Source organism: Pseudopodoces humilis, chromosome 6 (assembly GCF_049639895.1).
Source record: "Pseudopodoces humilis isolate 2021_Gansu_Grassland_sample_001 chromosome 6, ASM4963989v1, whole genome shotgun sequence".
Classification (NCBI taxonomy): Eukaryota; Metazoa; Chordata; class Aves; order Passeriformes; family Paridae; genus Pseudopodoces; species Pseudopodoces humilis.
Window position 1 is genome coordinate 8,845,061 of NC_142205.1, and position 144,179 is coordinate 8,989,239.

At 39.6% G+C, this 144,179-nt stretch overlaps 2 protein-coding genes across 5 annotated transcripts; one reads left to right on the forward strand and one right to left on the reverse strand.

Moving 5' to 3' along the window:
- Positions 1-388: 388 nt before the first annotated feature.
- FAM193A (family with sequence similarity 193 member A) lies at positions 389-76,779 on the forward strand. Of its 4 annotated transcripts, XM_088056896.1 has the most exons (23): positions 389-484; positions 31,802-31,867; positions 34,454-34,699; positions 36,977-37,143; positions 37,403-37,570; positions 39,414-39,648; positions 42,869-42,993; positions 47,245-47,389; positions 52,149-52,226; positions 53,424-53,504; positions 53,791-53,903; positions 54,047-54,289; positions 56,219-56,372; positions 56,479-56,658; positions 59,533-59,784; positions 61,730-61,928; positions 63,278-63,550; positions 63,891-64,173; positions 66,031-66,217; positions 67,753-67,983; positions 69,848-70,691; positions 73,598-73,679; positions 75,921-76,779. In XM_088056896.1, the coding sequence occupies exons 3-23, from the start codon at positions 34,610-34,612 to the stop codon at positions 76,012-76,014; spliced, it is 4,224 nt and encodes a 1,407-aa protein (XP_087913022.1). In that variant the 5' UTR covers positions 389-484; positions 31,802-31,867; positions 34,454-34,609; the 3' UTR covers positions 76,015-76,779. The 4 variants fall into 4 exon arrangements, with proteins under 4 accessions (XP_087913022.1, XP_005517944.2, XP_087913020.1 ...); XM_005517887.3 differs by lacking the exon at positions 53,424-53,504; XM_088056894.1 differs by lacking the exons at positions 389-484; positions 31,802-31,867; positions 53,424-53,504 and having other exon boundaries at positions 34,461-34,699.
- Positions 76,780-119,339: 42,560 nt separating this feature from the next.
- TNIP2 (TNFAIP3 interacting protein 2) lies at positions 119,340-126,923 on the reverse strand. Its single transcript, XM_005518056.3, has 6 exons — positions 126,402-126,923; positions 123,946-124,251; positions 122,167-122,250; positions 121,359-121,640; positions 120,875-120,994; positions 119,340-120,385 (listed from the first exon to the last, which is right to left on the reverse strand). The coding sequence occupies exons 1-6, from the start codon at positions 126,849-126,851 to the stop codon at positions 120,104-120,106; spliced, it is 1,524 nt and encodes a 507-aa protein (XP_005518113.3). The 5' UTR covers positions 126,852-126,923; the 3' UTR covers positions 119,340-120,103.
- Positions 126,924-144,179: the final 17,256 nt, after the last annotated feature.

Consider the following 144,179-nt stretch of genomic DNA (forward strand, 5'->3'; position numbering starts at 1 on the left):
AGGGGGATCACTTTCCCCTTGTGTCCGCCATATTGGACGGTAACTCTGCCCAGCGGCGCCGGGGCCGAGCGAGTCCCCGTGGCCGTGACAGCCCCGCTTCGCCCGCGCCGCCCCGGGAGCCCCGGACCTTCCCGGCCCTGCCCGGCCTCGCCACCCCCGGGCGCCTGGCGCGACCCCGCGCCCCTTCCCCCCACCTCCTCCTCCTCCTCCTCCCCGGCGCTCCCTCCTCCCGTGCCCGGGTGTCAGCACCATGAGTCCGGCCGACGCCAAGCGCGGAGCGAAGCGCCGGAAGAACAAGCGGGGCGGTGGCCTCGGCAGCACCGGCGGGCCGGGACCCAGCGGCGGCACCGGCGGGCTGGGCAAGGCCGGGGGTGCGGCGGCGGCGGCCCCCGCCCCGCCGGTCGCGGTGGGCGCCCTGCTGACAGCTCCGGGCGGCGGCAGCGGAGCCCCGGGCGGCACCGGGGCCGCGGCGGGACACGGCGAGGTGAGCGGGGCCGGGGTGGCTGCGGTGATACCGCACACCCGCGGTGGCGGCCGGGGGGCTGCGCCGCGACATCCCCCCGGCCCGCTCGGGCCCCGGGGGGGGAGGGTCTCGGGGCTGGGCCCCGGGGCTGCGGGGAGGGGGCGGCGGGGCTGGGCAGCGTCCTCAGCTCCCCACCCTTTGTGGGGGAAGGGCCGCGCCGGCTGCGCGGGGCCGTGTCGTCTTGGGGTTTGTCCTGAAATCAGCTTCAGCGTCCCCATCTGCGGGCTCTCACCTTAATGGAGGAGCTGTAAGAAATAGGCGGGCAGGCCTTGAGAAAGCATAAAGACACCTGTATTTTTTTTATTTTTTTTAATTTTTTTTACCATTACGCCGTTTTTGCATTGGCCAACTTCGTTGTTAAGTATAGGAGGTTCCTTGTAGCTTGGGCTGTGGTTGGCACTCTGGTGCCTTGGCATAATTCAGAACTGTTACATTATTTCATATTACGGTGAAATTTATTTGGAACAGATTGTGTAGTGTAACTGATTTTTTTTTTTTCCCAAGAAAAAATACTCAAGGATTAAGCCCTTAAAAAGGTGTCCTATCAGTTTAAGTAGCAAAAGAGCAAATAAGTTCGTGTTCCTTTCTCTTGTAAAGGTTACCTCAAGTTTTTTGTTATCAACACAGAGCTTGTGTTCAGGTATCATATTTACAGCAGCATTTCCTGCTGACAGCATCTTCAGACTTCTATGTGCATGTCATACCACCTGCTCTGTTTCCTCTTGCTCTCATGAACTTGTTGAGCATATGAAAGGGAAGTTAAAGAATTTGCTTTTGTGATGTAGCATGTCTGAAATAATATATATCTGCAATGATATAACAAATGGGTTTCTTTTGTTCTCCATATAGTTTTGAGTCCATCTATTTTGCTGGGTCAACAATCAATGTGGTGATTGTAGGTTGACTTTTTTCCCCCTTCTCCTTAAAACTTGGGTTCATATACTTTCATTCTTGTCTACTGTACTTTAGATTAACTGTTTCTGTATGTTTGTTCTAGTCTGATACTTAACTTCACGCATAATTTGGGACAGTAGTCTGTATAGGCCTTATATATCCAGAAGAATGTTGATGTGCCTAATAACAAAGAGGTGTGCAGGTTTTTCTTCTGCAACTTTGCAAGTCATCAGTCAACACTGTTCTAACTAAACCTGTATCAAGAAGATGTATCTTGTTTTGTTTTATGTCTTAGATCATAAGCCTTTACAGGTTCAGGTTTGTAGATTGTTAAACATCATCATGCCAAGGGAAATAAAACCAGCAGCGAAGTGATGCTCAGAATGGGACATTGATATGGCTCCACTACCCCTATTATTTTGATGTTTGTGGCTTGTGGTTATGTTTAGTCTAGAACTTTGGTTCTCATCAGACTGTATGGGATCATTCTGAAATTTATCTTTGAAGTCAAAATAATTGCTAGTCTACCTAGTTTGTGTTCCTTTGTCTTTCAGACAAGGTAGTTCCTAATAAAATTTCTCAGTCTCTCCGAAAGTATTTTATGTCTTGAAAATTAAATACTGTGTTTCAGCACTAAATTTTTGGGAGAATACATCTGTCTATTGCACTTGCTTATGTGTTATTCATACTTTTGTAAGTGTACACAACATGTGACTTAATGCATTTGTAACTTTCTCTTCATTCATCTTTTTTTTGCGTCTACCCTTAGATTTGTATGTGATTTGCTGAATGTTTCCATTTCACTTTGTAGTGTGGTACAAGTGGTTCTGAAGACTTATGGGCAGTGGGGAGTTAAGTCGGTTAAACAAACAGATCAGTTAGTTAAACCTGCAGCAGAGACCTTGATCAATCAAACAGTAAGCATATTGGAATGAGATTTTGAGGATAGGTAAATCCTATTGCTCAGCTTTTTGAAAGGTAAATGCTTATACCCTATAATGCTCCTTTAAAGTTGGTGTTGCTTCGTCCATAGTGGTTTCAATGACCTCTTTCTTGACACTTTTAATACCTTTCCAATGGTTATGACATGAGATTTGCCACTACTTAAAAATTCACTGATAATTTTGCTGCAAAGGTGAAATCATAAAGCACCATTGCATGACTCCTGCTGATGTGAAAATAGGATCACCTTAATGCTGTGTAAAAATCTGATAGTTTAGGGTACATGGTCAACACAAGACTTTTTTTTTTGAGTGGAAAAACTAGTAGATGTTTTTTCTGGATGAAGTTGAGAAAGAAAACTGTATTTTACATGACAGATCACTTCTAAATTAGGTTTGTTTTGGCTGGATGGAGAGTAAGCAATACACTAATAGCTGTAAAATAGTAACCAGATTTGCTTTACTTTTATCTTACCTGGAATAATGTGAAATTCCCTTTGGTGAGTAAAAGAACTCATCAGCCAGTTCTCTGTTGAACAAACTTAAATGTTTAATCTTTGAAAAGGTGTGAAGTATAACCACCAGCACCCCCCATGAATTTAGTGCTTGCTGCACAGCATAGTGTGTTCTACTTGTTCTCATGTTCTCATTGCCCTCATGTGGTTTCCAGCTCTTGTCACCTACCTGGTTTTAGGGCAGCCATTCTGGATGGGGTGGGCATATCCTTCTACTAGTGTTCTGTTAGGTGTTTCTTTCAAAATTTGTCTAAAAGACAGAATGAAGCAGCATGTAAAGAAATGAGCCTGTGTGTGGTCCACATCCTTGTATGTCAATAATTGTTCAGAATAATGTATACTTTGAACCTGCTTTATAAAACAGGTTGACTGCAGTTTAAAAATGAATGTATTTATGGTTCAGACTAAAAGCTCATGTGCCAGTACTGAAATTCTAGCTAACCCTGTTAGAGCTAACAAATAAATTTGAATTGAGGTTTTTATACATCTTATCTGGAGGGTTTTTTTAGGACTGTAGGCTAAATTCTGCATTGGAGTGCATGCTAAGTCTTGTTCTGGGATGCAAGTGGGCAACTCCTAATGGAATCTTCCTGGAAGGTATGTTATTCCATACACATGCTTTATAGCATCTGAGTTTGTCCTCTGAAGAACTGTCAGATGTTTTGGAGTGCTAGTGAAATTAAGTGTGCTTTGGCAGAGTATCATTGCAAGGGAGTCTCAGTTTTGAAAACCTGTAACTGTGTCAACTTTAACTGGAACTGGAAACGAAGTCACTTAGTTGTCCAGTGCTGCTGCATGACTTCTCTAGGATTTTTTCTTTTTAATATGCTTATTTATAGAAATAGATCTTGCTTTCTGTTCTGTTTTGGTTTTAATTCAGCAATGCATTGCATCAGGCTTTCTTAATTTGATCCTATACATTTTTGACAGACAGTTGGATTATTGATGTTATGAGAGGCAATTGATTAACTCTAGCAATTACTGCATAATTCATACATAGACTATAGCAAAATTGGCTATTTGTTAGTATGTTCAGGTATTTTGGAGTGAAGAGTGGTATGTCAGTAGCTGATCAACTACAGAAATACTTTTTGTTACAGGCCTGACCAATTATTTCCTTATCAAAGGAAATAATTTAGTAGCCATTTTACAATTCTGTTGCATTTTTCTAAGTATTGTTTGTCAAGTGTAGTAATGTATTGAATCTTCTTGCATTTGAGAGCTGGCTTAGAATTTAATAAAGTACTTCAGCAGATTATTTTTTTATTATGGGGTACTGCTTTTTAAATTGAAATTCTCTACGTAGCAGAATGTACCTAGCCAATTTCTTTAGCAGCTTTGTAGCTTATTGTGTTTTAGTGATATTTGTGTTTGATCTGTGATTTTGGATTTTCCCTGTTCACTCTTATCCTTCCATGATTCAAACAATCAAAAGGAAGGAAACATTCAAAAGAGGAGCTTTGTCAGGAGCTCAGAAGTTCAGCAAATAACTAGCTCTTGTGCTTTTATGTAGGGCCTCCTCCCCTCCTCCTCCTCTCCAAAAGCAAACTTATTTTGGCCAATTTTTGTCAAGGCTCAGGTAAACTAGATAAACTCCAGTTAATAAAACAATTACAACCTCTGCTCTTCAGGCTGAGGCAGCAGGTACTTATAAACACCCTTAACGCTGACTTGAAGAAAAACAAGCCTTTGTGACAGTGAGGAAGTAAATTTGTTCCTCTGATTAAAGGTAGTTCACTTTTTTTTTAATAGGCATGCAATGTCTGCCCTGAAGAGCTTATGCTCTGCTTTTTTTTTTTAATAAAAGGAGGCAGAATGGGATAAAACTATTAGGATTTGCTTTAGATGGTATGGTTGAGTTAACTTGCTAATTTAGAAGCAGAGTCTAAATGGAATATTTCAAACTTTAAAACAAGCTTAGTGGTTGCATAACATTCACATTATTAGCTCTTTCATAGCTTCTTCCCATGCTCAGTTAAGGCATTTTTCAGCTAATAGACCTGACACCAGAAGCACATATACCAGTGATTGGGTCAGATCACATAATGCTGCTCCTGGGAAGTGTGTGCCTGTGTGTACTCATGACCTTGATGTATATCCAATCCCTGAGCATTCCATTTCTCCCCCACCTCCTGCACCTGCAAAATCATGGTCAACTGATAATAAGAATAATCAGTCGTGAATTTTTAAATAAAATCTTCCAAAAATGTGTCCAAAAAAATGGCATCTGGTTCAGCGGTATAATCCATATAAGCTAAGGATCCTCCTTTGGCTTTGTTAGGAGACATTCAATTCCAGGTGTGAAGGCAGAGGATTTTTTTCCCTTGCTGTATTTGTTGCAAAATGTGAGAGACTGAGAGAGAGAAATTATTTACTCTAAAAAACTTAGTGACTCCCTTCCCATCTTCCCTTTTGTTTCCTGACTGTGGAAGCAAAACCTTGTTGATTTAATTTGTAACAAGATTAGTTTGAAAAATTAGTTCTGAAATAGGTGTATATTGATGAGAATATTCAGGGTTCTTGTCCAGTTCTCCTCCAAGTTTCTTGATTGAAACAGTAGCTGAAGCTTTATTTTAGTATTTAATATGACATCACTTTCTTGGTTATGGCATTTGTCCTGTTATGGTGGTATCCCATCTTGGTCATGTCTTTGGATCTTTTCTCCTTTACAGTGAGAGATCCAGTCAGCCTCTCTTCTGGGTGGGCAAGGAGGGCTGAGTGGACGTGGGAATTCAGTTTGGTGGTGCTTGGTGCCTATGAGACTAATTTTTAGACCCTGATGCATGTGTTGAGCAAGGGTGGTCCTGAACAAATACAGATCTACTGAAGACATATTGTGGAGAAGTGATTGGGAGAAATAACTGGGAAATCAGCTTGCTTTGTTTAGGATGTACAGAACTTTATGGATGTGCTCAGCAGTGTTCCGGGTTCGTATGGGTCTGAGTAATCAGAGAAGGTTTAATGTTTATTGGGGCTTCTTCACTAATGGGAAAGGAGGTCATGTATCCTGTTTTATTAAGGTAATGGAAGCAATCCCTACAATTTCCTCTTTTTTAATTTTTTTTTTTTAACTGTGACAGGTAGCTCTGGACTGGTCTGTTTTGAGAAAGAATATTCTGTATGTGGAATTTTCCTAGGCTAATTAGACATAATGAAACATTTGACTTAAATGTCTAGAAGAATACTGTAGTTCAGTTCCTTGTTGCAAATGAAGAGCTCAACAGGGAAACAACATTTATGATGTTACTCTTAATTACAGGAACTGCCCAAATTGAGGCATTTCTGAGAATACAGTAGAATAAGTGTGTTTTTGGTTTTTTTTATATAACAGTTACTTAATTTTGTGTTGTAAAAATTCATGGCAGCCTATGGCATTACTAACCTTCACCTTCTCACCTGTGAGGAAACACACAAGAAATACTATTAAAGATACATCTGAGCAACATAGCATTTACCTGAGGTAAATATTTTTTCCTGAATATTTTCTTGTTATTTTTTTTTTTTTTAATAGAGAATGTACAGCTGCTTTACTGATGCAGAAGTTAGTCCAGGCACTGTTTTGCAAAGTGGATTTTAGTGGGAAAATTAGTGGGACTGCCTGTGAGCCTCTTTTAAGTTGTTGAGCTGAAGGTGTTCATGTTGGACTGGTCATAGCACTGGTGAAAAACTTCCTTGGGGTGAGAACTTTAACCATATTCTTAAATAATCCCTCCTTTTGCAAAAGCCACAAAAGTAGTTCTCTCTTAGACTCTTAGAATTCCTAGTATCTCAGAATTCCTAGGAATGATAGTACCCACTCAAGCATCTGAGAGGAAGGCATTCCTGTTCTGCATCAGTCTCTAGAGCAGCCATCTCTCTCCACCCTTTTATTAAAGGAAGCCTGGGGAGATTTTGGTACAAACTAAGTGCCTGAAGTCAGGTAAGGTGAAAAACCTGTGTAGGAGGCCATACTTAGCCTCTTCTTCCCTACTCAGTTATGGTTTCTTCCTCTTAAAAAACAAAAAAAGTTGGAGCTCAGGTAGTTTTTGATACATGCCCCCTTGAGTCATATCTTAAAGAGTAACTTTGCTCATTTAGAAGGAGGAAACAAAAGATTTACTTCATTGTGCATTTTTCAGGAGAAAATCTATGTGCTTCCATGAACTATTCCTATGCATAGTCTCTCCTCTCCTCCTCTTGCCTAGGGGAACAAACCACAGTAGGTGGTAGGTGGCTCTGCATTGTTACTTTCTGTGGAACATCCCGAAGTCCACATGAACAGTAGATCTTTACATTAGTCCTCCTTTCATACACTAATCTGTTGAACTGGCTTATAGTAGCTTTGAGGGGTGGTTACTTGCAAAGAATGTTAGAAACATAAGACCACAATCATCCAGGTAAATTAAATTTTTACAAGGTCATGAAAGTAATTATTTTGAAGTCCAGAGCTGTGGACTTCGTTGCCTGGATCTTGAACAAAGTTGACACTTAAGGCACCTGGACTTCAGGGCTTCTCTTATGGGCTCATACTCCTCTTAGAATGTGGCTGTGAGAAATAGTTTGTGGTCCAGGAGGGGCTACAATAGGCAGTGGGGACTAATTTCTGGGAGGGTTCATGGATGGCAGTTGCTCTTAGGAAAAATCTGCTGGTTTGTTGAGTTTTTGGGTTTCTTGTTTTGGTTTTTTTTTTCTTTAACTGCTTTGGCAGCAGTTCAGTGGTTTGTGTTAAGCTGCAGATGGATGGAGGATGTGATCAGCTGTTGGGGCAGTGTTTGCTGCTCTAAATAGCTGTTTCTTGTCATCTCTGAGGAAAGGTAGCAGGCTGGATAGAAGTGTCTGGCTGGCAGCACAGGGGACTTCACTGTTCTAGATGTAAATTTTCAGATGCCTGTCTTCATTCTTCTAGATGTTAATTATGCCTACAATATCAAAAGTGTTTAGTCATGGCTTGCATTGCAATGTCAGCTTTGCTCACTTTGATTTCTAAGTCAGTTGTTGCTCTTTTTGGGAATAGTAGTTTCTCTACTTAAAGCAAGAGCAAACTGTGCAGAGAATGGGCAGTGTTTGGTTTATGTCACAAACTTACACATGTGCTCTAGACATTTAACTTTCTAAAGATGGGGCATTAACATATGCATGCATCACTGGAGTATAAAACTTTAGTGACTGATATCTGTTTATTAACTAATATATGTTTGATAAGTTAGCTGTAGTAATTAAATCTAGTAGTTGTCCTTTAAAAATGTAATGGGCTCCATGGACCCATAACTACTTGTAATTTTCTGACTTAAGAATAGAAACACTGGCAACTGAAGTCTGCTCAAAGGGTTTTACTACTTAGACTTCTGTGGACAACAGTTAATTAATTATGTTTTTTGTGTAGTTATGTTTTTACTTCTCCCTTAAGGTTTCATCTCCTTTAGGAAATCTGCAGGCATAGCTGAAGTAACCTCTGAAATTAGTCCTTAGGAAGAGTTCTGGAGGTAAGGAGCAGAGTAGTAGGCATGTTTCTCTACAGCATCAGAAGCTGAAGCAGGTTTTACAGTATCAGGCATCTCAGTTACAACACTCATAAAGCTATTGGGAAGGGGGGAAATGCATATGGTATGCTGTGTTAGAACCATCTAACTCCTGAGCCAGCTTTTATCAAAAATTGGTCATCTAAGCTAATATATGATCTGGCTTTAGGGTAGTAATCTGCCTCTCAGGTAGGCTTAACAGAGCTGGCTGCTGCCAGAGCTAGTGCAGCTTAACTCAGTGTTAGTGTTGAGCTCTACTCACCAGCAATCATTTAGGAGCTCTAAGCATGGATATTTGCCAGCTAGACTGACATCTGAGCAAGACCCTGAAGCAGCACCTTTTTATGTAAGAAAGCACTGCTTTCTTGGGGACTGCTATTTTTTGGTCTGCTTTTATTCTCCTCATAGGTTAGAAGAAACAGGTGACAGTTTGGTAAGTTAAGTCTGTGGGTAGTGAATGAGGGTGTGGTCTTTGGAAGGATAGAATAAGACTAAAATGTTGGGGTTTTTTTTTTCCTCTTGGATGAAGTAGGAGATGATGTGAATGAGGGGAGAAAGCTGTAAAAGAGCAAACGTTATTGATGGTACATGAAATATGCTTGGCCTTTTTAAATGGGCAAGTGAGTTCAAGAAAGAAAGACAGACTGTTGAATGCATTAGCTAAGCATGGCATGATGTAGACTTGTGTTTTGAATTTGACTGAGAAGTTTTGGTCATGTGCCTCAGGTTTTGAATGTCTGTCATGATACCAGGATTGTAAAGTGAGGTAAGGAAAAGGAGGCTGTCAATTGAATCATTTTCCTGAAAGCAGTCTGTTAATTGATGCAAGCCATGACTCTAAAGTGTGTGTTAGGGGATATCTCATTATGTATAGTGTTGAAATATGTTGGAAACTGCATTAAATGTAATGCACATGTAGTATTGAAAAGTGCTGTAGTGCTCTACCTTGACTCCTGCTTTCAGCTTTGTGCTGTCAAACTGCATCAATGATGACTCCTTAGAAATAAAAGATGTGGCTTTAGGCAGGGGTGCCAGACTTGAATACACTCTGCCACCCACTTCTTTCTTTCAGGCTCTTTTCAAAGAGAGAGGACTAGTACAAACAGCTATATGTTCATGTGATTGAAGTCAGTGCACTAACTGTGGGCACTGCAAACTTTGATTTCTTCTGTATTTTAGGACTAAAATAATAAAGATTTTAAACTAAGATTTTTTAATTTTTTTTTTTTAATGTCAAAGCTTTTTTTCTGGTTTTTGGTGGTGAGGTGGTTTTGGGTTTCTTTCTTTCACTATGTGCAAAACATAAACTTTAGCTCTCAGAGCAGAAGCCTTCCTAAGCTAGGAAGGTGATGATACTGTTGAATTGTACACAGAATTACTGAACTTGGATGGGACCACTGATGGGGTCATCTGTCGGCTCAAGTAGGGTCTTCCTAGAGCACATTGCACCAGATGGTTTCTAGACAGTTCTTGAATATCTCCAGTGAGGAAGAATTCAGAGTGTCTCTGGGCAGTCTGTTCCAGAGCTCAGTCCCCTGCTTAGTGAGGAAGTTCTTTCCTGTGTTCAGGTGGAACTTACTGTGCGGGTTTCCACCTCTTGCCTCTTGTCCTGTTGCCTTACGCCACTGAGTAGAGCCTAGCTCCATGTGATTGACGCCCTCCTTTCAGATGCTTATGGACATTGGTAAGATGTACTCTCTGTCTTCTATTCCTCTTGAGGCTGAACAGGTAGTTCAGATATTTCTAATACTAGGTGTTTTTTTCCACTGAGATTGGTAGCTTAATTTAAAAACGCCTTGAGTAAAATGTTGTCTTAGGCAGACTTTCGTTAGTTTATAAATATTAACAGAAATTAAGGATAACCATATTAAACTTAACAATTGACTATTTTAAATATGTTGTAGGGAATATTTCACTGAGATAGATATGATACTCTGAATTTGGATAACACTAAAGGTGATGCAAGCCTAGAGACACTTTTGTGGACAGATGCATGAGTGACAGTGTGTGTGTGCATGTACTCAGGCTTTTTGAAACATAGTGTCTTTGAATGTGGGTTAAAGAGATTGCTGTGTAAGTGTAGGAATGAAGTAAATAGTTTGGATGTGTGCATGGAAATTAATTTTGAGTAGGAGAACACACATATATGTGGGCTACCAATGGACAAAGAAGTGCCTGAGTAAATGTTCAAAGCTTCTTTGCCACACAGTGTCTCATCGTGAAGCCAATCATTGGGAACAGAAGAGTTCACCTTAAAAAGCAGTTCTGAGCCACAGTATGGTTCTGCCAGCCTTTAGTGTTTAATTGGTGTGGAGTTAATGACCAAAAGATTTCTTAATTGCCATAATGCTTCCAGGCTGCTTATCTTCAATAAGCTGCTGTCGCAACAGATGGCAAGCTAGTGGTTTAGCTGAGGTTCACCAGAAGTTTTTTCACAATTTTGTTTTAATGGCTTTAACTTATCTATGTGGCTGTTGCTAACATGTAGTTGAAACCCAAGTCTTCACTAGAATAGGCTTCAGATGAATTAAGGTTTTAGTTAGTCACCCAGCAAGAGATAGTGCTCTCCTTTACTGTCAAATTAAAACTTTGTAGTTTTATCTGTGTAATCATCTTTATTTTATGTTCACATTTTTTCCTGGCTACTTCCAAGATTTGTCTCCACTATACTGTCATTCTCCACTTCTTTTCAGGAAGTCTGCAGGGAATTGGACTGGTGTCTGCTGTGATTTGAGACAGCTTGCAGCAGCAGCCTGAAGCTGGCTAGGTTGCGGTTTTTTTTTTAGCATCGTGAGTCTGAACCACAAGAGTAAGAGTGGACAAAGTTAAAATTCCATAATTTTTAGATATAAAACAAGGCTTTCAGAAAAGATTCTGATGCTTTCAAAGGAAATAAAATACAATTACTTTTCTGTCTGGAAAACAGGCGGCCATACTTATACAGTATCCACTAGTTGCAGATTTGAAACCTTATGTAGGAGGATATGGAACTTTGTACTGAGAAACATTGCATAGTAAGTAAGTTAAATATTAATTATTTAATGTTTTTGGAAGTGCTGTCATTGGTGACCTAGCTTACTGTTTTTCAGAATTATGTGGAAATTATGACAATCACACATTGAATATTCTTTAGACTGGTTGTTGTATGTTTTTTGTAAGCTTGATGGCTGTATCTTAAAAAATTAAGAGGAACATTCTTCTGTCAATATTTAAATAATTCTGATGCTATTTTTTTATTTTTGTTCAGGTGAAAAATCTAGTGACTCTGTAAGGTTTAGGGAATTGTGCTGATCCTTTGAAATTTGTTAAAACATTGCTAGAAATGGCCTGTGATAATTTATTCTTTAAGTGGAATGTTCAGACAGAAGTCTGAATGTCTGCTTGCCTTTGTGGCTTTTAACTAAGGTTGCAGAAATGAGGATTTGTCTAAATGTGAAGCCAGTTTTGAAACAAACTCTGAAGTCAGTGGGTTGCACTTGGTGTCACCTGTTGGTGAGACTGGCTCATCCTCTCAGTCAGTAAGATGTTTCTGATGATTTGGTAGCTAAACTGCAAAAGTTCATGGTAGTCTGTGTCTCCTCTGCTAAAGCCTAGAGGATCAGGCTTTAGGGTGTCAGACCTCCTTTGTACCAAAAACACTAAAAAAAAAAATCAAAGAAATTTACTCCCAACCCTGTTTATATTTGTGATAATCCTGAGAAGGTCAACATCCTTATGAAGAGCTTTTTCCATAAAGGCTTACCTTGTGAAATAGCATATAAATGAATAATGTACAATGTTACAAAATGGAGGATACAGAGTCACATTGTCAATTACCTTTGAAAAGACCTCTGAGATCGTGGAGTCCAGCCTTGACTGATCCACCACCATGTCAGCTAAACCATAGCACTGAGTGCCATGTCTAGTCATTTCTTGAACACCTTCAGGGATGGTGACTCTACCATTTCCATGGGCAGTCCATTCCAATGTTTAACAACTGTTTTCACAACAAAATTCCTTCTAATGTCCAACCTAAAACGTCCCCTGGCACAGCTTGAGGCCATTTCCTCTTGTCTTGTTGCTGGTTCCCTGGGAGAAGAGACTGAGCCTCATCCTCCTGTCAGGGAGTTGTAGAAAGCTGTCATGTCACCTCCGAGCCTCCTTTTCTTCAGTCTAAAACACCCCCAGCACCCTCAGTCACTCATCATGGGATTTACCTTCTAGACCCCTCACCAGCTCAGTGTCCCTTCTCTGGACCTCAGTGTCTTCCTTGCAGTGAGTGGCAGAGAACTGAACACCAGGACTTGAGGTGAGGCCTCCTCAGCAGTGCTGAGGGTGACAGTCACTGCCCTGCTCCTGCTGCCCACAGTGATTGGTGTGCCCAGCTGACCCAGGCCAGGAGCCACTGGCCTTCTTGGCCACCTGGGCACACCTGGCTCGTGTTCAGCCACTCTCAACCAGCATCCCCAGGTCCTTTTCCACCGGGCCCTTTCCAGCCACTGCCCCAGCCTGTAGTGCTGCAGGGGTTGTTGTGACCTGGGGGCAGGACCTGGCACTTGCCCTTGCTGAACCTCAGACCCCTGGGCCTACTGATCCAGCCTGTCCAGATCCCTCTGCAGAGTCTTTCTACCTTCCAGCAGATCAACACTCCCACTTCAACCATTGGTATGTGAGGAATTGTCCTAATGTTAAATAATAATTCCTGAATAATTGTATTTTTACATTTTAATTGTTCTCCCAAGTTAGGGATGAATTTGTCTGATGGGAAAAAATTTTCTGTGGTTTCTTTGTTACTCGTGTATTTCCTTGTTTTTATAACAGGAAGTTAGTCTTCACTGTTTTATTTTGCTTGCAAAAATCCCGTCTCTGACACTTCTGCCACAAATATATTCTTTGTATAGTGTGCTTGAGTAGTTTAACTTTCTGAAGTTACAGGCAAAGTTTTCTTAGTGTTGGTATTAACTCATGATAAACAAAAAATAGTTGATGTAATGGACTGCTTTTTTTGATGCTTTTAAGACTTTATTTATGGCTAGAAATTGTCCTTGTCTTAATTTTTTAAGCAAAATGGATATTGTGTGAGGTCATGTTTGTGACATGAGAGAGTTTGCACAGCTATAGCAGTAATCTGTTAATGAGTGTTACTACATGATCAGAAAAGTGTTAAGTCTGGTGATTATTTCTTTTGTAGGTGTCTCTGCTTAGTGGGCTTTAATGGGAGTTTAGTGGGAGTTTAGTGGAGCACAAATCCCGGTCTTTAAAGCGTGAAAGGATCATTGGAAGATGTCATTCTGGCACCTGTTGTGTCTGCCCTTCCGATATGCTGTTGGGATTCTTTTCCTCTAAAGCAAAATTTGACTGACAGTATTGAACAGGAAGGATGTCTGTAACTCCTCTTCATGGAAAACCAGTCCGCATGGTCAGACCTCCTGAACTAGTTGGCCTGGCTAGTTGGAAATTATACTGGATAGGCTTACAACTCCACTATATTGCCATAAATTGGGGTAGGAGAGGCAGAAAGGATGTGTGTCCCACTGCTACTGTGTGGATTTATCCTTCTAACTTGGCTTTTTTCCATTTCCCTAATCACACTTTTACTTGTGCATTTGTGAGAGAGGGCATGTGTGTGGGTAACTGATGAGCAGGCACTGAGCAGGCAGGTAGTCTGACCACCATGGTGTATCAGAAGCTGGGTAGTTCCCAGGGGAGTTGAGCTTTTTTGCCCTGTTTTTCCTTCTGTGAATCATTTTAGGTAGAATCCACTAATTCTTGAGCTTTTCATCTTTTAAAATATTAAAGCTCATTAGTATTTGTAATTATGTACCTTGATACATATTAAAAGGTGGATGATTTGTCTGAAGACTACAACTGATTTTCTTTAAGATCGTTTCATGTTGTGATTTTTTTGTTGATATTTTTTGTTATTGTTGTTGTTTTTGGGGTTTTAATTTCACTCTAGGAAGTGGACACAAATCCAAGCAGCTAGCTAGTAAACTAGCTTCTTAAATCTGACACCAAAATTGATTGTAATATTCCAGAATCTCTTATCAGTCCTCTAAAGTCTTAACTTCAAGGTTTTTCCATGCTTATTTTTATCTCATTCATTTGTCTTCTGGCCAGTGGAGACAATACTGATGCTGCTTTTCTTACTTATTTGTTTAACCTGCTCTTAAAATGACTTATGTGATGGAGACTCCACAACCTCACCAAACAGCCTATTTTTACTCTTAACTACTTTGCTGTTAATTTTCTATTGCATAGAATTCTCCCAAAATTCAAACATTCTGTTGCTTATTCTGTTTGCTTTGGATAGAGAGAACTGACTCTTCCTCTCTCTTCAATATTCTGGTCTGTAAGGTTGGTGTCCACAGTTCTGTCAGCCTTTCCTGGTAGGTATATTGTCTGTGTCTGGTGGTAGTTCTGTTGTGGCTTTTCTCCAGCTGTTCCTGTCTGGCTGGAAGACCTGTGTTCAGAATGAGTTACAGTAGTCCCTCTGAGACTTACTGGAGCAATATTAGGTGAAAGGATTATGTCCTGTGTCATATAAGCTATGCATCCCAAGGTAGCATAAGTTTTTTCCATCAGTCTGACCTTGTTGACTCCTCTTTTGCATGTAGTCACTTAGATCTATTTTGAAATTCATGGTAATTGTCAAGATCTTGCTATTTAATTTGGTCATGAGAAAGTTTCAGTACTTAAGGCTGTCAAAGACATTAATCAAGTAAATCATGACATTTATTCTTCCTTCCCTGTGTAAATCTTTCATTGAAGAAAGTTTTACTGGTTTGATATAACCAAGGTGGCTGTTCCTCCTCTCTATATCATCTTAGTGCTTAAATAGATTGTTTGAGTATATTAGAATTATATAATTTTTCTGGGAACTGAAGACAAGCCATTCCTCAGGTGTTTCTACCTTCACTATCCTTTTTTTTCTCCCTCAGTTTTTGGGGTTTTGTAAATGATTTTTTTTTTTGGGTGGAGGGTTGGGTTTTCTTTGAGGAGTGAGGTTGTTTCTTTGTTTTAAAAAGAGGGTTTAAATAGTTCACATTTTTCTAAGCTTCTGATTATCTAAGACATCCTCCATTGGTTTTCAAAGATAAGATTATTGATTTTGATCAAAAGGATTTCCTGAGGAAGTTTCTTGAACGCTATCAGATCTAGCCTACTTGGAAAAAAATATAAGTATGGCTCTTTCCAATAGTCAGGTGATTTCTGGGTGGATATTTTTACTCATTTACTTGGGCTAATTGTGCTGGTCACCTGCTTATATTTGATCTCTTTGGTGAGGACTTGTTCTTCATCCATGTGTTTTCTCTCTTCATTCAGTAATAAAGAAATTCTAGTAGTAGTATACTGATAGAATGATTTCTTAGTACCCTCAAGCTGTTTTATAAGAATTCTTCTGTTTTGTGCCTTTAGCCTTTCATATTTGTCCCTCTTATTCTCTTGTCATTGTTAAGCTTGTTACTCCCTTTATGTGTGCTTTTTCTGAGTCATTATTCTCTTGCTATATTTTCTATTCTCTTGCTGTGCTTGGTTTTCTTGAATTTGTTCGTTTCTATTGTGTCATTTGAGAATTAACTCTTCCTTGCAATAGACTTGTCATCTGTGAGCTCTTATATAGTGATGTGAAATCTGTCCCTTGCTGTTCTTCCTTCCTTTCCCTCTTCAGTAACCATTGAATTGATGGTTCATTTCCAGTGAAACTCTTACTGTTTACTGTCAACTACTTTTTTTATTGCTGCTACAGCTAAAGGACGTGTCTCCAGTTGCTTTCTGTGTTTAAAATGTACATTCATTGAGCCATTCCTGGTAGGTGCCTAGGTTCTTATTAGGTCCGTGTACCCAAAAGTCATGCATTTTTTTTCCCCTTTCAGAAAGGATAACATCTGTCTGTTGGCCTTTTTTGATGCTCTGTGGTAAGCTTGCAGCTTGATCACACTGATGTGCTTTCTTCTTTTTATTATTTGCAGACTTGCAGGATTCCACTCTGTGCATTTGTGATGCTTGTATCCTTCAGATGTAGGACATAGCACTTCTCAGTACTTAGATTTATTTGGTTCGAGTTTTTGTTTGCATGTTCAGGTTTTTGTTGTGTTTTTTGGTGAGCTGACTGGATCCTTTTTCTGGTAGTATTCCAGTGGGAAAGGGACTCTAATGGAGTAGTGTGATCATGTGGAATCTACTAGTCTTGTGGAGTAGTAGATCATAGTGTTAATCCCATTCAGAGAATTCTAGTTCCTTTTCTTATGCTTTGCACATTAGTATGCATTTGTCTAAGACTGATGGACTGGTTACTTGGATTTTATGCATTTTTGTGAATAAATACTTGTACTTATTTCTAGGCTCTTGCCCTGGTATATCATCTTTGAACTCTTGATGTTTTGCTCATGATCGTAATGAAAAATAGTCTTCCTTCAAGCTGACAACCAGGAAAGGCTTTTTTTGTATGTCAGTTCCTTGTAATCTTCTATATTCTCACCTTCTGGCATATGAAACCTCATCACATGGTCAGAGAAGCCAAAGCTCTCCTTTGATAGCATTTTCAAATTAATGGGGTTGTCTGCAAGGAGAGTTTGTTCCTGCTTCTCTGAGCTGATTCTTACTTGTTCTCAATTGTTACTAGTAGTATCCCTGAAGAGTGGTTGGTGTGGTGAATGACCATTGAACAGCTTTTATTTTCCTGGGTCTGAAAGAGGCAAGAAACATGTGGAGCAGCATGCCCCCAAGCAGGACCAGTATACATTTTGTTCTTTAGGGTGTTTTTTCTGATACAGCTGTTTACTTGGCTTTGTCTTTTGCGGTCTCCTCTTGAATTGCCTTAAAGACTTTGCAGTCACAGATGTCTTGGCTCAGCTGCCTCCTGCTTCTCCTTAATGCCTCATCCCACCAAAACAAACCACACAACCCAAATCTCAAAACCTCTAAGACTCTGTAATGTAGAATTATGTGCACTGTATGTTTTCCTTGTAATTGTCCTCAGTATAGGAAATAGAGGCAAATGTTTTTACAAATCCAGTCCAAGACAAATTTGTCTCCTTATAACTCTCACTGTCTCCTTATAACCTTTTCATCTTTGGATCAGGGAATGTTCCAGATGAAAGTTTCGGAGATGCCACTTTTCCTTTTTTGTTCCTTGTATGTGTGTTGGAATCATTGTTATCCTCCTGCCATTTACACCCCCGCATTTTGATGAGGGGTAACTGAATAGACTCCTTGGACGCTCTGATCTCTGTTTCTTGAGTTGCAGCAGTAAATTTGGGTCAAAGGACTTCAAGCTTTACACGTTTCCTCATTTGATTCAGTAAATATCTGTTCCTTCCCATGGTGGTACTTGAAGCAAACCCTCTGTTGTGTTCCAGTAGTGTATTTCATGTGACCATAAGAAACTAGTAAGTGATGTGATGTGATATGTGTGTGTGTGGTGAGCACTGAGAGCTCAACAGTTTGAGGATAATGAAGTGCAAGGACTGAGGTAATCTTCTGTAGATATTAGCTTAACTTGGGGTTTTATTAACTTTGTAATGATTTGTTAGAAACACAGCCTTTAAATGCAGTTACAATGTTAAAGCTTACTTGCTGCATGTTCTGTAATTTTGCTGATTGCTCTTAATTATTAAAACTAGGACTCTTACTGATGCTGATTTTTGCAGAATTGAAATGAGAGAATTATATTTCTCTGGCTTGTACTGTCAGTGTCATATCCTAGTACAGATGTAATTTTCCTGGCATTTCTTTTTTCCTGTTGAGGGAAAAACATGGCTAGGTTTAGAAATTGCGTTTGGTGGGTCATTCTGAAATTGACCTCTCCCATGTTCAGAATGCAGCTTACTTAATGCTTTATGAGATTTTGATGTCAGGAGGATGTATGTTTAACCCTTTAACTGTTAACAAGTGAAGTAATTTTCTTGTATCTTAATTCCTGGAGTAGGATATCTACAGTTGTAGCATTGAAGTTACATAATCAGGTACTTAATTCCTAGATGTTGTCTTCCACATCTTAAACTTGCCTTTGGATGAGTGCTTTCTATTGTTCATAAGGAAACTGCTGGCACATCTTGGGGTTGAGTTTGTGTAATCCTATTAATTTAACATATTTCTGTTCAGGATTGAAGTTGTAACAACAGATTAAAGCTCTTAACAACTCTGACTAGGAAAAAATTTATGTGCATGGTTGTTACCTGTCAGGGCTAGTTGAGAGAATTTTGGGGTGTTTTAACTACTTGCTTGGAACACTTTGCTCATTGTACTTGGGAAAATGAATGCTTGAATCGTGTTCCTTACTAGCTTTTGATACCTTTTTTTAGCACGTGGCTGCAAAATCACTGGGAAAATGTTGAACATATTCCTAGAACAGAAAAGGCAGAATCCTGGTAGGAGGTGGATTGGCTGTGTTCTGCTGTGTCATATTTAGCTACAAAGAAGGGAAGCATTGCATCTGGGAAGGGGTATGTTCTTCTAAAGAATTTGTAATGTGTGTAATTAAACCAAAATTTCCTTCCCTCCCCTTTCCCCCTGGAAAGCCTGGGTTCTTGGTAGCTGCACATGCAAGTATTGCAGGTAACAAGTAAGTTTTCGCTCAAGTTGAAGCTTGTCTACACCTAAGTTAGTTATTTTGTATACTTGCTGCCATTGCACTTGTCAGCTAGAAGATAGCATTTAATGCTGCGCTGAAACTCACGAAATACAGTTAATTCCTGCACATCCACCAGTGCAAGACCTGGTTTCCTTCTTCTGTGATTTTACTTTGGTTTCAGGCTTTCAAGTTTGCTTTATCTTGCAAATTGTCCATACCTTTATGCAAAATACTTTTTTTTTCTTTTCATTTTAAGTGCAGTTTTAAAAGATATGTAAGAGCTTTGTAACAACTCTTGTAGACAAAATTTCCTTCCTCTCCCCTGCTGCTGAAAAAGACACCCAGAAGACAAAGGCAGCTCTTATATTACAATTGAGTTGCAGATGTATTTGGGTGGCTGCAAAGCTTTTTTTTTATGTGAATGGCGATAAAAATGTGAAGGGATTGGGGCTGTTTTGATTATATCTATCTGTAGAAAAATGTAAAATGCCTTTCACTAGGTGATTCAACTTCATTTGAAATAGGTCTTCACTGTCCATATAATCAGTTCTGTTCCATATCCTTCGTGCTGTGACTGATAATCTTGTCCTTCAGTTGGAGTGTATTCCAGGACACTGCTTCCCTGTTCTTGTTTTAATTGTTGTTTTCTGCCCATCCCCAGTACCCTCGCAGAGAACTGCATTGCTTTGCTAAGCTAAATGAGGCAGGCCTCTTGCTGACGACCCGGTTTGGCTGTCACCATGTCTGTTCCAGTTTGGAATTTCTTGAGGCTGGTTGACCAAATGAGGTCTCCTCCAGAGGGCTGTGAGGCAGCACTAATACTTCCTTCCCAGTGTCTCTTGAAAACAGTATGATGCATCTTGGAATTAAGTTTTCTTTTCACAGTTGTAGTGATGAGCATCAGCCATTGCTATAACAAAATCCCTGTTCACTTCCCAGTGCTGATAGAGAGTTAATCTGAGAAAGGCTCTTTGATTGCAAATACCAAACAAGATGCTTTTCAGTGTCAATGCACCTTTATGTTGTGCAGTTTTTTGATTTGGGGATGGGAATTGAAAAATTCTGGCAGTTGGAAGTGTAAATTTTGAGTAATGGGTTGAATATAATGAAAAAGAAAAAAATATGTAATCATCAATACAAATAATTAAATATGCATGTCCACAATTGTACATCTTCAAAAATAACCAATTTCTAGTAATGTATTCTTAATTTACATGCAGTACCTGAGATCGGTGCAACATAAAATACAAAGAAGATGAGAATATTAATTCTACTGGCTTTAATCTGAATAAATGGTCTTATTTAGCCAAGCTGGTTGCACAAGTATAGGCATGCTGTATTGTCTTGGTTTCACACAGTTTAAGACCATATAGCCTTGTGCTTATTGTAGTTGGTTGAGTTTTGTTCTGTTGAAAAATGTTTTTCTTTGAGAAAAATGAAGACATAAAGAAGATGAACACAAGCTCATGTTACGGTTTGCAGCTTTCTGACTGGTATTCAAATTTTAGTTCAGAATATTTGGCTTTAATTCTTACTATCTTCACCGTTTCTTTGCTGAAGTGTCATTATTTATTAAACTTGGTAGGCTGTAGTATTTGTATGCTAAGGTCTGTTTTAACGTACTCCCTTAAGCTTAAATGTAGATTTTAAAAAAATTTTTAATGACCAAAATAATTTTATTTTGCTGCAGAAGTGAATTTTTCCTCTATTTATGATGCTATTAGGAAATGGCTCATCAGCTGCAGCTGCCATTTGTACAAATAGTGATCTGCAGTTTGCAAAGTAAAGCTTGACAGTTGGATAAAAGTGTTAGTTTAGGTTTCTCTTCCCCCTCCTGCTCCCAAGAGCAAAATCTTTCATTTCTTGCAGTAAAATATGTATTTCTGTATGGTAGATGTTACATATTTTTCTAGTATATGTTTATAAATGTGAGCATGGTAGAAACTGTGATTCTAATGCTTTTAGATTTTTGTAAGGTAAGATAGTTTTAGGTTTAAAGGAAGACAAAATGACAAGTTGGGATTTGCAAGCGTAGGCACTTTTCATGGCATCAGGGATCTGTTGCTTTCTCCTGTAGTGATCCTTCTCTGCTGGAAGACAATTAACCATTAACCACCAGAGACTGCAGTCAGATTAACTATGGCATTATTAACCCTTGCTTGGACACTTCATCCCTGAGAAGGGATGTGGGCAGGGCCATGACAGCTGGGCAGTTTTGTCTTCAGGATGGGGCAGCAATGCACACACTGTTCACTGCTTTTGAAAAAGTAGGGGAGACTTCAGCTTGTTAGATTTCAAATACAATAGGAGTATTTTTGTTCCCAGATGACATGGATCTTCCAGTTTCTTGTCAGGGAATACCTTCAGTAATGGGTTTGCTAGGGGGTTTTAAGGAATTGTGGTAATGCTGTTTGTCTTTTTGTGTTGGAACAAAACATGAAATTATATAGATAAACCTTCTAGGGAGATAATGATTTAGAGAGGGATAGTCAGAACTCTGAGCATATCAAAACCCAGTATTTGTTCATATGCTGAAAACAGTATTCATGGAGGTGTTGCCAAATTTCATGTGATTTTGGTAGCATGACCTTTAGGATGACTGTGTTGATGGCCTCTGTCTGAGTGCACAATATTCTGTGAATATAAAAAACAAACGAAAAAAACAAACAAAAAACCCTATCCTGGTCATTTAATCTTTCATAGTGGTGTCAAGTGGGAGGTTATTGGGTATCCAGCAGAATTACCAGTGAGTACTTTGTAGGAAGGATGATGTAATTGTCTGTCCCTGACTTCTAAAGGCCTGTTGTCTAACCCTTTCCAATTTCTTGGAACATGAGGAGAAAATGTCTCATCACATAAAAGCACCTGGATATGTAACAGTGATGATGAAGAACACTACTTGATGTTTGATTCTCAGCCTAGATTACTTTTGTTAGAAATGATTTGCTGCTTGCAGTTTTTAAATAGAGCTTATGCCAGATCATATCTTATGAAGAAAGCATCCAACAGTAATTAGTTCAGGAAGGTCTTCGGCCTTTGTCAAGACAAATTTCATGAGATCATGTGCCAGGCAGTGCTTAGATACACTTCTTAATTACAGCTTGTGTAGGTTTGGTTTTAGTGGTGGAATTCAACTCAGGAGCATCTCTGGAACACAGCAGGGTAGAGTCTGTACACTCCGTTCTACAAAAGAACTCTTTATTTCTTTTTTTTTTTTCCCCTTAGGATATTATTTGATAGTGATCAGTTGTTCACATTAAAAAACCAGGGGAGGTGAATTCTGTGGCAGTGGTTGAGGCAGGGATGAATATACCCATCTGTAAGTTTCATGGAATAGTTAAAGTTGGCACCATTCAAGTTAATGGCCAAGGAAGTCATTTGACTTTGTTCAATAAAGTGAAATAGATCAGAAAAACTTATTTGAGTAGAAACTTGCTTTAACTTCCATTTTAAGTTATGTGAATGTAGATTGTTCTCTCTTAGAACAGGATACAGATCAGTTTCATCTTTTTAATTTTGGATTGTGAATTCTTGCCAATTCCTGTAGAGATCATGGCTTTTTTGTGTGTGCTAACATTTTCATATTGTGGCACTATAACCTGTGAACTCCTTATTTCCTAAGAGGTGCTCATTTCCTGAAAGATGTAGTTTAGGTTGATTCAGCTAAAAGAAAACTGAGTGTGCTATTGAAGAGTGTGTGGGAGGAATGGCACAGAGTATAGATGTTACTTCCTTAAAACTCATTACAGAGTAACAGTATGTGTGTTCTTTTCAAAGTATTACTTCAAAGTTGTCTTTTTGAGGTACTACTGAGGAAAAAAAAACTTTCCCTGGGGGGTTTCATGCACATTTCTTTACAGTGTAGATCATGTCATTTAAGATGGCTGTGTTTCTGAGTATAGATTTTTGTCCCTCCAAGTTCGATGGATTTGTGCATTTTAAATAACGGTTTAGATGTGAGTCTGTTCTGATTACTGTGCTACAGTAGAAAAGTTTTATTTTGGCACTGAGGATCCAAAGGAAAAATAAATGCAGCAGGTAAATAATCAGTTCTGTGTAAATCTACCAGAAGTGATGATTTGCTTAATTTTCAGAGGACTTGTGTCTTACAGAACTGTAGTAGAGAGAAAACTGATTTTTCTTTCAGTTCTCCATTCTCCAATGCTGTCTGATTTCCTTCCTCCCTGCTCTATTTTTAAAGGTTTTGTGTATGTCTGGGCAAACAAAAACTTAATTATGTATACTTTTTGTGCAGACTCTTAGAACTCATCCGTGTATTTGATCCGCCAGAAGCTGACAGTGCTTGATGAACACTTTTACAAACTGGGGGAAAAAATGCCTTTAAATTTCTCAGGCTACTAATACGTCTCATTTTGAAAAACAACTCTGTGTACAGGTGATTAACATCCTTCCTTCCCCACCCCTGTGAAAAGCCTGTAAATAGTTTTGTCTTAGTAAAATTCTTTGGGAAAAAGTCTCATTGGCCAAGTAGACTTGAGCTCTAGCAGGAGGTAGTAGGCACTTGTAGTCATGGATATCTTATTATCTTGTCATTTAGGATATCTCCTGAAATGGGTGAGATGGGAACAGCCTTCCCACCCCCCTGACCTCACTTTTAACCCATAACTGTTGCTAAACCAGAAAGTATTGGTCTTTTTGAACAGTAAATGCCTGCTACTTATACTTCTGTAATTCCTCTCTATAGATTGATCTTCTATAAAAACAAAGACTTCAGCTGGAAAAAGTATTATTTGAAATTCTGTTTCTGTTGAAAACTCCATTGACATTTTGACTTAGTATTAAAGGTCTTCATGGATTTTACTGCTGGAAAAGAAGTAATTCAGATTTGAGATCTTGGGGGTGTGGAGAGAGGAATAATTTTGGGGATTTGATTATTCCGTGGTACACTTGCTTCATAACAAACATGCAAGGTAATGGCACTTTCTAGATTAAGCCTCTCCACCCTCAGCTTGTCAGCTTGCTTGACATCAATTTACTTTAGGACTAGTTTTTACTAACTATGAAAAAGTGTTATGTTTACTTAAAGCTAAGTGAGAAGTTCTAATAATACAACTTGTTGAAGAAGGGAAGCCTTCAGAGAACCTGTCTTGCAGGTTAGTCAGATTCTATAATGGTATGATTTTACTTAATAAGGAGAACACTGAAAGTCAATGTTACTACATTAAAAAGACTAAAATTGCAATAGAAGTGTCACTAAAATTGTTGAAATCTCATAATGTTAATTTTATTTGTATTTTTCCTCGTTATTTATATAAGAAGACTATTAGTTATATAGGCTGAAGAGGATTTAACCTGGGATCTTAAAAAGTTTATTTTGGCAGTAGCACAATTCAAAAGAGAGAAACAGTTTTGCTCATAAGCACTTTCTGTGAAGATGCTTGGATAGGGAGTACCTAATTTTGGTTTAATATGATGACCATCTATTGCCAAGTATATCTTTATCTTAATATATTGTCCCTAATATGAAGTAGTATCATATTTCACCTGTTGGAGGGCTAAGCTGAGTGACTTCAACAACAGCCTTCTTAGCTCCTTGCAAATATTTGGATTTGCAGTTGATTGTAACACTGGCTCTCTGCTTTGCATGTTTCTGTCTCTTGCTTATCTTAACAAACGAAGTGAGTATGAATTCTCAAGTTAGATGAACAATCTTTTCTTAGACCCAGCGTTGTGTCTCTTCCTCCTTCCATCTTCATAGGTGATTTCCTATGTTTAGCCCTTGGCTATGTAATTGCCTCTGGCTGAGCATGATGGAGGGAGCACAGACAAAGGGCTGGTGTGCTCCACAGTCACAGGATTTCCAGCCTGCCCCATCCAAATGCATGTACACAGGATGGTACATGAATCGCTAACGTGCTGGTTTTCAGAGCTAGTTGATGTATCTCGTGTGGCGTTCTGCAGCAAATGTGCTCCTTAGTACTATAGCTATTGAAGATAGATATGCTGTGCACTAGATACCAGTGTAAGTAAGGGTTGAGTCAGCATGCTGACTGTGTTCATGTGCAGAGCTTCTGCCCTCAGGAGCTCTGACAAGCTTCTCATGAACACTTCACTCTTGACTGTTGTTCAGCTTCTGGCAACTTCTGTTTCTCCTGCTTCTAAATGATTTCATATCTAAAAGCTGGTTTATCTATATTTGAGAGTAGTATCAAAATTTCTTTAAAATGTAGATATCAGGAGTAACAAAAGCCTTGTAACTCCCCTTGGAATGCTTGTTCTTTCTCAGCTTTCGCTTTTTTATATCCCTGATAATTGACAGAAAGGTTTAAAGGTTCTCTGAAATTATGTATAGTCCAGTAGCTTTTCCAAGGAGTACCAAGGGCTGACTTGTGGTATCACTGACCTGTTTATGTGTATTTTTTTCTTTATTTCTAATCTCAAGTGTGTGGACTACACTAGAATAATGCAGGCTAGGCTAGGAAAGGATAATTTAGGTGTTTGTGAATATTAGTGCCAAAGACAGATTACTTGGTGAAGTGAATTGATAGTCTGCAAAGTTACTCGATTGGCCTGATCAAGAGTTGGCTGCTTTAAGAGGGATATTTGAACTTAAATTATTATCACCTTTTCTTTGCTTGTGCTGGTTTTTATTTGGTAGTTTGTCCCCTGTAGTAAAACTAAGTATCTTTTTGCATATGAAGCCTTCACAACTTTCCCTGTTGGTGACTGTTGCAGATAATCAGCAACCACTTTATCTGTCAGTGTCTCTCCTATAATCCTGAGACTCTGTGGCAGGGAAATCTGTGTTGGGATGTACAGCTACATTCTGTTCAGTGTCGCTAGAGATGTGTGATTATTGCATGAAAAATTTAGATATTTGTCCATTTCTTAAAGAAAACACTTCTGCTTCTAGATCAGGAAGGGATACTATTTAGTTTGTTCATCCTTTAACTTTATAGTTAATAAAACTAACTGGTCGTCTTTATTCATTCCACTAAGACATGTTTCACTACTGCTTCACGTTAAACCATAGCTACATTTGGACTAGGAACCTCCAAGCTTTTCCCTTTTGCCCATCAAATATTTACCTATTTTCAAGCTACTGATTCAAAAATCTTTGAAATTAAACTTTATATAACTGATGGCAAAAGACTTATTTCCCCTCAAAACCAATAATAATAGACCCTGATATCTGCTTGAATGTTTTTATGCTAATGAACCTGGAGATGTGTTGAACATTACTGATTATTTTCCTGCCTGCTGTTGGGCATGCTAATTTTGCATTCTCCTTGCTCCAGTGCTAGGAAGAAAACCCTTACCTTTAATCTATAAAAAATACCATTTTAGTATGTTTTTCTTAGTTGTCATGCTCTCCTACTACAAAAGCTCTTGTGCTTTTGGGGGTTACTTAAAAATGAAATATAAGATCTCTACAGACTTTTGTCTTCCCTCCTATTACAAAAGTTTCCTGTTCACCTCCACTTGGGTGTCAGACTTTCATGACAGTGGACTGGGACCATCAGTGACCTTGGGCCAGCCCAGCAGGAGCACAGCACACCCAGGCATGCTGTGATTGAGGACACTTGTGCATTTCTTTGCCATGTTGTTTGTTATTGACCATAAGTACTTGGATGTGGTCATCCTCTCCAGGAGGATTCCTGGGTGTACTTATGGGTAATCAGCTGATTCCAAGACCTCCCTGGACTGTTTCTCTAAGTATTAGACCACCCTTAACGAGTCCTTTGATGAAAAAATAATGGATTACACATATTTTTCTAGAGTTCTGCTTTATTGGGAGTATGCTCTGGTTTGCAGTTCAAACTTCAGTTTTGCAGTAGTTGATATCTTGCAGGGCTTATGACATTTTGGTGCAGGAGTTTGTTCTTGCTTTCAGGTGGTGTGTCCAGAGTATGGCTAAAACAACCTTTTCTGTGAGAAACCAGGCAGTACTTTGCTTAGTCTCATGGTAGTGTATTTCCAATGCCTTTAAAAATGCTCATGGGTTTCTTAAAGGACATGAAAAATAGTCAGTATGTTGAAATAAAATATGAAATCTCATAGACAAGAGAGATGACACTGCCAAGTAGAACTGTTTCAGTTTGCTTCTCCTCTGAAAAACTGGGTTGTACCAGATGTTAACTGGGTATAATGTGGACTTAAAAAAGGGAGGGATAAGTGTTGAAGTGTTGGTAGTTTACTGCTGTGTTTTACATCATAGTATCTCTTCAGTGCTGTAATATATGTTTTGTAGAGGCTACTGCCTCTGCAGAGGCTGCAGTTACTCCTGCCTGTGTTCAGGAGCAGTGTTTAAATCCTTGCTATGCCAGAGGTCTGGACAGCATGTTGCCCTGACAGTGCTTGCTACTAGAGAATGGAGACAGCTACATTGTGTGTACAATCATCCTCCTGTGTGCCTTCACAGGTCTTACAAGTCTGGGGATGTCCAGCCTCAGATTTTGTTGTTATCTACTGTTGAATGTCTGATACATTTATCATTATTCTTTTCCCTCATCCACCAGGCATTTGACTTTTACAACGGCTTATCATTAAATCAGGTTCGGTTAGAGGGGAAAGATCCTAAATTTTCACTTACTGAAATCAGATCCTTTGCTATCTGTTGAACTAAAGCATAAAGAAATCATTCTTCATATCTTCGAGTCAGTTGGGATTTTGTAAGTGTCACTCAGCTGCCAGCAGCAGTTCTGTCACCAATTTAGCTGTGTCTGGGAGAGGAGAGAACAGCTCAAGCTGCGACTGGAGCATGCCCAAGTCAGGGTTTTGCTGGGGCTGCAGGGAGTGAGGTCTTGAGCAGAGAGTGGGAGCTGAGAGTGTGGCTGCTGAAGGGTGATGGGTGACCAGGGGCAGCTGAGGCAGTGCTGTGCGCCCTGCTGGAAGTGCCTGAGGCAAGGCTGAGCACAGGAAAGCTGTGGCAAATGGGCTTTGGCTTTAAAATGCAGGCAGGAGAACAGGTGGCATGGACAAGACATCTGGATAGGTATTGGGAGGGGTAGCAGGCTGAAGTTTCATTACTATTACTCAGATATTGATAGATGTTTCTACAAACTTAATTTTTCACTTCCCTGTATAAAAATAAGATAATTGATTCAAGTGATATGGAATACAATTATTATATTAAGACCTTGTAGAATTGAGTGTAGCTGTAATTGTCTCTTAGTAACATCGTTTTTTTTCTAATCTGTCTTTCCTAATGCACCTGAGAAAATCAGTGTAGTTTATCCTTGCTCTTTCTCTGGGAGAAATTTGATTCAATCTTCTTTTTTTGTTTTCTTTTTAGCATCACATTTCTTTTGAATAGTTTAGGGTTCAGTGATGGTGGATTGAATCTAAATTTCCTTCCTGTGCTTTTCTTTTCCTGAGCTCTCCTGAGATCTTGCATCACTCTTACTTGCATGATGTTTGTGGAGCTTCCCAAGGCTTCAGTTGTGAGACAGATGGGAGTATGTTGTCTAGTAATGTGTCAGCCTCCTGAAGGTCTGATTTCAATAGTGACAGGCTATTAGAGCAAATTATGGCAGTCCGTGAGTGTTTATTTTCTAATTGCTCAACTGGTTCTTCAAGGTCATTCTGGTGTAATCAGGCAGTATTGTTTAAACTGTGATTCCCTCGTTCTTCATGCTTTCTGGTATGAGTTATGCTGTGCCAAGATGTTGCATGCCTTATTCTCCAGGAAAATCAACCTTTTGGATAAGGTGGGTTAGTGTGACAGTAACTTCCAAGAAACACGAGATCTATTTCTCTATATATTTTCCACTGTAAATAAAATTCATAGTAAGAGCAGAAATACTTCATATACACACTTTTCATTATGGTGAAGAGTGCTTGTGGAGATTCAGATGTTCTCATCATCCATGTCAGCCTTCCTTATAGCATTTAGCTTCACAAAATAGCTTTTTAAAATGCAAAACATTAAAATAATTATAAAGGATACTCAGGAATGAAAAAATAAAGCTTTTGAAATTAAATTTAAAAAGTTAGGGTAAGCCAGAAGTGACAACTATCTAGCTTGTCACTTCCACTTGAATTCTCTGCACACAGTTATATCTGTCAACATATGGCACAGTAACTAGATCTTGGAAGGTCCTTCTGCCATTCTTCAGTCTCTTTAGTTACATGAAGAATTTAGTGCTATTAGCTAACTTTGTCATCTCAGGCATTTTCTTGATTCACACTTTGGATAACTGCAATTTGTCTTTAAAAAGCTTAATAATTAAATAATAAAAAAATATAAATTTGCTCTTCTAGTACTAGTGAAGCACAAAGCAAGCATTAATATACTGAAATTATTAATGCAACTCTGAGGTCCTTGAGCTTCCTTAAGACTCTTGGCTGAATGTCATCCTCTTTTGGTGGTTTGCTAATTTTTCACTAGTCCATTTTCTTTGTATTGTTTTTGGTTTTTTTTTCTAGCAGGCCTTTGCTTTGAAACAGATCCTCTTAAACATATTCCATAAATGCCTTTTACTGTGAGAATATCTTTAAGTTCCTCCCTAATAAACATAAACATGCAAAAAATAATTCTGGTGGTTTTGCCCTGACTTTAGGTTACTTAAGCTTTTTTTTTTCTATTTTATGCTTCTATTTGTTTACTTACTGTAGCCTTGCTGATCCTGACAGACTCCTTGTTTCTCATGTGCCTCAAGAAAGGATTTAGTTGTAGTTTTTATGCTTTTTTTTTCTTTCCTAAATTATTTGTGGGACTGTCTTAATTTTTTTTTTCTCGTTTTCAGCTTGCTATTGTTTGAGCCTCATTTGAACAACTTTTAAAAGATTCTTCTAATATTTTCTCTAATACGTTACTTTAGCCATCTCCTTCCGTGCCTGTCATGTCATTATTCATCCCCACTTAAGTCTTTCTTTTTTTGTTATTTTTGTGTTTCCTCTAGGCCTCACATACAATGTCTTATATCTCATTGCCTACAGATACCTGTACACCTACAGTTTTTGATGATTCTCTTTGTTTCCTCCTATTTCTCTAATTCCTCTCTAAGTTCCTTGGGGTTTGTTCCTATTTAGGATATTTAGGTCACTATTAAATTCTGGGGGAGGGTTACACTAATATTTTTAAGCAAATTCTGCACAGTGCTTAGGATCAAGAGATGTTTTTTCTGACAGCTCGTTCCATGAAGCAGTCATCCCAGATATTCAGTGTTTTGTCTTGGCTTCCTGTGGCATTTAGTGGATAACAAAAACCTCCCATTGTTTTTGTCTTTGCTTTAGTAACATCTGAGTATCTTTAGCTTGGTCACTCAATGCCTGCATGTTTCAATGTGATGGCTTATGTCTTTCGCATTATCACTGTCTTGAATGTAAAGAAGGTAAATGTACTCTCTTAATGAATAAGTAATGTCTTTGGATAAATTTATCTTTTTATTAATTTTCCCTAAAAAAGTGTTTTTAGCTGCAGATAACTATTTCATTCTAAACTTTCTTACTGGTTTCTTTATTTTTGAATGTATATGCATGCCAATAATCAGTGAACCTCCAGACTGGAGGATATTTTTTCTTGATGAAAAAGAATTCTTTTAATAAAACAACCCTTATTTTTTCCACTTCTTGGAAAGTGCCTAAATAAAAATAGGGAACTTCTTCCACATCAGCATTTTTGTTCCCATAATATTAGACCTGAGATGCTTGACTTGCATATGAAGGGTATTTTCTTAAATATCTGCTCTGGAAAGATAGGATAGGGTATGGAAGTGAAGACATGTGATTTTTTATTTGTATTTTCTCTAGCAGTGATTTGACAATCCCCCACTTTGCCTTGGGAAAAATTCAGCTGAAGGTAGTGGCTTTGCTCTAATCTCCCTGTCTCTAAACTGAGCAGTAGGGTATGCTGCAAGATGTACAAAACTGAAAGATGCTCCTTTGCACTAAGGACAGCTCCAGTTTAGAGTTATGGTTTGGGCACAGGGTAGAAAAGTTTTCTGAATCCAGAACACAAGATCTGGGTGTTCTTGGTCAGACAGACTGGTTTTATTGTGGTCTTTAGAGTAGTCCTAGAAACACTAATATTCAACAACAATAGGTGGGAAACTGGAGGGCAAAACAGAGTTTAGCAAAACATGTGAAAGGTGGAACAGAGGCATGAGATAATTGATATCTGAAATTCAAAAGGTCAACCAGTGCTCAAGAAGAAGGAGAGACTAAAATAATTGACTGACTTTATTTCTCCTTTCCCGCTTTAAAAATGAAATGCATTTTCTTCAAGTTGGTATGATCTAGAGCTGTTCATTGTCACTGACTTGAATTCATACATTGTCTTGACTTTCCTCTTGATTTAGTGTCCTCAAATAGTGCTGTGAGAAAACACTTGGGGCTTGTAAAAGGCACTTCACTGCTGTCTGGTGTAGTCTCTGTAGCACTTGTGTAGAAGAGATCTTGGAGATTTCTGTATGAGTTATAACCTGGGGCAGGAGGAAAGCTGCTGCACTGGAATACTGAATGCCACTGGGAAGCTTGCTGTAGAATACTCTTCTGGTTAACACTGCATGTTTTTCTAAGCAGTATGGCATTCAAATTACAGAAGGCAAGAATCTTTGTTAATTGTTTTGATTTACAGTACAAGTTTAAAAGCTAAATGCAAACCATCAAATACTGAAGGAGAGATGTAGTTTTGCTTATTACTTTTCTGTTTTCCTGTAGCAGTTGTTTCAGCTCAGAGATGCTACTGAAACAGCTACAGTGCAGAAGTTTAAAATCCAAACTTTTGCATCTGTATAGCTTTTCTATAAAACAAGGAAATTTCCATCTCTGCAGTTGAACAACGATTTCAATTTCAAAAGCTGTTGTATCAATCTTCAGATACTGAGGAAGATTTTTTTTTTTAATTTTTATAAAGCTCTTTTAGCAATAAACTCAACTATTGTCACCAATCTGTTGTTACTTTTTTCCAGGTTTCACTAAATGGTACACAGTTTACAGACAGTTCTGTTGGATCAGAATTCACTGGTGTTTCTCAGGTATGTGAGGTCAAATTTTGTGGGTATATATAAAAGCAGAATTATTTACTAATGGGAGAAGATATTAAGCAGTATTAAAGGTACTAAATCAAACTCTTCAAAAAGAATGCTGTGTGAGATTGGAATGTTGCTACTTGAAGTCTGATTTCCTATTCAAGCTTTAAAAAGCACTGGAAGCTTTTTTATAAAGTAAAATTTTATTGTTATAGTACTCTTGAAATTGGACATGGATGTTAAAAAGATCTATGCAGTTTTATGGTAATAAAGTTATTCTTAGAAATAAATCTAAATACATAGCAGAGATGCAGTTATTTCTGTTCCAGCTTGTCCTACTTCCAGCTTTCATTTATGAATGTTATATCTGAACATGTTTCAGAGACAAAGTGAGACTGGGTGTTTTCTTGCAGAGATACATCCCACATTTTTTGAAGCTTGACTAGTGGAAAAATATCATGCTTTTCACAAAATGTGCACTTTGTTCTGATGATGCTGAAGAGACATACAAATGTGACCTAATTGCAAGCTCTCCTAATCCAGTAAGAGTTTACTTGCGTTGAAATGGTCACATGAACAGTCACTGCATTCATCATGCTTTAAATAAATAAGAAACTGGAATTTATAGCTTCATTTTGGTAGGATGGAGTCATAACAGGTATCAGAGAGGGTTCCAACTTTCATTCTTGATTTGCATTGTGCTGTAGGAACCAGGGCCTTTAATTTGAACTTCACATCTGTCGTAAACATGGGCCCTGTGGGGGGATTGTTGGGGTTTCACTGAATCTGGCTAGAACAAAAATTGTTGTTCCTCCTGTGTTTGCCATGGCATTTTTTAATGAACATGGTGCAGCTTTAAGCAAGTTACACACACACATCTTAACTTCTAGAAGTCCCTGCAGTGTGGCTGAGGTGTGTTTGCCATGACCTTTACTTTTGCCAAAGAGTAAGTGTCAGGTTGCCTTAGCTTCTGAACTTTTGCATTTTTGTCCTCTTCTTTTCCTAATTGTTGGAATATGTCCTGCAAATGATGTTCATAAGGATTTGCCTGCAAAACAGTAATGAAGATGTCATCATTCTGACAGGGACTTAATCTGACTTCAAAAAAAAATAATTTAAGAAGGAAAGTTTCAGGGCTTAACAGCCATGGCCTCCTGCATGCAGGGGTTTTAGGCATGAATGAGATCTTCAGTTGAGTGCTGGTCAGCCAAGAGGAATGTCTAACTTGGGAAATCTGTTTGTGCTTGTAGAGTCTGTAAAGGAGTTGGTCAGCCCTGACCTTTCAGCTGGCAGGAGGTTTTCTAAAAACCTGCAGTAGACTCCTGGAGAGATTGTGTTCTTTTTCCTGCCTTAGTGCTTAGGTGCAAATTCTAGAAGTGGCAGCAGTGAGTAAAGGTTAGCTGTTCTTACTAAATTGGTTAAATTTTTCATGAACTTTTGAAAGATAGGGAGATATTTGTGGAGCTAATCAGTGTGTCTTTTGGGGTTTTATGCCTAGAATTCTTAGTTTTCCTTTCCATATTGCTGAGTCTGTCAGTTTTATAAATGTGAAGAAAAATCAGAGATTGTAATGTTCTGCTGTTTTTCTTTAGATGTCAGCAATAGAGAATTGATTTGTTGTTGCTGTGAGGACAAGAAGAGAGTGAATTATGGTTTAGCTTTTTTGCTCTAAAGAACTGTTCACCTGTGCTTGTGCAGTTGAGCTTTACAAAGTTGTATTTTTTGTTAGTACTGAGATTGGAGCAGAATCAAGAGCAGTGCTTGAATTACTTAGTTTGTTTTTTCTTTGAGAAGGAATTAAACTATTTTGATGCTTACATAGAACATGGTATGAATTAAGGCAGAGTTAGTTGTAATAAAATTGAGCAAATCTGTGATTCTGCCATTACATGATATTTTGTTCCAGTCATCTCTTATGTCTCACAAAATTGGGTTGTCTTTGTCTTGTGCTGCCTGACTTGTTTTTGACTATCAGCCTTGGTGAAGAATCAGCATTGCATGGCAGAACCATAGTTACATGCACAGTAGCATCTTGGAAAAGAATTTAGAATTTAGGTTTTGAAGTACCTTGTTGCCAATCTACTTGATTCAATAGCTGATAGTGGATTTTAGGACCCTACTTATTTGTTTTGTTGATACTGATTTAAAGTTTAATTTTGTAATAAGCTTAGCTGATAGTGACTTTGTTTCAGGTAGCATTATAAAAGGAAATGTCACAGAGCTTCAAAGAGGAGATATTTTTCTTTTTACCTGTAAATGGTGACAGTAAAAGTAAATATCACTTTTTAATTTTACTTACTAGATTATTACATATAGGCCAAAATATTTAGAGGGAAAGCCTGTAGACCATGCTCCTTGAAAACATTTCTTTTGAAATGGGAGTGTATTAATAGTCAGAATTGTTTGTCTCATGGATATTGAGACTGCTCTGTTTGATTTTGGGACTCTCAAAGTATTCACCATTTTATAATGACTAGTAAAATATGTGTGTTGGTTTTTTGGGGGCTTTGTTGTTTGCTTCAAATATCAGAACACCTTTTCTGATATGTATTCTGTGAATAACCAGTTATCTATCAAAACATTTGTTTGTAGACACCGTTTACCTTTGGCTTGGGCCAAAGGGCACCATATACAACTGGCGAGCATTGTCTTCTTTGTAGAAGTGAACGAAAAGATACTTCGCTTTCAGAGAGCGGAATAAAAAATTCTAGCAAAACAGCACTTTCCACATCTCCAAAAGCAAACAATATGCTGCATCTTCCACTGTGGGTGTGTCCAGACTGTCGAAGAACAGTCGAAAAGGAGGAGAGGCACGCTACAATAGAGCAGTCTCTTGTGGTAAGTTCAAAGTACCTCAGTAGACTGAGAAGATGTTTAATTATGGGCTGCATGTCACTCTGTGCTTTGGAACCACTGGAGCTGTAAATGCTTAAAAAGGATTTGAAGTGATTTTGACTTGGTTTTATTTAAACTGAATAGGGAAGTTGTTCCAAAAGTGAGGGGTTCTGGTTCTGACTTGTGGAGTTTTAAGTATAGCAAGGTTGAGATCTGATTTTACTGAGGTTTTTTGTTTAATTCATTGGGTCTCAAGCTTTGTCCATATCCCCTGTACTTAAATCCAGTTTCTTCTACTTTTGCCAACATGACCTTACTCATTACATGTTTTTCTATTTTGTCTGCTCATACTGCATTTTCCTCACTTTATGAAGTAAACTGTGTGAATTTTCCTTGTTCTTTCAGTGGACTTCTTGAGCCACTGCCCTTGCACTGACACCTCCCTGCAGATATCTAGGTTTTGCTGTCATTTCTTTCCTGTGTTTTTTAGTAAAGAGGCACAACTTTGGATAGCATGAATGTAACAGTTTCCTAGTCTTGGTAGCACTGCAAGTACCAATTTAATATGTGATGCTAGTATTTCAAGTGGTGAATTCAACCTCATATAAGAGCTGTGCTTAGTGTTGCAGGAAGATACTAAAAGTTCGTTGACAGGGCCAGCAAAACCTCATTAGATATAAACTGTGTTATACTGCAGAACCAAGTCTTCGTGACTGACCTGGGAAGTCTCACACTTGGGATAATTGGAAGTGCTGTAGATTCCAGCTGACATCTCCTTGCAGAAAGCTAATAGGCTGTGCACACGCCCATAGGCGCATACAGATTTTTACTTCAGTAAATCACTGTGAAGAAAGATTGTACAGAGGGTGTTGTTTAGCTTGTAATACTTAAAAGTATAGTTAAGGATGATTTTTGTGAGGAAAATTTTAAGAGTATATCAGTTATATACAGCTTGTGTTTACAGATAATGTTGCTATTAACAATGGTAGTAAACTAATCAAAAGACGTTACATCTAAGGGAATTATTGTGGTGGTATGGTGGTAAACATTCTGGAGAGTTCAAAGCACAGCAAGACTGAGGCATATTATCATTCAGTTGAGTCAAATTTTTTCACACATTTAAGCTCTGTTTAAGGAGCTAGTAAAGAAAATGAACATCTTAGATGTGTAAGGAGGCAGGATTTGTTTCTGAAACATTTTCTTTAGCTACAAATACTCCAGGTGTAAATAAAATTTTATATATTTTTTTAATTTGGCAACTGTTTATTTTTTCATTTTTAAAGAGGAATTTTTAAAAGCAGATAGCAAATAGATATTCCAAGATTGAAAGCTTGACTTAAAAAGGCAATTAGGTATCTAGTATCAATTAGGTAGCTAGTCAAATTAGAGAAGCCAGCTGGGAAAAAAGCCAAAATTAGCTAAAAAAAAATAAATTGTTACCAGTGACTGCAAGTCTCAGAGTGAGTTCAGGTTACAGGTTTGCTGTAGATGTTCTTGTGTTCAGGTTGCTGTTGCTCTCATTAGCTTGCTTGACAGCAACTGCATGCTGGTTTGTTCTTACCCGTCTCCATCCTGATCCAGGATTTGGGGCACAAAAAAACCATCAGCAATCATGAGATGTGAGAGAGGTCTCTGCCTGGTGCCAGGGAAATCTGGTGGCAGACTTGGGAGGATGCAGGAGAGAAGCATGGCACGTGCTGGGCTGGAGCACAGAGAAGGGAACGAAACTGGAGACAAAAATAGCAGCAGTGTTGGGCGAGTGGTCTGTGTCATGCTAGAATTGAACAGCACCATGCACAGGAGATTGCATCCATTCCAATGGCAGCAGCTTTCTAACATCCATTGCTATGATAAAATTATTTCTGGCTGTTACAAACAAGGAGATTTTGATTTTTGCTAGAAGGGGTTGTTAAATCCCGGAAGCCAAACATACTGTTACGTGGAGACTGAAGATAGAGTGCTGGTTTATGCAGGTTTATGATAAGTGTGGATGATGCAAGCCTTCCTTTAGCTTAGTTCATTGTTTATGCTGAAGTATATAAAGGTGATAATTATAACTAACCAGTGTACTTTGATCATTAAAAATGAAGCTCTGTTTGTATCATTGGTCATCTCTGTCCATCTCTTGCATTTATTAGGCTTTTGCAAGACTAATTCTTTGTGCCTGATTGAGTGTCCTCCCAAAATACATGCAGCACTAAGAATTGCCACTGTAATATTTGTCTACCTAATAACATTTTATACCTTAAAAACTGTTTGGGTTTTGTTTGTTTTTTTTAGAGCCAAGATTTCCTTTTGCACATGCCTCTTGGAAACAGTGGATCACAGCAGGAATCTGTAGGAGGAGGAAGAATAACTGTTGGTGCACAGACAGTGCCTGCTGCAGATCTTAGCAATTCCTCTCCTTCAGACATAGCATGCAACTGTGAAGCCTGTAATGAACGCAGGTAAGAACTGAACTCGACCTCAGTAGCATGGTGGTTGTAGTCAGATTTTGGCGGTGTTGTAGCTTGTTTGTAGGTGTGTGCTTAAACTCTTGAAATAAGTTGTCTGACAGTAACAGTAATTTCTAGATGGCAGTCTTTACCCAGTTTCATACTTTAAACATTTTCAGATGTACTTTTTTGTTTTTCTGGAACAGCAGGAATCAGTACACCTATGTGGTGCATACAAGTAGAGGGTAATTATTTTTGTCTTCACATGCAGAGAAAATTCAGCAGAGCCTGAACGTGAACCTCAGCAGCTTCAGAATTACTGGTCCGAAGTCAGATACATGGTTCGGTGTATTTATCGTCAAGCTGGGACCCCTTTGGCAGATGACCAAGACCAATCGTTGGTACCAGATAAAGAAGGAATGAAAGAGCTGGTGGATAGGTATTCTTCAAATAATATTAATTCTATTGGTTTTTTCAGTACTAGTTTGAACACATGGAAGCTATTAATACGCTGTTTGCAATAGGAATATAAATGTATAATTATGAAAGGGCTCCAGAATGTTGTTCTTTAAAAGGCCTTATTCATAAGACAATGTTAAGGTTGAATTGCCCCACATGACAATCTTACCTTGTGGAACTAGCCTGAGGTAGTAGTGGTAGTTAGTGTTTGCATCTTACTGTGATTGTAACACCTGGAAGAAATTTTATAAAAATAAAAAAAGTTACATTGGGCATTGATCACTAGATGAGGTGGATTTCAATTTCATTCTCATTTTAGAAGCCACAATTGTAGCTTTGGTAGGTGTTGAAGTAAAAATGGGCTTAATGAGATCCTCAGTGATCTCCAGGTTTTTTTGCTTTTAAAAATAGTGTGGCAAACCTTAAAGAGCTCCAGTAGGATCATCTCACTTTCTCTCTAACTCAATATGTGGTCAAGGAGTTTTTATTTCCTAGGTTCCATATGTGCTTAGTGTACTGAGATCTGAGCAGTCTGTCCAGCTGTAGCTCTCATATGCAATTTCTAGTTCAACCTAAATTCTGGTGAGGTAAAGACATATTTAAAAGAGAAATTCATCTAGCACTACTCTTAATGACTGTACACCTGAACTGGCTTTAATAGATAATAAAATAAGCATATTGCACTTCGCTTATATAAAAACGGTTTGGTTTTGAACATGAGTTGTGTACAAGCAGAGTAATATAGTGTCCCTCCCTATTAGTCACACTTTGTTTATTGAAGTGATCAAAACATGCAATATAGGCCTGGAAATCAAAGATGTTTAAATGTTGTGTAGTGTGTTGGTAATTAAAACTGAATCACAGCTAGAGTGGTTATTGATGTTATGCATCGCCTTAATGGAAAAATTTTGCATATGAGAACATATACTTATGTAACTTTCCTACATACTCAGGAGCTTATATTACTCGGAACTGTTTTTCACTTTTGACAGAGATTGTTAAAATACAAAGAGACAGGATCTCAAAGAAGGAAACCTTAAATACCAGTTGGATTATTTTTCACTTGAGTTCCCTATGGTCTGTAAAGTGTAAAATAAAAAAAGGATATGGTTTGAGCAGGCACCAATGTGCCCAGTCTGTAGTGCTAATATCATGTGGAATGTTTTTTACAAAGGTAGTCAATGGAAGTATTAATATTAAATACATTTAAAAAAAAAAAGACTGTTTTGTGAGTGGTGAGGGAAAAGCATGGATTAGATAACTGCAGACTTCTATTTACCTAACTCTTAAGTACTTAACCCATTCATTTCTTCCTCCCACCTCCCTGTGCTGTATAAAACCCAAAGCATTCTCTGCATACTTAAACTCCATGCACAGAAATTTAGAGTGAAATTGAATTATTTGAAGTGGTTCAAAGCAGCCATCATAATCAGTTTTCTTCTGTAGACAGAAATTTGTCATATGTTAAGAACAATGTGGAGAAGTTATGAAGAAGCTTATCTGAAGAGTCTGGGTGCCTGCAGGGTTGGATGCAAATGGAGTTAAGATTTTGAGCTCACAAGTTGAAGTGAATTGTAAAGTCCTAAATCAGGTGTGCAGGCATCCTAGTCCTAAAGGTACACAGGAGCTCAGTCCCATAAGTGTAGAAGTAGGGGACTAGACTGTGTTCTCTGAGATTTAAAGTAGTTCTCTAAACCTGAGCCACTGTGGTAATTTCTGATGATGATGATAATGGTAACTGGTAAATATGTCCAGAAAAATGAAAACTGTTGATTCCATGCTCTTTTATTTCCTTTTTTGTCACAAATATTCTAACAATAAAGGCTTTGTGAAAGAGATCCATACCAGCTTTACCAACGGTTGGAACAGCAAGCTAGGGAATATGTGCTTGAAATGAAGGTTCGTCTGCTCAGACACTTGTCCCTGGGATCTAAGGTTGCATCAACGTTAGCAACAGAAGGGCCACCCCAGGCACAGCAGTTCATCTCACTCCTACTTGAAGAGTACAGTGCACTCTGTCAGGCAGCGTGTACAATCAGCGCCTTCCTAGTTACTCTGGTAAGACTGAAAAAACAGCCTTGGTGCTCCTGCTTGCCAGGACTAATGCTGACAGAGTTGTTTCTGGGCTCTTTCATGTGTCTTCTGTGGTTGTGAATTGTAAGGTTCTTGTTGTGTTCATCCTTAGATACAGGGAAATTCTGAAACTGCAGTTAAATATTCAGAAGTGTGGTGTAGGTATCTCTTAGAGTGGCTTGATGAAATCAGTTTATCTTCACAAAGAAGGAATGTTGTTTGTGGCACACACTCTGAAACAAATCTTTAAGCAGATTTTCAAAATATTGCCTATCATGGTGTGGAAAACACTTCTCTGTTAATCTTTAATGGTCTCTTGACAACCATGATTAATGACACCAACTTCTGTATGTAGCACTAACTTAAATTGTTTCCATGTTCAACTCTTCACTCACAATCTAGGATGGCTACTTGAAAAGATTGTGTTGCCTCAGATTTAATCTGCTATGTAATTTATTGTTTCTAAAGTTCTTCCTTAAATGCTGTTTTTGTCAACTGATTTTGATGTTAGACTTGGGATTACATATTTGGATATAAAATGGGCAGTAGCCTTAAAAATTTCTTCTTGAGAAAGTGTCCATTGGGTGAGTAATACCATAAATAAATTCTGTAATTTTATTTTTTTAAGGTCTTAGAAGGTTATTAATCCTGTTTTGTTATTAATCCTTCCTTGTGCAACTTTTGTTAAGGTCCTCATCCTGTCCATCCCTTTTCTTTTGTAAGCTTTGTGCAAGTAGAAAAAAAAATGTGGCTAAAATGGGGAAGTTGGATTTTATTGCCAGCTAGGTAAAAGTGACTGTCTGGATAGGTAAAGAGAGGAACAAATAGATGGAACATCCACTATGATGGCCATAGGTGAGGATATAAAGTGGAGAGGAAGCAGAGATTCTTTACTGAGGTAGGGCTGTCAATAACACTAAATTAGCAAAGCAGCAAGATGTTTCTTCTCCGAACCTTGAGCATATGTGGTGGGTTTTTTGTTGGCAATGCTCTGTGTTTGTTGTTGTCTGTATTATCTTTCCCAGCTTCATCACTTAGATACAGACATAAGGTCACTGCTATTTCCTGTTTATTGGCTGTTTTAACAGTCATTGTTTCTAACAAGGTGCTTGGGAGAAGGCTGCTCTCGAGGCTGATTTGTGTTGCAGCTTGTTCAGCTGTAAAGCGAAAGCTTTGCAGTGCACCTTAGCTTTCTCAAAGTGGATGTGCCAATAATGAACCCATTAGTGCCAGAATTACACAGCTTATCAGAAAATAACCATTTTATACCTTTTTCCTGGCAATTACTGTGAACTAGTAGTCATGAAAACTAGTAGGTATGGGAGATTGAACTAATAGCTATGAGACAACATAAGATGCTTGAACTCCCTTGTCAACCCCTTTCCTGACAAAACTGAAAGTAAAATAAAATTCTCTTTTAAAAAATAAAACATAAGAAAACACAAAATATGCTATATTTTTCTTGTCTTTTTCCTTCTGCAGCCCAGTCAGTACTGAAAACATCTTTCTACTAAGCTGTGACCTTGAGAAACTGAAATGTGAGAATGTAGGATACCGTCTCATACATTTCTTAGTATTATACTTCTCTCATCCTTTTTATTAAATGGAGTAGTATGTCACAGCTTTCAGTACTGGTAGTAGGGTCACTAGCTTTTTCAGGGTGCATGGATGTTTCCTCTCAAGATACCAGTAAACTATGGAAGAAGGAATCTTTTCAGCTAAAATACGTAACAGGCAGGCGAGATCTCTGAATTTAGTGCTGCCTTCCTTTTAAGAACAAAAGATTTGCATGTGGTGTACTGTAGAAGGGCATACAATGCCTTGAACCTCCACCTGTGAGAAACTGATTTCTCAATGAAATTATGGACAGTTGTCCTTCCTTTCAAACGAATCCATCTGACTGCAAGAGCAGAACTGAAGTTTTGTGCCCCACCAATGCAGGGAATGACAGATTATACCGACAGCAATTTGTAAAGACGATCATCAGTACAGAGGGCCCTTAAATACCCATAGTCTCTAGCATACAGACTAGAGAAGAAATCTTGTGATAATTCTTTGAGAGAAATACCATATTCTGCACAAACCGATACACAAGAGTTTGTAGATAAGTGTTGATTGTTTTATTCACAGCATAATGTGGAAATCCCTTAAGAAATCAACCTGTCTCAGTGTACCTTGAGAAATTATCAGCATTTTATAGAAATTTAAAATATTTTGAAGACATACAACTCAAAATGAAAAAGTACACGTGTTTTTTGCAGCTCAAAAAACCCCACAACCTACCCTTCTTAATAATATTACTTTGAACTTGTTTTTTTAAATGCTGATAGTCTTGTCTTCAGGTCTGATATAAATGTTTCCTTGGTTTATTTTTTAACCCACTGTTATTAACAAAACTTTAACATTCTGGAGTGTAATGGTGTTTCTGGGTGCTTGGGGTTATAGTGCTTAAGGCCCACTTGCTGATCTGAGAGCCAGAATGCTTGCATTTAATTCTGCTGTGTGGGTGAGTCCTGGTATAGAAAGGCTGCATACTGCTAGCTATATGTAGGAAAACTTGCTGCCTTGAAAAGTATATTATATGTGTTTTGAATTCTTGTGTTTTAATGATAATAGTTTTAAGGTTTAGTTCTTGAAATTACATACAATTATGTGTTCAATAACCTCAAATACAAAACGTTCCACTTAGTAAAGAAGTGAGCTGTTGGTCTTGTCTGCTGAGAAAACTTAATTCTTTAAGCTATAGTTGAGAAGAACTGTTTATTAGATTTTATATCAGTTTTGAATAAAGATTATAGGTTGACATTGCATATGTGTCTTATCCTAGATAAGTTCAAAAAGCTGAAAAATAATCATAAACAGACAATTTTTTTGGCAAGAAAACCTGAGAATTACAGGTTCATATCATAAAATGTGTCTTTTGATGCAGAAATGAATGGGAACTTCAAATAATGTAGACTGATACTTTTTAAATTATTTTTTTCTTAAATTCATGTCAGTGTAGAAGGAATGATGCTATGGTTATTGAAGTCATTAAAAATTGCTTCAGTTCTGAGGGTTTGGATATTAAAACTGCATAACATCTGAGCTGGTTCATACAGCCTGTAGGTTGGAAATTATACTTTTAAAATAATTCTTGCCTTGCACAGAATTTTGTTTTTTTTCCCTTAACCCTGGTTTATTTCTGGTTGCTTTATCATTATAGGAAAATGAACATTTGAAGAAATTTCAGGTGACATGGGAATTGCACAACAAGCATCTGTTTGAAAATCTGGTATTTTCTGAGCCACTCCTGCATAATAGCTTGCCAACGCTGGTGTCACAGCTAAGGTAGAATTTTACTTTTGTTTTGTGGTTTCAAGAAGAAATGGAAACCCATGTTTGCAACAACAGCATTAAAAATACCTGCTGCTGCAATTGAATTAGTAAAAATCTTTGTTCAATCTGTCTTGAAGAAAGAGTATTGTTGATTGAACAGTCTGCTGTCATAACTTGCTTGTCAGAAGAATTACAAGCCTAATTTGCTTAGTTGTAGGTTACCCAGTAAAATGACAGCATCCTGTGTCAATGCTGATGGTATGACTGAATAGTACTGTTTTCAGTTATCAGGCATTGCTGCTGTTTTTGCAGCTTTACAAGCAAATGAAAGCCTCACTACCTTCTACTTCCCATAGTGCACAGAACTTAATTTGGAATTTTAAGCCATTTCTCCATTTTCATTGGAGAAACCCCCTTGCTGTATGCTTGTAGGTCTCATGGTTTTAAAGCTCCCAAGGCATTAAACTGTATATTTTCTTAGTAGGGTTGCTCTGCTTGTAATTTGTGTACTGCCAAAGTGTTTGGGTTTTCTAGGGGAGAGGTATTAATAGGAATTTTCTTTACCCTATGTCTGAACTTTAACCTACAGTCATGGGTAGTTCATGTTGACTGCTCTGTCTTGTTTGTGATGAAGACACGTTTATGATCTGTGTTACGTGTGTTCTAAAGGTATTGTCTTGGGTAATTTTCCATGGTACAAGGGCAGTTTGACAAATTCTGTTACAAGAGATGATGTGCACAGTGGAGGAAATTTTGAGTCCTCCTTTTGCTAGTAGATACGCGAAAGGAAAAAAGAAGGGACAAAAAGGTAGAATTGCTACCAGGCTCAGCAAAAAGTGTAAGATCTCTCATAAGTCACCTAATTTGTTTAGATGAAACTGGGTTGATACTGAAAGGTTTTCTCCCCCTGCCTCAGCAGCTGATTTTCTTCCTGTGTTCAACAGCATGTTGTTTAATTGTGTATTTTTTCAGTTCTGTGGCTTCTTTTCTACCACTATCCTTCATCATGTCCATGCTTTTTGGCAAGGCCTCTCTGCATCTCTTTGCTCCAGCAATCCTCACTATATAAAAATGTTTTTATCTGCAGAGCTGAGAGCTGGTCTTGGTGAACTTCATGGTTATTTCTTAACAAAAGCATTTTTCATTTAATAAACCAGTTGTGTGCTACTGCAATTAAAGTCAGAGCAACAGAAGTTGTTCTGCCATCACTGTGGTGACAGCCAGCTTCAAAGCTTACAAAGATGATGAAATCAGAATCTCTTTCTGCACGAGCTTCTTTTCCAGTGCATTTGTGTTTGCTAGGTAGTTTATGTGAAGCACCCTTGAACTTATGGTTTTGCCTAGTTTAATTGATATGAATCACTTTTTGATAGGAAAGGTTCAGCACAAGCTTCCCATTTCTAGGTTATATAGTGTATGTCTTGTTTTTCTTTGGTAAACGTAGATTTTGTTTGTGTTCATGGACTCTCAGGATTTTACTGTTGAGTTCTCTGTGTCTTGAAATGACAGAATTGGATTTCTCTTGGAAAGATATGTTTTTGCCTCCCGTTGGAAATTAGTGGAGAAATGGTCGATCACAGAAGCCTCACATGGAAAAGCAGGGATCAGCCTAGTCCTCTGCACATTTGGTCAACAGAGAATCACTTATGTGCAGTAGAGGAAGTATTGCCAGAGTTTCTTTACAAAAGAGCATTGGCCTCATTATTTTCTCTTCCTGAAGAGAAATATGAAATGGCATTTTAACATCTCAACTTTGCTTAGATTTTGGGTGTTCGTCCTTTCTTTCATCCTTTGCTTACATCACTAAATTTTTTGTATACCTGTGGCTTTTTCAAAATACATAGTTGTTGTTCTGTGGTTAGTTCCAAGGATGCTTATCAGATGTCAGACTAGAAAAGGTGTTCACATAGGGAGATTTAAACAGCAGCCTTGTGGCGATGGAGTTTGCTTAGCTTATACAAGATCAGCTGTGTCAGTATTCCACAGCTGACAGGGGACATCTGCTGGGGTAAACTACCACGGTGTTGTTTTGCTACTATACCGTCAGCATCTGTGGCTTGTTTAGGAGGCAGCTCAGCTACACAGTCTGCAGACCAGCTGTAAGGGCTGTCCATGGCTTAGCAAGAGTTAATTAGTCAGCAGGGCTTGTAAGTCAGACACAGCATTTCATAAGGATGTGTTTTCATAATGAGTGTTTGTGGAAATCCAGTCCATTCAGAGGTGAAGGGATAGTACTTCCTGATGGTGTCAATATGAAGAGTTTCTTAGAGGTTAAATAATATTGATTGGGTTAAGATACTTCTGATTACAAGCAGCCTCTGACATGCCTCCTGTGTTCACCACACTGCTTTAATGGGATGTGGTGACCAGTGAAGTGGCTGATATCTGGGGCTTCTCTGTCCCCTTTGTTTTCCCAGCATGGGATGGGACAGTGGTGAGGATATTTGCAGAGCTTTGGTTAAATGCCATTGTCCAAAAAAACTATGTGTTCTTCATCAAAATACCTAGTTTGTCAACAGGTATGGCTTGGAAGTCTCAGTTACTTTAAAGTGAGCAATTCTTGTTAAATTTTATGTATGTGTTATTCTTTTTATTACCTTTTTTAGTGCAGTCAAGGAACATATTCTACCTCTGTTTAGAGGACTGAAATGTTAACTAAATTGTTGCTTTATAGTTGCCTTGGGGGTTGAAAGTGTATTTACTAGAAACTAGCTTTACTCAGAGACACAATAAAAAATTCAAGTGTTAATGCTGTTGCATTGCTAATACAAATTTTTTAAAATTTAGTTATTTTGCTTCTGACTTGAGCATATTTTAAAAAATACTTTGTGCACAACTACTGTGTGAAAGAATAGTAGTAGTCAGGAGCAGTTATGAGAACAACTTACTGATTCTTATATAGTAGGGATTTGATTTTCATGTAATTACATAATACCAGAAACAGAGGCCAAGAAAACTAGTAAATTGTCATCTAGTAACAGAAGTTGACAGTGTTTTCACTAATAGTAAGAAGTGTTGTATCCTAAAGGCACTGTAGCCCTTGAAACTTTTTTTTGTACTCTTCAACCAATGGACATCCCAGATTTTAGTGTGCAGAATTGCTTGTGCATCCTTCTTAAGTGGTTCTATTGCAGGTTCTGGTCAAAAGCAACAAAACAAAATTGAATTTATTGGCAAATTCACACTATCAGCTGTAACTTAGTGCTTACTGAGTTGTCTGTTTGCTCAGCTCTTCATTATGCTTAATTGCCAAGTTAAAATTAAGGGGTTAGTTCTTTGCCAGGTGACAGGCAGGACTATGAGATTCTGAGGTTGGGTTGACATCCTATTGCATTGAAAATCTATAACAAACCTTGAAATGCTGGAACTGGGCTTAAATATCACATTTTGAGATGCTACGATTCTATTTTTTTTGTACTGACTTTGATTTGCTACACAAGCTCTGTGACTAATTAATTATCACACAGTTTCTCCTTAATTAGAGTACAAAAATGTTGTAAAGCTTCAGTTTATTTGTGTCACTTGACAGGTCATTACAATTCAGTGTGGTTTAAACACATGTTACTGAGTACAATTTTGTCTTTTATTATTTGTAAAGTAAATGTATTGGGACTTGGCATATTTACTTAAGAAGCATTATGCTGTGCAAAGTTGCAGCAGTAGGAAGGGAGGGAGGTAAGTCTGTCTCCTCTTTCTGAGCTTCTCACAGAGACAGTAAGCAGTGACTGGCATACCCATGTTTTGAATTCCACGCTGCTCAAGTGATAGTAGGTAACTGCTTTTATCTCACTTGCCTTATTTTACAGCACATTTCCCACCTGGAACTCCAGCTCATCTAGTCATCTTTTTAGCACTAGTCATGTGAGTTCTGCCTAACAAGCTTCTGGCTTTATTTTTATTATGTAGCTCTGCAGTGGATAGTCAACATGTATATTTAGCCCATAGAATTTGGAAGGATATATCAAGCAACAAAATTTGAACAAATAGGTTCGTCATCTGGTTGCTCATGGAAAAGAGGCTCTAGCAATGTGGCACTTCCCACATTCTTGCTATTGTTGGTTACAGAAGATTGGAATAAGCAGAGTTTGGGTATTTTTTGAAAAATTACTAAAAATACTCAATTTTTGGGATGCAAGCAGCTATGTGGGCCTAGGTGTGTCAATAATCACGTTTTCACAACATTTTTTTTGGCTGGCAGAACTTAAAAAGCATGATTCTTCAGTGAAATGTCTCTTCCATAACCAGTTCTATTTGAACTTTTAGGCTTGGAACAACACACGATTCCTGTAGTGAAGATATGTATAGTACCTTGCTACAAAGGTATCATCAGCTGGAACAGGAAATGGGCCAAGTTGCTGAAGCATGGCTTGAATGCCAGAAAAGAATAGATGATTATGTTGATGAACAGGTAAGAGTCATGCAAGCAGTCTCTAGACTGGTTATGTAGGGAGCAGCCCATACAGGACTGTGCCTTCAGTGAAGGATAATTTCTTGGGTATTTTTATCCAGGGCTTTGAAGCAACAAAATGTAGCTCTTTTCATTCATGTTAGTCATTCACAATAGAAAAGCATTAACTTACCAATACTTAGTGATGATGGTACAATGACATATTCAAGTTGTTGAAGCAGATTCTTGTGTTTTTGTTTAGAGATGGTCTTTGAACATTTGGTAATTATGTTAGCCAGTAAATGAACCATAGGAAATAAAAATAACCCATTCCACAAAACCCTCTAAGCTTTCAAAATAATAAGTGCACTACATGAAATCCAGAGGAAGAGGTAGCTTTTAAAAATTATGGCATGTTTCATAGTGTGATGATGATCATTGTACAGTTGTCAAAATGGGAACTGCAGTTTGTGTCAATGCATAAATATTTGAAACCTCTGAAGCAGTCCTTTAATCAAGTATATGTTCTGATAGCTTGTTCTTCTGAATTTGTGCTGTGTTTCAGAAAATAATCATGTTATTGTGCTGACTCCTACATTGCTGAGAGCTTAATTTTCAGAAAAATAGCTGTTTATTTTGTAAGTGGTTGTTTATACTCTTCAAAAATTTCTCCTGTGGCTTTTGTTTCATGCTCAAAAAAACTTAATTTTTTTAAAGCACCTCAGGAAAAGAGTGAAAATCTGCTTAATTAAATCTTGAGTGTTCTAGAAGAAAAAATCTCTTGGAAATAACTGAAGATGGAGAATTATATGGAACTTTCCTTCTATTTTGAAGTTTTATGAGCAATAGGAATATGGAGAACTAATTTGAGATTCAGTAATGCTATGTTGCTACTGTAGATAACAAGCATACTTTAGTCTTATGATACACTGTAAATGTCCTTTAGAAGTTTTTCCCTGTGTTGAAGATTTAAGTAAACTTTTACCATTAATTCCAGTGCCTTAATGATGGAGACAGGATATAACTAATTTTATTTTTAATTTTACTTTTAGAGTTTGTGCTATATTTGGGGACTGCATCTGTGAGCTTTGAGTTAAAAAGTTTTCTCTTGGTCTGGCTGCTTTTGTGCTCCTAAATACTTGATTGCAGCTCAGTAAAATGTCACCATCTCACATTTTTTGCTATTAGAGGTCATCTTCCCCATGGTGTTGGGGTGTCATGGCTGTCTGATATTGCCTCTTCAGTAAGAAAGGAGCCCTCTTCACTGTCATCATTCATTTGCTTTTTTTTTTTTTTTTATATGGAATTTCTGTTGAGTCACGTTCATATTTGGTTTGAGTGGTTGTTCTGCACCACTTGATAAAAAGCTCTTAACTGACTTTTCTGTATTTCTTTTTATCAAGTGATCATGCAGTTGCCACAAGTCCTGTCTTATAACATTTTTTTAATTTGCTCAGTCAAGCCTATATCCTATGCAAACAGGCACTTTTCTCCCAGTTGAGGGAATTTAATGTGATGACTTACTTTCTAATGACCAAAAGTACTTGCAAAGGTGGGGCCATGTATGGGTAACAATTGTAAAACCTAAACCATCAAATTTTAAAGAAGATACTGATATTTATATTGGTATTTATTTGTAGGAAAAAGTATTTTCATGCCTTAAACTCTGTGTTGTTAATAACCTGTGGTTATACTCTGTTTATGAAAACTAACATTATTCAGTATAACCATCACACCTGAATTTGCAGTGATATTTTTGTCAACAAGGTAGAAATCAGAAAGCCCTGGTGCTATAGAAACTGTGGATCTTAACAGTGAATGCATGTTCATTAGTGGCTTGCTTCTTGGCTCAACAAAATGGTAAGGTTTTGTTGGTAGTGTTTGGAAGGTTAAAAAGAAAAAGAGATTTAAGAATGGTTCTCGTTTATTGTGGAACTATACCCAAAACAGTGCATCAGCAAAGATAATTGATGGACCCTCCACTACAGTATGTTATGGTCAAAAAAGAGAATAGTTCTGGCAAGCAATACAAATATTACTGTTTAAGACTGTGTAAGACAGCTATATCATGCACAGACATAACTTAATACACTGGTAGGCCATGTTTGTATGTTGTGATAAAGTTTAGAATAAGAAACCATCTGTAGCAGTGCCTTTATTAATCATTTGTTAAATCTGAGGAGAATCTTTGGAGTATCTGGAGTACAGGAGAGTTTTAAGTGTATGAAGCCTTTACATCCAAATCCAAATTTCCTTACCAAACTCACGCTACATGGACCTGAGGAGGTTTTTCCAACAAGTAATGGGTAGACAGTCATATGTGCTTTGTGCCAGAGGGTTTCCTTTTTTTTTTCTTTTGTTTCCTTTTATTTTCATTTTATTTTTTTAACTCAAATGCTTTTACCCAGGCAGAGCTTATTGCTCGTCTATCCATATTAATGTCTGATTTTTATTTTTTTTACTGTCCTGGTCAACTTAATGGACAAAATAGTATGGGCATGAATTGGTTTTTGTTTTTATGGTATCGGTGTAGATAATTGAAGCAGCTGCTATTCTTGTGTGCTGAGAGTTTGTGATAGAAATTATTTTTATTATTTCTAGTGAAATAGTCCAAGAAAATAGATTCACACATGGAATTTGGGGGAAGCTCAAATGTGATTTATATTTGGTGCAGACTTTAAAATTCGGAAGGAGCAAGCATCTTGTGATATATATATATGTATATATATATATGTACATCAGAGTCCGTACGCAGATGATTTCATGTTGTATTTCTGTTCTGACCTGACTGCTGGCTTTGTTTTGTGATTAAATCCATTTCAGAATGGAAAAATAATTGTTCACCTGTCTGTCTTGCTTGTCTCAGGGAGCTCAAATACTTTTTAGCCTCAAATAAATAGGGAGGAAGCAAGAGGGTGGTAGTGGCCCTCTCTACTCCATTGGGCAGCAGTAGTAGCATATTCCGTCCAGATGTACAAGACTGAAGTGTAAATTTTTTCTTCTGATCGCATTTGAATTTATCTTCCACTCCCTAGAAGAGTTCTTGGGCATGATTCATGTGGTTGTATTGCAGCTGCTTTGCTCTGGTGAAATAAATATTCTCTGAGGAAAAGAAAGGAGGGAGAGAAGTGGGTTTCTATTATTTATGGAATCAATAACTTAAGATACTTGCAGACATGGAGTATTTGAAAGGCTGCAAAGGTGAAAGTAGGAAAATGTGAGTGTCAGCTCCTGTTCCCATTAATGCTCAGGTACCAGGACTTATCCCATGCTGTTTGCTGTGGCAGTGTCTTGGCAGGCTTGAGTAGGCAGCTCCCAGTTAATGCACTGGCTGTTTTAAATGTCGTTCTCTGGCATTAAAAGTCTTCTTTTACAAAGTGTAGTGAATGGAAGGGGCTGACTTTGATGGTGAGGGTTCAGGTGTCAGGGCACCCAAACCACTGAGTGTTGCTGGCTTTAAATATAGCTCAAGGGTTCTCAGGAGCTGATAGTTCATCGAGGATGAAATTTTTGATGTTGCTTGCCACAGGCTCTGCAGTACCTTTTAGTGTGTCTAATAAATGGTATGAGTGATTTAAGAATATTTCATGAGTGCCTTTTTTTTCCCCTATTTTTTTTAAACACACATGGACATGGTAAACTCATTTTTTGCTATTAGCGTTATCTCACTGGAGCAAAGGAAATCCAAATCCACAGTAGTAATTAAAATATGATGCTGATAGTTTCAGAAATTAATTAGGCAAATTTTTTCCACTTAATACTGCTTCAGATCCCCAGCTTAAAATTTCGTCTTCTAAGTTAAACAATGATAATAGCAATAATATACTTAGCTTAGTAGTGTGACTTTAAACTTTTTATCAAGTATTAATTTCTTGAGGCATGCGTTTGAAGATAAAAAGAATGTTACTATTAGTGTAACCTACTGGTCTTTGGCTCACTAACCTATTTTATGAAGCAATTTCTTATATTCTATAAGGTGATTGATGATGACTATTATTATTTAGGTAAATTTAAAAAAAATAACTGTAAAAGATAACCCAGGAAGTTGTTTTTCCTCACTGATGAAGTAATGCTGTTAAAATGTTGTAAGGTACTACAGGAGGAGTTTCATTCCTGCATTTTATTGTGTTATAGTTCCTTTTGTGTTCACTCAGAGTAAATTTATTTACTAAATCAGAAAAAATTCATTTATGTACAAGAAGTTACACACTCTGTATGCATTTATGGTGATATGATTTGAAAGACTTGTAATTATAAAGTATTTTTCCAGCCTTAGATAAATCAAGGGGCATGAAAAACCTTGGGGAATAAATAGTCTTAGTCTAGGTCACTACTTCTGATTCTTTTGACTCTTCAACTGATTAATTCCACATTTGGTGCTTCGTGATTTACACTTGAGCCTGCATTGAGGCCTTGCTGTAAGTCCAGTATCTCTAGATTTTAATGGATTGTACTGAATCTGAGATGTTGAGTATTTAATGCCAATCACTGTTTATTAAAAATATTATGAAACTACTTAATAAAAATAAATATTAACATAAGGAGTAACAGTGGAAAAACTTGAGTGGACAATACAAGTGAAAAATATTGTAAGTGAAAATAAAATCTTATGTTTAAATTACTCTAATTAGCAAATAAAACATATTTCATATTGACTAAGTGCGTAAGTACTTGCAGAACAGTACAGATAAGCTTGGTTTAATGAAACAGATAAACCAATTGACAACAAAGTAGGTTTTCTATTGTTAAATCAATGAGTTTTCCTCAAATTCTGTTTTAGATGGCAATGAAAACAAAACAACGCATGCTAAAGGAAGACTGGGAATTTTTTAAACAGAGGCGTTTTATTGAAGAGCAGGTAGGATTTTTTTTGTACCATTCTAAGTCATACAAATGCTACACATATATTTGTAAGATGCAAACATGAGTGCAGTCCGCTGTACTAATTCTGCAACTATGCCAGGCATGAAATTTGATCAACTAAAATACAGAAAATGAGAGCCAAAAAGAGCAGGTAGAAGTATGTAATCTCAGTTACTACAAGTAACTCATTCTATCCATAGTCCTAGGACTGAATGCCAGGTGTTTAAAATCTTTGTACAAAAAAAGGGGGAATTTTTGTTGCCTTAGAGTGGGATCCAAAACAGCCAATACATTGAGTGTGGAGCTGTCTTGATGTACACAGTAGGGAGTATTGTTCTCAAAAGTTTAACAAATGCCTGTGTGTGTGCAGGAGTATGAGCTTCAGTATCAGGGCAGGTGATTCCATGTTTTGAAACTCTGGAGATAGCTCCTGCATCTATTTTTTGGGGAAAGGGCTGAGCAGAACTGTGTTCCTGTTTTTTTAAGCTATAACCAATGAAGGTCCAGTAGAAGTTTCTACCTTATTATAAAACTGCTGTTTAAGACTCAGTACTCTCTTCTGCAGCCTAGAAGTATTCAAGTGTGCATCATACTTTCCATAAGAGTACAGTGGGCTTCAGATAGAGTCAACTCTGGATGGAGAGCCTCTCTGTTCCTGTACCAGTATGCAGAAAGAAACGCTAGTCATGAGCCAGAGAGAGTATGATAGTACATTTTAATAAACTTAAACCTAAGCTCAAATTGGCAATGTCTCAAAGCAGTCATCAGTAAGTACTTTTTCCTGTAAGGAATATTAGCATGTGTTAACCACGTCTCCAGAACATCTGGTATACAGATCTCCTCAGAGGACTTGAGGAAGAATCCTCTTTTTCCTTGATCGTAATTGGCCTTAAGTGAGCTGTAAGACCATGGCTGCTTAGGTAAGGATCAGGTCTGGGCATCTATAGAAGTGGGAGCTTAGGCACATCCTTGTTTAACCTAAGGCCTGTAGGTATCTAATGAAATTAGGTGCTTTCAGGATTAGGCCTCTGCCAGGTGGAGATTATTTGGATTGTATTTTTTCACTAATGCAGTCAAGTCCTCTTTTTGGCAGCTACTCTTGACTTCTATACCATTGTAGCTACCAAATTAGTCCTAATTTTTTTTTTGTTATTTGCAAATTAAGGGTCAGTTTGCTTTCTCCATTTGTCAGCAGTGTCCTTTTGTGCATATCATGAAACAAGACAAAAACTGCTCAAGTTCAGAATGCATCAGTAGAAATACCATGCAAGATGTACGTATGAATGAGTCAAGGAGATGGACATGTCCACTTCCCTATTTCATAGTAGAGACATGCTTTATTTGAAGATCATTGATGCCAAATGTTTGTCGTTTGTAACTTTGAACTTCCTTTTTTGTGATCAAAGCACCACCTTCATGAAATTATTCTGCAATATTCTGCTTTTAAATTATTTTTCCCAAAGAACCCTTTTTGATTATGTAACTTGTCATTTTGTGCCATTGAATTTTTAATGGGAAGATTTGCACTACTAAAACACTGCCTTTACCATTTACTTCAGCTTAATAACAAGAAAGCACTATCTGGGGAGAACAACTTCACAGACACAATGAGACACATGCTGTCATCACGTTTGAGCATGCCTGACTGTCCCAACTGTAATTATAGAAGAAGGTGAGCTGATGTTTTTAGTATGAAATCATTACTTTCCTGTTCAAGGAAAAAAGAAAAACATTATTGGAACAAAGAGTGTGGTTACTTTAAATAAATGCCAGTTAAGCAAGGTCATAAAAATCTGTAATTTAATTCTTAAACAGATGTACTTGTGATGACTGCAGCCTTTCGCACATTTTAACATGTGGCATCATGGATTCTCCCATAACGGATGATATCCACATTAACCAGTTACCACTACAAATTGATTCTGCTCCGGATTATTTATCTGAGATTCGCCCACCCAGTATGTCTTCAGCAAGTTCAGGATCGGGTTCCAGCTCACCTATCACAATTCAGCAACATCCCAGACTCATCCTTGCAGATAATGGTTCTGCACCAACTTTGTAAGTTCCTTTTTCTGTTTTAAATTTTTATAGTGAATGGATCTCAAGCAGGCAAATGACATTGGCAGGCTATGTAATGCTAGTTTTGTCTCAGAAAGTTTAATAATGGTACTGTATTCAGCTGGCCACAACTCCAGCTGTGTGTTGTGCAATCATACATATGTTAAAATAGATGCTGTCAAATTTCTGAAAATTTCTGTAGAAACTGTATTTACCGGTATTGCTAGAAGTTTTTGTAATGTGTGCTTTCCTGCTTTGGAATTACAAGGACATCAGATATTGATCTACTTTACAGCATCTTGTTAAAATGTTGCCCTACACTGAGCAAGGGAACTGGCATTCTTTTCTTTGAAGGATTGTAATTTCATATGAATTGCTCTAGTTCCAAGAAAAGCCTTTATTATATGGCTTTTAGGATTGTTGAACCTATGTTAATATGTCTTGCATCAAAGATTATTGTCCCTATCAGAAGTATCTGCCACCCAATTTCTTACACTACGGTCAAAGTCATATTCAGACATTAGTCTAATGGTGAGCTTCCACCCCTTTGTAGTTTTGAAGAGTTAAAGCTGCTTGATGGGCTGGCTTTTATACTCAGTATGGGTACAGCTAACCAGGAGTCTCCTCAGTTATGTGATATTCTAAAGAAATACTTAAAAACCCCCAACTTGAGTTACTTGTGTGGTGGGAACACTGAAAAATGAAATACCTGCTGTAGGTACAGTCAAGGGAATTTGCTGTAGTGTTCTGTGCTCATACACTGCGATGAACGAGGACAGTGCAGATGTGTGGGATGTTTGTGGTTACTGTCAGCCACTAAGTTTCATTTCCTCTGAACATTTATCTACTACCACCAATGGTTCAATATTTTGTTACAGAGCTGTAGTTTCTGAAGCCATTCAGGGAGCACTTGAAAACAGCTACATATTCTTAAATGTGTGCTTTGCCATTTATATAAACTCACTAATTTTGATGCTAAAATGTCAAAAATTGTTCAGTTTGTCTCTTCAGAAGCTAGTTCAGTTGAATCCAAGTATTATATACTGTAAGAAGCCTATTTTTAGGGAAATACCACTGCTCCTTGGGGAAGTGCCATTTTTTGTCTCATACTATCTGCTGTGTTTTGTTTCTTCATTGCACATTAGAAATATACCTAATGGTGCCATCATGTAATTAAATCTTGGCTCAGTATTTTATGGAATGCAACAAGATAAAAGTGCACAGTTTAAGAGCTCTTTTAAGAGCTCTGGATTATTGTAGCAACATGAGCTAACCAATCTTTGCAACACTTCCCTGGAGTGAGTAATTAAATGTGCAGGTCCTCTTACTATCTCTCTGTAAGGCAAAAAAAATCCACTAAGTATTTTAGAGCAGATTATAAAAAGCATACAGATGTGGGATTGTCTACAAACTAATTGCAACTGAGAAATTGAAGAGCTACGTGATGTGTTCAATGTTCCCTTTTTACTGTTGTGGCATTTAATGTGTGGAAAAACTTAGATTTTATATTGTGGGTTTTTCCCACTTTGCAATTTAGGAAGATGCTGGCATAAGGCTTTTTTCATCAAGTTAAAGGTCATCAATATCCTGGAATCATTAATTCCATAGATTCTTGGTCAGAAAACAGTGTTTGAGAAATAATTTACCCAAAACCAACAGAGAATCTTACTTTCAATTGAGTCTGTCATTCAAGCATATGACTGCTACATTCAGTAGGATTAAGTGGCAGGTTGTTTGATTTTACTTGCTTGAAAAAGTAAATTCTGTTGAACAACTTGGGAGACCATCTGTTGACTCCTAATTGGAATATTTATACAATGGATGTTCTCAATTTTCATCTCAATTGCTCTCAATTATTTCATCGTGGCATTGTAGCTGCTTTCACTGTAACTGAGCACTGTGATTTATCTAAGCCTCTTTTCCCTTCAGTGGTAGTGATGATGATGATGTTGCACCATTATCAGCAAAATTTGCTGATATCTACCCACTAAATAATTATGATGATGCAGAGGTTGTAGCCAACATGAATGGAATCCACAGCGAGCTGAACGGCAGCGGCGAAAACATGGCATTGAAAGATGAGGTACAGCATTTACTGTGTCCTAGTTTTTTCTGGTTTTCGGATGTGCTCACTGGAGAATTGCTTGTCCTTGTTAATGTCCTCATGTTAATGAGTTAATGTTGTCCAGTCTCCTCAGGTAAGCAGTACTAGCAGCAGTTCCTCAGAAGCAGATGATGAAGAAGCAGATGGGGAGAGCAGTGGTGAGCCACCAGGGACTCAAAAGGAGGAAATGTCTCTAGGCAAAAGGACATTAAGGAAAGATGAAACAAAAATGGATAGTCCACCACCTTCTTACCCCAGTCAGCAGGTACAGTCATCTAAAAGCATCTTGTAGTAGATTAATTTCTGAAATGTAGCTGTTGAATGAGAAGAAATTTAAAATATTAAGTTGTCAGTTGGTAAGTATGACACCTAAAATAATTAATTATTACATTGTCATGTCAAATAATCTCTTAGTCAAAACCGGAAATATGTTAGTTATATTTAAAGTTGCTTCAGGAAAAGGGGAAAAATCTTATTCCTACCTGTATGAATGAGAAACATAAACTAACAAACATTTCTGTTTGGAAGATTGACTTGGGCTTTGCTAAATCTTAGCATTATGTTATTTGTAATTAATTTGGGTGGGGCGTGGATATTATGAATACTTAGTTAACATATATTTCTTTCATATTCTATTTGAGGATTTCCTTTCCCTGTGTAAACCCTGTATATTTAAATCAGTTACATGACTTAATGTCATGGGTCTTGGGATGTTTGGTTTGTTTGTTTTTAATGGTTTAAGATTATGAAGCTCTTGACTGTAAGGTCATCAGACCACCTAGAGAACCATGCCTAGACTATGCTCTGCCAATAGTGGTGTTTGGTTTAACAGCTGAGCACCAAAGCAAAGTATCTGATGGATTTGTCTTTGTAACCATGTGGATTTCCATCTGAGTCACCCTGCAGTTAGAACACAGGCTCATTGCTTTGAGAGAGACCGTCACTTTTATTTCTTCTTATTGCACGAGTCTATATTGGGCACCTTTGAGAGCTTAGACAACAATCATCTCCCAGCAGATGTTACTCTCTGGTTAGGTTGTTTTAAGACCTTCCACTGAAAGTATTTTCCCATATCTTAAACTAATTTTCTTTCAGCAATTATATCAAGAGTTTTTTCTATATATGGCTGACCAATGCCATAAAAATTACTTGAGGTGAGACCTCTTGTCAGACTAGTTTGAAACTGGTGAAGAGGTTCAGTAATTGTTTTGGAAAATCAAGTGAGATTATATAAGCCTGCTTGCCTTAGGGAAGCAAACTAAAATGCAAGATAAAAAGATGGATTTAGCCTTTCTTTTTTTTTCTTTCCGTTGGGGAATAACAATATTCTCAGAATGACTCCGAAAAACTCTTAATGACTTCCTTTTTTTAGTCCGATCTTCTAATCAGAGCTGAGTAGTGTAGTGTTGTATTTAAGTGATCGATTTCACTGGTACATGTAATGTGAATCTGAGGGGTTTTTTTGTCATTAACTCTTGGGTTTGCTATTTTATTCAGTATCTCTATTTCTCTTGGATTCCTTTTCAGTTCCCGATTTGTCAGAATTGGGTTTTGAGTCTTATCAGTTTGTTTGAAATCTTTTTTCCCTTTTCATTTGTTAGTAGATTAGTGTTGATTTCTGGATAGTACTAATTTTTTTATTATAAAATTGGTGGGTTTTTGTTTTCTTTATGCACAAAATTAATTCAGTCACAGTATTTGGTTTATGAAATCTGTTATTTGATAAAATATACCTCATGTTAAAGGCTATAATGCTTTTAAGTGATAATGCTGAGTTACTTGTTTCTCAGAAGACGGGATGTTTAAGAAGAGCATTACCTATCAGTTCTTCTCTAGAAAGCTAATACTTAATGTTACATTTTTGGAAAATTATGAACTGCCACATAGGTGGGAAAAAGAAGAAACTGGGAAGTATTCTTGGTATTGCTTCTGGTAAAATTATCTATCAGTGAAATGTCAAGTGACAGTGACAGGAAAATGTCATGAGCTGAAAGAGAAATGGAGCTGCTCTTTCCCAGGCTGCTTTTCTAAAGTCTTGAGTTCTTTTGAGACAACAGATGCTGATGATATCAGTACAAGTTTCTGAAGTGTGGATTTTTCATGGTTGGTACGATTGTGAAATGTTTATGAGAAATGCCAGGCTCACACGTTTACAAAGTGGTTGAGTTTGGAAGGGGCTTGTGCAGATAATCCAGACCAGCCTTTCTGGTCAAAGCAAAATCATCTAGAGAGAGTTGCTGTGAGAGCAAGGTGTCCAGTTGGTTTTGAGTACCACCATGAGTGGAGGCTCTGCTGCTGTAGGTGTTACATTCCAGTGTTCAGCCACTCTCACAAAAGAGTGGTTTGAGTGGAATTTCCTGTTTTTCACTCTGTGTCCATTTCTTCTCATCTTTTATGAAATACCACTGAGGGGAGCCTGGTGCTGTCCTCTGTTCTTCCCCTCCCCACCCGGACAGGGAGCACACACTGCTAAGATCCCACTGGGTCTCCTCTGTTGAGGCTGAGCAGTTGTTGGTGCTCTCATTTGCTCCTTGACAGATGCTCCCATCTTTGTGGTCCTTCACTGGTCTGACAGCAGTGTGTTCATCTCATACTGGAGAGCTCAGAACTGAGTGTCACACTGGTCTCATCAGTGCTGAACAGTGGAAAGATTGCCTCTCTGGACATTTTGTTTGTGCTCTGCCTAGTGCAGCTGAGGACTGCTTCCAATTTTATCAGTTAATCAACTCTTACCACTACTTCCTACACCTATTTTTTTTCATATGCTTGGAGAACTGTGGAAAATATTAATCCAGTTTAATTTTTTCTTTTTATACTGGAGTGATTACCTAGTAATGATCAAATGCTGTCAAGGTTTTTATCAGTATTTTGCCTATTGTCACTGATAGTGGACATTAAATCTCTGTATGGCATGAAATCTCTCAGTTTTTAGGGTATTCTTTTAAGTTAGATAAAGATTATTCACTAGTGCTTTTGCTTCAGTATGAGGCTTTTCTATCGGTACTAGAAAAAAATTCTGTGGATGCTCTGAAAATATTAATTGATGTCTGCAAAATGAAATAATACCATGGATTACTGAGATTTTATGTCTGTTGAGTAGATTGAATTTTCTAATGGGTTTTGTTGGGGTTTTTTATAGGCTGACCAAGGTCCAAATGCTTGTGAATGTCACGTTTGCAAACAAGAAGCCTCAGGACTAGCAGTCTCTGCACTTGCAACTGGACGCCTGCCTCCTGGGCACCAGTTTATGAATCCTGAAAAACCTGCACATCCTGCACTTCATCTTTATCCTCACATCCATGGACATATACCATTGCATACAATTCCTCATCTGCCTCGTCCACTTATCCATCCCACCTTGTACACTGCTTCTCCCTTCACACACAATAAGGTAAGCCTGACCAAGGAGATGGATCCATCCCCATCCCAGGAAAAATTCTGTACAACTGTATAAACTAGCATGACTGAATATCAGTGAAATAATGAAAAGTTGCTTTAAACTGTGGTTTGGTTATAATACTCCTTTTTAAAGGAATGGTGAGGGGCAGGGAGTAAGACAGATTCAGAACTGCTGGAAGGTTCATACAGAATGGCTGAGGGTATTTTGTCAGGACGACTGATAGTGTCTCTTCACTGTGGTTAGAAAGCATGGTGAGTCAAATGAGTCTTGCATGGTGGAAGCAGTGACGGGACTTCAGTTAGTGTAAGAGAACTAATTAATTTTTCATTTCATATATATCAGAAAAAATTAATATTCCATTTTGGCAATAATATTCTGAGATTTGTAGTTAAAATTTTTTGTAAATTCTTTTTTTTTGCTTGGGGTTTGTTGAGTTTTTTTGAGAAAACAAGAGACATAGGAGTCTTACTTCATATTTGTAAGGGGTTTTTTGTTATTCAAGAGAACTTGTGTTTCTGCAGGTTCTGCAAAATCCTTTTGACCTTAAACTCTTTAAGTAGTAAACAAGAGAAAATTGTAGAACAAGAATTGGGAGCAAGTGACGACTTTTCAGAAATAATGAGTTAAAACCAAGCATTCCTATTAATGGGGATGTTGTTTTGCATATATTTAAAGCAGCTGAGCTTTGGGTGCTGCTGAGAGGGGCAAAGCCTTTGTCATTAGGTACATCTTCGTCATCTCCTGATCTGATCCAATGTTCAAGGTTGAAAGGAGACTAGAATAGTCCACCAAGATGCTCTTTTTGTCCTTCTTAACATCCACTTTGGGTTTTCCTGTCTTGGGTGTCCCTTCCTTACCTCTGTTCCATAGGTGCAATGTACCAGCAACAGTCCATTGCTGTTTTGAAACTATGTCAAGTGTTTCTTTGCACCCATGTATATGAATTTTCTTTAATGTAGGTTATTCCAGCCCCTCCCATGTTCACCATTAGGCAGATAATGAAAATCCTTTATAAAAAAGGGAGACTAGGTATGTAAGTAGTTTGCTTGGCCGTAAGTTTAATGTCTGAAATGTCATTGGACTCAACTAATATTTTAATATTTGTATGTACTTCTGCATAGCTTTTAATTTGCATCAAATCTAGTATAAAAAGAGAGCAAACCTGCTTTTCCTTGGCCTTTTTAAAGGTGGCAGTAATTGAGTGTAATGTTTATGTTGCACGAGATCTCTGGGAGAAAGGTCATTTTAGAGTGTGTATAAACAATTTCAGCCAGTGGAAATGAAGTGAGCCTGAAAACAGCTTGTCTCTATCAAATGAGAAAAAACATGTCCTCCCTTTTTTTTTTTTTTTTTCTCTTCTCCCCAGCTGGTTCTTGAAAGGGTGTATTCCCTGCCTGTTAATTTTTGAGTTAGGAACCATTTAACACTTGAAAATCAAAAAAAAAAGAAAGCAAATAATCAACTTTTGTTTTATGTGTTTTATTTCTTTTTCTCTTGCCCTTATTTTCAATACTGAAATGTTTGTAATCCCTTTTTGACAGTTGTCTTCTGTGGTCATGATTGTCATGTCAGAGAAGATTAGTTTGTTTAGGTAGCTTATGCTTTGAAAGGTAGTAATTCCTAGCAAATTCTAAATTCAAACAAATACTAGTTTTAATTATATGTTAATACCACTATTTTTCGAGGTTTGGATATTTTGTGTTCATCAGTTAGTTGATTATAAAAGCAGTGCTTTGTGAGTGTAAAATATATACATGTACATACTGTCTGTATAATTATCAACAGATAAGTCTTTTTATAATTCTGAAAAATACTGTCTATAATGCTTTTGATAATGCTTTTCCCAATTAAAACACTATGATTTGAATATTGCTGTTGGAGTGACTGTGTAAGCAAACAGAATATTGATGGGGAAAATACTTTGTTTTTCTTGTAGGCATTACCACCAGCTCCAGTTCAGAATCATACAAACAAGCATCAAGTATTCAATGCATCTCTCCAAGATCATATTTATCCAAGCTGTTTTGGGAGCACTCCAGATTGGAATAGCTCTAAATTTATAAGTCTTTGGGGTTCAGAGGTGATGAATGACAAGAACTGGAATCCTGCTACATTTTTGCCTGACACAATTCCTGGTGAGGGTTTGTTACTACTTCACACTGACTAGTTAAAAGCCTTATGTTTTATGTTTCTTTTCAGGAATGGTGGGTTTTGTCACCATGGTTTTATGAGATGGGATTCTGGCAGATTTGCTGCCACTTCTACTCCAGTTGGGCTTAAAATTGAAAAATAAATTTTTAGGTACTAGGGAGAAGATGCTAAAGTCAAACAAATAGCGTGCTGGTTCTCACCCATGGTCATTGGAGAGTTATGTTTTTCTTCAGAAGTTTAGTATTGTAAAGAAATGGAAAGTAAAGGGAAACTTAAGTAACTTGTAGACTTCTCTAAAAAGCTTATCTGTTTTTCTACAGGGTAGTAAGAGCACTGGTACCAAGACACTGTGTCCTACTTCATATAATGCACACAGCTAACTGCATTGTCATTCAGAAAGACAGAGGCATAAATCAAGAAAAAAAAATTAATTTAAGCCAGGAAGCATTTGGAAATCCTAATGGTTAAAGTGAAAGAGAATAAAAGGAAAATCAGAGAGAGAGACAAATCTTTCCATTCACATCCTAGTAAATACTAAAAAGCCTTTTTTATTTTATTTGACTTGTATAAAAAAGTAGTCTTGGGGGTTTTGTGTGTTGGCTTTTTTTTTCAGACTCATCTACTGCTAAGTTGTTCAAGCTACTACAGTGGTACTTAAAAAGAAAGGCATTAAAAACATCCAGAAAACTTCCCCAGTAGGGATAGCTCACCCATTTACAAATGTAGTTGTGGGTAGTTGTTTCAAGAGTTGGTTGGTGGCAGACTCATCTGGAAGGTCTGTCACAAAGGTGTTTCTGTTAACTGGAGTTTCAGATAAATAAATGACTTATCATTTTGTGTTGATAAAAGGATATGCTGTTCCATCTTATTTTTTCATGGCCTACCTGGATTTCAGATAGTAGAGATTATATATTTAGCATGTAGAATGTCCAGTTAAAATTTTTGAATTATAAATGGATGAAGATATCTGTAGCACCTTTGCTGCTTGTTAACGCATTCAGTAACATTTTTAGAATTCTATCTATAGGGTTTGTGATTCTGCTCTGAGACTTCCCAGCACATTCTGTTTACAGCGACATTGTTTGGAGGATAGAGGGGGAAAGGAGGATTCCCTTCACTAATCCTACTAAGCCAACATTAATATATTATAATATATATTATCAATATATAATATTAAATATTATATATTATATCAAGATAGTATTGATATATTAATACTAATATATTAATATATCCTATGTCTGCATCTGAATTATTAAATGTGCGTTTCTAAATCCTCTAAACACACCTCAGTAATTATGTGATTCTTAATTACTGTGTGTTTCAATTGAAGGGAGTGATATCTTAGCACCTGCACTCTCAGAAATAAGACCCGAAGCACTTCCTACTACATCTAGCAATGAAACCACAGCAGTTACTGACAGCAAAGAGAAAAAAAATGCTGCAAAGAAGAAATGTCTGTACAACTTCCAGGATGCCTTTATGGAAGCTAATAAAGTTGTCATGGCAACCTCTTCTGCCACTTCTTCTGTCTCCTGCACAGCAACTACAGTGCAGTCAAGCAGCAACCAGTTCAAAGTATCATCCAAGAGACCTTCATCAATAGGTGAGGATTTGTAACTCAAATACAGCTTCAGTAACTGGCTCAAATGCATTTAGCTAACCATAAGGATTTATGTAAGTGTTTAATTTAGTAACATTATGCATCTTGATTTTTGTTAATTGGTGTTACTGCTCTTGAGTTAGTCTCTGTACTTGTGGGTTGAAGAACTTTGTGAAAGACCTTGATGTTAGGGTTTGAAACTGGTAATAGAAATTAGTTGAAATACTGCTGACTTTCATAGAAGCTGAGAATATACAGTACTTTATATGACTTTATGGATAGTTCTGGGGACTTACTAATTATTTTTAACTCTGTAAGTGGTTTCTTTTTTCTCTCAATTTAGGTGAAGTGTTCCACAATATTAATAAAGAGGACCATAGACATTCTGCGCCAGTTGCACCACGAAATAGTCCTACCAGTTTAGCATCCCTTCCTTCACTGTCTCCTGCTGCACTGTCTCCAGCCTCTACACCTCATCTTCCAAATCTTGCTGCTCCTTCTTTCCCCAAAACTGCTGCAACAGCCCCTGGATTTGTGGATCCTCATTCAGGTCTTTGTCCTACTACAGTTGCACCTCCTACTTCAACCACAGACAGCTCTGTAAGTGCCCCACCAAGTGTCTGCAGGTAAGTTTGTTGTTGTTCTTACTGTTCTTTTGTACAGTAGAAAGGAAATGAAAATACAGATACCTCTTGTCCTTTGCCACTGGTTGCAGTGTGAAAGCTGTGTTTGTGTTCAGCAAATGAAACCAGGTGCAGATACTTAGTATGTAACTTGGTGTGAGACTTCACAAATATGATTTCCATTGTGAAGTCCAGTTACTGAATTGAGAGGCTTGAAAACAAATGTTTGCTCTCTTTTAGCAATGTTACCTGGGGTATACAAGTCAAACTATTCTTTCTTACTCTTAGTTATTGATTAATGTTTGCTGCTGCTGAGATTCAAGCCTCTTGTATAACATAGCTCTTTTCTGTCATTTTGGCATTACATGGCAGTCACGTAGTAATTTTCCTGACTGCACTTAAGACTTCTTAAGATATCATTTATACAGAGGTTTTAGTGTGGAAGGAAGTTGTGATTTCTGAAGGTTTTCAAAGGTCTTGGAGGTGGGAAGGACTTTTGTCTTCTAGTAGTGTTATGTATTGTGGCAGGCTGACAGTGGTGCCAGCCCTTTGATGTATCTGAAGGGTGGAGGCATAACAGAAAAGCAGTTGAGTCATTGCTCTAAGCTCTCTGTGACCTGTGGGGCTGTGATCATGGATGCTATGAATGTAGTCTCCTGGCTGCTGTAAGTTTTTGGAAGATGATGTGAGATTTCGGTAGAGTTTGGTAAATGCTTCTAAAAATGGCCTTATTTCTGTTACCAGCTGGTTTTATTGGTGATATCTCAAGATAAGTAACTGTTCTTTTTCACACCTGAGAAATTATTGCAGTTTTGTAAAGAATTTTTTCTTACCTACTGCAGGGAGATAATTGAATATGGACACAGTAGAAATCCAACTTTTTATCATTGTTTCCAGGTGCTAACATTGTATTTTTAGCATGTTAAAAAAAAAAAAAAAAAAATGGACTGGGAGAGACCCAGAAGCAATGACTGCATTTGGGGAGGGGGAGTGAAGTTAGAAAGAGATTTATACATATTCTGTAGATAAGGCAGACTATGGCCTGTTTTCACCTTTCTAACATAAGAACAAAGAAATTCTAATAGACAAGAGAGGGGATTTTTCTAATACTACTTGCTTTTGAAGCAAAATTACCTCAGTTTTAGAAGACCTGGGCAGTAGAAATGTTGTGTGCACAGTTACACAGCTCTGAGGGAATTAACTGCCAGGTACCTGCTTTTTGAAGAGATGTGCTAGTATTTCCCCTTCAAAATCAAATTGCAGACAGAGTAATGGGAACTTTCAGGTTTTAGCTGACCTTGGATTTTTAATTTAAGTCAAGAGCTTGAAAATCTGTCTGAAACCAGGAGATTTGCAACTGCATTTGAAACCTTCTTGATGCCACAAGTGGTGAGATAGGCAGCAGTTTCAAAACTATTCCATATGAAAAATCTAGAGTCACTACTTCTAAAATGCTTACTTGTTTAAATCCAGGAAGAGCAGTTCCAAAACTCACTCTCTAGGCTGCTTGTTCTGGGACTCACTAAATTTGTTTTTTATAGATCACTTTCCCTTGCATCATTTTATCCTACTGCTTGGTTTTGAATGTCTCCATTTGCAAGGTAGTGGATGGAGGCTTTAGGATTTGATGCATCACTGGTGATTGATATCCCAGTTTGGAAACCATTGTTCCTGGTAGAGGCAGGAACATGTGTGTGTATATATATATATATATATAATTTTTTTTATTTTATATATATTTTTTAATATATATATATATTTTAAAAAACATTATTCTTATTATATCCATAACAACATTATATACTTTATTAAATATCATTAGAGTTTTATAAGCACTTTTTTTTAAAAAATTTAATGCAGTGATCCTGATTGTGAGGGCCATCGCTGTGAGAACAGTAATACGTATGATCATCAGCAGTATGATGGAGAGGAGAGCCAGGATGAAGATAGCTGTTCAGAGCATAGCTCCAGTACCTCAACTTCCACAAATCAGAAGGAAGGAAAATACTGTGACTGCTGTTACTGTGAGTTCTTCGGCCATGGAGGAGTAAGTATTTGTATTTTAAATTGCTTTTGTTTGCTTTTTTGTCACTTACTCATCATAGGTTTCATGGGATTTATCAGACTGCTTCTAAGGGAATGGCATTGGAGCTCACTCAGTAAGTTGTAAAAGGAGTTAAGAAGTAATTTTCCTCTTGGAAATGAAAGATTGAAATAAACCTTTTCAGTTCAAAGCATTTAATAGCAATAAAAATGTCTAAGAGATTTAGGAAGTAACTGACTTGGATAATAGATGCCGTGTTTGACTGAAAATGCAAACAGGGGCATTGAGCCATTTAAGCACCTTTACAAAATTCTTTTGCTCCTCTGTGTAGTACTGTAGTTACAATTAATGTGATGAAGTTGGGTATAAGTATGCTTTATGTAGGGCATTAGTTTAAATCTTTATGGCAGTTTATGAACTAGTCTGCTAGCTGTAGAAACAGCAATCCTCAAAGTATTCGCTTTAATACAGTTTTTTAAAAAGGAGAAAAGAGAAAAAACTCCAGATTCTTAGCTAAGATATAACACATTAATTTTTTTTCTTAACTTGTAAATCTGTGTATGGCCTGTTTTAATAATAAGTTCAGTGGTACAAATTGAGTCACTGGCATTTTTCCTATTTGAAGTAAAAGCTCAGTTTATTTGCTATGTATTTGATCAGGTCAGTTTCATGGTAGTTCTTCAAGTGATTTAAAAGCCCCTGCCCTGTGGCTTAAAGGAGCCAGGGAGAGGGTCCCATTTTTCCTTGCATGTTCCCTCCATGTCCGTGCGTGATTTGTATTTGGTAGTTACCTGACTGCACAGTAAGTCAGTCATTTTGCTAAAGTGGCAGAATGTGACAGGATTTTTAAGTTAATAGGCTTTGTTTTGCTGGTTTAGTGAGTTGAACTGGTGTAGCTGTCAACAGATGGGCACCAGGTCTGGTACAGGAGCAGAGAGGCAGCAGGAGGGTAGAAGCAGTAAGGAATTGAGAGGCAGGAGCAGCAGTTGGGAATACAGTTACAGAACATGACGCAAGGATTCCAGTTGCAGCAGTGTTAAGTTATTGATGGGACTCTGCTGGAGGGTGTGCTGGCAGGATTTCAGTGCAGGATAATCAGCCCTTCACAGGTACAGCCTAGAGGCCTGTGTAGCCCAACCTCTGAAACTGCTTTCACAGGAAATAAAAACAGAGCAAATGTCTGCTCCTTTGAAATTTTCAAATACAGCGTACCAATCACAGGAGAATATGAAAACAAAAGTCACAGTATTTTTTTCTTGCTTTTGGAGGTTATTTTTTGTCTCTCACTCATGCCATCCTCCTCAAGATCAGCTGTTCTTTCAGTTGGGAAATGTAGTTCAGAAGCCAGCACCAAGTCTGGCAGGTCTGTTGCCTGTTAAATATGCTGTAGGTTCACTTAAAACAATGAGTTTGATAGTCAGGTTTGGACCTCCCATGTTATTTGAAGGGAGAGTATTTTGAAATTTCAAAATCTCAAAAGCATTAAGTCAATGAAATTTTTCCACTCAGTCACTACATTTTTGTCATGTATCCTTCAGCCTCCAGCTGCACCAACCAGTAGAAATTATGCAGAGATGCGAGAAAAGCTTCGTTTACGTTTAACAAAAAGGAAAGAGGAACAGCCGAAGAAACCAGATCAGATCTCTGAAAGGGAAAGTGTTGTTGACCATCGAAAGGTGGAAGACTTGCTACAATTTATAAACAGCTCTGAAACTAAACCAGTAAGCAGTTCTCGTGCAGCCAAGCGAGCCAGGCATAAGCAAAGAAAGGTAAGACATAAAAGTATGTTTATCCTAGACCTCACACTTTTGAATCTATGCACTCCCCTTAAGTATGCCACAGTATACTGATTTATCCTAATGCTGTAATTGTTTTCTGTGTAGCTTGTGGTACACTGCCAGTTTGTTTTTACACAACTGTTCTGGTGCTACCTGAGGAATTGTGTACTAGACTGGGAGGATTCCTCAAAATGCCATTGTTATGTGGTTTGGTGCAAGTCAGCTTTATTATTGGAATTTCACACACTTCGGAAGGTTATTTCTGAGTATCAGAAATGTTACAAATTTTACTGGTTTGTAGCATCGACATTTAAAAGCAGTGGAAGTTAGAAAGTCAGTGTTTCTGTACTGGGATAATGGTTTTGATAAAGCATCTGTAGGAAGCCAGGAAACATAGGTCAGTGATTTTATGAGAGAGGAAGAGTTGTGATTTGGTATTTTTAGAATAATTGCACTGAGCACCTTCCTGTCCTGATTGACAGAGGTTAAGTGCTGTGCCACGTGATGACACAAAGGGTTATCCCAAGCTGGAGTGGCAAGCTGAAGAGAGGGGGCAGGGAAGAAAAAATTACAGGTTGCTTTCAAATGAATATTGGCAAAGAAGATTTCTAAAAAACTGCGGTGTGTAACAGTGAAATGATTTTTTGGAAACAGTATTTGCTGAGGATAATATAGAGGAAATACAAAAGGGGAATAACAGAGGAAATACCCTTTTTTATTAAAGTTGGAACAGGCAGGAAACCTTTTCTTAGAGCAATTCAAATATCAACCATAAGTATGAAGTTCAAGGTACAATGTGATTGGTTACTGAATGTTTTAGATTTCTAGTAAGCGTGTTATGTGATCACACTGTAAATATTTTCTTGTTTGTGGGTTTTCTTCTGGCACTACTTCTGCATTTCTTAAATGCTTCCATGGGTTTGAAAGACCTCATGTTCACAAGTTAAATTCTTTATGTTCATGCTGTAGTACCCTACAGCATCTTGAGGGTTTAGTGGATTATTTATAAATAAAATTAACTTCGTAAAATTGCAGTGCAAAATTCACTTTGCTTTTACAGTGCAGTATGAACGTAAGAAGTGGAAAATTCCCAAGGGGTCATTCTCATGAGTTATTCTCATTTTTTGAATGACTTCTGTAATTGTGAAAAAGTAATGTCATACAGGCGCCTCTAAATGTGCAAGAAAATAAATGGTCATTGTTGTTCTCATTGCATGACTTTGTTTCTTTTTGCTAATGATGCAAGATCAATGCTGCACAGCAGAGTTTTAGGCATTGGCAGTAATGGCTGGCAAAATCCCTTATGTCTTTGTTTTGGCTAATGAACTAATGGCTGATAATGGAAGACTTCCATCCTTAGAATTTTTGACAACTTCTAATGTAACTATTATTTGCCTAGTGTTTTTAATTATTTTTCTTCCTAACATTCCTGATCTCTGAAACAGAGCAACTCTGCTACTGTAGCAAGAGAACAGGTAAATGATACAACCCGATGCAAACTTGAGTTACCTTAGAAATACATGAAGTCTTGGAGAAGGAAACTGAATGTTTTGTGGCCATAGAAAACTTTGACTTAGGCTTAGCTGTAGGAGAGAAAAGATCAACAGTTGGTATTAACAATGGTCAAATGAATTACAGGAACATAGAAAATGTGAATAGAGAAAGAATTGCAATGTTTTTGAAAGGGCAGCCTTTGTATACTTATTTGCCTGCTCTGCAGACATACAAATTAAGTATGTTCATATGTTCACATCTTAGGATTTTTAACGTTCATAAAGAAAAGTAGTAATAATCCCTAAAACTCTTAATTTCCAAAATATTTGTCACTTTTAATAAACCTAATGTTATTTTGCAGCTTGAAGAAAAAGCTCGACTTGAAGCTGAAGCCAGGGAGAGGGAGCATCACCAGTTGCTTGAGGAGCAGAGGCGACGTGAGGAAGAGGAAGAAGAGAGACTGAAACAGGAATTGCAACGGCTCCAAGAGCTTCAGCAGTTGCGGGCTGTAAAGAAAAAGAAGAAAGAGAGAACAAGTAAGGACTGTCCGAAGGCAGAGCTGCTCACCAGGAACTGCCAGGCAGTGAAGGAACCTGTCCCAAACGCACCTGAAGACATTCAGAATGGTACCCTTGAGCAATCAGAAAAGTTAGAAACCTCAGCTGGTTCACTGTCAAGACATGTGAATCATACAGAACAGAGGCCAGTTCTAGAGGCGGGCTGTGAACTGTCCAATCCTGTAAACACTAGAGACTCAAGGCTGCTTTATCAGAAAGAGGGCACTGTAAAGCAGCATGAGCCCCTCTCTTTTCTGCTTGATATTATGCATCAACATAAAGAAGGAAACAACAAACAGAAACTAAAACAGATGAACAAACAGTGTGTTGAACAAGTGAAAAAGCCTGTTGAATTCCCCAAAGCAGCTGAGATTCAGACTAAAACCAGAAACCAAATAGAATCCAAAGCAAAAGCAGCAGAGCTCCCAACACTTGCAGAACCTAAAAAAGATGAGAAGAAATTAAACAATAACAATAAAAAACAGTTGAACCATATAAAGGAAGAGAAAGCACCTGTGACAAGTGAATCCCCATCACCAAGTGAACAGCAGCAAAATAATAAGCTAATACTTGCAGATTCTCCTCAACCAAAAGGCAAGAACAAGAAAAACAAGAAGAAAAAAGGGGACAAAGTCAACAATTCCATTGGTAAGTGTGTAAGAAAGTTGAAGAACTTGGGTTATTTTCTGTTCTTACCATTTAATTCCAGAAGTCTGACATATTTATCTTCAGGTGTTCCTGCCAATGTAGATCAGAGAAACTGAAAAACTGGTGTCAGGAAAACTCAAGTCATCGAAATTACAACAATTAAGAGATGGATAGTGTTTTAGTAAAGAAGTGTTGGATGCCTTCAAAAACAAATGAATAAGCATATGTTCTAGGTTTTGTAGGGGGTTTTGTCAGGCTTTCCAGGAGACTGGCTTTCTTTTCTTGCTTAAAACAAATATATTGTTTAATTCAGTAGTATGTTGAAATCCATTTTGAATTTCTTTAAAAGCAAGATTATTTCTCATAGCATTAAGAGTTTAGTAAGAAGTCAGTCTTACTCTTTAGGCAAAGGAAATAAGGGGTTTCTGCAGTCAAAGAATGGTCATTCATGCATAAATATGCATTTTTTTGCAGTGGAAATAATTACTTTTTTATATTAATTACATCAACAATTTTATATTAATTACATCAACAGGTAAGTAAATGAATACAGAAATTAATTTACTATTTTTTATTTCCCAGAGTGAAGAGTTGTAGTGGGATGTTACCTAGTGAATAAAGTTATATATATATTAAATAGCTCATTTTAGTAAACAGGTTTTTTTTATTTCTCAGAAATAATAAAACTGTAGAAGATTGAGTTATGTCAAGCAAGTTGCACTTGAATAATTTTATTTCCAGCTTATTTTTTGTTTGCCTAAACACATGCAACAGCTAATACCAGAGCTGAGAAGTGCACACAGTTCTGGCCCATTGGCTTTGGCAGCGCAATAGTCAAACTGCTGTTCTCAGGCACCTCTTTATTCCTGCTCATCCTTGGTCCGTACTGGGACTGCCAGTTGGGATGGCGGTTTTGTGGACATCTGTCTGCTGGGAGCACCTGGTCATTCCCCTGGCATCACCTGTGGCTGAGTGGTAATGTTGCATAAATTCAATGTACACCCATTCCCGCTGCTCTTCTGACTGGGATGCACAGGAAGACAGAGACCTTCATGCCTTGGCAGTCTCTGCCAGTGTTTCAGAATGCTTATGTTTGTAAAGCTTTGCTACAAAAATGTAAAGGTAATTCCTGGTTACAGGAGGTGCTAGAGGTTTTTTTAGTGATTTTGTGGTTGGGTTAGGTCAGCCCATGATCTTTGTCTTTAAATCTGATGCCTAATTTTTCCATTGCGTGTACGTCAAGCAGCAGTAAAGTGTGGAAGCATTCTGTGACCTTAGTTCTTGTGCCTACTCTGTGTTGTGTTTGGGCTCTTTTAATTTACCAAGAAGAATGTACTCCAGTGATTGGAGCAAGACACAACTCCAGAACTGGGAGCAAAAAGGGAAGACAGGAGACATTTGAAGGAGAAAATATGGAAGAGGGTGTTTACTGTAGCAGGACTTGGGTACCTTCCTGTATCTTGTCCTCCTCCCTGCCCCCCACCATTTTTTTTCTCCTACTTAAGTCAAATGTACTTACAATTTCCCAAAGTTAATGTTTAAATGTGAAAAAATACAGGGATGTGTTTCTGTATTTGTCAAGAAAGAACAATGCTGTTCTCTGTAGACTTGGAACTGGATTTTTACTTTAAGTAGTTCTGACTTGAGAGCTATAAGATACTGCAGTATGAGTTTTAATATAGTTATAATTTTTTTAAGATATAGGGTTGATGTACCAAATCAGCATGAACTGAGGAAAAAAACAAGTAGATCTGGGGTAATTGAGAGAACATGAAAAGAGGGAGCAAAACTAGGGGGTTTTAACTGAGTTTTCAAGTAAAGTGTTAAAGACGTGAATATTACTGCTTTTGGTGAGATTTCTGGTTCTTAAAGACATTTCTTATAGCAGAGTTACAAAAAGGCTGAAGGAAACTAGGAGTGTTGGGGAAGCCCCATGTTTGTAGGGCCTTCTGCTTCCTCAGAAGTAAGCTGAATAGCAAATACATGCAACTTTTAAAGCTACCACAAGTGTCTTTATTATGAATTGTCTCTTCTCATAATCTCAAGAGTTCTGTAGTCCAGGTGTGTACTTGGTGGTTTTGGTTACTTTCTTTGTCTCACCTGTTTTTTGGAATGTACTGTAAAGCTGCTTCAGGAATGAGACTCGAGTATATATGCAGTGAAAAAGAAACTTCAAGAAGAAAATGTTCAAATTGGTTTCTGCAGTGGTTTCTGATGCATTTCTTTTTGAAGTCCAAAAGAGAACCATATGCTCAGATAGTGCAATATAACAAAAGGCTTTGTGGTGACTTCTTTGCTATAGCTGAGGCCATATAATTCAACTCACAACATTAATGTGTTAAATATTTGTTTTTAATTTTTTTTCTTTTTATAAAATCTAATTGTTCTTAGCATGACTTAAACTCTTGCAGTCACAGCCTGATCATCATGTCCCAGAGGGAGTACAGCAACTGTACAGTTCAGAAGTTTCAAAGTATTTTTCTTTATAAATAGTGTTTTAAAAATATTTCTAGAGCTACATTTTTAGTAGCAAGACCAAAAATTTCAGGCATTAAACAGCTATCTGATAAATCAAGCCCTCTGTATAGTTTGGTTACTCTTACGTGTATTCCAGATTTATGGTATCTTTGGCAGCCTATGCAATCAGTACATTTACTGTTAAATCTTTTTTTACCAGTGTTACTCCTTCAGGTCTGGGTAGAGATACTAACAGAGGAGTTTCAAGAAGTGTGTTTTTTAATTATAAGTGTGTATTAATTCAGTGTAAATATTAATAATGAATAGTCTATGTAAATATGAATAGTCTAGTTCACTTAGTTCTTCAAAGACATCTTTAATGCAGATTCTTCCTCTCTCCTTCCCCCTTCCCTATGGAATCTAACAGTGTCATAATTTTTTATTTGTAGATGATGTGTTTCTACCCAAAGACATTGATCTAGACAGTGTGGAAATGGATGAAACAGAACGAGAAGTGGAGTATTTTAAAAGGTAAATTGCTGTAGTCCCTGTGCATAAAGCTGTTGCTTCTTCCCATATGTCATGGTTGTAAAACAAGCAAAAAGAACACCACACCAACCCACAAGTTAATAACTAACTCCTGGCAGAAAAGCCTGTGCTGTTAACACATCAAATCCTGTTACAGCTGGCATTCTGAACACTGTAACAATCACCAAAGCTGTGATCTGTGGGCACAGCTCATAACTGAATAGCACAAACTCAGAAGCGAGTGCCAGAGTTATCTATGTGACCCCCAGGTTCTCATCAAGGCATTCAGAATATTCTGAATTACCATTATTTATAAGCAAAGTTTGTGTGAATATTTCTTTTATTGGCCACACAGACCAAACACTGATTAGTTTTCTTAAAAAAAGAAAAAGTGTTTAGGTTTAATTTTCCAAAAAGATGCTTCAGAAAGGTTTGTTTGTTTTATTTTCTTCCTTGTTTACAAAAGCTGTTAGTTGTTAATTTTGTACTGTACATGAATTAGAGATGTATAACTGTGGTATAGTGTCTTATGGCAGTCTTGAGAGGAGATGCTTATCCTAGAATCATAGAATAGTTTGCACTGGAAGGAACATTAAAGACCATCTTGTCCCAACTCCCTGCCATGGGCAGGGACACCTTCCACTAGAACAAGTTGCTCAAAGCCTGATTCATCTGATCTAGTACAGTGACAATAAAAGCATAATATAAACCTATGCTTGTGAAAGTTTTTTCTTCTGTACACTTTGATTGATTTTGGGATTTGTGCATCATATTGCGAGTTAGACTCAATGATCCTTGTGAGTCCCTTCCAACTCAGATTATTCTGTGATATTGGTTACCTCTGTATTCCTCAAATATGAGGAGACAGCTCATTTAAATAGTTTAAATAGTGTAGCACGTGTTCTTCCATAACACTGGTATCTGTTCAAATTTGTTCTTCAATGGTGTCTGGTTGTGCTGGTTCCTCATGAATACATATAGCGAACCTTTTGTTATGGTAGCCAAATCCGTAATGTCACAAATAAATTGGTTTCCTGCAATTTAATAATTTAGGACTCAACAGTAGTATTTCACAAAGCAACACAAGCCATTTATTACAAGAAAAGCCTTTTAGCATGGATTTATTTTCTAAATTTATGTAGTTTTCATGGCCTACATCCCTGGGATGTAATGTGTCAGGATCTTGAAAAGAACTGAATACAACTGCTGCTTATTATTGCTACAAAATGCATGTACCCAATTATTTATGGAGTTAGTGTGCAAGATAATGAAATTGTCACAGATACATGGTCTCTAGTCTCTAATTGTTTTTCTGAGTGGTGCCAATTAAAGGAGTTTTTAAAAATCACAATGTAGGTTTTATAGGTGAAATATGGCATTTGGTAGATGGTGCTAGTGTTGATATAGCAGAAGTCTTTGTTATGGAATATTCTTAACTTCCTTCAAGTTTGCGGCATCTGCAGTAAATAGAGAAGTTCTGTTCATCAGTTATTTGCTCTCAATAGGATGGATGAAACAGTGTCTTACACTTGTAGAGGTACAGTTGAGTTTTGGGGATAAATTAGTCAAATGTGATTCCAGCTGAAGAGTTAGCACTTTAAAGCATGCTGTTTTGTAATCCGTTCACTAATTGGTGGACTCTATTCCTTAACTGTCATCTGTTAGGAAGTGTGTGTAACTGTCTAGGTCTTTATGGATACCTGTTTAGAAAAGGTGTCTGAAAAGCCCTGGTAGGTGCTGTTTTAGGGGAGAAAAACAGCTACTTAATGCCATTAAGGCACCTTTAATGCCTAGGTTCTCTACCATTTGTTAATTCCCAGCATTATACTTGGAAGGCTAGTAGCATGGCTTGTTTTAGTAACCCTGCATGGCAATGAGCTGCACAGGCCAGCTGAATACATATTTTTCATTTGTAGTTCATTCATCATTTTTTCCTGCTTTGTAGTGATATAATAGATGGATATTTTAATTACACCCTGACATCATGATTAATATTGCACACTGCGTCTATCTTTATCATTCTTTGGTACTTCCTTCACTTAATCCTGATAATGCAGTGGTGTTAAAAGTAACTGGTTTATGGTCTATTTGAGTGATGGACAAGTGGGGTTATTTTTTATGCGTGTGTGGTTTTATTAAGAGGTTTTTTCTTTCTGAATGAGAGCTTCTCTCCAAAAGAGGTGTAACACATGTGGTTTGATTTTTAAATATATTGGTTTCACTTTATTGCTTTTTTCTTTTCAGATTCTGCTTGGATTCTGCCAGACAGACAAGGCAGAGACTTTCCATCAACTGGTCCAATTTTAGCTTAAAAAAAACCACCTTTGCTGCACATTGAAATGACACAATACAGGGAGGGAACCCTGCAGGAATCGACGAACGACAACTCCACTTACCTGTCCTGCTGTGCTGAGAGCTTATCTGGTCTTGAGCCAGTGCTGCCTTGCCTTGTCCCCAGTGCTGTGTGGATCTGCACTGAACCCTTTGGCCTGATAATTCTTGCGGACTGAAAAATTGCCACTTTCTACCTGAATTTGTTAGCTTGTGTGCTTGTAGTCTGTGAGTGAGACTTACTTGATTGTAGCTGTATGCCGTTGGAGTTGGAACAATAGCTCTTTTCCATCTCCTTCTGAATGCCTTGGCCTCAGAGACTTTAAATTGCTTAGGCTTGGGTGGAGGCCAAAATACTAGGTTGCATCATCTGCAGTGGCTCCTGTCACTTCTGCATCTAGCTATGTTTTGTCATTCTGACTCCTGACAAAGGAATGGACCTAGTCAGTTGTGCTTTCATCTGCTCCAGAGTTCTCCTGACATGACTTCATGAAAAAGGGGCTCTTATGGGACAAGTATTCCCTCAGTTCTTTCACAATCTACTGTTTAAGAGTGTACAAGTTACGCTATTTGTGTTTTGATTTTTTTCTTCCTGACTTGTAGCCAGCTTGTGTAAGAATACTTGCAGAATGAGAAAATTTAAAAAAGAACAGTACTCACACTATCAAATCTGTTATAGAGTGTATAATTGTATTAACACTGAAGCCTAACTGGCTACTTTTTTAACATATTGTTAAGTAATATTAAAATCATGTCTTTCTTTTTGAAAGATGGAATACATTAGTATGGCAGATGACTTGTGTCTTGCTTTTTTCTGCATGGGTGGGGAAAGGGAAGAAAGAAAAAAAAATCTTGCAAACTTAATATCAGCTTGTGTCAAAATTGGTCAGTGAATGCTTATCAACTTCAATATATTCTCTGTTTGCCAGCTCACATGATAGGAAAAACTGTCTGCTAGAGCAAGGAAGGTGCCTTCTGATTGCTAGAACTACGTTTCTGTGAATTACTGTAATGTTTCTATTTCTTTGGATAATTTGTGAGAAAAGGTAATACAAAAATTTCCACTTTCATGTCAGTGCAGTAGTGAAGTAGGTAGGTTCAATGCTGCTGTCAGGTAAATGGTTAACAATATAGTAATGGTTTGCTGTTCCATAGTATGTCCAGCAAGAGAGAAGATGGGTGAGTTTGAGCTGTGTAAAGAAAGCACATTTAGAGAAGTTCCCTGATATTCTGTTCAGAATAGAGACAACAGAAGCTTTTTTACTTCTAGATCACCATACCCAAATTGTAAGGCAGTCTTCCTTTTTTTTGTAAAAAAAAAAGGGATCTTCCACTCAGCACACATTTAAAAGTACAATACAGCTTCAAAGCCCATTAATGTCCTTTCCCAGAACTTTTGCACAGTTTTCTTTCTTCTACTTGTTAACACATTTTTCTGTGATCCTCCCCCTGAGCTTGGGACTGAATTGCAAAACACAATGTAATTACACTCAGCTTTAGACTTGGGAAGGTTTGACAGACGATTACTTTCATGTTCCCTGTGAGGCACGGATGTAGCAGGATCGGGTTGGCTGCAGACCATTGAAATATCTACAACTTCACATCCCTCTTTTTGTTCTGGAGCTCCTATCCCAGTGTGTGCTCCTGGTACAGAATATATTTGCTCAGTTTATACCCAGCCATTGTAGGTAAATGAACCCTTAGTCTCCTCTTGCAGAAAAGATTTTGAGAACAATACCTGTTTTCATTATGTAATTCAGGAACATAAAAGGGACGTCTTCTATTCTTCTTCAGATTAAAGTTGAGGAAGGGTTTAGTATCTTAGACTCAAATTTTTTGTCAATGCAGTGTTTGTCAATGGTTTTGTTTGCTTGTGCTGGAGGAATAGCAGCTCAAACCTAAAAGGTAAATATCCATGCCACTCAGCACCAGCTGTCCCAGCAGAACTAAAAAACTGTGTGCTCTTGAAAACACCTGCACCAGTTAGTGGAGATGAATGAACTTTGTTCCTTGCAATCATGGAGGTTGTTGTAGCCTGAGTTAGACCTTTTATTTATATATATATACATATATATATATATATAAAAATAAATAACATATTACTGGAGAGACTGCTCATGTGGAACAGTGGCTGGGGAAGAAATAAGAAATTGCTGTTGAAGTGGAAGATGGAAGCATGTGTGAAACCCAGTTTCTCAGACTTCTTCAGTTCTAAACCATGACACAAGATGGCAGTGCATGTCATTACTATGACAAGGATCTCAACAAATTAAGATAGGGTTGGGAAATCTGCTTGATGTCACATGGGTGAATATTGGTGCAGATCATACCTTCTCTAGAACTGGAATACTTTGAAAAGATTTTTAATGGTGCTAGAAAACTCATTACATTTGTTTTTATTAGGAATTGGGTAAAAAAGTTGGCTTTATTCTCTACTAACAAAGCAGTTTCAAGAGTGACACATGAGTATGACTGCTTTTCTTTTTCTTGAGACCCTGGGTGAAGACAAGAGAAGTCGTACTTTTTGCATTTGAGGAGTGTGTGTATGTATTTGTAATATCCTTCAAAGGTATTTGCCATGTGTTCCATCGTGGCGTATTGGTACACATAATATGCTCCCACTCTCAAAACAGAAAGCACCTAGAATGAGTCTCCATGGATCTGATGTTGTGCACCTTGATGAGAAGTTAAAGGCAAATCATACTACTTTATAATAATTTCATAATGAAGTGAAGATAAGCATGGTTTAGTCTGGGAGATTTGAGGGGAGGTAACCAGTGACGTGGTAAGAGGTAATGGCCTCAAGTTATGCCAGGGGAGGTTTAGGTTCATTGCTAGGAAATAGTTATTCTTTGAAAGGGTGGTCAGGCATTGGAACAGGCTGTGAAGGAGATGGTGGAATTACCATCCCTGGAAGTATCCAAAAAATGTGTGGATGTGGCACTTGGGAGCATGGTTTTCTGGTAATGTGGCAGTGGTTGGATCAAGGTTGGACTTGATGATCTCTGAGGGCTTTTCCAACCAAAATGATTTCATGAGTCTATGAAAAGTACTGGCTTCAGTTCTACCACTTTGTGGCCTTGGGCAAGTGAATTAGTTACTCCATTCATTAAATGGTTTTATTAAGGATTTGCTGAATTATGAGCTTATTTCTTAATGCCTGTATTAAGTAAGTAGCTATGTGAAGTCTGTTGAGGTACAACTAATTGTAAGCATAAATCATCCTCATTGGTATTTGTGTAGTTCAGATAAATTATATTTCAAGCTAACTTTGAGCAGAGGAGACTTCTGCAAATAATACATCATGGCTGAGTAGGTTAAGAGAGTTGAAAGGGGAAATAATTCCAAGTTTGAGTGTGGCCTGCTTTGATAGCAGTAGTGTAGCTTATGCCTCTATTCCTTACTAAATTTAACCTGCATGAAAGATGGAACCAAAGTTCTGGAGGTGGCTGGTGGCATATCTGTTTTATGCCTGTCTGCAGATACCAGTGTTGCTGTAAGGCATTTCCTTAATAGAAGGGGGCATAACTGCACAAAATAAGTACCTTGAACAGTTTGATTTCGAATGCTCTAAGACAACGCTTAAACAGAGATGTCTTACTTCTGCTTGGCATTCGCTACTGCTGCTTCCTGAGGTAATGTAACTGAGAATTCAAAAATCTTCAGCATGTCTTTTTGGTGTGGCATCATTGCAACCTAAAACTGTAGCTGAGGTTCAGAGTGCTGGCTACACAGATTTCACCATAGGCTGAAAAGAAGTTTCATGTGTTAAAAATTAATTCATATAGTGACTGTTTAGTGTGTAGGCGTTTGTTGTGCTCACTGCTGTTCAAAAAGGCTTTGCAAGTTGCCTTTGGTTTCAGAGAAAGATTAGGTTGTTTTCACTTTAGTATCAATTTAGTATCATAATGGGGAAATTGAATGGTTACTGGAGTAAATGTTTACATTAATATTACAGTTTCACACATCTCCCAGTACAAATGAAGATGTGTAACCTGCAATTGAAGAAGCTGTTCTAAAAAAAACCAAAGAACATGTGTTGCTCTGTTGTAACATACATCTGAGCAAGATTAGGTGTGTAGTATCTTTGTTGTCTTTGGCTCTTTGAATTTAAACCTCCAAGAAATCTGGAGACTCAAACCCTTGATAGGGGAGTTCTCTCAAGTGAAGTCACGGAAGTATTGATTTGAGATTCTCCTTTCTTCTTCCTGCCCACCAGAAAAGACTTCTAAGAAGAATTCCAGTTTTCCAGATTTTCAGTGCCTTCCTAATGGCCAGCAACATCTGTCACTTGTTGCCCTGTTTGTCATTTTGTTAATCAGAAAAATACTGTATTTTGTACTGCTGCTACAAACACCTGATGTAAGTGAACTGTCATTGAAAGGAAGATGTTTTTTCTCTTCTGTTTTCCCACTGAACAAAGAAGTAGCAATGCCAACCCTTTGTTTTTTTTTGGGGGGGGGGAATGACTAATTTCTGTTCTTCACAGGTCTGTGTGTTTAGTTTCAGCTTTGCTGCTGCTTTTAGGAGAGTTGGGCTTCTCTTAGTTCAGTGCTTAGAGATGTGAAAGAAACTCATTGATGTACTCTGGATCAATATACCCATGTCAAAAAGCATGCCAGGTAAGCCTATGTTTTCCTGTAACTACTTTTGAGCTTTTTACTGGTTTTCTTATAGAGATAAGTATAAGTGGGATTTTTGAAATGGATGGTGTCAATTTCTATCTCTGAAAATCCAAAAGAGTTCTATTGATTGTGCCCTCTCTGATAGGTTCTTCTCTGGGATGTTTTAAAATCTTCTACTAGTTTGTCTTATTTTAGAATGGCTTGAACTGGGTTTTCACACTTGAATCACAGGTCCATAGCCTTTAATATTGCTTTTTCTTGAGAAATGTGCAGTCTTTTTTTGTGTTGTTATTTGTGCCTTGGGCAGAGTTGCCAGGAGAGCAGAGGGTGTGTAGTCTGGATGTTTCTTTAACCAACCTTTTCCTTCCAGTATGTCTGTGTTGTAGAAATACAGCTGTCCACAAATCTGCATAGAGGGATCCACTGGACACTTCTTTTCTAGAAGTTGCCCAAAGACAAACATTCTGCCAGTGAGAAGCATTCAGGAATCTCATATCAACTTTTAACCTCCCTTTCCTTCACCATTTTTTTCTGGAAGCTGAACAGAAAAGTAAAATGAAGATCTCAGACAGTGCTGTAATACCCATAGGCTGACAATTTCAGATTCATTAACTTGCAACATGACAATGTGATGTTTTCACTGTAAATAATACTTACATCCAGCTTGCTGTCAATGAAGAGAGGAAGCAATGCACAGGTGCAATATCTGTGAAGAGACATGTAGCATTAAATGGAAGAATAAATAAAAATCTATACTGATACACTCACAAATTATTATCACTGATACCGCATAAACTAGCATGCATTCCACACCAAATATGTCACTCAACCAGCATACACAAGTTTGATTTTCCTGAGGGAAAGATGTCTGGACTTGTTTTCCCATTCTTGTTTCCCCTAAACAGCCCGTTCACTCAAATCACGTTGCTACAATGGCTTGTGCTGGTTTGAGGGGGGTGGAGGAGTTGCACGCAAGCAACATGATGTTGTCCAAGGTTGTTTTGCTTGTAGCTGAAATACGAGATTTGAATCTAGGGGTTTGGAGTAGAAAAGCTGCAATGCCAAACTCATCAGACCAGATGTGTGTATTGCTGCCTGCTGTTGCTTCAGCAGATTTTTATGCTTCAATCCACTCATCTGTATCATCTCTTGCGGGAATGGTTCAGCTGGAAATTTATAAACAGCAAAGCTGTCTTCTTCCAAAAGGGAGAAAACATAGGAATCAAGTCACTTGAAGTCAAATATTTGACCATACGTACCTTGTGTCATACAGTCTGTCTTCAAGACCTGGTACGAGTTTTTGTCCAACTATTGCTTGACTACTAAGTAAATTCTACACTATTGCTAAAGGCAGTTAAATTGAGGTTTTCATGTTTTTTGGATGGTTTGTTTTGTATTAAATTGAGGGCAAGTTAGATATAACCAGCTTGCAAGAGAGGTCTTCTTGGGACAGTCTTAACAGAGTAACGGGGAAATCCAAGTTTTGTGTAATGTTACATCAGTTTCTTCACTTATATATGTTGTTTGTATCAGGCTATGAGCTCTTTGTTCTTGTGAGTGAAATTTCAAGGCTGGAAGCAGTCAGAGTTGTGTAGACTTGCTGACTGAAAGATGTGATGGCTAGAAGGATTGAAAATGGGAGGGGAAGTGTTCCCTGGTAGCCTAGTACCTAACGTAGCAACAATACTGTTGCCTTTATCCTTTAATGCAAGGTCATCTCTGAGATTTCTTAATTTTGTGTACTCTTACTTCCTGTAACAGTCTGCAGATAAAGTCCCTGTGTTCTAGTTAGCAAGTAAAAAAACTTTTCCACTTGAAGAGAGAATGAAAATGCAGTTTGCTGGCATTTATCTTATATGGGCCTTCTACCTTTTCCTTTTCCTGCCATCAATCTATTTTACAAGCTTTAAAAGGTGATGTCTCTTTCCTTCTTAGACTCTGAGTTCAAGTTTGAAAAGTCCATTTGAAGAATTAATGAACCTTTTCAGTAATGTAATTGTGGTGCATATCACTTGCCCAAGCCATTTTGTGGTCTAAAGTGAAATTCTTTCTTTCATTTATTCTACTCAGCTGCCTGTGAGCCTTTTTGTCATTTACATTGGTCATGCCTGTGTATTTCCCCAGGTGGGGAAGCTTTCTGAAGGCAGTCTTGCAGAAAATCTTACCCTTTTTGTGTCATGAATTATGCTTCTTGAGTCAAAAGGCATGAAATTGTGTATTGACTGGGAGAGGGGAGGGTTATTAAAATAGTAATAGTAATAAAAAAATTGCAACTGCCTGCAGTATTGAAGTGTAATTATGGGAGGAGCTGGCTAAATAAACTGAATGGGTAAGACTAGAATTGTGAGGTAGAGGGCTTAAGTCTGTTATGTAATGCTCCTTACTCTGAGACCTTTTATTTAACATGAAGCAAAGTAATTTCTGGAACAGCCTGTTAGAGAAAGCCGTGAGGACATCACTCAGCTTCTCCATACTGTCTTTTGCTGCTTTTTTAAGTTTTTTAAGTGGTACAGAAGCATAACAGGTAGTTGAGAACTGGTGGAAGAGTTATGTAAATGCATGTATAAAGTCAAAAGAAGTTTCAGATGTTTATTAAATTTGCTGCAGAGCTACAGCTGAGGATATAATGCTAGATAAGGAGATAATGAGATGAGTAAGTGTAAATGCAAGAGTTAAGCAGGTCAGTGTTCTGACTGTGCAGCATGAGAGTCAGTCATCTTGCCACATCAAGACTGTTAATCTCTTCCAAGATGTTTCTTCATTTCAGTTCACATAGAGACCACCAGTGGTGATCATTACTGTAATCATTCTTCTGAAATCCATTTTTAGCCCATCTTACCAGTTGGTCAGTCCAGACTGGTCACAGATGAGTTACTGGAGAGAGTTGGCGTATTCTCATGTGATCTGAACTTTGTGTCCTTTTTTTTTGTCACTGTTAACCAGTATAGCCTGATTTTTTTTCTCTTTCCCCATGCAGATGCCTTTTTGGACACTAATCTACACTTGTGCAACAGGAGTGTCATCGCTGCATGACTTGGAAGACTGTAGGTGTAGGAGTCAGGGGCTTGAAAGGATTAGGCACTGGCAATAAATTTTGGCAGTGCCTTGGACTAGGACGTGCTAATCTGTACAACGCATGCAGATCGAATAAACATGGAAGAGAAGCCTTAAAAAGTTGAAGTCATTTCCATGCAAAGGTATGTCTGTCTTTGGGTTGGAGTCCTTTAAATGATGTGATGTAGGGAGAGAGAAGATCTGGCATGACCTGCTGCCGGTTTGCTTTTCTCATACCAGCAACCTATGAGCCTGGCATGGTCTGAAGATGTGGGTGAAGCATTTACTAAAACCAGTTGGAACCCAAATACAGTTTCAGATTGCTGTCTCCAGGCTGGCTAGCTGACTTTGTTTATTGCATAGTTTCTTTTAAAAAAATAAACCCAGCACCCCATATGTATTTCAATGGGGAGATTGTCATCTCTGCTTTGGATTTGGTTTTGATGTCAATTGACACTTCATAATGTTTGGCTGTTGGTGACTTAAGCAATCTTGAATGTTGCTGTAATACAGAATCACCCAAACAAAAGTCACCCAATAAGGAAACAGTGCAGCTGGTTGAGAAATTGTGGAAGTGTTAGTGTTTTGAAATGACTGTGAGGAAAAAAAACCACCACCACAAAACCTAATTCTTTTGGGGTATAGCCTGGAATGCAGTCTGTGTGTTAGATTGCAGGAGATAATGCAGCATAAGTTTGAAAAACAAGCATATTACTTCAGTTATATGTGTAAATATTGATGCCGTGTTTTAATGTAATGATCTAAAATAGTTTTGGTCTTAAAGGTACCATTGCTTTAACTGTGTAAGGCTTAAGCATTGCATAGATGTTACCTACTTCCCCTTTATTTTATTTTTTTTTTCTGTTGTGGTAGTGTTTCGTAGGCCTAAACTTAATAAGATATGCCATTCTATGGCTATGCTGAGCAAGTATTGTACTCTGCACAGCTTCAGATGCCATATCTTATATGATAACTGAAATTAGGTAGCTGAGGGTAAATGAAGAAGGAAAAAAATTGCTATTTTGAAGTAGCTTTAAAAAAAAATTTCTTCATTATAAGGTTTTTAGCAATTCCTTTTTGCATTTTAACTGGATTTGTAAAGCATGTAAAAAAGATTGTTATAAATTATTATACAAGGTTTTGTGTCTTTTACTCTTTGGAAATGTGTTACTTTCTTTTGGTGAAATACTCTAATTTAATCACTTTCTTAAATGGTTTTTGCCCTAACCAGCTGACAGTATTTCTGGTTTATTGTAGTCCATGCAATCCAGTAGCTTCATCACTGCACTAAGAACTGGTCTTTCCTAGGAGGATTATTGATGAGGATCTGAACTGTGGTAGAGATATCTCCAGGCTGACACTGATGGTCCCACATTGATGTACATCTGGAACAAGTGAGGCAGGAAGTATATGCAGTTTGACTCCATTTTACAGAAGAAGCATCAGCACAGAGATGAAACAGCTTTGCCCCAGAGCTACCTCAGCTCAGTGTACCTCTGAAATGGAGTTTGAAACTGAACACTGACATTCAGAGACCTAAGTCTGTGGCTGAATTATAAGCCTGTCTTATGTCATGAGGATTTAGACAAGAACTGTCACTGGATAAAAGAAAGGAGAAGCACTGTGAAGCATTATACTCTTGCTTTGTGGCGATTTTTGTACTATGTGTTCTCTTCTAATCCATTTACTCTCACTACCTCCCAGATCATCACATTGATCTTTCTTGCTCCTACAGACCTTGTGGCTGCGGTTCCCTGGAAATACCTGAAGAGCAATGAGGTTGTGTAAGCAGTAATGTTCTCCTCAGGCTTTTTGACAGCGGAACTTCAGAGTTAATCTTATGGGGCTTAATTTGTTCAGTTAAGATGTTACTTTGTGCATGCTTTAAGTGCCAGCACTGTGCTGGGTTCTTCTACATGTGTGAGCAGTGACATCACTGAAAAGCAATGGAGTGCCCTGTGCTGTTGTCAGTAACCTTGGTGGGGTCAGAACAAAGTAAAAAAACTCCTCATTGTTCTTTAAACAGCATTTGGTGAGAGGAGAGGTCTGGTGTTTCTCTCTTATTCATTCCTGCCACAATAACAGTATGTCCTCTGCTGGAGGAGGCAGTCACTGGGATGGATAGGAGCTGTAGATTTCCTGTACTAATCTTTTGGTACTAATTTTCTGTACTAATCCTTTGGTAGATTCTCATGAATTAAGAAGCATGTATATCACAGCTGTGGCTGGATTCCAGTCCAAACCCTTAGTGCTCAATTTTCTATGGATTGTCTCACCTCTTGCTCCTGGCTAAAGTAAATCAATCTTTGGTTTTACCATATCAGGGGGTATCGGGTTAATCTGGTTGCTGTTTTCCATCATCCATGACCACATTTCTTGCTGGGAATAGGAACGGTGAAGTGACCCTAAAACTGAGTATCACTTTTGTACTTCTAAAATAATGGTAGCTGTTATTAAATATTCTGTTTGTACACCTGAAAGGTCTTTGGTCTACAGATCACAGAACAGGCCAGTGGAGGGAATTTTCATCTGAAAGATGTCATGAAGTTTAGCAGAAATATTTAATAAGTGAAGTGATGGGTACATTAAATGCTAATTAATGGTGTAGCTTGCATTTTGAGATCATTATTGCATGGACTGGCTACCTGATGGCAGTATCACCATCTGATGCATGAGGAAGTGAATCATCATTACACGTTTTATGCCTAAAAAACTCTAAATGTGAAAGACCTCAGGTAGTTCAGCTTGGATATAAATGATCTGCAGCAGTGATTGTGGACTGTATAGAATTGTAATAGTTTCTGTCTGCTAGAAATTAATTTCAGGAAAGCACATGACTTGTTTGGTTCACTTTACTTTTGCTAATAGAAAATGAGAGCTTTCATCAGCCACAGGAAGTTTTGCATTGAATGAGGATCCTTGTCTCGTAGCAGATGTACTTATTTGCATGGGAGTGAGCTAATTTCCAATGATCAGCTCAGAATGGTTTCAGCAAATCCAGCTAGTACATGCCATTTCCTGCTGAGAAGTGTGGAGGGAGCTGAAATAATATGTGCGAACATAGAGAAAGGATAATGGGTATATGTGAAGAGCTTGGCTGAGTATGTTTAAGCATTTTGGTCTGGTGGGATGTTATAAATGACTCAGACCCCAGGCGGGAATGAGTAAATAAAATATAACTAGAACCCGTTAAAGTTACAAAGCAAAGCTCTGAGAGCGTAGTGAGACTCTCCTCACCAGAGGCTCGCCCACAAAATGGCATGTCTACCTTTTATATACTCAAGGTGGAATCAGCTACATTAATATTCATGAACAGTCCTTATATGTCCTCCCATCGCCTCCCACAGTCCCTGGCTTTTCCCATAGCTGTAGATCTGGTTCCTCCCAAGGTCTGTCAGTCCTCCTGCCTTTCACTGGTGGAGCCTCTCTCACATCTTGATGGCTGTGCAGTGTTACCCTGCCAGGCCTCCTGGCACACAGTGCCCCCCACTCACTGCTGCCTCCTGCAAGGGAGTGTGTGTCCCCCCCAACATGTTTTGACAGCCCTGTCAGCCAGAGCTGCCAGGCAGTAACCACAGAAGGGGGAAGGGGAGGATTGAGGGGAGAACAGAAAATTGGAACCAAAATTGGAACCAAAAAACCAAATTGGAACCGCAAAAGTACATGTCAAAAGAGCTGTAAACCTTAACACAACTTCCCACCATACTTGATAACTCCTCCTCATTTGTATTAGCCAATCACTACACCTTATTCATAACATGGGATAACTTGTGATAGAATGGAAAGTTGCTTCTTAAAGCTGTTTAATGAGAATTTGCTATGAAATTTGACACTGTCTGGAAAAAAAAAATTACCAGTTTTCTCATATCTTGGTCTTCAGGTGAGAGAATAGTCCTCCTTATAACTAACAAGAAAGGATATTGGATGCCTGATTTTTATAAGGAGTGTGTGGTGCTCTTGGATCACTCAACAGTTGCTGCAAATGCAGAAGATGATCAGCCATATCACTTGCTGTGTTTCAGCTAGAACTGGACTTTGCCAGGATTTTAAAAGATGTAACTATTTTTGGTTGTGATGAGACTTAGTTTAACTTGAAAGGTTAAATTGCTTTTTCAGGGTAATGTTCACCTAGGTTCAATTTGGTTTGCCCTTTTCTGTGTAACCAAGGCAGAAGCTTGGTTACACTGGATATCCAGCTTTTAAAACATACTTCATCTGAATGTCACTGCTTGGAAACAAAAATAATTTGTGTGGTTCTTGTTCTTTTGGAGTGTGGAAGTTATGGCCTGCTTTTCCTCTAGGATGAGTCACTGAAACACCCCTCCTCCCTTTTATGGTGGCATTCTGGCAGTCCCTTGTTGGGAAAGTCACCCAGGAAAGGACATACTCTGCTTGTAAGTGAGAGTGGTGTGGCCAGTACAGAAGTTTGTGCTTTGTGGCCATGGAGACTTCCTGTTTTATGTTCACTGTAGTCTCCCACTGCTGTTTTCCATTGCCAGCACTAGATTTTTAGGGATCAGCATCAGGGATATCTTAAATATTGTCCAAATTTTAAATAATTTCCAGTTCTTTGTCCCTGGCATGTCATGGTTGGTGTTTCAGTGGACATACCTCAAAGGACAGACAAGGTTTTTAAGCAGAACTTAGATGTACTCTCCAGGGAGAAAAAAAAAAGGTGGTGAATTTTCATGTACCAATAAAAGTGCAAATGTATTTTGATACTATTCTTATCAAAATAAATGTGACAACCAATGGATTCTCAAAGAGAGTTCTGACTCATTAAGGCAATTAGTCTGGAGTGCTGCTAGCCAGGAACCGATTAAAATAAAAACCAGATGACAGATTTGTTTTACAAGTCTGGCTTAAGTTTTGATTGCACTGCTCCCTGTGTTGCTTAAGAAAATCAATGTTTAGCAGAGATTGATAGCTCTAGAGAAAAGTCCTGGTGCAGCATCCTGCTCCTGCTGGCAGTGCTTTCAGAAGACACAAGGTGGCAGTCGGGGAAGGTCTGCATCCAGTGGCCACTAGTAATCAGGAAAGGCATCTTGCAGAGGTTTTTGGCTTCACTTTCAAATTTTGGTTCTGAATGACTCAGTCTAGTTTGACAGTTCCAGGAGACAGACTGAGGCCACACCAGTTGCAAGATGCCACCCACTGCCACCCTGCTTGCCGTACTGGTACATCAGCTCAAGGACAGGTGTGAAGTGTGGGCTACAAACTTCTTGGCGATTGTGGTTTCTAGTGAGCCCTGAAATTTGGCAGGGTAGTCAAGTCTAGCACAGGTGTGTTACAGCCTGGCCATCCTTCTAGATATTCTCTAGCACCTTTGCAATGCTGTTTCAAGGGCCCAGCTTGCTGGTGCACTCTCAAAGTTGCTGCACTGCCTGGCAATAGGTGATGATCATGGTTCAGTTTTACTGGGCTGGAGGGTTAATGACTTTCTCACTTGAATATTAAAAGGCTGGAGAGCCTACAAGGAGAGGTTTGATTCTGAAGACTGCTTTTGAGCATGCCAGACTTGAAGAGATTCATCACTGCACCACCACTGGCCAAAGACCAAAACTCAAAACTGCAGTGCTAAAACTCTGCTCTTTCAGAGGGTGTCCCCTCCCGCCACTAGTGGATGAGATGGAGAGCGACAAACGAACGTAAAAACAGCTGTGTCTGGATCCACTGGGATCCTTCCACACTAAAGAAAACCATAAGGGATCCCTTAACACTTAACTCAGGTGCTAAAACAAACAAAATACCACCTTTATTCAGTTAGTCATGTGCCTCTGTTCCAGATCCGAGGATTCTTGGGCTCTGATACCCTCTGGACCACAGCTGGGGCCCCCTGGGGGTGCCAGCAAGAGTCAGGGGCAGGAGCTGGGTGTTCCTCTCATCCAGGGGTTTTTCAGATGTTTTTCTGTCCTGGCAAAGTTGCCAAAAACTGATGCCTGGAGAGTCTACCTAGAACAGAGGCTAGACAGTGTTAAAGGAATAAATTGGGCATTTATTAAAAAAGCCCTCAAAGGATACAGCTTGGGCAGTACAAGAGCCTGGCCGAGGCTACACCCAAGATGGACCATGGGTCACACGTTTCCACACTTTTATAAAAGTTTTGGTCCATTTACATACAGGGGTTAATTGTCCAGTTATAGCTTCAGGTTATGAAGTCCCATCCTCCCAGACTGCTCTCCTCAATTTGCTGTTGTTTATACTTTTTGTGCCTGAAGCTGCAATGGTGTCCTTGATTCTTGGGCTGGAAAAGGATTGTTTTGTCTAAATATACTGTGAGGAGAACTTGCTAACACTTTATATGAACTTCAGAGTTATATTTTACACAGTACAGAATCTGGAAGACATAAAAGCTAAAACGTAAGGCATCACTTTAGTCAGAGGCTGAACTCAGGAAAGCTGTGTAGCAGGAATAGCAATAATTCAAGGCAAAAGATACTTGGGAAATTCACCAGTCCAGCCTCCTGCTGGAGGATCAGCTTTGAGGTGGGATCAGGTTGCTCTGGTCTTTATCGGGTTTTACCTTGAAAACCTTTCAGAACAGATAGTGAAACACTCTAAGCAATCTGCTCACTGATTTATTTGTTTTAGTAAATTGGCATTCTATTTGTTATTATTGTTCATTTACTTTCTAGTCTTTAGATTAATCTTTCATGTCTCTGGTTTTACCAACAGAGACAGAAAGCTTATTTATGGCTTCTAAGGAAGGTTCTGGGCAGGGAGTGGGGATTAACCCATGCGTTGCAAGAGTTTCAAAGTGAAACAAAACAGCATCGCCATTGTGAAGCACCTGGTTTACATCAGTCTAGAGGTCATGTTCCTGTGACAGATTTTTCCTCTATGTGATGATAATGGTGTAGGCAGTGCAACCATAGTGTTTGTTTGTGGTGGAATATTGTATTAACCCAGCATGTGGTGTGATATGTTTGTTAATACTGGCTGGTTTGTTGATGGGGAGCCTTGTTTCAATTTGGCTGCATCATAGTTGTCAGGTCTTTCCCTTTATAACCTACCCACTCTGTGCAAGTTACATTAAGGAAATAATAAATTAATGGCAGATGGCTTACCCTAGCTGAAATTAGCTGTTGACCTTAGAGTACCATAAAGTACATCTGCAAAAAGCCCCTGCTGGTTTTCCAGGTGGGCTTGAGGAAGCCTCTGAGTGGCTTTTTGTGAGTTTATGTCCGGAGGAGGAGTAGTGGAGATGGTGTGAATGTTATGTGTTTTGCTACAGGAGCTGGTAATTGCTTGAATGAGTGGACTTCCTGATTCAGAGGTCAAGAATGAATGGTCTCTCCTCACAGTTTCACATTTATTATAAAAGGTACTTTAGCAGCTTGGTGGTGTCTGCAGCCCCACGCAAGGGCTGCCTAGACAATTGTTTCCACTGCTTGAGAAAAAGTCCATCTGACGCACCAATGGGAAGTTGACACTTTCAGTTCATTAAAGTGAACATCTATGAGTGCATGTACTCAGCTGAGAATGTTTCAGCTTCTAAGAAGGGTCTGAAAAAGGCTTAAACTTCAAAAGCTTTATTGTCCAAAGGCACAGATTGTTACTGCTCAGCTCCCTCCTGCTGTAGCTCTGGAACTAATTGTGTAGTTGGTATTTGATTGTTGCAGCAGGCTTGCCTTAGTCCTTGACCTTGCTTTATTTAAAAATCATAATTAAAATGGTGGCTTTCTGTGTTTGCAAGGTAACAATGAATTTGGAACATGTAAAGGAACTTGCCTGGCTGATAGTTCAGTGAAGGGACCTTTACAGAGACCTGATAATATACTGATGTTTCACTTAAATTTAAATATTTTTCTGTTTTGGTCTCTTCACAGAGCTAATATACCTGTCTGTATTTTTCCTTCAAAGTGGCTATTACTGTGCTCCACTGGAAGGTGCCCCTGTAGGGGTTTTTCCCCCTCTATTTTGTTCTAATGGTTGCTCTGACGTACTCTAAGGGGACTTTTTAATATTAGAGTGTAATAGGATTAAATTTCAGCCACCAAATCTCTGATGCAAACCCTTTGGTAATGAGGGAAGCAATGATATCAGCTTTTCTGATATGGTTTAGAGGGCAGCACTGTTTGGCCCCATCTTGTTCTCACCTGAGATATTGCTGTCTAAAAACATAACTCTAGAGATGTCAGTATCTGGCAGTAGTGTATATGGATAAGAACTGTTAGTGAAATTAAAGTCACCATTTTGGGTAAGCATTGTTATGTCTTCTGTCTTTGAAATACACCAGCTTTTTAGCTTTGGCATAGTTGTGGTTAAGTTGTGACAGGGTGAGATGACACTTTGTTTCTTTTTTGGATAGCAAGAGTTAATGGTAATCCCTGGGAATTTTAATCATAGCTAATTCAGGTTCGGTGGGACATCCCCAGGTCATCTAGTCCAGCCTCCTACTACCTTTTGTGATGTTTCATTTGCTGAAGTGGCCCCTAATGCACTTTTTCTCTACTTTGGGTCATGCTGCACTTGCATAGACTCTGCCCCTACCTTTAGGGAGACCTGAGAGCAGACTTTCCCAGCCAAACAGATATTTCATACCTTGGTGGGGGTTTTGGTCTTCTTTTCTCTTGGATCCATGTTTTCCTTACTGCTGAAATACTTCTTGTTGCATTCTGCACACCTTCCATGTTTCATCTACAGATAAGCTTTTATTTTCCTGCCTTCCTATGTGCTCAGGCATTGTCTCAGTTCTCCAAGTAGTCTGTCCCCACTTCCACCTCCTGTACACTTCCTATTAGAGTTTGAGCTCTGTCAGGAATTCCCCCTACGCGGAGCTGGCCGCCTGCCATGCTTGCTTGACTTCCTGCACATCAGAATGGTCTGTTCTGCTTTAAGAGGTTTTTCTTGGAGATCAGCTGGCCTCCTAGGTCCCTTTGCCATAGCTCCAGTGGGATCCTGCCTGCCAGTTCCCTGCACAAGCATAGGTCTGCTGTTCCAAAGCTCCAGATCACTATTCTGCTACCCACCTACCTCACTTCTTTCAGGATCTTTAAATCACCCTCAGGACTGCTGCAACCAAGACTGTAATCAACTTTCACCACTTTAACTAGTTTATCTACATTAATGAGTAGCAGATTAGAGAGGTGCCTCTCCTAATTGACTTGTCTATATCTTTTATGAAGAAGGTGCCCTTCAGGATAGCTCTCTGGGATTACTTACACCCTTCCTTGTTTCCCCCCCAGGCAGATATACTGGCAGGTGAACCCCCCCAGAGGGAGTCATAGAATCATTAAGGTAGGAAAAGACCTCCAAGGTAATGGAGTTCAACCTCTGACTGAACACCACCATCAACTAAGTCACAGCACTAAGTGCCACATCCAGTCATTTCTTAAATGCTTTCACAAATGATGACTCCACCACCTCCCTGGGCAGCCTGTTCCAATGCTTAACTACCCTTCCAGTGAAGAAATTCTTCCTGATGCCCAGCCTGAGCTGCCCTGGCACACCATGCGTTTCTGTCCACTTATCCTGTTTCTGACAGAAACAGGGCCTGCAGTCAAAAGGCTTCTCCTCTCAGCTGATGACAGCCGATTTCATCAACTTTCTCCTGGTTTTGGTGGCCTGTATCAGACCATCCATCCATCCAATTAGTGCAATCATGTAAACTATCCCACCCCCTCAGCTCCTAAAAATATCACAATTTTGTGCCCACACACAGACTTCCAGTTTCTTCTGTTTTGCAGTATTTTTTGTGTACAGGCCCTTCAGGGATAGCCCAAACCTAGAGGGTGGGAAAGGGAGAGTCTTGGGAAGAGAGTAGGGACACTGGCTACTATTTGTTCCTTTTTTTTCCTTTTCTGTGGAACAGGTTATGGTGTCACAATGTTAACCTTTTTGTGAAGCAAAGAAGCTGCTCCACTTGTGTAGGAAATGTCAGGAATGTAATTCCTGGGTACTGTGAATCCTGAGAAAAAACCTTTCATAACCCTTTCTGTGAGTGAAGCACACCAGAGGAGATACAGACATTTCTGATCTGACTCTTCCATACTCAACTTCTGTGACACAGGTTTTGTAGAATGATGCTGATCTACCTCTTAGAGATTGGTCACTCTATGATTGTTTTCAAATGAATTCCAGTTGATTTACTTTAATACAGTCTTTCACATACTTAATACACTTGCACAAACACACGTTCTGTTTCTGTGAGAACTTCTGTTCAGCCTTCTTCAAGCAGAGTTTGCTTTTCTTCAGTGTTTTTCCATACAGTGGACTGTGAATGTCCCACAGTGGATTTTAGATTTAGTCATCAATGAGGAAGAATGGAAGGAAAGTTTCTTCCTCTCTCCAAAGTAAGAGAGCAGAATCAGCTGGCATTGGCCCTGTACTTCCTCCTCCTCCTCTTCTCAGAAGCTGGAAGATTGCAGTTCCCACCTCCCACATCCTCATCTCTACTAAGATGTGTGCAACTATTGATGATTAGAAGTAATTTTTTTTCATGTCCAGGGTTCTTCAGGTGAATTCCACTCAGGCTGTGATAGCTCCAAAACTGACTATTTGAAGAGGAACTATCCTAGAACAATTGCTGGGAGTTCAGTGCGCACTTCCCCTGAGCACTTCTCCATAGCTATGGAAGTTACGATGTGCTCATTGGATGAGGTGTCTTACTAACTTCTCTTTGAGGGGATTTTATTGTACATAGTTTGAGAGACTCTTTCTTAGAGATGTGCTGTGTCCCTGGGCTATACAGCTGCTGTGAGCAGATTGCTCAGCTTTATTCTCTCTTTACTGCTCCTGCCTATATCCAGCAGAGTGTGTCTAGCAAGGCTTGATGGTGGTGAAAACATTGCAATAAAATGGATCAGTCTGGTCCAGCTATAAAAGCTTGGGAAGGACTGCCTGGCTGTGTCATGTTATTGCATGCAGCCTGTCACACATGAAGATGTGATTAGTGGAATCCTTTTCAACAAGGAGTAGAGCTTTTAACATGCTTTGACAGGACAAGAATATCTTACTGCAATTTCCTCCATTTACCACTTATCTAAGGGCATGTATGTTTTGATGAAATCATAATTATGTTGGGTTTTTTTCTTGTTTCTGTTGCTAAAAATTTCCAGAGTAGTGTTTTGGGGTCATTTTCTGATCTGTAGTGTAAAGAATGCTCTGTCCTTATCTGTTTGTCCCTTGTTCTATATGGGCACTGAGGCTTTACGTGCAAACCATTGTTTCCTTTCCTCTTCTTTGAGTAATGTTTTTCATCTATTTTATTAAACTTCTGACACCTTAAAGCATGACATGAGAAGTCACAGTGTACATTAATGGTGACAGTATTGTGGTAACAGAGTGTTTGGCACAAAGTATCTTTAAATACCCAGGTCTATCAAAGCATGCTTTGCCTCCATTCATTCATGTGCACACTTACTCTTCCACACCCACTGCTAAGTTGAGCTTTATCCCTTCCACTGTCAAGCCAACTTCACCCTCTGAGCTACACTGCATTCTCTGATACCCTGGAGGATTAGCTGTGTATCTCATAGCTTGTATCTCATATCTCCACTCCTGCCTGGCAGCTGGGGTACATTTGTTGTCTATCTCTGATCCCACTCGGCACATCAGTCTCTGCAGAGGAGCACAGAGGTAGAGCCTTGCTCCTCAGTGTGCTTCTGCTTTGTCCTGTCTCTTACAACTCCTCCTTAGGGGCCAAGGAAGTACAGCTGCCAGAGAACATACCAGTGCCATGGGAGGTAGACCTGAGCCACAGTGAGAGTGGAATAAAGAGGCAGCCCAAACCCAGATGACTTCTCTGCTTACCGGCACGATATAGCTGTGCTTCGGCCTTGGTTCATCTCTTCCTCAGTTGAGGCAAATACAGAGCCTCTGTATTTCAGGAGATCAAAGGTAGAATGTACCAGCAAAGAGAAAGGGTTTTTCCTGGGATTTCTTATTTCTCCAGGGCATGCCTCCATGTAGAGAATGTCTGATGTACCAGTGTCTCCTTCCCTGCAGCAGTTTTGCCCCCAGCTAAGTCCACTCACACTTCCAATGAATCTCCTGGTTTGGATATGGTTATAAAAATGCAGCCGTAGCATGGGTGTGAAAGAGCTGAACTGATGCTTTGCTGAAGAGTCATTTCTTAACTTGGAAAGTACTTGTACTTGGAACCCTAATAACCTTTCAGTGTTGTTCATGCTAGTAAACAAGCACCAATAAAGAAGTGGTCCAATAAGATTGTTTTGTTCTTAGATTGCACTTTTCATATACACATTGAAGCTGAGGGCATGTATGACATTTGTAAGGTCAACAGGAGAGTAAATAGAGTTAAATGACTAGCTGAAAGCAGTAGTCAGTGTCAGAGCATGGACATCCCTATCTTACCAATGGATTCTTCTTTGTGTTCAAACCAGGGACCCATTTGAACACAGACTAAATTTTGTAGCAATAGTGAAACAGAGGTTGTTCATGTATCAAGTTAGTGGTGTCTGTGTTAATATGGGCTAATCATTATTCCTAAGGAGGGTTTTCCTGTTACCAGAAGAAAAGGTACTTTTCCTTCTCTCCCTGCTACGGCTTTATTGTTTCACTTGAAACAGAAGATTTTTCAAAAAGCAGAGGGTACCGTGCTACCCTTAACACAGTTATGAATATGAGTTTAAAACAAAACTTCATGTGATTCAAATGCAAAACGTGAATCTATTTGGAACTGTAGTCACATAACTGCAGGACTATAATGTTCAAAACAGATGTTTAAGAAACGTGTTAGTTATGCTGAAAAATGCTCTATGCTTCATTTCTTACAGCATAGATCTGTCACCTGCTACAGAGGACTTTCTGACAATATTTTGACTTCATTATTTAGGTGAACTTTTCTTGTTTAATATTTTGAAAATTATAGGGGAAAGCTTTCTCATAATTTCCCTCTTCTAGCTGATCTTTTTTTGAAATGTTGCCCAGTTTTAAGCAAATGAAGCAGGTGAGCCATACTCCCATGTTTTATTTTCAAGGTATGTGTGTCATACCTTGCCACATCAGTGGCAGCTTTTGAGCTGGAGCAGATACAGAACATGTCTGCTACAGCTGGGGTTGAGGCCAATCTCTGCTCTTGACCATTTGGTTTCCAAACCCCTGTGGTGATGGCTGATATAGCTAATGCACAAATGGTATCCCACGAACAATTTCCACACCTCATTTGTCTTCCCCGCTGTGCAGACCTGCTTAAAATAACAGCATCCCTCAACCACAGTCTGGTTGTGGTGGCCTAACCCTGCAGTCACTCAAACCACCTTGGTAATTCCAGCACACCATTCATGCATCGCTTGCTTATCTCAACAGGGGCATTCCCATGCATGGCTCTGATGCTGACACTCAGTGTCTGTCTTTGTTCCTGTCTAGAAGGATTTTCATCCTTGTGTGTGGCCCCAGCTCCATGAAGCCGCTGCTGAAGTTCCCATTGGCTTCAATAGGGTTTGGCATTCCCCAGTGGCTCTTTCCTTTTGCCTGTGTTTGTTCAGCATGGGTTCAGCTCTGGTTTCATGCTCAGCTCTCATCTCGAGCTGTTCCTCTTCCATTCTTGTCTCCTTAAAAGATAATAAAGGCACAGAAATAGCACTTCATGAAGTCTTCAGAGGGGTTCTTCTGTGGTTTCCTGGAGAGTCCAAGCTTGCGTCTTGCTTGCTTGTCATTTTTTTGGGTTTTTTTGGTTTTCTTTTTCTTATCCTCTCTTTTGAAACTTGTATGCTGAAGGCTCAGCCTCACAGGAAACCATCTTTAACAAACCACAGCAGCAGAATTATCACACGCCCCCCTCCCCAAAACCATCTCAAAGATCACAAAAGTGGCACAGTTTCACAGCCCTAAGAATTTCAGCACTTTGCAGTGGGAATGCACATGCTGGGTAGGAAATCCCAAGATGTTCCACTGACTCTGCCTCAAAAAGAGCCAGTGCTCTTTAGGCTCATATCAATTCCTCTTAGAGTGTTGAGGTAGGTGTTTTTTCTGGGGTGAGAAGAGGTATTGCTTCTACCTTCATCAGAGTGAACTCCTAAAGGGCATGAGTTCTTGTCCAGGTTGTGTGTGTGCTGAAGAGGTCACGTGTTGATCATGCTGGGATTTTATTAGAGTGGACAAAAATTCAGCTGCCATCTGGAACCTTTTTGAAGTTGCCATTTGTTGTCTACTGTCATAATCTTCTTCTTACCCGTGCCTGGTGGCTTTTTATTTTTATTAGGATGTCAGTTCATGTAACAGCAGTGCAGAACTGGGGATTCCTTCCACTTACACTAGTGATGCCCTGCTTTGGGAGTGTGCCAGGTATCCATAGTTATGTTCTTTATTCATCTTTGTCTTCCACAAGCCTTTATGGTTGGATGGAAGTTTTTTCCTGCTGAAAGGTAATGCTACCTGTCAGGCATCCTTTTTACATTCTTCTTCTGATTTTAGGTAATGCTGCTATATTGGCTAGTAATGTACTGAGCACAACAAAAGATCACTGAAAATATCCTTCTCAGCAATGGTGAGTTTCAAATTTGATCAAATTATTTAATTTTAAATACTATTTTTTAACAAAAAGACATGTATCACTGATGTTAATGGTAACTCTCCATGGGACCAGGAATAACAAAATTTTATCTTTTCCCTTTCCCGTAGAAAACACAAGTTGTGTTATAATCACTCTTTAGGGTACTAAAGGATGTTAATCACTCATTAGCTCTCCTTTATGATATAAAGACCCATTTGAACAAAACCCTAAAGAGGTACCATAGTAAGTTAGCAACAAGTCAGAACTGGAACTAGGAGTTACATAAAACATGTCTACCCTGACTAGCCCAGAAGTTAACAAGCATCTTTCTTTTTCCCCCCTTCTCTATTGTATTCAGGAATATTTGCCCAGAAATTACAACATCCTCATGGAATAATAAGGTAAGTTTTTCTGATAAAACAATGAGGTTTTAAGAAATTTTTGCATGACACTCCACCTTGTCTATTGAAAGGTTCTCTTCCTGTGCTGTCACATTTGATTAATTTGGTTTTCTCAGAATTTTCAACTTTATCTGAATTTTCCAGCTTTCCTCTGATTTATCAAACATACACATTTCATTTTCTGAATGGATGACACTCTCTCCTTTATTCTCAAGATCTGTAGAGAGTTAGTGGAAGGCCAAATTCTGCTTCTTGTGTTGACCACATAACAAATCACTTTTTATACCCTTTTTTAATTAGTATTTATTTCCTATAATAAATAATACATTTTTTGTGATCTCTTAAGGCCTGATCATTATGACACTGCATTTTTTTTCTAGTATGCTGAATAAATTACATTTCCATGAAGAGGTTTATTTCCTCTTCTCTAGTGTCTTCTGTTGTTTCTCTATACCTTCTTGGAAGCATAACTTTTCTCCTCCCATTCCAGGAGATGGGAAAGAAGCTGTGTGGGTGTTGCAGGGCTGCCTTTCCTGCTGGTGCTTGTCACAGGCACAATCTCAGGTGGAGAGGTGGGGTTTGGTTTGCCTTCCCAGGGCAGTAATGAGCAGTGATAAGCTGTGAGCCCATGGAGGACACCTTTCAGCCCTTGCTGGTTCAGGGCTGGAGCATGTTTGGAGATCAATGTTCTTCACATCCAGTGGATCCTCTCTCTCTTGTAACCATGGCAGCAGGTGGGAGCTCGCATCTGTGTTGTGTTTGCTCTGGGGTCTCCACCAGAATTGTCAGTGTCTTCCACAAGCTCCAAAGTCTCATTCTCTCTTCTGCTGTTAAGGAAAAGAACCAAAACAATTGAGTTTCACACTCATGGAGCAAAGAAGCTTAAGAGCTGTGATGCATTTAAGGGGAGTAAACACTTTTTTTCCTATTTTTTTCTGCCTAATCCTTCCCCTTGACTTTTTGCGGAGTTTGTTGCCACACCTGAAAAACGCCCCACCACAGAGTTAAAGGTGGGTAGTTACCATGTACATTTCTGTCTTGGACTAGTGGCTCATGCCAGAGTGAAAAAGGAAACCGTGTGAAAACATGAGAATCCCAAGGCAGGAGAAAGAAGACATCTGTGTGGGAGAAGTTTGATTTGATGTAGTGAATGTAGCAGCCATGGTCTGTCATTTGTTCATGCTTCAGCACTGCCTTACATCTCTAAAGCCTTCACACTTCTGTCTCTGGGGCTCAGAAAGATGGTCTGAATATAATCTCAGAGTGATGATCTGAAGCCTGTTCATGGTTTGTACTTTTGCTGTCTGTGGTCCTGCATTTTTCAACAAGCAGTCCCTGGTCAGAGAGTGGACAAGCAGCACCAGAAATCTGTTCAGGAGACATGACACAACCCACATGGCTGTGTGATGGGGCAGACTGGCCACATGACTGCAAGACAATGTCTGGCACATGGCAGCTTTGACCACAGGTACATAATTCAGTTTCTGGATGGGGAGACTGGGGGGAAAACCCAGAAGAATTTAAGAATCTGCTGAGAAGGAAAAAACCCAAAAACTCTTGGTCCTCTGGCTGCACACTGAACAAGAAAAAAATCCTGTACATGTAAGAGTTCAAGTAACAAGCCATCAAAGAGGCCACTCTAAGATGAAAGATTTTTTTCTTCTTCTGACATGAGGTACCAGTGATGAAAACTGCCAGAGGATGTCGCAGTCAATGACTTAAGGATGGAATTTCCACATTGCTTGTGAGTCCTCTTGGTTATACAGAGTGACGCCAGCCCTTTGGGGGTTACACGAATGTTGACGGTTTTGTAACAGCCTTTAACACACAGGGATTTTATTTTGGACAACAGTACTCCCACCTTGGGAACAGATTTGAGTGACGTTCCACGCTCCTTTGCAGGAAATGTGGGAAATCCTCTCCTGTTCCTGTATAATCAGAGGAGGTTGGTGAGAAGAGGAGGCTCGGTTGGCTCTCTGGATGAATGAAACTGCCCCTGCAATGTTATGTTGCCTTGGTGTGTTTAGAGATGTTCTTTGGAACACTTCCAGAAGTGCACTTTATCTTCCAGAAATGAAAAGCTGTGTATGGCCTTCTGTGTTCCCAGTAATTCTGCAGAGATTTTGTTCCTGCTTTCTCTGAGCCAGCAGTAGATAGCAGGGTAATAACACAAGCAGATGGTATTTCTGCATGAGGTTCCTGTGGTTGGTAGTTTGCTTTTTAAATGTGAACACCTCAAGACGACTCCTGCTCTTCTGACTCACTGTGCAGATGTGTTTAAAGTTGTTTAAATTGGACCCCCCCCAACCAACAAAATAACAATAAAATCCACACCAACCCTTAGGTTTCCTCAGCCCCAATCTCAGTATTTCAGTTCCTGATGTTATTGGTGGTTTCTCCAGGTCAGTACTGAAATACATCACTTGAGGCAATTCCTCTAATCTCTAGAAGGACTTTTTAACCTTTTATTATTTATTAGATACAATATCTGTCAATTTAAGTAAAATGGAGGTATTATGGTATTGAAGTGACTAATGGCATTCTAGTGCTGCACTTGCATTCCTGGGATGGTTTGAAAATCCATGGTCAAATAAAAGTTAAGCTGGATGGGGTGAGAGCTCCCCATTTCAGCAAGTTTTTGTGGCATGGAAAGTTTAAAACCACAATGTTGTAGGAAAAGTTTGTAGCTGTGGCAATGAACGCTTCTTTTTTTCTGTCCCCCCAGGTTTAATGATAAATACGTGTGTTCTACGCACACGCACGTGCGTGGCTGCTTGCAAATCTTGTTTGAATAAATTGAAGTGTTTGTTGTGATTTCCCAGGCAGCTGGTTGTCCTCAGGCTGTCGTTAACAAGGGAGCTGCTCGGCTTCCTGTGCGGTGTCCTGGCTGTCACTGCACGTCGCGCATGATGAAATCAGGGAATTTCAGCGAGCCGGAGAAGGAAGTGAATGTTCTGTGCGCCTGCGTGTCATGGTCCAAAGTACCCGGGTAAAACTGGTGGGGTGAGGTGAGGGCACGTTTAGAGAACTGCAGGAAGCAGCTCCTTTTCTCAAGCAAATAGATGCAAAATCCCAGGATTTTCAACACTGAAAATCTCCACTGGTGGAGTTCTGTGAACCCAACACAGCTGTGGTGTCTGCCTTCTGGCTCAGTGTGAAGCAAATGCCATGTTACACAGCTAGCAGGTGGTTAACCAAAGGGAATTTCACTTTGCTGCAGAGATGGGAAACCACAATACGTGTGTCTTCCTCCAGGCTATTCAGTGGGCATTCACAGAAAAAATCCTGGGTGTGGAAGATGTGAGGAACATACTAAAAATTTCAGGTTTAGGTTCCTCTAGTCCATTCAGAGACTCCATACAGCTCTGTTAAATGGGTGGAGAGGGATGTGTTGTGCCACAGATACCTTTGAACTCTTCTGTCTTTTTGTAGAAATACCAAGATACATGATTGGCAAGAGAAGTGGTCAGTGCCCCCTCCCTGAGAGTGTCCAAGGCTGGATGGGGCTTTGAGCAACCTGATCTGGTGGAAGGTGTCCCTGCCTGTGGCAGGGAATTGGAATTGTGTGGTCTTTAGGATCTCTTGCACCCCAAACCACTCCATGATAATCAGACTCTAGTCAAAGTAGACTTGTTGTAGAGGGCACTACTGCCAAGCACCTTCACCAAAGGATGAGTATAGTAAATATAATACTATATATAATAGTGTTATAGATACATATTATATTATTGGCTTTTCACAAATATTAAAATGAATGTTACATGTATAAGGTTAGAAAACTTTGTTGTATTAATATAATTCCTTCTCTTTCTGTTATTGATAAAACTTAGAAATAGTGGTATGAAATATATTAGGCTGCAAAATGATATTAAAGCAAAAACTACTTTTGTTTATATAACCTAAACACTGAAAAAGATAGTCAGAAACACCCTCTGCATTCTTAGATTATCTTATCCAGATGAAGACAGCAGTCCTCCAAGTCCTCCAAGGGAGGCGTTTATTGCACCTCTGTTATCAGGGAGTGTGACACCAAATTTACCCAAGAAGATTGATCTATTGGGAAGGGGACGAGTTAAAAACTAAACAAAGAAACATCTAAAACTTAAGAGGAATGTTTGAATTATGTATGAGAATTTATGAATATGTAGTAGGGTTCTGTTTTTAAGGGACAATCCTTTGTTAGTAAGGTGTGCCCTTGGCTGAATGCTGAGGCACCCGGCTGTATCTGTACATTTTACTTTATTTCTATCTCCTGATTGTCTTTCTATTAAACTTCTTTAATTTTATATAAAAAATATGGGAGCCTCGTTTTTCACAATAGTATAATAGTAAAGCTATTAAAATTAGTTCCTCAAAAAAGCCCCTTTTAAAAGCAGTGATACAAAACTGGAGGTTTTTCGACTCCTTGCTTTGTGCTGATAGTTCCAGGAACCACTCTGCTGAATGGCAAACACTAATCAAAATGTTTCTTCTGCTCAGCTAAACTCAGTTAAAACTTAAGGCATCAGGAAAAATGATTTGAAGGTGGCTTGCAATTAAGAAGATATAACTGGTAATTTTTCAGGTCTTGGGTTGTTTCTAATAAATATTATAATTTTTGAGGGATTTTAAAAGAAGGAGGAAAGGTAGATTAATGACCTGAAGCCAACTTTTTCTGCTTGCTTTTTACTATAGGGACATATATCCTTTCAATTGGATTGGACTTTTTGGTGTATTTTACAGAAATAAGTTGGGTAAAGAGACCTCTGGATCCAGAAGAGCATTACACAATGTTGGACACCTTGTAATTTCAGAATGTTCTTTAGGTAGTTGGGCTGTAGTAATGTTACATGAGTACCAGCAAATGATTTACAGTCATCAAAATGAATTGTGTTATCTACAAATCTGCTTTCTTGTCTCTCATGTGTCAGTTTCCCAGATACAGCTAGAGTGAACAGGACTAAAATCAATTATACAAACCCCCAGGCCAAGATGGAATTTCTGTTGGAATCTCCCAGAACAAGAAGAGGTAGAGAGCTTTGTTCCCTTTCTGTGTGTTCCAGAATATGAAACCTGAAAAGAGTCTAGGAGCAGCCTCTGACAGAGGGCAGTAACGAATAAGACTGAGTGTGCATTTTTTCTTTTTCTAATTTTATTTCCCTGAGGATTCCCCGTTGGCTTTCATCAGTTAGTGATTTAAAGACTTCCTGAGCCAGATCCTGTCATCCACACCATGCTTAAAAGCAAATAGACATTTCTTCCTTCAGTTCATCTGATCATTTTTTAATTCATTTATCCTTTTGCCATCCAAAACATCCCATGGCAGTGAGCTCCCAAGTCTGATTATAGCTTTTGTTATGAAATGACCTTTTGGGTTGGGTTTGTCTGGGGATTTCTTTTCACTTGATACTGAATCCCTGCATTATGAAAAGCAGCACATACTAATCTTCCATTCACCACATTGCTCACTCCTGATTTGATCAACTTCAACCATCAGTCATTTTTCTTCCTGCTTAAGAAGTTTGAGCTTGTTTGATCTTTCCTTAGGTTAAAGCCTTTCTGTATCTATTTGGTTCCCTTCTGATGTATTTTGTATGTTGTCTTTATGTAATTTATTAGAAGGCAACTCAAGCTGTACAGTGGTGATGAGATATGGATTTACAAGTTAGCACAATGTCTTTGGTTTCTCTGTCCAATTCCCAGCTGCTTTTTGTCTTTGTCATGGTGCCTGATCCCTGCCCTGGTTTGTTCAGGGAGCTTAAAACTAACCTGGATACAGCCAAGGACTTAATGTTTCCTGAATGACTCACAGGAGATACTCTGCCTATAAGCTCCAGCTCAGACTGTGCTTGGAGTGGTGTGCCAATGCATATCAGTTAAGACAAGGGCCTGTGATTTTTACAGAAGCTGACTTGCCAGAGAGGGAGAGGATGGGTTTATATGGTTGTTATTATACTGTTCTCTCCAAGTTCCGTGCCTGTTTTCCTTCCTTACCTCTCTCACCTCCCAAGCGATACAACTCTTAAGAAACGGAAAGAAAAATCTTCCCTAGAATTGTTTTTGTTTCTTTTCTGATTCCAAAGGAAAACACCCGAGCTCTGCTTCAGAATATCAATAATTCCCAGTATTACAAAATCTTGAAGTGATTACAAGAAATCACTTTTTCTGATTTTAAGAAGAGGAGCTGAAACAAAACAGGAAACTGATCCTGACAGTCCAATCTGTTTTGCATGCATGGAATTAGATTTCAAATGCCTTCCCAAAATTACACTTGAGGGATGGGAAGTGCTGTGATTTTTGCAGCAACTGAGGAGTTTCATCATTGGCTTTACTAGTTTGAACTGCTTTTGGGTTCGGGGGAATGCAGAAACAAAGATAAACTTTAAAAATCAACTATATGTGCTGGTATCATTGATTCTATGAAACCTTTGGGCACCAGTTTTCAAGTGTACTGGAAAGTCCACATATATGCTAGCAAATGTAGGTTCAGGAAAGCTCTGGAAGGTGATAGAAGAAAATTACTGTAGTACTATTGAAGCTTTTAATTAATTTTTTGAAATAAGATGTTCTGAAGCACTAATCCTACTCTGAAACAGTTCTTTTTCCTTTTGGAAAAATTGAGAGGAAAATTTAAGTAATTTTTCAGTGTTACCACAAGTAAAGCACATTCTGCTGTTCCAGAGAGATGGCACAGGCTGCATTTATTATGTGGAAAATAATAAAATACTATTTCAGACCAAACTGAAGTGGAGGGATAGCTGTTTTCACAGAATCAGAGTCAAGTAGGTAGGAAAAGGCCTCTGAGATTGGGTCCAACCTGTGACCAATACCACCTTGTCAACCAGACCATGGCACTGAGTGCCACATCCATTCTTTCCTTAAGCATGTCCAGGGATGTGACTCCATTCCCTCCCTGATCAGCCCATTTCAATGTCTAATCACCCTTTCTGGGAAGAAACTCGTCCTAATGTCCAACCTAAACCTCCCCTGGCACAGCTTAGGCCTCTTGTCCTGTTGTTTACCTGGGAGAAGAGCCTCATACCCTGCCACCCCCACCTGCCTACAGCCTCCTTTCAGACAGTTTTAAGAGACTGCTAACACACCCCTAAGCCTCCTTTTCTCCAGGCTGGAAGCCCCCAGCTCCCTCAGCTGCTCCTCGTCAGACCTGTGCTCCAGATCCTTCACCAGCTCCATTGCTTGGTTCTGGACTCAAGTCTGGACCTCTATTCAAGGTATTAGTTGGTCTAGTGAGAGATATCATCTTTCTAGAAGCCTTGTCCTGAAATAATATCAAAGATGATACTGGACTTTAGTTGGGTGTTTAACTTCTTTTCTGCTTGACTTTCTTACCTTGCAGCTCCTCTGCCCTGTCTCTTGGTGAAGTCATATTGTATTTGGGCTGCGATACACAGCCAGCATTATGTATTCATTGTATTTTCTTCTGTTTCACTTGATTTTTATTCTTTTCTTAGAAGATTTTGCCTGGCATTCATCTCTTTGCTATCAGACAAAATCTCCTTGTTTTTTTGCCTTTTGTTTTGACCCCCAGCCCTTTTTATTTATTTTTCTCAGCCCTTGTGAGTGTTCTGTTTCCCATCAGAAGAGACAGCCCTGTGGCAGATGTCTCCTGGTTTTGGGTACGTGATACCTCTGTTATTGAAGCTGGAGCACGTGGCTGCAGCCAGAGGCTGCCCTGAGCTGGGATGTGGGTGTAGCAATGTATCTGCAGCACCCTGGCTGCTCCCTGCTCCCACAGCCACCTGCACCTGGCAGGGATACATACATTGCAGGGAAGCAGGAGGTAAAGCCAGATGTGCCTGTGTTCTCACCAGCCCTGCCAAAGTCAAGGTTTCTTTGTTGGCCTTTCTTCCACATCAGCCCTTCCAGTCATCTTTTTGTCCATAAGTTCACTGCCTTTCTCTGCTGTCTTTTGTTTGCAGCAATTCTGGGCACTCTTTTAGCAACACCAAACTGGGCAGGCTGGGGTTACTGGGAAGCTCCAAGGCTGGCCCATATTCTGCTGCTGCAGACCTGCCTGCATCCTGCTGTGTGCTGATCCATTTCACCCACACTGGGCGGTGAAACCCCATCACTGCTCTGCTGGAGCTGCTGAGCAGTCCCTGGCAGTGGAGGCTTCTTGGATGCTGAGTTACTCCAGTCTCAGCTGTGTTTAAAAGCAGCAGTAGGAGCTGTAAGCACTATGAGACTCCTATTAAAGCCCGCTGCTGTGAGGCTGAAATTTAGAAAGTGGAGATTGGACTCCTGAGAAATTGGACCCAGGCATTAAAAATCCAGGAGCTTTGTTCACTGGGATCAGGGAATTTTTTATTACAGGTAGAGGGGTGGCACAGGGAGTGTACTTTTTTTTTTTTCCTTTTCTCTTTCTAGTTTCCAATTGTTTTACATTAGTCACTGGTGCTGATTAAAGCCCAGCCCAGATTAAGTATATTGAGGTGATCTCATTACCACTGTGTCAAGGAGCAGGAATGTATAAACTGATCAAATGACACAATCACTGAGCCCGTATTTCAGTCAACCCTAAGGTGGTGGTGCTCAGTGAAAAGGCTTTTGCAGGAGCCAAGAATAAAGGAACAAAAGGTTAAGCCTGGAAGGGTGGAGAAGGGAGGAGGTGGGCACGAAGAGGAACTGTAGAGCTGATAAAGGGGCGTCAGCTTCTTCTAAATATGCAGTTTCATGAGTGCAAGGGTAGGGTCTGTGTAGCTGAAGGCTTTAGGAAGCTGGAATAATCATGGCTTTTATAATTTCTCTGGTATTGACTAGTGTAATGGGGATGCAAAATTTTTTGTCTGTTTTTTGTGTCCTTGGATTAGAGGATGTATGCAAGTCATGCAGCTCCCAGGCATGTGCTTCACAGAACATGGAACCAAGGGATTTCCAAATAAAAATATTTAATGAATCAATTAAAATAGGATGAGATGTTTGAGAGAAGTGACCTGGCTTGGAGATAGCTGGGAGGTTTGAAAAGCTGGTGGTTTTGGGGCAAGCTAACTTAGCAGAACAAAAAAACTTGTATTGAAACTCAAACTCAGTTAAACTGTTGATTCGACCAGGGGAGATTAAGAGAGAGAAAGAAAGCCTGTGTGAACCAGAAGGTCAAGGTTAAGAGTGGACCCATCTGCAGGTCAGGTGAGTCAGTTTCAGGTCTCCTTCCAGAGTCTGTCTGAGCCCCTGTGAGGATCTCTGTATGTGGTGGAAAACCTTCATGAGGGCAGAATGGAAGAGGCATCCCAGAACAGCCTGTCTCTTAGAGCATTGCCCTGCAGCAGAAAGGGTTCCTGTCCTACCACCAGATGTAAATGCACACGTGCTTATGCTTTAATCAAATATACACTCTCCTGCTACATATATATATACATGGATTTTGGAAGTTCTTTGCAGGCAAGGCAGTGAGCAGCTGTGGCAGGGAGTGCACAGCACCGTCTCTGGTTTGTTGCAAAAGTTGTGATGCACATTGTGTCTGAGGAGGGCAGGAGGCAGCTGCTTATGCATATGTTCCTCAGTTCCTCATGTGGTCCTCCCAATGGAGAGAGGGATTTCTCCATCCCTGGGAATGCCTGGGCTTGGCTGGGAGATGCTCCCACAGAGCAGGGCAGGGCTGCCAGAGAGCTGCACAGGCTGCAAAGGCTCCTTGTAGGAGGGAAGTACACAGCACAGTGGCAAGAAAATTGCCCAGAGTATTGTTTAGGAACCAACTGGACACTGCATGGAGTTTTCTAATCAGGGTTGTCAGGGAAACAAATGACCTTTACTGAACTGAAATGACTAGAGGTGGGCTGCACGGTCTCCTTGCCTCCTACAATGATATAGCCAGAATTCCCTCAATCTTCTCCTGTTATATTTTATACTATTTTGTTGAAGTCCTGTGGCTCTCAGTCCAATTTCCACCACCCCCCTGCCAGATTTTTCTTGATGTACAGTTTCCAAAGCAGTGTGGTACTTCAGCTCTGCTTTGTTAACCCCAAGTGGAGCAGAGGGATTTCTTCACATCCAGCTGTCACCAGCTGACACCTCTTCTCTTTATTCTCTGCACTTTCACATCTGGCTTAATCACAGCAGCCTGTGACTCAATCCAGCCTCTGATCCTTTGTGAGGAATTAGCCCATTAGTGATTCCTTGTCATATATTGTGCAGTTTGTTGTCTTCAAACAATGTAAATTTGTGTCTGTACTTGCTGAATTGCCAGCTTTTACCAAACATCTATTTGCCAAAGCCATTCTGATTCCTTTCACCTATGCACCTTATTTGTGTTTGGTTCTGCATGTGTATTTGATACCTCTTCTCTGTCTCATCCTTGAGCAGTAATGAAAATATCTCATTGTTATGTTCAGGACTAGTATTTTAGGAACCTTGCCTGTATATTCTCCCACATCAGTTTTTGCACCCCTGAAGACAATGTTTTTCAGAGTTTATTTACTGAAATGTCGTGTGAAAAAGGCATTAAAACTCTCATTATATTTCACTATATCTACTGTTTTTCCTCTGCACCAGGGCTGTTGTTAACACTGAAAAAGGAGGAAACAAACAGTCAGCAGTTCAACCATGAGTAGCAGCCAACATGAACTTGTCAAGAATAAATCACATCTTTATTGTCAGGTAGGCACCTAAAAATCATCTGCTTGTTCCTTTGAGGGGATACTGAAGTTAGTTTGTTGTCATTTTTAAGGTTTTTGCCCTTTCTGGGCTTGTGGAGTTTCACTGATTACTTGGCAAACAAGATTGAGTGTTTTTTGTACTTTTAAAAATTTAATCTTTTTTTTTTATTATGAACTTTGTGATAATTAGCAGCAGCCTGGTTATTTTGAAAAACCTAATATATCCCTATGAATCCCTAGTTTTAATTCATGGTCTGTTGTTACCACTTGTGCTTGTTGTCTTTTTTGTTCTGTTCCAGCTGACTTTGGTAAGAACAGCAGGAACTCTTCACTTCTATCAGGTTTCATTCCTTTTCTCCTAGTCAGAGTCCAAGTCCTTCCTTTTGTTTTCATCTTTCAGTTTAATATCAGGGTCCTAAAGGCGGCGTGGACACATGTCAGTTTCAGAAGGACATACAGTCTAATGTATGTGTAGTGAAACTGTTCTATCAGGATTTAAGCTTGCTGTGATTTAGAGGACCTCAGCTATAAAAGTTCCTGCATTAGACCTCCCAGGTTTTCAAGGCTCTCATTTTCTATCAGTCTGTTTGCTGAGTTTTCAAAATAAGCCTGTGCATTTGAATTGGGGAATTTTTATAGTCTGCTAAAATTAAGTGGAAGATTTCTTTCCTTCCTCTTCACCAACAATGGACTGCGTTGTCTTTCTTATAAACACTTCCGGAAGTGTTTGTTTTAAAAGCCATGATAAGTGTGCTGTGTTCTGATTATTCAGCACTGATTCTTGAGATAAGGGTCTTTGTCTAGTGTTTTAGCTGAGGTTTTAGTGTCTCCTCTGTACCTCCATGGGTTATTTATTTACATATAGATCTTGAATACTTAGAATGTGATAGTTAATAAATAAATCATCAAATCTGTCTCAGGATTTGGGTCAGAGAGGAGGGGCAGGATAAAAACCACTCATTTCTCCCTTTAGTGACCAATGCCAAATAGATCAAGCTCATGTTAACCCAGGAGTCTTGCCAGGCAAATTGAAGGTGAGCAAGTGGTGTGTCCCTTGTTCTAAAGGTGGCAGCTCTTGGGCAGAGCACTGCCACCATGTCAAGGGAGATGATCCTTCCCCTCTGCTCAGCCCCAGTGAGACACATCTGGAGCAGTCTGGTTCTGGGCTGCCCAGAAAGAGACAGACATGGAGAGAGTCCAGCAAAGGACCACCAGGATAGTTCAGGCCTTGGAGCATCCATCAAACAAGGAGAGGTGAGAGCTGGGACTGCCCAACCTGTAGAAGAGAAGACTCAGGGGGGTCTTCCAAATGTGTATAAATACCTGATGTGGGGGCAGTATGGAAGATGGATCCAGACTCTTCTCAGTGGTATCCAATGACAAAACAAGAGAGCAAGGGGGCACAAGTTGAACTGTAAAATTACATTTAAACACAAGGAAAACCTTTTCTACTATGAGGATGACTGAACCAGGAGTAGGTTTTGTAGAGACGTTGTGGACTCTTCATCCTTGAGATGGTCAAAACCTGAACTGGCCACAGACCCAGGCAACCTGCTCTACTGACCCTGCTCTGAATAGGGGATGTTGAACTACATGATCTTCAGACTTTCCTCTTCACAAGCTCAGCTATTCTGTGGATTTTGAAAACTTTCCATTGACTGTGACAGTCATAAATTTGGCTCAGGCAAATAATTCATGCCTAGACCTGTTGTCTTTGTTCAGAAGTTCCAGTAAGTTTATTTCTGTGTTTCCTTTAGATACTGGCTCCATGCCCTTGTCCTTTTCTCTGGAGTACTCTTACATGCATGCAGAATTTTCCATTATTGATTTAATGGATGCTTAAAAGATATTTTGCTGTTTATTTCCTAAAAGTCCCTTCCTTTAGGGTCAGTCTTGGCTTCTAAATCCATAAGCTTTTATAGCCTTTTGTTGTTTATATATTATTTTGTGTTTATATTATCCTTTTCCCTCTTTGACCTCTCACTTACAGAGCTGGAGTGGAAATCCCAAACTCCAGGACACGCAAAGTGGTATTTTCCAAACCTGTAGTCTACAGATGTTACTTGGAAAGGATTCTGGCTTTCAAATGTGAAGGATCTGCTTACCCTGGAGTCTGGAATTTGTTACTTGCTTTGACTGGCAGCCTCTTGTGTAGATCAGAATCATCTTGACTCATGAGCCATTGCATCAGGAATTGGAGTAATTGCACCAGGCTAAACAACTGTGCAGCTGCAGGTTGTACTGGTTTGGTGCACTGAAGCCCACAACAGCTTCTTGGTGACTTGCAGGTTGTGTTGCCACTGCAGGTGCTCCCTAAATTCCTTTGTAGCTGAACTTTCACTATTCAAACCATGCCTGCTTGGAAATAGGTGTTAATGATGTGTTGATATATATTAAGTAAGGCATGTTTTGAACCACATCCTCTTAGTGGACAACGAGTGATAGGATGGGGCTGGGTGTACTGGAGACTTGCTCTGTGTTCTGTAGCTGGGATTTGTAGTCAATATAGCTTTCAAAGGTGGTGGGGGTTTGCATTTTGTTATTTATATAGTGCACTTTAAAGGTTGCATGATCACTGTAATTAATTAAGTGTGCTATCTCTGAATGTGGGCACAGCCTACAGGAGAGCATCAAGGCCCAGAGTAGCCTCTTTAGCCTGGGCACAGCAAATCAGTGGCTACCAAAAAATGCAAGTGGAGGGAACTTGCTGATCCTGGCAAAAACTGGCTAAGAGAACTCCAGTATAGAACCAGGGGAGGATAAACAGTTCAATAATGTGGAAAGCTATGGAAAGAAGAGCCTCAATAGAGTCTGTAGCCTGTGACAATACAAAGTGTTTGTACAGGTCACCTGGGGCTGAGATTTTTAGTGTATCCAGGTCAGGGTTTTTTCCATTAAGTTACAGGGTTGTCTCATTGGAATGGTGTCAAAACACTTGCACTGTTTGCACAAAGCTTGTTCTGGTTTGCGTTAGCACCATCTCTAGAAACACTTCAGAGCTGTCCCTGTGTTGTCACTTAACAAGTGACAAGGAGAACTTAAACAAGTCACACCCCTCTGCCTTCCTTAAGTAGAAAGTTGCATAGAGGAGACTGGAACTTTGAAGGTCAGTCAAACATGAGCTATTTTAATATTAACCCTTTTAAGAACATGAACCCCAGCTTGTAGAAGGCTGCTCATAGATTCAAAACTGCTGAAGAGTTACACAAGCCCAGCTTCTTATTATAGGCATTGTGGTCCTTTTCTGTGGATGCTGGGAGCATTATTTGCCCCTCTGGCTGCAGAAGCAACCTAAGAGATCCGTCTTGTGAACACCTGTTGCAAGTTATTGTCTGTTCTTGCTACTTCTTTTTTCATTATTGCAGCAAAACAGAAATATCTGCAAGTACCTATAGTGCAGGCATCCTTTGGGGGCTTGGCTCAAAATCATTCAGTTACCCAGGCTATGATCATGATTATATTGTGATTTTATATTATGATTACCCAGGTATAGATTGTGGTGGCTGCCTGATCGAGGTAGTTTGCAGCTGCTGGGGATGCAAAGGCACAAACCGACTGCAGGGAAGAGTAAAAGGTAGCACTTGCTTTTTTTTTTTTTTTTGCCTTTGCAGGCTGTCAGAGTGCCTTTTACTGCTCAAGTGTTTCCCAACCTTGCCCAGTGTGTGTAACAAGTGACATTGGTGCACGCAGGAGAGTACGGCAGAGGCAGGAGGGAGAGTGTCCTCATACCCTTTTGCAACAACTGCACATTTCAAGTTCCTCAGCTGTGCTAAGAGGAAGTGGTTATTCAGTCTTGCTGCCATTTCAGGAAGAGTAAAGCTTCAGTAAACTTTCCCTGAGAAAGTCACCTGGAAACCACAGAGGTAAAAATTAATATTTGCCCACTGTCTGTCAAAGGAGTTACCAGCAGGAGGAAACTTAGGACAAGGTGGGTGCAACCTGAGTTGAGGAGAAAGGCCAGACCAGTGCAGTCCCCACTGCACAGGAGTTACCCTGGCCAGCACACACTATTTTCCCCCTTGGTGGTTATTGTTAGGAGTTGAAGACTGACATTTTGAAGGAGGGGGCGTGGTGTCATGCAACCGGTGTATGTAGGTGCAACAAAACAAAGCCTAAAAACAGTTCACAAAATAAGCTGTCGCTCATTCTTTGGGTGACGAGGTAGTTGTGCTCATCAATTTTTTCCACTGTCCCCAGGAGCTGTCACCATGCCGAGAGTTTAGGGGATTCCGTACCTGGTTATCAAAGGATGGATCTTGTGTGGGAGGGGAAAGCCTGCCTGCACCTCACATTGGTTCCTGGTCTCAGCCACAGACTTTATTCTCTAGAACACCCTGGTCTGGTCCATGTCTTTGCCTTGGTGTTTCTTTAAAACAAGTTCTACCTTATTCCCCTTTCCAGACCCTCTCTGCTCAGTGTCAAGTGCTCCAGAGCCATCCTCTCCATTCCTGGCTTGCACATGGCAGAAACCTCCAGGGCTGTCAGAGACCACTCACCCTTGGGTCATGACACCTCACCCCTCACCAGGCACCACTGTGCCCTGTTTAATTTGGAGTGTCGTTCTTGCAAAAAGACTGGCTCTGAAAAGTTTTAAAACCTTTCAGGTGCCACAGGGGAAAGTGATGATATTACTGCTGGAGCTGAAATGCCTTTCAATGACCACTCATTGTTTTAATAGAGGAGATACTCAAAGAAGCAAGGGCAATGGCATGGTGCTTTTGGGGCCAAGCTTGTTGATTAGAGGCACTCAGCTGGACTGGTCAGTGTCACAGGCTCTGGGTGACAGTGAATTGATGGTGAATACCCCAAGAACCATTTTTGTGTTTGACTGGAATTGGGATAGGGCAAAAGTGGGCTCTAATAATTGGTAAGGACTGCTCAGGAGAGAGAGACTGGAGGATAGAGACACTCCTTGTGACAGCAGCCAGGATCAAAGGAAGATCCCTTTTCCTCCAGAGATGTCTGCTTCCCATCTGCCTGCTGTCATTGGGAGTGACACAAGCTCTGCCCTTCTACCTAGGGAGGTAAGAACAGGCCTTGCAGATGGTGCAGCAGGTGCTCAGTGCTGAGGTCAGAAGAGGAGCTGAGAATAACTAAATTAGATTTGCATCACTGAGGGCAAGCTCAGGTGGTAGGAAAGAGGAGTAAGATGCTCTATTAGACTGTGCTCTGCTGTGTGTGCATGAGTCACTTTACATCCCACCAGGTCCTGCTTTCTCTTGGTTGGTGATGTTTTTTCCTCGAATGTGTGTGGACCTTTGCATGCCTCTCTGAAGGTCTGAATTTCCCTGAGATGTGGTAGTGATAGAATGAGGGCTGATTCTTCTGTGGGTGTCTGAGCTCCTTTCTTTGCTCATTTTCCCTGCTGTATGAGCTGGGCTCAATTAGTCCAAGATCTGAGCTTCTCTCACCTCCTCACCTGTGAGTCCTAAAAGAGTCCCTGCCCTGTTGTAGCATGAGACCTCCTTCCTGCTTTGCACTGGGCAGGAAACAAACAGGGTTTTGCGAGTGGGACCAGCCACTGTGGGGCTGCTCCCAGAGCTATTCTGTGTGCCTGTGGCTCTCCTCCCAGCCCAGGGCCGAGGTGCTGGGTGCAGGTGGCTGGCTGGTTGAAATTGCAGCTGGCACAGCCCAGGGAGGGCTGTGGGGGCACAGCTGGAGGGAGATGACAGCTCATCACCTTGCTCTACACTGTTCCCATGGTGTAGGATCTTGTCTCAGCAGAGAAGGTAACTGGGTATTGCCCAAGTCCAGACTGCTGTGGAGCTGAGAAAGTCACTGTTCTCTTCAGATGTGCCATTTTGGGCTGTGCAGGGGAATTTTGGGACATGGCTGAAGGAAGCCTGATTGCAGCAGGAACTAAGAAGCTAAGAGAGGCATGGGGTGTTCCAGTGCTGGCCCAAGAGCTGGTGGGGCACACACCAGGCTGCCTGGTGCCCCACCTGTATAAATGGCCTGTGATATTTGTGTGTAACCAAGGTATCTGCCTATGAGGTAAAAAAAAATAATTAAAATGCTTTTTATATGAAGACAGATTTGACAAAGAGATTTGGTAAGTGCAGGATGGGGGAGGAGGGTCCCACTGCTCTTTCCTCACTTCCACTCCTTGGGAAATGAGAGGGTGAAAGCCTCAGGCAAGGTGAGTTCCTGTGGCCCTGAGGAGGTGGGGGTCAGCACGAGCAGCCAGCTCGGCCCAGCCATCAGACAGCTCTCCAGATGTGCTGCAAGGTTGCTCTGGGGAAGGGTGGTGAAGCAATGAGTGTGATTATGTACACACTTCTAGAAGGCACCAAAACCATCCATTTGAAATCAGCTGTCTCTTAACCCCCACCTGATTTGGTGTTCTCCATTCCAGAGCCTTGTGTACCATGGAAATATCTCAGGTTCCTGAAGGAGGCTGTTGGCCCCTGTCGACACCATACACCGTCATATTTTGTGGAGTGTTCCTGCACCAACAGCTTCTTACCAGCAAGTGTAAAAGGAGGGGTAAGAAGCAGACTAATGAGAAAGGGGAATAATGCACTGTGCCTCTTGGGATGGTTGGATGGGAGCTCCTGTGTAAGCAGTTCCTGCAGCACTCTGTAAATCCCCAGCTGACCTTGCTGGAGCCCTGACCCCCAGGACAGGCTGCTTCAGGGGATGCTCCTGTGAGGGTGGTGGGCTGTGCTCTGCCCTCAGAGAAGAATTTGAGGCATCAGGTAGAAAGGCAGGAGTGCTTAGCCTTATATCCCATTTTCTGCTGAGGTCCTGCTGGGCTGACCTAGTCCTTCATAAGCATTTCTTATGCTGTAGGTTTTTAGCTGAAACAGCCTCTGTGTCCCAGCTGATAGCTGCTGGAGCATGGTACTATGAAATATTACTACAGCATAATTTGAATTCACATAGATTTTTGTAGAAAAAGCATTTGAGACTTCCCTTTTTTAGAACAAGAAGCACTGCTGTTCTGAGTGTAATGGTGTGGCATCTTGTTTGGAATTTCCCTTGCTTTCTATATATACACATACAGCAAAGCCACAGGAAATGGAAGTTTAAAAAAAAAAGCATAGAGCATAGGTATCTGCTTCTTGAACCAATTTTATTCTTGTAGATTGTTTTATTATTAGTGAGCACCTTATCTTGAGGCATCATTTAAGGTTTATTTTCAAAGATAAACTGACATCCTAAATCATTGAAGCCCAAAGCAGACATTGATTTAGAAGCTGCATGTTATTTGAGAAACCTTTTAGGCTCTGTACTGCCCATGCTACAGGAACGAACATTATTGTTGATCCTTTCTCCCATGGGGCTTTTGGGGTAAGGACCAGCTTCTGAGGCTTCTTGCATTTGTATTTTCTAAGGTGCAGTGAGTCAGTGTTGCCTACAGCTGCTGTCATGATTGTGTGCGAAGGGCCCGCTTCTGCATGGCAACCAGCATGGTTATTTGTAAACAGACTTTACTTTAAAGTCTCAAGTAAAGGGCATTATAATTAGGTCCAGGAGAAATGAGAGCAAGCTTGCCAACAGCTGGAGATTATACAGTCTGAAAATCTCATTGCTGGTGAAGTGAGACAGATCCTCAGGAGCTGAGTTGCCCTGGGTCTGGACTCAGGTTGGTTTGGACAACAAAACTGAGGAACAGTCATTTGAAGGAGAAATTTTAAAAGAAGGGACTTATCATGAAGCTAATTGGAAAAATCCACCTTGGCAGCTTTTAATATGTTAAGATACATTCCTACAGGTCCCAGAAGAGGCCTGCTCTCAGCCTCTGTGGAACTGCAGTGTCTCTGTCTGCCTTCTGTCTGGTATTGGCATGCCACTGCAGAACAGGCAGCGCTAGCCTGAATGAGAGATCTACAGAAGCCTGAACAGGCATTAACTTTGCCTGAAAACAGGGTTCATTTCTCTTGGATGCCTTTTGTTACCAATACAGCAAATAAGGAACTGAGCCCCATCCATACAGTCAGGCAGGTTTTCTGTATGATTTCAAGTCTCTTGTGTGAGGATATCTTTCTGCAGTTTTACAGATGATGTGTGTTTCAGTGAACGAGTGTAGTACAAATGGATAATGAAAGTTCACAAAGTTTATGCTACTAAAGTTCCTTTCACTGCATGCAGTTATTTTCTTACTCATTATGCCTTTATTGCTTTCTTTTAGGCAAGGAGCTGGGTTGCTGTTGCTATTCAACCAAGCAAGACCCTCTGTTTGGAGAACCATCCAACAAGGAGAGACCACGAGTGCAAGGCCAGAAGGAGCTTTTCTTAATTTAAAGGGTTCAGAATTGCTGGAAACTCACAGCCTTTCACTTCAGTGTTGCAGTAGCAGAGCTGACAGGTTTTATGCATTCTGGTGTACAAGCTGAGAAATGTGACTTGTGAAGGTAGGGGGTGCCTTGGTGTGTGTGCTTTGCCTGGTGAGGAAGGGGCAGGTAAAGATTTTGTGGTGTTTTATCAAGAGACCTACCAGTGAATTTGGTGTGAAAGCCAAAGCACTGCATAACAGACAACTTTTCTTAGGAGCAATAGTTTATGGCCCATCATCTGAAACAAAGGTTTGTATGTAAGTCCTTCATAGTGTAGCATTTCTTGGTTAAGCCAGAACAAGAAACAATCATGCTTTTTACCAGCTGGGGGGGAAAAAACCCCAAAACCTCAGTAAAGTCACACAGCTCTCAAGAGAGGCATTTCTGTACAGAAAACCAGCAGATCTGTCCTAGATTTATGCCACAGGTAGTCAAATGCCAGTCCTCATTTATTGCACTTATTGATTTATGTGGTAGCTCTAATCTGTGCTTGATCTGTAACTACACCTGTTTGTTTGTTAGTCCAGTGTTGTCCTTGCCAGTTCCCCAGCACTGAAGTGCTCTCCTTTCCTAGGATTAGTGTGCAACTAACCTCTGCTTAGACTAGGGACTAATTCACAGAATTTAAATTCACAAGAATAGGTGCTATTAATTTTTGTGTACTGTGTATTCTTCTAATTCCCGAATCTGTTTCTTATTGGAAATTATTTCTTTTTGTAGGTCAGTCTGTACAACTATACCCACAGGGATTAACATACACAGAAACGTACAGCAGACTTCAGCTTCTGCTATATATTAAAGCAGTCATCATCTCAATGCAATTAAAAAAAAGGTACTGACAAGACCTAACTTACTTTACTGTTGTGTTTGTGTTCTAGTGTCTTCTAGTGTTAATCAGTACAAAAATCAAGTCCCTTCCCTGTTTTGCTGTATCAGTCACTGGCATTATATTGATGTACAATAAAGCTGTAAACCAGGCTTGTCTAATGAGAACAGTCAAAAAAGTAAGATTAGCCTATGCCACAGGAAGTTTAATCACATTTCTCATATTCTCTGGGCTGAATCTGATCTCTAAGACCTTAAAAGGCAATGTAAAAAATGGCCACTAAAAAAAAGAAAAAAATAAAACTTTCTGTATGTTTGTGCATGTTGTGTTGGGAAGAAGCAGCTAGTAGTGAATCACAGGGCTGCAGTCATTGTAGATTAATAATAGATTAATCTACATTAATACATGATTATTAATCTAATTACATTAGATTAATAGTAACCATTGCTGCATGCAATAGCCCAGGCATTGCTTTTGGAAATATCCCACCTAAGACAACAGTGGCATAAACCACCATCTTCCTTTGGAGCTACAACAGGAACTATCCAGAAAAATATCCACATTCCTCTTGAAGCATAGAACAGGGAATGAAGCAAAGCAGAAGACAGGAGTGTTGTTACAGAAAGTAAATTTTCTTTAATTATGAAGTGTCATGAGGGCACTAGGCCTTTAGTTTCTATCCCATCCTTAGCTCTTGCTCTGACACAGTGAGAAACACCTGGAGCCAGGGCTGCAAAAACCTGTGGCACTCAGATTTGTATACTTTAATAGCCTAACTCCTTTTCAAAACAGTCCCCTGCTATTTCTTGAAGCTCTCTCCAATGCAGACAGGATAAGAAGAAATTTAAGTTAGTATTGACATAGTCAGATGTGTGTGACATGGTAGGGGGTTAAACGTGTTCCTGTGCCTCTGAAATGTCAAGCTCCTGCTCAGAGATGAGTGATTTTTTTTTTTCAACATATTTGAAAATAGTCTGAGAATCTGGTTATCACTAAAGTAATGAAATAACTCATATCTGAAACCATGACATTTAATTAGCCCTTAGTATAATTACTATTTCACATTTAAATACTTAGAGCAAGAGATTTTTGACACCTTTACTAACATAGTAAAGCAAATGCACAATCACTTTTATTATAAAAATAATCCTTATGTCAAATAGGAATACAATCAATAATTACACAAATATACATTTACAAATCTTTAAGATAGATACTTATGGCACAGAAAATATAAATATCCCTGTACCTTCTTCCTGTGCAAAAAAGGCAGGCTAGTTTTAGTCAATAACCAGCCCATTTATGTTTTCTTCTGATTTCTGTTAAATAGAAGGATTTTCAGATGAGATGTCTGAAAGTTCAGCCTCATGAGTCAACAAAATATTTTTGCTTTTAATCCAGATAAAGCACAATAAGATTTTTCCTATCTTCTGCCAAACTATTCCTTCCTGTTCTTCAGCCTACATTTTTTGGAAGAGGAGGAAAATTTCAAGTTCAGTAATTTTTTTCACAAGCCATCAGACTGCGGTAGAAAATTAGACCCAAATAAAGTCAAGCTGCACTCTGAAGCTAAACTACCACCATAGGTTTCAGTTTAGTTTGTAGTAGAACCTGTGTTACACTTGCCTTCCTTGTAGCTGTCAAAAATAATTCTTCAGAAAAACACTCTGCTTTCTCTTGAAGCCTTTCACACAGTCCAAGAGAAGGCAAAATCAAGCAAGAGGTAGATATTGTTCATCCTCCTAATTCCCCAGAGCTCTCCATTTGAATTAACTCTGTTTTAGGACTGTAGGAGATATATATAGAGCAAGTTTTATGTCTATAAAAGTAGTGATCGACTTACACCCCTCACATCCCGTGGTCACTGACAACATTCAGCAACATGCTTGAGGAATTCATCACTGAGTTCATCACTGAAAAGCCTCATGCAATGAGGGCATCTGAGTTCACCCTGTGCCCTGCCTTCAGATCCCAAGTTTGTGTTGTCCCTAGGAGGAGAAGCTTGTTCAGACTGTGAGTTTGTTCTTCTTGTGCCTGTCTGGCCTGGGCTGTTGCCTCGTAGATGTTCAACATTTGTCTGAGCGTACAAATGATTTTGGTTACCAGCATGAACTCTGAAATGACTACTTGTGTCTCTTGGGTCCTAGAAAGAGAAAGAAGAGCTCTTGAAAAAGATGCAATAAAAATATATTCTTCAGTGGGTGATATTTTATCATCTTTATCTGAAACACCACTCAAATATTTATCTAGGACTTGTAAATAAATCGTCAATCAGTTTTTGCATTGTTATTAACATTGTTTTAAAGAAGGTTTGTAGAAAACACAGAATACAGCCAGTGTGCTACTTTAAAGATGCAAAGAGTCATGGCTGTCCTCTGCCTTCTAAGAATTCACCCTTCCTATGCTGATCCAAAAGGAGAAGAGAAAGGGACTGGAAAGGGGTATTACATCTGAACTGGGAAGCATCTGCACCAGAACTGACTATGAAACAATCTAAGTTGTTGATAGCTGCACTGAACTGAAAGTGTTTTAAAAATACTAAAATATTTTAAAAATATATTTAAAAGTATATTTTAGTCCCAAATCCTGCTGATATGCTTAAATTTAAAAAAGGAGCATGCTGCTTTCTTACCTGTCTTCTTGCTAGCTGGTGTTGCAGACATGCAACTTCTGCCTGAAGTTCTTGTATTTTACTCTGTGCTCGTTCTCTGTCTGATCTCTCAGATGTGAAATCATCTTTATAAACCAGGACCTGAAATAGAATTATTTTGTCAATATTTTATAAATCAGAGCATTGGCAGGTTAGATTGAAAAGCTGAGGCTATGATTCCTTTGTTACTTATTCTCAGAATCTCAGTATAATCTTCTCTATCATAATTCAAAGGTGTTTATATTTATTTTACAGATCTGTCATATTCTGTATTAAAGCCAGCAGAACTGCATGGGGTTCTTTAAGTAGCAAGTTTCCTTTAAATCTGTGTTGTTAAGTATCTGTAAAGCCAAATGTGCAAAGACAGGCAAATGTCCAAAAAATAAATCCATTGTTTCCCCTTGCACTTCAGTGGTCTGGGAAGAAACTAGGAATTCCCATATCTAGGAAAAAGAAATTTAATGACCTGTTGCTCCAGCATTTGTATGCGCTCGTTATCTCCTTCGCTAGCCTTCTTCATGTCTTCTAGTTCTCTCTTGGTTTTTATGCACTCATTCATTTTTTCTTCCAGTAGCTTGTTTAACCGGAATATCTCCTTGTGCATCAGGTCAGAATTCCTTTGTGCTGGAGTTCCACTGTGGTGCTGCTCCAGTTGTGACTTCATCTCCTTCAGCTGCAAGTGGAGTCGCTTCACGTACTCATCCCTACTGGCATCGTACTTCTGCCACTTCGCATTTAAATCTTCCACCTGAAAGTTTATCCAGGAGAGCCATGAAGAACAGGAAGACACAAACATCCAAGCTTTCATAGGCTGCCTATATATGCAGGACCAAAATTCTCCAGGGGATAATGTAACATGCTGGCTCGGCCCCTGAAAGTGGGTAACTCACTGTACATTGTGCAGACCCTTCATGGGCAGCCTTCCCATCTCCCAGACCAAAGGGACAGTATTAAATAATGTGGGAAGGGAGGGGTTGGTGTTCACCCCAGGCCTAGTGCTGCTCTTCTGGGGTGGAATACTGATCTATGGAAGGAACATGAAAATTTTCTTCTGCATTGTATTTTTAACGATAAAAACGCAGTATGCTAAAAATTACATAATAAGTTGTTCTTATCTAAGGGAACAAAAACTGTGTGCCATGTTGAAAGGACTAAAAACTGTCCTGCTTTAAAACCGCCATGTAATTAGATTAACCAGACCTCATCTATTCCAAATTTACTTTAACACAAAATACTTAACAAATAATCATCTGTAACAAAATGAAAGCACTCACATGAGCTACTTTTTGTTTTAACATCCTGTTTTCCTCTTGTAGGTTGCAGATAAGAGCTTGAAGTGAAGTTTCATTGTCTGAAAGCTGTAATTTTCAGATAAAATTAGGTGGTATTTTAACATAAAAATCTCAAATGCTGTTTGGCTGTGCTGTTAACTGGAAGTAATATTTTTTGTTTTAAAGTGATGTGTAATGACACATCACATCACAATCTAGGGTTTTACAACCTTGGTACTATTAAATAAATAGACCTCATGACAACAGAGTTTGAGTTTACACAATAGAGTTTACACTACTTGTCTGGAGTGGGAGAATGCATGACAAAGGCACAGATATGCCTTCATCTTGCTTTGTTATTACTATCAATTTTGGCCAGTACTAGGAAGAAATTACTGAGGAGGAAAAAACCCTGCTTGCTAAATAATTGACTAAAATGATACCTCTTTTTTACAGTTGTGACATCTGCTTAAAAAACCCCGGTGTACATGAGTAATATAGAACACTTTTGTGCAAAATTCCCTAGAATCAGCTAGTAATGGCATCTGAAATTTCTCCTCTTCAACAGGGAAGTCCCCACTGTACAAGGTTAGCTTCTTATTGCATATATCAAAGTCAATCGAGTTTCCTGTCTATCAATTACATGTTAAATATGATAATGCCAAGTGTTTCAAGTCCTTAAAACGTCCTTTTTTCTTCTATCTACTCAACCCCTATTTCTTACAAGTAACTTTAATGTAAGTTTTCTTTGGAAACACTTCTGGGATGTTTGACAAAGCAGACGTGAGTATGTACAGAGCTCATCACAACAGCACAGATGAGTGGTCATGTGAAAAACAGCATTACCATGGTGTAGCAGTAAGAGCATAAGTCAGAAGCATTCTCTTTCATGAGAACTATCTGTAGCACCCTACTCAAGGTTCTGATCTGTTACTAGAGACAGCACAGCTAATGTTATTTCTTTATGGTGTTTTAATGAATTACCTAATGACTCTCAGCCATAAGGACTTCTGGAACAACAGAACAATGATCTACCTTTACCCCATGCTGAGAACTTTAGCTAAAGCCTCAGCAGACATTAGCAAAGTACACCAAAATTCAGGTGTTTCCTTGTGCCCTGCAGTAGCATTTCTGACACTGCCCTATATGAAGCTTTTTTTTTTAAGCATCCCTCCTGAAGAGAAGCACTACCCTGCACTCAGAGGCCAGGGGGAATCCCAGAGCAAAAAAAACAAACAAAGGTAAGACACCTTGACTCATATTCCCAAATCAACTTTCTGTAGGTCTGTTCTATGTGTGCAAAGCCAAATCCTGATCTGAGAAGATCACGTATTAGAGTTCTTAATATAAATACTACTTTGAAGTATCTCTACTTTGTTTAACGATTTTGATACTTAAACAAGTAATCAGGAGAGATCAGCTTCAAAATCACAGCACCATCTAGTGCTGCACAGAAGCAGAGATGGTATAAGGTGCTGTCTTCCGTGTATTGAGGGAAGAACTGTGATCATGGAATTGCTGAGGCTGGATGAAACCTCTCAAGTACTTCTCTCCAAAAAAGCCTCTGATGATGAGATGGCCAAAGTTGAAGTGGTAGGCAACTGCTTCCATCCTAAATTTCAGATATACAGAAGCACTTATCATTGCCATGGCAGTCTTAACACCCTGCATGAAATTATTCAAAGGGCTTCTCACCATTCCCCAGTTACAGCTATCATATTGTAATTAACATCTCAGAAGCTAATAAGACTTTAAAGACACACGCAGTAGCTGTCAGAATACCTGATTAGATCTTTCTGTAGGTGTCTGGTCATCTGAATTCTCCTTCTCTTTTCTTTGCTTCTCTTCTAGACATTTTGCCAGATGTTGACACATTTCTGCTGTGGATGCTAATTTACGTTGAAGTTGGTGAGTTTCATCAGTGAGTGAACGGCACAAAACATCACTGGTGGCCTGAGCCTTCTCCCTCTCTGCCAAAGTCTTCTGCAGTCTTAAGATTTCTCTCTCTTTTTCATATGGAGGCTGATTTATCATCTGCTGTATCTCTCCATTTTTCTCCTCTAGCTGCTGATTCAACTTCTGCACTTCCTAAACAGAGGGGGGAGGGGAAGTTATTTAAAAGCAAAACAAACTCAAAGGTCAAAATAAATCTCAGACTGACTTCAATATTGCCGTAATTCCTTATTGTTCCTGTACTCATTGCAAAGTACTTAAAAAGTAGACTAAATCCATTTCATTTCTTTATGATCACAAGACCTTGGAACTATTGGATCAATCAAGAACTGCTCAGGCAGCCATGCAAGCACTTTCTAACCAGTAGCATGGAGGAACAAGCAGCAAAAATTCAGGAAGATTTTATGACTATACAGCAGCAACAAAAACAAGAAACAAAGTAATTTAGGATGAATAACTGTGCAGACTGAAAAATACTTAAAAGTCCCGCACACTAAACTACCAGATAATAGAGATTGTCCTCAAAAGAAAAAAAGGAACTGTAGTCATCAAATCTAGTGAAGTGTATTCAATGCCTGCCACTGTCAAAAGAACAAAGCAGAGGTAGCACACAGAGCAACTTTCCCACCTAGGAAAGCATAGGAATGGTAAGGTAAGGACAAGCAAGCAGAAAATAAAATCCATGTGGCATTAGTTTGGCCACAGCTGACTCCCAGGTACATGGAGAGGGGGTCTGGCACAACCCTAGGAATCACCTGTGTACCTTGTTTCTGCTTCTCCTCCTATTAGAAGCTCTGTGGGATCATCCACACTGCATTAACATCTCCACAGGTGTTTTGGGAAGGAAGGGGTTTGCTTGGTGACTGGTGCAAACCACATATGATTCCATGCACCTGAAAGGCCTGACTTTGTAAACAAACAAGCTGTTTTTTACACACCCTCAAGAAGTAGCAGATGCTGGTACCAGAAACCTCTGTAGCACTGCTCCTCCAGAACTGAGGATCTCTGGATGCCAATGCAGACCATGAGACAGCTACAACCTCAGCTCTATCATTCCAGTTCTCAGGAGTGCTAATAGAGCTGTAAATCACTGGGATCACTCTTTGCCAGCACACTGGCCTCTGGCTTCACAAACATGTCTTTTATAATTGGTTATTATTTAGTGCCAATTATTTCAGCATTCTGACTGGGCATAGAATTTTATTCTTTCAAGAAGTAAGTATTAACATCTGACATAGATAAACAGCACTTGTTACAGACACTTAAATTCTTTAGCATCATACTGAATGCTAAACTTCCCCTTTAAAGATATCCAGCATCAACCTTTCAAATATATTCAGATACCACAGGTTTGTCATCTGTCTGCAGAGTGTCAGTGAGATCATCTCTTATAACAAATTTCCAAACATGAACTTTTTAAAATGTAGTTTATGTGAGTGTCATATATGGAAAATGTTTTGTATAAGCATTAGGTCAAGAGATTACTTATGACAAAAACACTTGTTTCAGTTTTAAGTAGTGCTGCTCAGTTTGAAAATTACTTCATGCAGCTTCATCTAGAAATAAATGCTTTAAGAATCTTTGAGTATTTCAGACTAAACCTGGGAAAGTCTTAATGACAGTAACCAAAACAGCACTTGTTTTGGATGGGGAGGGATGCAGTTTTCAGGTTTATCTCTGTCAAGAAAGATACCGATTTCCCTAATCTACCTCCACACAATCCAGACTTGTCAGTAACTTCTTCAAATATGAACGTGCTACCTCACTGTCAATACAAAAATTCATTTTTAAGAGCACTTTAAACAACACACTTTAACAGAAAAATTCGTGGCATCAGCTGATTATCTTTGAGAACAAAATTGTTGCACCTAATAAATTCAAGGACTATTTTACTGTTTTTCTTTCTCCTTATGAAAATAGTCGCACGAAGAATCTACAGCGCCGTGCTAAGCTTTTGGCTCAGGATTCATTGGTTTGCCTTTTTGAGGTGAACGCAAGGGACGCCACCTCTGGACATAAACGGGGGAGTTGCTTTGGGCAGCCGGGGCCGGACGGGCATCGCTCCAAGGGGCTCAAACCCTCTCTGCGCTCCGGGGCCGCCCCGCTCTCAGCGCCGGTTCCTGCGCGCCCCCAGCTGTTCCCAGCACCCGCCCAGCGCTCCGAGGGCGGAAGGGCCGCAGCAGCCCCCGGCCCCCAGCACGGCACCCCCGGCCCCTCACTCCCGAGGGAGCGGCGCGGAAAGCCGCGGCGATGCTGCTCCGCTCCCTGCGCGCCCGCGGCTTTACCTGGCTCAGCGTCTCCACTCTCCGCGCCGAGAGCCGCTCGCTGTCCCTCAGCTGCTCGCGGGCCTGCCCCAGCTGCTCCAGCAGGCTCTCCACCAGCGAGCGGGCCGGCTCCGCGCCCGGCGCCGCATCCGCGCCCTGCGCCGGGAGCTGCCGCTGCCGGGCCAGGCTGCCCCGCAGCTCCCGGATCGTCGCCTCCTTGGCCGCCAGCTGCAGCTGGAGGTGCTTCAGCTGCTGCGCGGACTCGTGGTACAAGGTGCAGAGCGCGTTGTACCGAGGCACTTTATTCTTCAAGCTCCTATTTTCCCGGTGCAGCTTCTCCAGAGTCTCCTCTACCTGCCTGAAGCGGGTCACCAAGGGGTCTGTGCTGCCGGCCTCGCTTACTGAGCACATGGCCGGGGTAGCTCCCTTCTGTTCCTTCTCCAGGGTGAACAGGAGCCCAGGCAGGTGCATAAAACCCCAGAGTGCAACAGAACCGAGGCAGCGGCTTCGCTCTTCCGCCTTCCCCGCCGGAGGAGGCGGCAGCCGCTTCCTTTAAGTGCTCGCAGGACCCGCCTGTGCCGCTGCTTTTTTCTGCGGCGGGGCCGGGCGGGGCCGCGCTCCGCCCTGGGGGAGAACCCCGGCAGTGCAGAGCGCTCTTTCCCGCGCGGCCAGCGCGGGATGTGGCCCCGCGGGCAACGCTGCCCGGGGAACCCCGGCAGGGGCAAGCGGGAGAACCGGGGACGGGGGGGAGAAACCTGGGGGCGAGGAAGGCTCCGAGGGCACGGGGGAAGTCCCGGCTGAGCGAGGGGAATGCGGGCAGACAGCTCCAGGAGGGGCGCCGATGGGGAGGACGGGTCCCGGCGGAGCGAGGGTCCCTCGGGGGCTGGCGGGCGGCGCCGGCCCCGCGTTGCGAAAGCCCCGGAGCGCCGCGTCCTCCCGGCGCCGCTGCGGGAATTCCCGGCTCGGAGCGGGACTTTCCCAGCCGGCGGCGACCCCCGGGCTCTCCGCTTCGCCCGCCCCAGCGGCCCCGGCCCCGGCCCCGACCCCAGGGGCAGCAGCAGCAGAAAAAACGCGCAGGAATTTTCTGGTGGTGCGTCTGCGCCCGTGGCGAGGGGATGGCTCCGGACCCAGCGCGTCCCTCCTCACAAGCCGCGTACCTGTGCAGGTGTCGAAGACGACCTTCCTTAGCAAAGACCTCGAAGAGACCAAAATCTTCGGTCGTCAAAAACCGTATCTCCGGCCGGTGTTTCTGCTCTCAGGATGAGTTGATGAGAGCAAAATCAGCTGCTTGACACTGAATAAACTGCTGCCCACCGGCTGCCCTATGGTGGAGAACCTTTTTATAGGCAGTGTAGAGACAGAACGTGTTAATCAGGAGTCAGGGAGTAGCACTGGTGTAGTATTTCTCATAGGGTACGGTAAGCTGGACTGAGAGAAAGCTTATTTTGGATCGACTTACTTAGGTCCATGTTACCATTCTGATGGAACCAAATGGGAGGAAAGAGCCTTAAACTAGTACAAAAATAAGTTCCAGGTTACATTTGGTTATTATTTGCGATAGTATGTACTGTGTGTACGTGTATGCATGTGCATCATAATGTGTACAGCACAGAGCTCCAAGTGTGCACACAGCCTTAGTGTGCAAGACTCAGCACAATCACGGGAGATGTTTCTGGCCCAAGTGCCTAAAACACAGCAAGTGAAAATCACCACATGCTATGGGTGGAGGCAGCAAAAAGAGAAGACTTTAGACAATGTGATAGAGAGCAGCCTCCTGTTTTAGTAGGTCTCAGGGTAAAAAGACACAGCAATGAATAATTTGTGTGGAAGTATTTACAGGAGTGGGAACATGATGAAAGGAAAATACGGTGAATTTCAAAGCTGCGACTGTCAGTTGCCCTGGTGATGGATCAGGAGCCTCATGGTAGAGGCTCCTGACACATGATAGAATATTTCAGCCTTTCATTAGGATAATGGATGCAAATTCAAACAACATAAGTTGCAATCAAGTACAGGAAAAAATATTTTTCTGTAAGGGTAATCAAACATTGGAAGTACAGGGTGAGGGCTAAAGACCTCCTGAGGTTCCTCCTAACCTGAATTATCCTGTGATTCAATTAAGTTTTTTGAGGTAGAAAGTTATTACTTTGTCCACTTAATTATTCTAATAATTATCCAAACTATTAGTAGTAATAAATTCAAAACAGTCTCTTAGCTTAGCTGTTTCTAAAAATGTAACTGAATTTTATAGAATTTTTTTGCACAAAAGACCCTGTGTGACAGAAAAGGGTAAAGCACTTGTTTATGGTACAGGTCCCTGGCATATTTGCTGTTTCATCTAACACTGTAAATATCAAATGATTTAGGACAATGAAAAATCTGTGTGAAAGTTGAGGGAATATAATTTTTTATTTTTTACTTGTAGAGTTATATTCTACACCCTTAAGATGCTGATTTTGCTGTGATGAAAGTAAAGTTCCTGCTTTAAAATACCTATACTTTACAGTTTTCATATACATTAGAAAGAAAAGTGAAAAAAACACATAGGCTTCATGTTACATTTTCATTATTGTGTTATGGTCAGAGCTAACTGAAGAGTTTGGCACAAGATTGCTTTTGCTGTCTGTCAAAATATTTTGTAGAAACATATGATGATGTCTTGGTACTGGAGAAATGTTTGGTTTCCTGCCAATTAATTAGCAAACTACAAGGAAAGTCAGTGATCCTGTGTTTGCAGATGGGGCAGTGCTAACCTCAGACCAAGCATCAGGGAATTTAGTTAGCTGCCAAATAGAATCCTTTATAATACGGTTACATTTGTGGCATTGTATTGGTATATTAAAATCAAGCATTACTGAAAACTCGGTATGAATAGTGCCTTGGATGGAGGCAGCATTCCCCCAGGAAAACACCACTGACTTAAGGGAAATTTGACCTGCGTAAGTGCTGAGTAAGAAACTGATCCCACATGTTCTTGGGAATGCCCTTAGCTGACTGTTTGTTTTTGTCAGTTCTGAAACACAGAGGAATTCCTGGGAATTCAGTCAAAGAAACTGGTGCCAAGGAATGAATCACATCTTAAGCCGTGTTTCGTAGTACCTGGCTTTTCCTGGATTGCCTCTCGTGCGCTGTTTGTTGATAAAGCAGCTGGTTTGTGCTGTGTCACACTTGTCCTTTTTGGGGTTGGACAATCATCAGGGCTTATTAAGTTCTGTATGAAAAACAGGGATGCTCTGCATGACTTAATATAAAGCAAAAAAACTTTATTTTCCATACCATACTGGTTTCAACATGAAATAAAAGGTGAAGTTCACTTTAACTCTTTTTCAGTATAGGGTGTAACAGGATATTAAACCCATGTGGGAAAAATTTAACCTCAGATTTTTTTAAAAGAACTCTTAACAAAGTTGTTTTGAATAAGTAATTCTGTGCATATCACAACTTGCTATAATGTGTGAGATACATCATAGAGTGCATGACCAAAAGGGATTAGATACTGCTTAGAAACAAAAAGGAAGTGAAGCTGCTCCTAGCAAAGCAGGATGAAAGAAAGATGAACAGTATGTTTAGATTAATGAAGGGTTCATATATGTACATATATTTAAAATTTAATTTTTAAGCATAAGTGATTTGTTGAGGGAATAAGAATGATTCCTGTAAATGTAGTAGTTCTATTTCTGTAACATAGTGAAAATCTTATGAGTCTTTGTATTTAAAAGAGTAATTCTCTGTGGACAAGATTATACAACATATTGGGGGGGTTCTATTATTTATAATAGTGACCTCTGCTCAATTTGTAAGAAATTTTATTTTTCACTTGTGAACTCCAGATGTCATTCAGCCAATCAAGCTGTGGTTTACCCCATGGTCTTAAGTCACCACTGATTGTTCTGGAGGGTAAGTTGTGGCATAATGACACTTATAAAGTGTTAGAATTGCCTTGAGCTGATTTACCTAAACAGAACTAATTAGAAATTAGTAGGTGATCATTTGGCTGTTGTAGGCTGAAGAAAAAAAGCAGTAAGTTCACATTTCCTTTGCTGTAGGTTGTGCAGTGCAAAGGGAGAAAAATAACCTGTAAAATAATCTGACATACTCCCTTGCTACATAAGATGCTGCCTGAGACCTCTATGTGCATCCAAAAGTCTGATTTTCATGCTGAACAACTGAAGTATTGATGCTTTTGTGACTCATAGATTAACAATAATTATGAGCTGCAGGCATGTTTACACTTCTTCCATGGGCAGGACTAAACATCCTTTATATACATCACTGTAATGGATGTTCTGGTGATATAATGTTGGACATGTTTTGCTGCTGGAATGACAAACTCACTGAGAGCTTGGCCCGAGGGCTGCCAGGATTCCCGAAACTGGGTGAACTCATTGCTATGACGTACATATGTGGCCATCTCTGCACTGAGGCTCCGACTTGGAACACAACATTCCTTTTTCAGTCTTGTTTTCTGTTTACACACATGAAAATATTTAGTTTAGCTAGGGGAAATAGAACGGGGTCTATTTATTTCTAATGTAAGATTTTCCATGCATTTTTCTTTTATTTTTTTTCCTTGTTTGCACTTCAGAGGATGTAACAAAAGTGTTTTGATGCAGAGGGCAGAGTCCCAGGGCCCATGTTCTTAATGACAGTAAGGGTGAAATAACCAGATTGAGCCATACAAAGCCATGACATTGGTCGGATGCATAGCAGTCCCAGCAGTTTCCCCTAAGAGCATTTCTTTCACATTTATATGGACTAAGGTGGTTCAGGCTCATCCTAATGGGTGTTGGTAGATAAGCTGGATACACACTTGGACGGGTCTCTCAAAAGGCCCTTGATGTGTTTGTGTCCATATCAAGGCAACAGCTTTTTCTTATGCTTTGTTATGCAGTGTTTTGAGTCTTTGCTGCAGTTCACCCCCCTGTGCTTACTGTTTGTATCCCCCCAAATGTTCAGCCATTTCAGGCCCTGCTTTAGTTTCCCCTGGATAGCCTCACTTTTGCAGTTTTTCTTTTGTCTGCCCGTGGCACAATAGTACCGGCTGGCTCAGCCTGACCTTGCAGACTGGAATCTATAGCAGTTCTGCTGCTGCTGCCTCTGGATCTGAGAAGTTTAAGCAGTTTTCTTGGTTCTTCAGAAAACCCTATCATGATTTTTGAGCTGTGATTCTATTTACAAGAATGTAAAAAGCTCTCTGGTGAATATAAGTGATCAACAAGTGGAGGCTGTTTCCTTACTCACAGCCTTACATCACCTCTACTTAGAAGCAAGTTACTTCTCTGAGCTTGTTCTGGATGAAACTTTGGGGTTTGCCCACATCTGTTTATTCCTGCTGAGCAGTGCAGGATATGTTGGCTTTTAGTTGTCATAGGACACCTTTTCCTAAATCTGATGATTTGAAATACTGCAGACAATTTTTTGTGTGTGTTGCAGGAAACACTTTCCTAATTCTTAATATATGATCCATATTACAGACTTTTTGTGGGTTTTACATATATTAAATGGATTTTCTGCTTTGGTTAATATAGAATAATGTGAGTTTTCTGGTTTCTGATATTCACTTTTCCTCAAAGGCCAGCCAATTTTAAAGCTAAACTGAGGGGGAAAAATAAAATTATTAAGTCTGAATAAGTACTTAGTATTCACTTGGAAGACTGGAAAGATTTGCAAGTAAAAGCCTAGTTGTTTACAGATTTGTTTGGTATGTTAATGTTGTGTAATGAAACTTCCTGAAGTGGTGTCCATGCTGTTTCCAATCAAAACCACTCATTCTAACTAGAGCAAAACCAGTTCAAACATTTTTGATCTTTAGCTTTTTCTTTTTAGCAGACAGACCTCTAGAGTTTGGTTAGATAAATTTCTGATTTAAATATCTTACTTTAAACATTTGTTTTAAGGGATGATGGGGAAAGGTGATTTCCTAAGATTATCAGGAACCAAAAAAGAAGTCACTGTTGAGTAGTAATTAAATTTTACTAGAATTCTAAATTAGGAAAAAGAAACATTGGATGCTTCTTAGAAAGTCCTTGGTAGTAGGTGGTGAAATAGTTTCAGAACTGTGATATAGAAGAAGTGTTGGGAAGAATTAAGTAATTAGAACAAGAAAGTGGAAGTGTCCTTACACCACCATTCACTCTTCTTCCACAGAAATAGCAACATTTCCTAAAATTTTGATTAGTGTCCAGTTCAGAGGCAAGAAACAACACAGCTACGTTCCTCTGGAGCTTCATCTGTAAAGCAGAAAATCTGTCAATCATCCTGTCAGGAAAGGGAAAAGCAGATTTTAGCAGAGCTTTAAATTCAAGTCATTAATGTAGTGTTTTGCAGACTGAAGTGAAGAACTAATGCCATGTAGATACCAGCTATTGAAAATTTCAGCTCTTGTTCAAGTGTGTTTTTGTTGTAAGCCAGAGTAAGCATATTCTTAGTCATAGGTTGTGCTTGAAGCAGATAAGCATTTTGACACTTTCTGTTCTCAAACAGAATTAATGGAACATGGAAAAATACTATTTCTGAGGAGCCTGCATGTCAGTACCTTCTCAGCTGTAGCACAATAAATTAGTCTAATGTGGACATGCAAGTAGGTATGGATTGTACAAGATTAAATCAGGAAACCATAAGAAAAAATAATGTATTTCTTGAAAGTGATAATTCCTAGGAAAAAAAAAAACCACTGTAGCTGTTTTCATGGCTGAATGTGTCTGAACTAGCTGGTGGCACAGGAACTTACACTTGTGTTACAGTGAAATATGCCTGTGTCTACAGGAATAAATCTTTCCAGCTCTAAATTAAATTCCAATTAAATTCTAATTAATTATATTAAATTTATGCAATATGTTATGATTATTGCTGGGTTAATATACATTTTAGGGTAGGTGACTGTTTGGCAAAGTCTTTATTTTCTTGCTGTAGAGGAAATACTATAGGGGATTCTAGATGTATGGTTTTCATTAAAGTTTCTGATGAGAGCTACTAATACATTTAGCTGAAAAAATAGAGAGGCCACCATCTAATGGAGTGAGTTGAAGAATTGATTGACACTGATTTCTGCTGTCTCTTCCCTTGAGTTTGCTGCTTGACTTGAGTAAATTTTGTAACAGCTTAATTTGCTTTGCCATTTGAACCTTCCAGTACTGACAATAGGGACATTGCTGTAGATGGCTTAAAGGCAAAAAGGGTACAGAATATTAAGCATTTGGTCTGTGGAATGAAGATCATATCGGTCTGTGCTTAGCCTTAGTTTTTAGAGAAAACCTCAAAGATTTGACTTCAGGCTGGTTTAACAGAATGGCCCATTTAATTGACACACCTGTTTATGACTGAAATGCTTGGAAGCCGGCTGTGAGAAAATTAATTGTGTTAGGCCTTGCATAAACAAAATAAGAAATGTTCTCTACACTGTAATACTCTACATACTGTCTCATTTGGGGGCTAGTAAGTCAGATTTAGTATAATTGTGACTTCCAGTTTCAGTGTACGCAGACACATAGGCACCTTTAAAAGGGCAGAAACAGTGGGTTTGAACTTCAAGGATTTCCACCAAAGTCACAATTTTCATGTAACCAACTTTGGAAATAGTCCTTTTTCTCTGAAAGCAGATTATAATATTGCCATAATCTTGTATTTACTTGAATTTACTCATTTTAGAAAATTTAGAGATGTTTTTGCAAGAGAATATTTGGAGGATGAGTGTTTTTGTTGGATAATCTGCTGTATCTGGAAAAAGAACAAAGACCATTTGAGATCATCTCTACTTCCTCAGATTAGTTGATCTGTCTTTCCCTACAAACTTTGCTTCTATTATATCTGTATATCACATTTGCACCATCACTACTGGGACTTAGAGATAAAACAACTCCTTGTAGTATTTTTTTAAAATCAGATTACTGATATGATGGTGTGTCCATTCGCTGACCCAACAGCTTTAAAAAAGATGAAACATAGTTGCCCCCATCTCTTATTTCCTGTGAGCTATGCAGGAAGTGTCTCAGAATGAAAGAAAAGCTATGAATTTGCCAGATAATGAGTCCGAATCTTGGTTCATGGTTCTTTCCTGTAGGCAAAATTATGGGTTTCTTGTAAACTGAAAGGAAGTGGAGTGAAGAAGTTCACTTGGGTGATAGTGAGAGTAACCAAATGATTGATTAGCTGTTGAGAAGAAAGCTGTGCTTTGGGCATTATTCCTTTCCACAGGTACTAGAGGAGTGTGATGGGTGGATCCCTGGTGGCAGGTAAGACTCCCCCAGCAGGGTTGGGAGAGAATCAGAGGGGAAAATGCAAGAAAAACTTGTGTGCTGGGGTAAGGAGGGTTTAGTAAAAGAGAAAAGAAAAAGAAACCAAACAACTGATGAGAAGGCATCACTCACCATCTCCCACCAGCAGCCAATGGCCAGACGACCTCTGAGTAATGGCTTCTTTTGACACACCACCACCACCCCCAGGTTTACTGCTGAGCACAGCGTTCAATAACACGGAAAATCTCTCGGGTCACTGTGGGGCTCTCCTGGCCATGGCCTCTCCCTCCTGCCCACCTCAGCCTTCTCCTAGGGGGCAGAGAGAGAAGCAGGGGAGGCCTTGAGGCTGTGCAAGCACTGTTCAGCAAGAGCTAAAGCACTCCTCTGTTATCAGCTTTGGTCTCAGATCTGAAACACAGCATTGTTCAGGCTGCTGTTACTAAAATTAGCTCCATCCCAACCACAGCGGTATGGCAAGTGTTACCCCAAAGAGAGGTGGGGGAAGACACTGATATTTTATGGCATTTACACAGCTCTTGCAATTTTCATTTAATAGAACGAAATCAGGCAAAGGCTTTTTTTTTTTTTTTTTTAAAAAAAAAATCTGTTTTGGAATGAGGAGACCTGAAGCAATGAGATACCAAGAGTTTTGCTCAAAGTTGCATGTAATATCAAAATATTATGAGCTGAGCTGAAGAAGCACAGAATCCTTGAGCTAAAAACATTGAAAATACTTTGGAAAATAATAGCCAGTTTTCAAGATGTAATGTCTGATCATAATAATTTCAGAATTTGTTCATGACTCCTGCTAATAAAGAAAATTATTTAGAATAGTCAGAAAACAAAATTTTTCTTTTTCCCAGGTTTACCTGGATTTAATGAATTAATGTCAATCTGTACTAGAAGATTACATGTGAAAGACATTTTCCAGCCTCTCCTTTTCTCATTTTTATTAATAATGTGACCTCAGCAAAACTCTCAGATGTACCTCTCCTGCAGAGCAGTATAAGCCAAATGGAACAAGCCTCTGCCAGAGCAGCGCCTTGAAAATTTCCCAGCATATCTCCATAACAGCTACAGGATGGCTTTGCCACTAGGGAGCTGTGATACCTGTCATGTCAGGCTTTCTGTAGCTCTGACAGAGCACATGACATTCAAAGTGCTGTTATCCCCAGGCTGATCACTGTGTATTTATTCCTGCAGCAGCCCACATAGGGGATTGCTACCCAAGAGGGCTCTAATTCTCTCAGGCAGAGGCAAATGGAATTGACAATCTGACCTTCCTGTACATTGTGACAGAACCATGGTGATAAAAGGGCTTTCCTGGCTGCTCTGTGTGGGAAGCACTTTGTGTCTTGGGCCGTATTGGAAAGAGGAGATGCTTTTGCATGGAGCAGAGGAGTGCTGTCCCTGCTTGTTGTGCTGCTGTTCCAGTCTGGAGCTGGTCAGTGCTCCAAGGAATTTCATGAACTGTTCCTTACTAATGCACAGATGTTGGAAGTCTTGTCAAAGGAGTTAGCCTGTTGCTGATTTGGTCCATATCTGTCATGCTGTGGCTTAAGTCTTACAAAGAAATTTGGAGTCTTTGGCATCCATGAGGGCAGATAGTGGAGAAGGGCCTTTCTCTCTGCTCCTGTCCTTGTGTGCACAGGCTTTTCCATTTATGGAAATGGATGATGTCCATAATTCTGCTCAGCCCTCTGACAGTGTCAGCCTTGCAGTGACTATGCCCCTATGGCTTGCCCACAGACTGGATGGGTTTAGCTAAATGCAGCATGAGATGTGACAGAATGGGGAAGTGATACCTTTTTTCGAAGTGTAGCATGCCCAATATGATGGTGAGTGGCTAAAGTCACTTCAGGACAGGGTCATAACAAACATAGTTGAGAATGGGCCCCCTTCACACATCTTTTGCCTATGGAACCAGACTGCCAGATTATCATGCTTCCCAGATTGTGGGATGCAGCATCCAGCTTAAAAACTGTACATATGCACAGCCAGCCTTTGGTTCACATCCTAGTTTCTATGCAAGGAGCTTTTAGCTTCTGTATTTCAAACAGCATTGCATATGTAACCTGTGCAGGGTGGACCAAGCAGATCTGCAGCTGATTTTAGCTCAGGTCAGCAGCCTTGGTCCCTGTCTGAGCACCACTGGGATCCTGGGACAGGGACCTTGTTGATCCTGACCCTGCCTCAATGCTCCTCACCTGCCTCCCTATTGACTCATCTAGGAAATACCCAGCTGTTGGCTGTCCCTGGTTCCTGCCCAGGGAGCTGCTCTGTTCTTCTGGAATAACTCTTGTGGGACTGTGGCTTTCATGGGTAAGGATGCTGCCCCTGCCTGCCTTGCTGTCCCCCTTGTTTTGTTAAGGTACCCAAAATAATGGAAGTACTGCTTTGTATCCTCCAGATTTTTGTGTTAATAGCCTGAAGCATATAACACATGCCCTGGCACATAGGTTTGGGCATAAATCTCATCACTCTCCTCCTTCATGGGAGGCTGCTGGTAAGGCTAGCTAGAAGAGCAAAAACCTCAACTGAGTCCTGTGCATATTGTCTGACCATTGAGCAGAAGTCCCCTTACTGTGCTCTTGAAGATGTAGCTGTTTTACCCGGAAAAGACACCCAGGAGCTCATTAACACACTGGATAGCAGAGATCAGAGTCCAGGAGGATACAAACTTCATAATGAAATAAATCCTCAAATCTCCATAAGCAGCTTGCTTTTCACATTGTCTGAGCTGCTGCTAAAAGCACAGAGTAATTAAAAGGACCTTAGGGCATTAGCTCTATTTTATTTTCCCCGAGGAAAGCTAGGGTTATTTTACTTGCCACACGCCTGCTGTTGTTTTTTGTTTAAAGTTTGCATGCTGCACTGTACTTGGAAGAAGTAAAAGTTGAAATTTTGCCATAGGCTTGAAAATGGTTAGCCTGTTCGTACTGAAAGGTTCAGCAACACTGGTCGCTGTCTCTCTTCGGGTGTTTCCACTCAAAATTCTACAAGGTGGTGTCAAACATCAACAAGCTTATGTCGGGAGGTCAGAATATTTGCAGTGACATCCTGGCACATGCAGATACTGGCATAAATGATGCCAGGCCCCCTTAGCAGACCTCTGGGAAGAACATCTCCACTTGGATACACACTTGACTTAAACATTCATCTCTGGGCCGTGCTAATGTTTAGTTGATAATCTCTTCTTGTTTGATATTGATTTACACACAACAGCCAGGCCACTTAATAGCACAACACTTCCTAGACACCTCCTAGGAAAATGAAGCATGTTGGAGCTGTAGAATGTAGCATTGATTTCTTTCAGTTTGCGTAATTCTGAACTTTGTTTCTGGTTGTACATACATACAAGGCACAGCGAGTACTCAAGTCTTTGTGCCAAACAAGCAAAAGCAGAAGTTGTAGCACTGCAGTTTGTACTATCAGGGTTCAGTGCTCAGGACTGTCACGTTTCTTGTTCTGGAGGTCCCCAGTGCATTCCTTGGTGTGTCAGCCAGGAAAGTGGCTGTCATGGCTGTACTTGGGACTTTCTGAAATTTTCTTGCCACCAAAAGAAATCTGACTGAATCTGGACTTAACCGTGTCAGTGCAACTGTAGGAAAATTTCTGAGAACATTTTGTTATGGGTAAGGGGAGAGTCTGAAACTGAGACTTTGTCACAAACCTGTGAAAATCTATAGGATGCAGTTTGTGTGCCTTCCCCTGTGTGTGACGCTGCAAACCAAGAGGGGTGGTTCCCCTGGGTGCTGTGCATGACTCTGCACTTACACGATGGCTTTGTGAGGCGGCTGGGCATGTAAAAATAGCTCTGCTTACTCAGATGCACCTGATGCCTGCAGAAAAATACCACTGCATGGTAAAGCTGGAACACCTTGTGCTTCTTTCCCATAACCAGCAGCAAACAGAAAGCAAGATTTAAAAGAGTCTGGAGATAAATCACACTTCATTTTCAGCAATCTGGGGGGGAAGTTTCAGCTTTTTTTTCAGCATTTTGGTTTTTCTCATTCCTTTTCATGGGTTCAGTTATTTTTTAGGGCATGGAGAACCCATTCATTTCTTATTCCTTTGCTAGGGTGATGCCAGTCCTGTTTCTGTAACTTGGGATCTTTGTGAAAACAAGTTGTTAATTTGTATTCCCCTTTGTCTGCCCATCTGAGACATTTTTTATAGGCACTAACATGCCCACTGGGGCCATTGCAAGGAACAGAAGATCCTGCTGCCTCAATGTGTTATTTCCATGTAAATACAGATTTTCCCTGAAGGCTAATTACAAGGCTTTTAAAAGACTAAAAACTTTTTATATAACAATTTTGGAGCAGGAACTTTTCTTACCTGGTATTATAAAATGTTATATAGAAATAGAAATGACATTGCATATCATAGGAGCTGTTTATATATTGTCAGTTCACACTTGTGTGCATGTGTAGACACACACACAGAGCCAGTGCTGTGCAGTCTTGGCAAATAGAGTACATAACTGACGTGACATACTGGAGAAACCTAGATTATAAAGTGACAGATTATATTCATTTGAGTCTCTTACTCTGTTTAGAGCAGTAATGAGTGGTTTTTTGGTTATTCTGGATCCTTGATTATTGAGCTAGGGCTGTGGGGTTTGTGTGTCTCACAATTCAACCTAAGGCAGTGTATTTCAGTGTGCTGATAATGATCTAATCTTGTTTGAAACAGTCTCCTTACCAAAAGATGACAATTGCACCCATTTACTTCAGAAATCCTGTGAGTCACAGCATCAGAGAGAAACTGAAACTGAAATCACTCCTCTGGTTAATATATTTTTTATCAATCTTTACTCTAGCAGTACCCAGACAGTTGGCTAACAGGTCAGGGCTCCAGATGCTCTTGGCATGTTATTCAGGCATCATAGCTCAAAGTTCTAACACCACATGGCCAAGATAAAAAGGTAACACTGTGATCAGTTCTATTTTCCGGTTATGTTTCTCCATTAAGAAAACCCAAATAAAATTCCCACCCAAGAAAAACAAACCAAGAAGTACAGGAAGGCTACTACAGGGGCCAGGAAAATGACTAGTGAAAAATCTTCAAAGTAAATTAGTCACAAGTGAGCAACCCTGTGGGGTCTATTTAGTTTTGGTCAATAGGATTTTAATATTTACAGGAGCATTTCTGTAGTGGTTCTTAGTGGAGAAAAGTTCACAGTGGGCTTCAAGAAATGAAACCATCAGATTCTGGTAATGTATAGACTTGCGTTGAACCAACATCCTTCTCAAAACATAAGTTATTTCCATCTTTATTGCACCATAATGCAGCTGTACGAAAGCTGTAATACAAAGAGGTCCAAATCATACTTTACAGTAAGATTTGTAAACATTTGCCCATTACCAATTGTTCCTTTTCTCTATTTTTTTGTGATTTGAATGGGGGACTGTGACATATTTGGTTTTCAGTAAAGTAAAAGGAAGTGAATACAGTGAGATTACCAAATTTGTCACTCCAAGCTAATAAATTTATTTGCTTCATTTTTGTAGAAGCCACAATCTCACAAGAATTTTTTAATTCAGTACAAAAAGAGAAGAAAAATCCCTGTAGCCTAATTAAATAATGTATTCTAAACTGTTTAATAAAGTGAAAAATTCATCACAATGGGTCCAGTTACCATGAAACTGTTGCAGATTTAATTTAACATTTATTAAACATTAATATTTTCTCAAATTATTGATTTACGTCTAATAAAAAAGTATAGAAAATAGAACGGTTATCTGGCTCAGGTAAAGTATATTATAACTTTCTATTCCTCAGCAGCAATGTTACCTAGAGTCTTCATCTGCTTTTTTTACAGTTTACAGAGGTAAGTCAGTATTCTTACTCCCCTTTAAGTGTTGGAAAACTTTGGATGAAGAGGAACTAAGAGAGAATTAAAAAATATAATCAGAGAAAAAATAGGTGTATTTATTATTATATAAAGGAGAGCAAATAGAGAAATTTAATGGGGAGAGGGAGGTGAGGTATCAGAAATAAAATGAGACAAAACAAAATCTGTTCTAATACCTGTTCATTGTAAATACACACAGCTGTTTCATAAGCCAGTTCTGACATCATCACTCGTTTTTCCACACTACTGCCACTTGTTTTTCTCTAGAAAGAAGATAAAGGTGAATAAAAAATGCAAAGCCAAAAAAGTGCTTTCAGACCAACAGGAGAACGTGCTCTTTCACAAGTTTCTTCTGTGTCATCCTTTTCCCATAATGTACGGTACAGTTTGCCTCTCAGTTTCCTTCTGTGCTACCAGTAAAGCTGCTGTGGTTTTAGTAATGCTGTCTACTGTGGCCAGGGGAGGGAAAAAACTCCAGCTTTTGTTCTAGAGAAGGAGGCAAACTCAATACCAGAAATTCAGTTCTTCTCACAGATTTTTTCTTATGTCACTTCAAATAAGCCTGACCCCTGCCTCAGAGCCGGCTAATTTAAGCTTACCATGGCAAAGTTATTGAAACCAAATTCATCCAAGTTTACACTGACAGGATGAGTGTGATGCCCTTTCCCACAAATGTTCATGGTTTTGTTTCTGTCCTGAGCTCTTTCATTTTTAGCTCTCAGCCACTTCTATTATTATGCCAATACCAAATGTGTTGATATGTGTTCAGACCTGGAATTGATGTATTTTTAAAAAGAATGGGAAAAAAAATGTCCATCTGACTGCTGTGAAGTCAAACAGATTATGAAAGAAGCTAATTTATGCTATTAGGAAAAAACTCAGCTGCTGTTTCTCACTTCCAGTACAATACTGGACACTTCAGTGGAGCAGTGCCTTGAAATTGGCAGTCACTGGAAATCTTCATTTCTAAGCAGCATCTATGATATATTTGATAAGATGTCCTGTACAGTGATAGATTGACACTGAAGAGGTATATCAGATCTTTTCCATATTTTTAGTAGGTTTGTTGCTTTTCTTCTTTGGTGTCATGGAAATGGATGGTAGCAGAAGGAAAATTTAGCTGTTCTACTCCCTTTCCACAGCATTTTCCTGTTCTTCAGTGTTTAAAACCTGGATATATTATATCACTCTTTTCCTTCCTGATCTTAGAGAAATTTTAGTCTTTGTCCAGGTTGTCAGGTATCTATATTCAGTGAACTCAGTTTTTTGACTCCTGTTTTTGGGGAGATCTGTCATCCCCAACAAGAGCACAGCTATTTTAATTTTGTTTTGTTTTTAAAATATTTATGATATGTTATGTTTTAGTCTATTATTTTAATTTATTTTTTATTTTTATTATTTATTAATTTATTATTTTATTTATTTATTATTATTTTTACTTCTGCTAAACAATAACTTGATCTCATCATTTTTACATATGCAGTGGTTCCTCTATGGCTCAGAGTGGTCCTGGGCAACATCCTCATGTACAAATACCACCTCATCAATATAACTCAGTAAGTGAAAGGTGGGAATTCCTTCAAAAATAAATTGACAGAATGTGGAGAATGAAAGCATAAAATACTGACCAGATCACTCCTTCTTTTAAATCAGCCTTTTGCTTGTGCATGGCTGAATGTTGATTAGGTTTCCCATGCGTTACCCTCTGACAATTTCATCCTACCAGGAGAACCCCATCACCGAGCCAGCACTCTCAGCTGGTACTGATGATCCTCCCACCACAGTTGAGAGCTATAAAGGGCTGTGTTTTGCTCTGCTGAAGGATGTGTGGATCCCTCACCCCTGCAAAAATAGACCCCTGCTCCTGTGTAATTCTGCTTCTTCCCATGCACTGAGAGTGCTGGTGGTTGCTGTTGGCACCTCTGCAGCCCATCTGCCATGCTCAGCCGTTCCTCACACATCCAGGGCTGGGCTACGAGCCTGACACCAGCAGGGCTCCTGCATATATCCAAATCAGTTTGTGCTGTTCACAATATAAAATTCTTATTTCCTGTAGCTAAAGTTGCAAGATTATAAGGCCATAGTATCTGTGCCAGGACTATTTAGACTTAGATTTATTAGATGAAATGATATTTCTCTTACCTGAATAAAGAAAAGGAGAAGTAAAAGCAGAGGAGGATTAAATTAACATTTTCAGATCTTTTCTTCTACTTCTGTTTCTAATTAAACTGCCCATATATTAAATTTATCTCTACAGACTGCTCTAGAATAACCCTATTTTGGACAAGTTCTCCGTTCTTTTCCCACACTTGTGCAGAAGATTACTGGGGGGAAATGCCAAGTTTGTGAACTAGAAGTTCGTGTAAACACATAGTTCATCACGTATGCACACATATGTATGTATAGACATCAGATATGTGTATTTATACACATATATTTTGTGTATACATGTGTGTACACAATGTGTATGTGTTTTCATATATTTTATATATATACATACATATATATATATATATACATACATACACATACATACAATCTCAGTAGTGATTGGACCACATATTTTCCCATTTTTTCTTTCCAGTATGAGACTTTGGGAAAACAAATATAGCATTTGGAAAAATAGAAAGCAAGTGAAAATCAACACAAAAAAACTGACAAGACCAGTATTTTCCATGCTTCTAATCTAATCTGCTCTAATTGTTATTGAAAGCCTTATTTCATAGCCAATCTTTTCTTTCCTTCTTGCTAGTCCTAGACTCTCCTGCAGCCTGATTGCAGTATAAAAAAAATTATATTAGCTCAGTAATAAATAAATACCATTTGCTTATCTGTCTTGGAAAGAGCAGTGGCTGCAGATGGAGGGAAAGGGAGGTCACACAGCAGGTTCTGTGCTGAGAGGTGAGGTTGACAGCAGGCTCCACCAAACCTCCCAGTTATTATGAGCTTGCCTAAGTCCATAATTGACCTTTCAGTCTTCTGGCTTGGGATCCTTTACTGGGGTTTAGGATTGCTAGAATTTTGCTGTTTCCATGGGTTTTTTCACTGGCAAAATGCAAGGGTGAGACCTACAGGCCAAGAAATGAGGGAGGGAGGGAGGGAGGGAGGAAGGCAGGCAGGCAGGGAGGCAGGCAGGGAGGCAGGCAGGAAGGCAGGCAGGAAGGCAGGCAGGAAGGCAGGAAGGCAGGCAGGAAGGCAGGAAGGCAGGCAGGAAGGCAGGAAGGCAGGCAGGAAGGCAGGAAGGAAGGCAGGCAAGGAAGGCAGGAAGGAAGGCAGGAAGGCAGGCAGGAAGGAAGGAAGAAGGAAGAAGGCAGGAAGGCAGGAAGGCTGCAGGGGGTGTGAAGCTGCCAGAGTGTTTTGATTCAGGATGAGAACCCACCCCACATCCCTCTGCCACTCCAGTCACAGGTTAGCAGCTGCACTGATTTGTGAAGCAAGGGACATCTGGTTCGTGCCATTTCTCCAGGTCTTACAGAGCACAGCTGCTCCTTCCCGGCTGTGTATGTCACATCCCAGCAGCAGAGGCCTTTACCGGTGGGATATCCCTTCCCTGTTCCCTTCCAGCAGAACGCAGACGTGTGCTAATCAGCAGTGTCACAGTGCTTTGCACAAGCACTGCCAGAGCTGCTGAGGAGGGCTGAGGCCTTGCAGCCGAGGCTAAAAGCCGAGCGAGCCGGGTTTAGGTGTTGTTTCAGGGGTGCAGCT

Bases quoted from the DNA above. Each gene is read 5' to 3' on its own strand.
- TNIP2 (XM_005518056.3), bottom strand. From the start codon at position 126,851: ATGCACCTGCCTGGGCTCCTGTTCACCCTGGAGAAGGAACAGAAGGGA. The intron at 120,995-121,358 runs GTCATTAAATTT...ATTCTATTTCAG, and splicing joins TACAAATGCTGGAGCAACAG to GTCCTGGTTTATAAAGATGA. The intron at 120,386-120,874 runs GTAAGAAAGCAG...TTCTCTTTCTAG, and splicing joins ACCAGCTAGCAAGAAGACAG to GACCCAAGAGACACAAGTAG.
- FAM193A (XM_088056896.1), top strand. From the start codon at position 34,610: ATGCTGCATCTTCCACTGTGGGTGTGTCCAGACTGTCGAAGAACAGTC. The intron at 47,390-52,148 runs GTAAGAGTCATG...ATTCTGTTTTAG, and splicing joins ATGATTATGTTGATGAACAG to ATGGCAATGAAAACAAAACA. The intron at 59,785-61,729 runs GTAAGCCTGACC...TTTTTCTTGTAG, and splicing joins CTCCCTTCACACACAATAAG to GCATTACCACCAGCTCCAGT.